The 144179-nt window shown below is 38.7% G+C and overlaps 6 protein-coding genes and 2 long non-coding RNA genes across 10 annotated transcripts; 4 read left to right on the forward strand and 4 right to left on the reverse strand.

The window, feature by feature from the left end:
* The first annotated feature begins 7390 nt into the window (after positions 1 to 7390).
* LOC145973760 (odorant receptor 10-like) lies at positions 7391 to 33980 on the forward strand. The gene is made up of 6 exons (XM_083103335.1): positions 7391 to 7687; positions 8623 to 9029; positions 9370 to 9469; positions 10064 to 10165; positions 33672 to 33830; positions 33924 to 33980. Exons 1-6 carry the CDS (start codon positions 7391 to 7393, stop codon positions 33978 to 33980), a joined length of 1122 nt encoding a protein of 373 aa, XP_082959461.1.
* A 15272-nt stretch (positions 33981 to 49252) lies between these two features.
* LOC145973761 (uncharacterized) lies at positions 49253 to 49804 on the forward strand. Its single transcript, XM_083103336.1, has one exon. It carries the CDS (start codon positions 49253 to 49255, stop codon positions 49802 to 49804), a length of 552 nt encoding a protein of 183 aa, XP_082959462.1.
* Positions 49805 to 51696: 1892 nt separating this feature from the next.
* On the forward strand, positions 51697 to 52479 carry LOC145973762 (uncharacterized). Its single transcript, XM_083103337.1, has one exon. It carries the CDS (start codon positions 51697 to 51699, stop codon positions 52477 to 52479), a length of 783 nt encoding a protein of 260 aa, XP_082959463.1.
* A 1002-nt stretch (positions 52480 to 53481) lies between these two features.
* Positions 53482 to 55475, reverse strand: LOC145973763 (uncharacterized). The gene is made up of 2 exons (XM_083103339.1): positions 55086 to 55475; positions 53482 to 55044 (listed from the first exon to the last, which is right to left on the reverse strand). Exons 1-2 carry the CDS (start codon positions 55473 to 55475, stop codon positions 53482 to 53484), a joined length of 1953 nt encoding a protein of 650 aa, XP_082959465.1.
* A 28948-nt stretch (positions 55476 to 84423) lies between these two features.
* LOC145973764 (uncharacterized) lies at positions 84424 to 84963 on the reverse strand. Its single transcript, XM_083103340.1, has one exon. It carries the CDS (start codon positions 84961 to 84963, stop codon positions 84424 to 84426), a length of 540 nt encoding a protein of 179 aa, XP_082959466.1.
* A 46327-nt stretch (positions 84964 to 131290) lies between these two features.
* LOC145973085 (uncharacterized) lies at positions 131291 to 132510 on the forward strand. The gene is made up of 2 exons (XR_014439357.1): positions 131291 to 131627; positions 132406 to 132510. It is a non-coding gene; the product is annotated as an uncharacterized LOC145973085 (long non-coding RNA).
* On the reverse strand, positions 132319 to 135651 carry LOC145973084 (SNAPIN protein homolog). The gene is made up of 3 exons (XM_083102262.1): positions 135557 to 135651; positions 135250 to 135481; positions 132319 to 134879 (listed from the first exon to the last, which is right to left on the reverse strand). Exons 2-3 carry the CDS (start codon positions 135399 to 135401, stop codon positions 134837 to 134839), a joined length of 195 nt encoding a protein of 64 aa, XP_082958388.1. The 5' UTR covers positions 135402 to 135481; positions 135557 to 135651; the 3' UTR covers positions 132319 to 134836.
* Positions 135652 to 141967: 6316 nt separating this feature from the next.
* On the reverse strand, positions 141968 to 143832 carry LOC145973340 (uncharacterized). Of its 3 annotated transcripts, XR_014439411.1 has the most exons (4): positions 143492 to 143732; positions 142741 to 142925; positions 142076 to 142243; positions 141968 to 142009 (listed from the first exon to the last, which is right to left on the reverse strand). It is a non-coding gene; the product is annotated as an uncharacterized LOC145973340 (long non-coding RNA). The 3 variants fall into 3 exon arrangements; XR_014439413.1 differs by lacking the exons at positions 142741 to 142925; positions 143492 to 143732 and adding an exon at positions 143739 to 143832 and having other exon boundaries at positions 141968 to 142243; XR_014439412.1 differs by lacking the exon at positions 142741 to 142925 and having other exon boundaries at positions 141968 to 142243.
* Between the last annotated feature and the right edge of the window lie 347 nt (positions 143833 to 144179).

The raw sequence follows: 144179 nt of genomic DNA on the forward strand, positions 1-144179 counted from the left end.
CACCGATACCTGAACAAAGATAATGATTTAAAATTCTCCTCGATTTATTTTATATACATGTGTTATTTTATACATTTAAATATAATTTCAAGTACTTAAATTGCAAATAATTCAAGTATTTAAATTATATGCCTTCCAAGTTATTGGAAATTTTCACTATTTTTGCTTCTTCATAGAGGAAGCTTGGTGATGATGAAAATTTTTTGTTTCGAAATTTCAATTAAAAATAGGTTCAGAAAGTCCAAAATAGTCGAAAAATGATATTTAGAAAAAATGCCCGGAAGTGTGCGTGCGTGCTAAATCTTTTTAGTTTAAAGAAATTCATAAAAAGTTGCCTTATTTTTAACGATTTACATGGATTACTCCCCTTAATGAAAGTAATATTCATACCACCTTAATATCGTGATTAAAAATTGAAGATAGATTGTTAATGTAATAATCTAGATTGTTATTTTAACAACTTTATTTTCTCAGTGTAAAAATAATGTTAATAATGATATATCGTACTGGAATAATAATATAATGCGAAAATTTAAATTTACTTAAAATGATTTGTTGCTTAAACGAAACAAGATAATTGAAAACGTTCCTATTTTGTTAATGTGCAGTTTTTTAAATTTTGTCATATCGCAGAGTACTCAAATTAAAATCAAACCAAATTTTGTTGGCAAATGTACAAGCCACCTCATACACTTGATTATACAAAATGAAACTTACGAGCATTATTGATGATTTGAAGCTTTGGAATTGTGAGTTGTTGCGATGAATCTTCTGCTGCCAAATGCGAAGGGACAATATCGGTACTATTGGGATCGGTAATCTTTTCGACACACTTCGATGAAATTTCTGATGTATGTTCTGGCGCCAATTGAGAAGAGACAACATCAATCCTATTGGAATCGGATACATTTTCGAAACACTCGAATGAATTTTGTCCTGTAATACCCAACATCATTAATAAAACTTTCAGTTATGACACACGGCAATGTTTTCTGTAATTAAAAAATGTATTCATGTATTTGTGCATTGAACAAGCTCTCATGAGTCAGAGGTTCTTTACATTCCATCGCTATTTCGAATGCATGTGAAGTTTGTTGCTCAATCAAATTTGATGTTGGTGTGTCATTAGAGCTTACGTTCTCTTCTTCATTTGTTAATAAAGCCTCTGAATCATCTACAATAAAAAATAAATTGCTTATAGCAATAAAAATAAAACCACCCTTACTTTAGTGTATTCTATTAATTCATTGCATACCTTCAGGATTAAAAATAGTTGGCACAGCATTATTTTCCAAACGAGGATGCTTGAGTGGAGCCTTTGTAAAAGCAATATTGTAAATAAATATAAAACTATGGAAATAATATGATTGTATTCACTGAGGATAAAATATTAAAAATATAAATGTTTTGAAAAATTGTATATTGCACAAGAATTATTTAATTGCTTGTCACAAAAGTGAAAATTATTTTTATTTAAGTATACTTACTTCCGCAATGAGCCGTCCATTAGCATCGTATGCTAGAAATTTTCTTTTAATTAAATGCGATTCAAAATGTCTTTCGCAAACACTTTGAGTTTCTTTTAAAGAGGTTATACCCGGTATCGCCTCTTCCCATTGTTTTCGTAGAGCCTCGTTTTTGGGCACTTTAAAAACTGAATGTTTTCTAATTACACTTTTGTACCCAGTTTTGCACTTGGGTACAATGCACCCTTTCGTCATTTTTTAAACAGATTTTAAGATCGCGTCAGTGGAATCTGTGGACGGCCGTGCTGTGGACACCAGATACCGCCATCTTGTTTAACTAACATCCCATGCATGTTGCGAACCACGCGGCCAATATTCAAACTACACAAACCGAGGACAAAAAGCGGGACACCTCCCACCACCGGAGTTTCCAGACCTGTATGTAAGACCGTGGTTTAATGTGAAGCAGTATGGCTGCTATCGAAGTAAATGACACACACATGTATCACATGTGTATATATACGAGGTTGTTAACTCTCTGCGCATGCTCGCATTAACTTCTTCGGGTCCAACCTACCTGTAGTAGCTGATGCGCTGGAAGTGGGGGGATTCTAGGAAATTCTATGCGCTATCAATGCGCGCATTAAATGAAACGGAATAGTTTTCTCTGCAGCTTATGCGTTTTATGCGTGAAACGGAAGGCACCCGAAGTAGTGGCGGGAATAATAATTGACATAACCCTATATGTAAAATTATTGTTATTGATGGTAATAAATTGTTGTCAGTAATTATTAAATTGTAAAGTTATTGTGAAGTTATATATAAGTTTATCAGAAAAAAGTTTTACAAAAAACATGGATATATCTGAAGAAAATGTTCCTAAACAGATAAGCTTTTCTCTCTTTCTATTATTAATAATAATTATTTTTATTTGCAGCATAGTCATAATAATAAATAATATAACATAATGTGAGAGAAAATAATCTTCTGTGTAGCCATATAATTATGATTATATGATATTTCTACAATCATTCTTGGCTACGCAGCAAATATATAAACTTTTATGATTGCAGAAATACTATATAATCATAATTAATATGGCTCGCAGAAGATTATTCATTCTTACATTATGTTATGTTGCTGCGCGGTCCTAATATTCACTCTTACATTATGTTACATTGCTGCACAGCCCTAATATCCACTCTTATTAATTATTTATATGCAAAAATATCATATAATCATAATTATATAGCTGCGCAGAAAGTTATTTTCACTCACATTATGTTATCGTTGTATTATTTATTATGACTATGCTACAAATATAAACTTGTACATAGATAATGTACATATTATTATATATATTATTAAATAAATACATATACATATATGTAGTCATATTTTATATTTATTTGTCTAATTACATTTATTTAATAATATATACAATAATACATATACTTGTACATTATCTATATACAAGTTTATATTTGCAGCATAGTCATAATAAATACTCGTAATACAACGATAACATAATGTGAGTGAAAATAACTTTCTGCGCAGCTATATAATTATAATTATATGACTACATACAAGATTCTCTCTCGCATTATGTTATATTTATATTATAATATTTTTTATTATGATTACGCTGCAAATATATAAACTTCTACATAGATAATTTTATATATTACTTATTAATTAATTATTAATTAATTAATTAATTTTATATATTATTTATTAAATTATATATTATTTAGGTATTTTTATATATTATTTAAATAAATGTAAAATATTACTACGTAGAAAAAGATTATGTATCCTTTATTAACCATGTAGCAAATATATAAACTACATAACGTCATATTTTATATTTATTATATTTAAATAATATAATTATATAAGGATAATTACACAATTACGTATAATTATGTAATTATATATGTATAATTATATACAATTATATGTATTATATCTAAATATAGATAATTTTTTCTTATATAACTATATTTTTTATATAACTATATTTATGATTATATAAATTTATATATTTGTTTACGTAACTATAATTACTGACTATACAGAAATTTATATATTTGCTGCGTAATTACAATTATATATTTTTATTTCTCTTTCTCTCTCTCTCTCTCTCTTGTGATATTGTTTAATTAAAAAGATTGTAGAATACTTAGAAGATTGCAAAAATATTTGAAAAAATGTAAAGTACATTGGAGTCGCATGGTAAATATGTAATTATTATTATTAAACTATTATTATTATATATTTGTATTACATGTTAGATAATAATTAAAATTGTACATATGTATAAGATGAAGAAATATGAGGGCAAAAGAAGAATAACAGCATGATTGCACTACATATATTGGCTGCATGGTTGCGCCGCACTCATAATGTGCATACTGGCAGCAATATTGCGCCTTACTTTCTGTGAAGAGGATTCAAGTAGAAAGACCATTGATAGTATAATAGATAATATATCCAAATTATAGTCACAATCAAGAATAAAGGAGAAAAGAAGAATTTTAAGAAGAAGGCAGATAATTATTTATAATTATTGATAATAATAAACAGCATTAGACTATATATATTGGCTGCATGGTTGCGCCGCACTCATAACGTGCATACTGGCAGTAATATTGCTCTTTACTATCTCTGAAGAGGAACCAACTAAATGTCATCGATAGATTTAATAAAAAATATTTCAAGATTATAGTCACGATCAAGAATAAAATATAAAAGAAAAATTTTAAGAAGAAAGACAATTATGTGACAAGTAACACGAAGAACGAAAAGGAAAAAAAAATATTGGATGAAAAAGTAATGCAGCAAAAAAGTAATTGCGCTTGATGCGAAAAACAGTAGCATATTCAACAAATCAACATCAAGTGACAAGACGACGATTGAGTAATTGTTCTGCTGAATGTAACCATTATCAGCTCTAAAACATAACACATGTTTAAGGTTCTTATACACAGAATGTGTAATACATTAACGCGTTGTATTTTTGATGCATACAGTTTTTAAAAGAATGAAATAATGAAAAAAATGTTTTTTCAAAAAAAAAAAGATACTCCCAACTGCTGCCAACAATAATTACAAAATAAAAAAGTAATTAATAAATTAAATAATAAAAAATATAAAAGAAAAGAAAAAGAAAAGTTTAATAAAAAACAACAAATAATCTAAAATAAAAAAAATTAATTAAATAAATTTAAAAAAAAATAAAAAAAAACAAAAAATAAATTAAATAAAACAGAAATATTAAGTAATAAAAAAAATATTTCACAAATATTTAATATTTAATAATAAAAATATAAGCTTAGAAAAGTTTGAAATAATATAATCTGTTTGTAAATATTAAGTCGGGAGACGCCGCGCTAAATTTAAAAACATACGCGCACACATTCATATATACACGCCAAACACACCTAGCGTCTCCCGATTGCTCTTGTAAAATATAGAATTAATAATAATTACAATGTAACAAAGTAATTTGTTAATATTATTTAATTCTAAAATCTTAAGCCTTTGTAAATCATATTACGCTAAATATGTGAAAAAAGTCAATTCAAATAAGAATAAATTGAAATAATAATAATTACTTCTCATATACAGGGTGGACCATTTTAACCTTTAATGGAGAATAACTCGAAAACCAAGCCCGGGAGAGAAAAATGTTTCAGACAAAAGTTGTTTGGTTTCGAGGGGGCTATAAGATGGTATCATTGGTTTGACCTTGAAGAGTTATTTGAAGGTCACATGAAGGTCACTTCAATTTTTTTAAATGGAATACCCTATATATTTTTGTACATTCTTGTAGCTTATTTCGAGAGCTTTCCAAAACACTATAATTAAGTACCTTTCCGTTAAGTACTTTTTGAGTTATGAAGCTTGAAATAATTTCTTAATTTTACATAAACCGTAAAATATCTTGTAAAATATTCATTTTTCGATTATCTTACCTTAATACTTTTATGTACAAAATAATGAGAGGAATCAATTGGTGTAAAGAAAACACATAGTTGTTTTTAAGAAAAAATATGGAATTGTTAATTGCAAATTACATATTTTTTCTTCAAAACAACTATGTGTTTTCTTTACACCAGTTGATTCCTCTCATTATTTTGTACGTAAAAGTATTAAGGTAAGATAATCGAAAAATGAATATTTTACAAGATATTTTACGGTTTATGTAAAATTAAGAAATTATTTCAAGCCTCATAACTCAAAAAGTACTTAACGAAAAGGTACTTAATTATAGTGTTTTGGAAAGCTCTCGAGATAAGCTACAAGAATATGCAATGACAAATAGTAAGTTCCATTTAAGAAATTGAAGGTGACCTTCATGTGATCTTCAAATAACTCTTCAAGGTCAAACCAATGATACCATCTTATGGCCCCCTCGAAACCAAACAACTTTTGTCTGAAACATTTTTCTCTCCCGGGCTTGGTTTTCGAGTTATTCTCCATTAAAAGTTAAAATGGTCCACCCTTATATATATATAATTTTTTAAATGTAATATTTAATAATAGTTTGAAGTTAATTGTATTAATATTTACAAATAGATATTATTTCAAACTTTTCTAAGCTTATATTTTTATTATTAAATATTAAATATTTATGAAATATTTTTTTTATTACTTAATATTTTTGTTTTATTTTATTTACTTTTTTTTGATTTTTTTTAAATTTATTTAATTAACTTTATATTTTAGATTTTTATTTGTTGTTTTTTATTAATTACTTTTTTATTTTGTAATTAGTGTTGGCAGTAGTCGGGAGTATTTTTTTTTGAAAAAACATTTTTTTTATTATATATGAACTATAAAATATTCCATGAAGTATTTATTTTTCGATGCTCTTACTTTAATATTTTTGTGGACAAAATAATGAGAGGAATTAATTGGTGTAAAAAAACACAGTTTTCAAGAAAGAAATATGTATGTTTTAATTGTAAATGACATATTTTTTTCTTGAAAACAACTATGCTTTTTTATATCATTACAATTTATTTTTTACAATTGACTCCCTCATTATTTTGTACATAAAAATATTTAGGTAGGATCATCAAAAAATGAATATTTTGTGGAATATGTTTTATAGTTTGATTCTGAGGAGGAATTAATTCAAACTTTCTCATAACTTTATATATATATATATCTCATAAGAAAAATGCTTAATGGAAAATTATTTTATTATAATGTCTTTTAGAAAGCTCTCGAAATAAGCTGTAAGAATCGATAAAAAAGAAGCGATAAAAGTGGACGTTTGTGTTTAAAGTTTTTAAAGTCTTAATATGATCTTAACGGCACCAGCTAAGATCTAATTAATATTCTTTTTCTTCCCCCTCAGAATCAAACAATTCTTGTCTAAAAAGTTTTCTTTTAAAACTTATGAGTTTTGAAATATTTGAGTGGATAAATTAAAATGAGCCACTCTGTATATACATATCGTGCACATTTTCCACATTCACTTTAATATAGATACTTCTTATAGACATTAATATCGGATACGTTAATATATTCCTTCCAAAACAATCTATGCAAATTGCAAGGTTTATTAAATGAGGAAGTAATTGCGCGTGCGGAATAATAGCGCGTGAACGCTAGAACTATAAAATATAGATTTAATGAAAGCTGAATTAGCTATTTAAAATCTTACAATGCATTTTCCTCATATCTCACTTTCATTCGCATCCTACTTCCTCTATTATATCCTACTTCCTCTGTTATTTATAGAATAACATATTAATAACTTTCTTTATAATCATATGGTTTGCGAGGAATAAAGCATCGATTTATGTCGTTCAGTGTCGCAGCAGTATAGTTGTATTTCGCGCTGAATAGAAAAGATATTAACATATATCCGCAAATATAATACAAGGAGTGATTCTCAGTAATTTGAGATGATGGTGCTAATCCGTATAAAAATTCATCAGATACTTCGCATACTCGAAATTTGTGGAACGTTCATAAGTATATGGCCGCCAGAATCCACAGCCGGAAAGCAAGAAATCTTCTTTCGAGATCTCGGTTGGACTTTGGCAATTTTGAATGTGTTAAGCTCATTGCCACCGCTGATTCTTGGTGCGTGGTATTCCAAAAACGATATTATTCGAACGATGAAGGCACTGTCTGAATTGGTAGCATTGATAGAAGTATTGTTCAATTTAATCCTATGTAGGATAGGAAGATCACGATTACAGGTTTGATTATTCTAAATATTAAGATTCGAATACACAATATTAAAATCACATGTTACGCAAATAGATTTGCTACATAAAGATAAGTTACTGTTTTCTTTGTGAAGAATATAATATAATATACATATTATGGCAGAGCATACATGTAAAGTAAACATGACACTAAGAAAAAGTATAAAATAATATTATTCTGAAGGCTTGCCACGGCCCTATTTAAGGTCCATCTGCCACTGTTATTGGCATAGTAGGGATATTAGTATTTACTAGAGGGATCTTGAGGGATGTGGTTACTCTATGGCGTTGTGCTCGACGGTGCCGTTTCTTACGGAAGGCCAATCGGAAGCCACCATACAGTGCACGCGAATACCTCCACCGGCACTTATTTGGTCAGCGAGCGACCTTTCAAGGATCCTCCATGGCAATCGGCATTGCATCCATCGAGCGAGATATCAATATCGCTCTGAAGTCGCATATCACTGTGTTAAAAAGCAGTATTAGGTGTGAGGTCTGGATAGCTCAGTGGTCTAGAACAGTTGTCCGGAAAGCAAAAGACTCGGGTTCGATTCCCGATTCAGCCACTTGCACCTCACATATTTTTCTAGTCCACGAATATTGTTTTCTAGCAATTTTTCGTTGGGCTGAAAAGTATATGATTGCTCTCTTCACAGCATATGCGTCGATGCCGTTGCCACGGATGAATTCTGTCGCTCGTTGACCAAATGGACGTATAGACACGTCTGACCTCCTCCCACATACATCCCTATCTTTTCATAAAATAATATTACATTTCTTTATAAATGTTATTAAATACAAAATCTTATTATTTTTCTTTAATAAATTTTATTATTTCTAATAATGTAATATGTATTAAAATTGAATATAAAATAATTATTTTAGTTACTATAATTAAAATGCTTCTTAATATTTCATATGCATAGAAGCTTCTAGCACAACTGAGGAACTTTCTCAAACATTCTGAGTTGTATGAGAGATATATTATACAGAAATATATAAATCGTTACTCGGACTTTTATGTCTTTGTTGGAATATCCAATATGCTAGCAGCGATCGCTTTTTCTTGTGGCCCTTTGTTCTTGTCAATAAATCTTCCAATGGAAGCATGGTATCCATTTTCTACTGAAATTCCCTACACTAGAGGTATTCTTTACATTCTGCAAGTATTCGCCATCTTTCAAGCTGGATCCTGTATCATAGTAGATTTCATGATTGCAATGTTCTTCTGGTATTCCGCTGCGAGATTGGAAATGTTGGGACAAGAATTGCAACAAATAACGCACGAAAATCATGTAAAGACGTGTATTCAAAAACATCAAGAAATAATAAAGTAAGAAATTAATTTTTTTCGAATATAAATATTGTCAAACTCTATTATGTCACATTGTTATGTAATCTATTAGGCATTGAAATTATATAAAAAAATATTTTTTTTTAATTATCTATTGTCTCATAATAAAGCATATTATACATTATTTTTATGAAATGCAAATTACATATTTGTGGAATTAGTCATCTAGATTAAAATACATTATTTGAAATTATATATTTTAATATTTTCAATATGCAACAAATTTATTCTCAAGCTTTATATAATAATACAGCTTTATATAATAATACAGCACAAGAGAAATTCGTATAATTATTGTCATCATTAATAAGAGTATTAGTTTTATAGATGAAGTTCAATATACAGTTCGATACTTAATCTGCAAATCAAATATTACAATGGGCTCTTGCGTAATTTGCGCAGCTTTTACATTGATTCATGTGAGTAATTATGATATTTTCTATTTATTATATTTTTCGCTCGTGTGCTCGAATAAGTTAACTATTCACTTGTACATAAACAAAGTTTAATTAGAAAAAAATTATAATGTTTTTTTTCATTATTGCTATATTATTTGTAACAAAGCTAGTAATTAAAATAATTTTAATCATATTGGCTTTTTTCTCTTTCTGTCTCTCTCTTTCTATATATATATAATTTTCTTTTGCTTTTTCTTTCTCATTTTATGTGGATATTTATATGCATTGCCTGTACGCATTTCAATAAAAAATATACTGCTAATTATAAAGATACAAATATTACAAATGCTTATTTCTCTATTTCGTATAGTGTAGATAATATAAAGTACTATAAGAAGCGTAAGGTTCACTTTATCTAATCTCTCTTTATTTTTATTTGTTATGCTGCGTCTATTCTATTTTATTATATTTTTTGTGCATATATATGTTGTTTTATAAATGCATTAAACATTTTGCACTAGACGCTGATAAATACATATGCAAAAAATGAATAATTCTAAAATATAATTGTGAATAAGTGTAAATAATATATACATTTATCTATAATCTGTTTAGAAGCAACCTCTAACTGTAACGGCACAATTTATGTGCTTGGTGTTATGTGGATGTGAGAGACTTTATATTACGGCTTGGCCGGCAAATGATTTGACAGAAATTGTAAGTTATTAACAAATCAAATTTATTCATAGTAACAATTTCTTAGCTTTGTTCTTACTATAATAAAGAATTATATATTGATTAGATCTTTGGTAATAGATAAAAATTATATATTATTAACATACCACACATTGCACTCTGCATCATTTTTAAAACATGCTATGAAAAATGCAACAAAGTATATTAATATTAAATATATAAGAATTAAACTTGTGTGATATAACTTTTTTATCGTTCATAAATAATATTCAAGTTTTTTATTTTACATTTATTTTGCATTATTTAATATATACAACTTGATAGATTATATTTATTTCACAACATTTAAATTATTTATTAAAAATATATTATTATAATTAAATCAAATTTATATAAAAATATATATAAATACATTATCGGATGTTCTCCCCCCTCCCCCGAAAAGGACACTTCCAATTGCAGTGAAATTTTACACATAGTTTCGAGAGATCATATTAAGGTCAACTGTAAAGGTCGTATATCTGGGTTTTCAATTGTTTAAAAGTAATAAATAAAAATATTACTCAAAATAGTAAAAATCTAGAAAAAAAGAAAAAAGAATGAACTTGATCTTAACTTATGTTGTCAAGGTAATAACCCTGAGTGACATTCAAAAGATTTTATCCTGCGTTGTTTATTCAAAAGTTATTAACAAAAAAGATTTATAAATAATATACTTTTTTCGGATATCATGCATATTGATCATATTATGCACTTAGGTGTGGTATAAACCTCATTTCGCGTGGAAAGTACATGTGTGAATACAATGGATTCCTCACTTACGGAGGGGCTCCATCTCCGGAAGATATAACCTAACCTAACCAAAATTATGTTTGAAAGGTGAAGTGGATTTCACTTCGCGTGGAAAGTTGCAAACCCATGTAGAACCGTACAATAATAGACCTCGTTTCGCACTGACCTAAGAGTGGTGTAGGATGGACCTCGCTTCGTGTAGAAAGTTTTAAATCCATATGAAATCCTACAATAATAGAAAGAACGATGCTTAAGGTCAAAATTTGCCTGTAACGGAAACGTACAAAATCGGTCTATCTTTATACTTTGGAACCCACTGAACTCGAATATGAAACTTAAAATTGTGCAAAGTCCAGGGAACTGTATGAAAATGCAGGTTTTTTTACAACAAAATCTCGCTTCACAGCGAATATTTTTTAATAAACAAACGGTTATTATGAATAAAAGAAATTCTTTTATTAATATTTGTGAGTTTAATAGATGCGTGTATATGTATGTGCCCGGTAAGCAAAATGCGCGCAATTTGCCAGCAGATTGGCGACAGATTTCCACAAAAGTTGCTAGCAGATTGGCATCCGTTATGTCCGCAATAGGCTTACGATTTGCTAGCAAAACCTGCTCACAGAATCTGACAGCAGATTGTCAGCAAAAGCCGAGCAGGATCTGCTAACATCACTTGATGTCAAATTGTCGGCAGAAACCGAGCAGGATCTGCGCGCGCGTAATCTGACGGCAGATTGGCAGCAGATTCCGAGCAGAATCTGCAGCTTCTGGTCATTCATATAAATAAGTAATATAAATACAATAAAATTAATTATTACAGATGCTAAATAAGACTATTATCGGCGAGTTATTGGTTTATTACAATTTTCTTCTAATACAACATATAATATGTAATATGTTATATCGTAGTTATATCTCACATAGTAAAGGACTCAATTTAATTAAATTAATAATAAATTAAATGGTGAAAATAATTAAATTTAACTTATAAAACTTGAGATATAATTTATTTAGAATTAAATTCTTCCTTTATGCTTCAAATAGGCAGTAAATGAATAATTTTCCATTTATCCTATTGATTCCAATCAGTTTAATATTCTGAATCTTATCTGCTTGTTTCACATATCAGAAATTAAAGTGATAGAAATAGTTATTATATTTTTGATCTTTTATTAATAATAACGACTTTATATATACTTCTGACAGAAATTTGATTGCGAGAAAATACATCACATAGCGGTAAGCGAAGGAACTATCGAATCAAATGCAGATTGTTGCCAATTTGCCGTCACGCATGCAAACCCTGTTCCACTTCTGCTGTCAATCTGCAATCAAATTGTGCGCACGCAGATTCTGCTTGATTTTTGTCGACAATCTGATATCAAGTCATGTTAGCAGATTCTGCTTGGTTTCTGCCACCAATCTGCGTCAGATTCTGTGAGCAGACTCTGTTCGATTTTTGACATCAATTTGTCAACTTAATTGGTAATAACAGCTTCAATACCAAATTTGTAACCGTTTTACTAACATTAGTTGATAGCAGACACTTGGCATGATATGCTTTCTACAGACTTTGCTATCTGGGTGTATGTGTATGTGCGTGTGTATGTACAGAAAAGCAGAAGGAAGTGGGGTTTGCTCGCGCGTTTCTTCTTTCTACATCAGTATCAGCTTTATCTAAAATATATCGCGTTCTTCTGTGCTATTAAATGTATTGTATAATATATATATATACAGGGTGTCCAAAAAGTTCCGATACAGCTGAATAACTCCCAAGATAAAGTATTTTCCAAAAATGTTAAGGTCATTCTTGTAGTAACTTTCAACGAGGAATTCAATGGTGACCTTGGTTTTGAACTTGACGACGACCTTCAAGGTTATTTCAAGGTCAACTTTATTTTTTTAAACAGAAACCCCCTTTTTGATGTCGGCAATCGAAAGAGCGAGAAATTTTACGTCCAAAAATGTTCTCAGTTCATAGGTCAGGTGTGACCTTGACGGTCACTGAAAGGTCATTTAAACTTGAACAAGGTCTGGATACCTCTGAGAAGCGTAGCTTCTGGAAATGATTCAAACTTACCTTAGTAATTTATTTGAACAAAGTGCATTCAGTAGTAACCTCAGACTCGACCTTGCCGCTGACCTTCAAGTTTTTTTCCCATTAGAATATTAGATTTACTTTTAGCGTTATCCAGGAACAACGACGTGGACGTAGTAAATTTTGTTCCCTTTGGGGTGCTTGATTATCGTGAGTCCCCTTGCCTCTCACGTTTTGGGATGCTTGATTATCGTGAGTCCTCTTGCCTCTCACGTTTTGGGGTGCTTGATTATCGTGAGTCCCCTTGCCTCTCACGTTTAGTCGTAGCCAAAAGAAAAAATATGTAATTTGCAATTAACAATTACATATTTTTTCTTAAAAATAACTATGTATTTTCTTTACACCAATTGATTCCTCTCATTATTTTGTACATAAAAGTATTAAGGTAAGATAATCGAAAAATGAATATTTTACTAGATATTTTATGGTTTATGTAAAATTAAGAAATTATTTCAAGCATCATAACTCGAAAAGTACTCAATGAAGAAATACTTTATTATAGTGTTTTGGAAAGCTCTCGAGATAAGCTACAAGAATAAGTAACAAAAAATAGGGGGTTCCATTTAAGAAATTGAAGGTGACCTTTACGTGACCTTCAAACGACTTTTCAAGGTCAAACCAATGACGCCATCTTATGGCCCCCTTCAAGCCATACAACTTTTGTCTGAAATATTTCTTTCTAAAGTGCATAGTTTATGAAATATTCAACCGGTCCGGGACTTTTTGAACACCCTGTATATATATATATATATATATATATATATATTATACAATACATTTAATAACACAGGAGAACGCGATAAATTTTAGATAAAGCTGACACTGACGTAGAAAGAAGAAACACGCGAGCGAACCCCACCTTCTTCTGCTTTTCTGTACATACACACGCGCATACACATACACATATACACGCATCTATTAAACTCACAAATATCAATAAAAAAATTTCTTTTATTCATAATAACCATTTGTTAGAAAATATTCGCTGTAAAGCGAGGTTTTGTTGTAAAAAAATTGCATTTTCATAAAGTTCCCTGGACTTTGGACAATTTTAAGTATCATACTCGAGTTTAGTAGGTTCGAAAGTATAAACCGATAAACCGATTTTATACGTTTCCCTTACAGGCAAATTTTGGTCCTAAGTTGTCATTGCTTTTTTTATTATCCTATGGTTTCACATGGATTTAGAACTTTCTATACGAGGTCCATCCCACACCACTCCCGAGTCAATGCGAAATGAAGTCTATTATTGTACGGTTCTTCATGGGTTTGCAACTTTCCACGCGAATCGAAATCCATCCTATCTTTCCGATACGAGTTGGTTAGATTATATCTTCCACTAAATGGAGCTCCTCCGTAAGTGAGGGCAGAATTCATTGTACCGACGGATGTACTTTCCACGCGAAACGAAATTTATCCCACACTGTCTTGTGTCCTAAGTTGCGTAACATGGTCAGTACATAGTGTCCAAAAAATATATATTACTTACAAAAGCTTTTTTGTTAATAACTTTTGAATAAATAACGAAGGTCGGCTAATATCTTTTGACTATCACTCAGGGTCATTACCTTGAGAATATATCCAGCTTAAGTTTATTGGGATTTCCTGTTTTTTTCTGGATTTTTACTAATTTGCGTAATATTTTTATTTATAATTTTTAAACAGTTTTGAAAACTCGGGTGCACTTCTGAAAAGAGCGTATCTCCGATGGTTCTCAAATTTTACATACTAATGCATTTCGAAGTACTGATTATGAATATGACAATGAAAATTGACGACTAACTCATCATGCTCAAAATGAAGAAAAAATAGCTTCTTTTTGTATATTTTCTTCATTATCTTAATAAATATTGATTTTAGTAGAAGTTTAGAAGAAGTTTCAAATGAAATTTATACCTCTCTTAAAAATGCAACTTTTATGTTCTATACATTCCCAGATAGCCAAGCTTGATATGACATATTCAGCAAACAAATGCATCGCATGTATTATTATATATTTACAGTATACTTGCTGACATCGAAATAGAATGCGTTACGAATGCAGCTATATGTCTGCTTCTACATGCAATCAATTAACGAAGCAAATGGTCTGCAATATTGGTATATTACGTTGTCTACAACATGTCAGCAATATGCTGACACGTTGCAATTAATTTGTTGTTATTAGCACATGAATTCATGTGAGTTCAACGTAACAGACATAATGCTGTCTCACCTTGTCTCTAGTTTGTTAAAATTAGTTGCTTCAACAATTATTGGCAACATGACAGCAACCTCATTGCATTTGGCTATCTGGGTTATTACTGTTAAAAACAGTATTTTACGAAAAAAAAAACGCTATTTCTTTTTATTCTAATAAAATCATTAAATTTTAAGCCCATCTACTATTTTGGAGTGCATTATCATCTTAGTCTATCCTTCGCATGGAAAGTACATGCGTGGATACAAAGAGTACGGCCCCCTCTCCCCCCATGGAGAAGCTTTACTTCTGAAAGATATAACCAGCGATGGGCGAGGTGTTCACCAAACATTACGCTGAAGCGCCGTGCGCCGTCATCATGTTTTGAAGAGCGCCCCACTCACTGTTTCTCTATGCACCTAATATCAGATTCCAGTGGGAAGGCTTTCGTCGCTGCGCACTTTTACTCGTATGCATTAGTCGATCTTTTTAAATTAATATTTAATTAATTATTGCGAAGGTCGCAAAATGGTAGAGGACTTTTCTACTCAGTTTAACCCCCTCTATCTCCTCAAGCACTTCTATATAATGCTTCGGAACATCCTGTGTGTGTATATATACAGAGTGTTTCAGACCACCCGTACCACCCATTTAAAAACTAGAGAAGTGGTTATTTCAAAAAAGTAAAAACATTTTCTTTATAAATCGGGTGCACTCTACCGAATGGTGATATTTTCAACTTCTGGTTCCGGCCGGAAATAGGCGATTCAGACCGGAAGTGCATTTTTTTAAATGGAACATGGTATTTTTTATTGCATATTCTTATAGCTTATTTCAAGAGCTTTCCAAAACACTACAATAAAATATTTTTCCCTCAGGTACTTTTTGAGTTATAAGGCTTGAAATCATTTCTTAATTTTACATAAACCATAAAATATCTTGTAAAATATTCATTTTTCGATTATCTTACCTTAATGCTTTTATGTACAAAATAATGAGACGAATCAATTGATGTAAAGAAAACACATAGTTATTTTAAAGAAAAATATGTAATTGTTAATTGCAAATTACATATTTTTTCTTCGAAACAATTATGTGTTTTCTTTACACCAATTGATTCCTCTCATTATTATGTACATAAAAGTATTAAGGTAAGATAATATGTATATAGAAAAATGAATATTTTACAAGATATTTTACGGTTTATGTAAAATTAAGAAATGATTTCAAGCCTTTTAACTCAAAAAGTACTTGAGGGAAAAATATTTTATTATAGTGTTTTGGAAAGCTCTTGAAATAAGCTATAAGAATATGCAATAAAAAATACCATGTTCCATTTAAGAAAGACTTCCGGTCTGAATCGCCTATTTCCGGCCGGAACCAGAAGTTGAAAATATCACCATTCGATAGAGCGGACCCGATTTATAAAGAAAATGTTTTTACTTTTTTGAAATAACCACTTCTCTAGTTTTTACATGCGTGGTACGGGTGGTCTGAAACACCCTGTGTGTGTGTGTGTATATATATATATATATATATATTGTATATGTATACAGGGTAGACCATTTTAATCAATACACGCGAATATCTCAGAAATACCACGTTAAATTGAAAAATGTTTCAGACATAAGTTGTATGACTTGAAGGGGGACATAAAATGGTACCATTGGTTTGATCCTGGGTGACGTTGTCAAGGTCAGGGCCAGGTCACTTTGAATTTTTTAAATGGAACCCCTATTTTTTATTAAATATTCTCGTAACTTACTTCAACAGCTTTTCAAAACACTATAATGAAGTATTTTTTTATTAAGTACTTTTCGAGTTATGAGGCTTGAAATAATTTCTTAATTTTACATAAACCGTAAAATATCTTGTAAAATATTCATTTTTCGATTATCTTAATACTACCTTAATACTACTTTTATGCATAAAATAATGTGAGGAATCAATTGCTGTAAAGAAAAAACATAGTTGTTTTTAAGAAAAAATATGTAATTGTTAATTGCAAATTACATATTTTTTCTCCGAAACAATTATGTGTTTTCTTTACACCAATGGCTAGAGTTTCACGCATTTAGGGGTGGGAAAATGGCCAATGATAAAAATGTTTGCATTGGATACCTTTGACATTAATGAAATTATTTAGCTATCTCCATGATGAGGATGGTCGACGTATGATAGCTGACATATCAATATCGGTATATTAAATTATTAAATAAAAACATTTTAAATCGTTATGATTCATTATGGATAAGCAAAGATAAATTTTTAATGAAACTTGAACATTTTTACAATAATTTCATTAATGTCAAAGGCATCTGATTCATGAAAGCACCTTTACTACTGGCCATTTTGCCACCCATGAGTGCGCGAAACTGTAGTCCTGTCATTCGTAATCTTTAAACTTTTATCATTTGGAAACTATTATAGCTTCGACATTTTCGTATTAGAATTTTTGTCTTAAAATGTTGCAAAGAATTTGTCATTAAAATATTTATCGTCAGTTTAAATACATCCTATATATGCAGCATCATTTACAAATTTAATACATTTTTATTAAAATTTCAAATATAATGTAAAATTATATAATTAAAATTTGTATGAAAGTAAAATTAAATTAAATTCGAGTATTGTTAATTTTTATATAAATTTTTTACAAATAAAATTCCTCCATATTTGCTCAAATACACACACACAAACACAAAACCTGATAAAAATGTGTGTGTTAAGTTTTTAAATAGTACTATAAGTTTGTAATCAAACGAGGCAATAAATAAAATGGCGATTTATGCTGTTATAAAATTATAAAATTTATTAGATAATTTAATATATAATATTATAAATAATTATTCGAGCAAATATTTTGAGATTCGAGTTGTAAAATAGAATAATAAAAATAAAAAATATTTTAAATGATTCAATAATAATGTGAATACTTATTGCAATAATCAAAGGATTTATACGTGCCACATATTGTACATACTTTAACTTTATTTCTCTGACTATGAGAATAAATATCAGTAATTACTATGAGAGGTCAAACGTTAACCAATAAATAATTAATACGTTATTGATTGCACTGTTCTGCCATTTATCTTGCTGCAATATTTTCATGTGCTGCTTACTATCTTATAATTATCCAGATCATTCTGTAAATTGATATCATGATATGATCATGCAGTTGCAGTCATTCCAATAGCTATTTCATTTCCTCTGACAAGGGAAGTCACAGAAGTGTCCCCCTTCGATTTTGATGAGCTTTCAATATGTTGTTTTTTAGATAAAATAAAGGACACGTATTTTTTTATATGTGCTTATACACATATCTAAGGGGCAAAACCTCCTTGAAAAAAATCAATTTTTTTCTTTCGAGACGAATATCTCTGAAACTATAAGAGATAAAGAAAAAATTTCAAATTAAAAATTAAATAGTTACAAGAATACTTTATAACGATAACGATAAAAATGTTTTATTTTTTAATTCTCCAAAATATCTTCACCACTAAACATTTCTTTTTTAATTTTGAAAGTTCTTTATCATCAAATGAAAGGTTATTTCTTTACGAATCCAACCATATATGATTAAATTATGTTTTAAAAATCATTTTCCAGAATTAAATATAAACCTCTCTATAAATACGCTATTTGTGTCCGTTCGTTGCGCTCGATTCTTCACTCAATACATCCTATCTTTCCGTAATAGAACTAACAAATACATTTGAAAGGCATATTCTATATGTAATCGGGAGTTTTAGACATTTATAACTCTAAACATAACATTTGAATATATAATAAATACCATATATCAAGATATAAAAATCAGATATAAATATATCTGAAACAATCTGTTGGAGCAATAGTATGACAGGTTGTTGTTTTGCGAGCGTTAGCTTAATACGTGACATCATTTAAAATGGTGTATTGTTAATTATTAATCGATGCGTGTGCTTTTGTATTTATTGATATTTTAAATATATCCATTAATTTATATTTCTCTTACGATTTTACTTTTTATGCCTTTGTAAAATTAAAATTATGACATAACCCGAGAAAAAATAGGTGTAATATGTTCAGATATAAATATGCATAATTTTATATGATTACATATAATAATATCCGAAAATTGGAGCGATATGATTTTATATTTATATGATCATATTCGACCAGATCTGTTTTCATATATAATTAGATCTAGCTAAATATGATTAGATATGATATAAAGATAAGATCATATTATGCCAAATTTCAAATATTATGTATGACATATAATCAGTGATGCCAGAATGCCCACGCGAGCAACGAGCAACCGTAGTGGAGGGGATGACGCGCGCAGACGTGAACTGCGTACCGTGAGAGCCGGAGCCTCGGCTAGCTTCGGATAGTAGAGGAGGACAGAGATATTGTTTTCTGTCTCCTTCTTACTTTCCACAGTCGGCGACGAGGCAATGCTTCTCGTTCTCGTTGCCTCTGGTCTCTCGCTTTATTTAATACGCGTGACAGCGTTAAATGTTTTTACAGCCTTTTTGTATTATTATATTATATATTATGTATGCGTTATGTATTAAATATATTATACATATCTTAAAATCGCTAATATATAATACATAATGCATACATAATATACAATATATATAATACATAATAATTAATGAATGTGCCTATTGAGTCGTGCACGTTGCGATATATCGAAATCGTTCCGCAAACGTAACAATATATTTGCAATAATAACGACAACGTATACTGACCACTTATACGTTTGCGTCGTGACAATAATATAAAAATAATATAAATGAATGGTGCTCCTCACCACCCATGGGGTATCATCAAAGGCGCGTTAGGTTTTTTATTTTAGAGTATGGACCTTCGCCCGGAACCCTATTATACCACACTTTAAATAATATTATATTGCACTAATATATCTACATATAATTATCTATATTACATTTATGCAGAAGTTATGTTTTTTAAAAAGATATTTTTTACACATTAATATTTTTAAGTCTGGTGTCAATTAGCGACAAGAAATTTTTTAATATTTGCGAAGTATTTGTTCTCTTTTATTATTATTGCGTTGTAAACGATCAACACTTTCATCTGCTGCATATAAAGTTAAATTACTTTTTTCTTTTTTAGGATAAGCTGCATATAATTTATTAGAAAACATTCGAGATAAATGTTGTTTGCTTATTGTCATGCTTATAGCTGTTTCGCCTCTAGTTTTCAGTGCTGATTTTATTACACAAGAAGCATTAACAGTGGTCGAAGAAAGTTTGTTGCATTTTTTTGATTTTAAATCAGTTAAAATTGAAAACATTCTCTCCGGATCTGCATTTGAATTAGGAAGTGCTCGAACAGCACTCAAAACATTTTTCAAAGTGGGATATTTATAAGTATTATTTGACAACTGGCACTGTAAGATTTCTTTCCACATATCATCAAATTTCATTTTCGATAGATTTTCTTTCTCTTTTTGAGTTAAATCTGTTGGTAACGCAAGTCACTCTTTTCTTAAGGATCCTTCATCGAAACCACCAAGATATTTAGCAATAAAAGAAACATGCTGAAACGATGTTTCTCTATTATTATCGAATAAAGATATAGATGGATCAAAAACTTGTAATTTTATAAAAAAATTATGTGGAATAGGCAATCTTTTACGTATTTCCTGTGCAGCAGTTATATAAAATTGTAAACAATTCTGTCGAATGGTTACAACTGCTTCTATATGATCCTCTATTAAATTATTAAGATATGCTTCACATTGCGATCCAACAAAAATTTCATTTATATTTTTCTGAATTTGTTTCTGCGAAAAATCCATATTTGTGGCTATGTTTTGTAGATATTCTCTTTTAACAAAATTTTGACAGACTTGGGAGAGAAAATTAACTGATTTAAACTGCAATAAATGAATTCTCGTTTCTGTTGATTGGAAATATGCATTGAATATATTAAAAAAATTTTTAAATATATTTCAAAAAAAGAAAATAAGCTTTCATTTCTATATTATATATCATAGACAAAAGATATTCTCCAGATTTTGTTTTATCGCTTACAACCATTTCTTGTAGAAAATTTTTAATTGTATCCCACGGTTCAAAAAGCCTTTCGACACATGTGTGGTGAGATAGCCAGCGCGTTTCACTTAATTTTAAAATTTTGCGATTACTTTCTTGAAAGCAATCACAAAATTCTTGAAAAATTGACAAACGGTTTGAACTGCTATTAATATAATTAGCTATTTTTTTTTTAAATTCATCACAAAATGATGGTATTTTCGCACATGCAGCGTGCGCAGCTAACACAGCTGAATGACATGGGCACGGAAATGTTAATACATGTTGGCACATCTCTTCTAATTTGGTTTTAAATGATAAATGTTTCCCTATCATTACAGGTGCATTGTCGCATAACAGGGCAACAATATTTAAAAAGGGAATTTGTAATTCCCATATTTTAAACTTAAATGCATGGAATAACTTTTTAGCGCTACAATCTTTTGCATCAATATTAATTAATTTGACTAGTTGTGAGCGAATATCTAATGTCTCGGGATCAATGTATCGAACGAAAAATCATCCACTTTTCATTGCAAATATCTGATGTTTCATTAATAAAAACGGAGAATTTTGTATTTTGAAGCTTATTAGCGACATTTTCACATTCAACGGGATACAAAACATTGGAAATTATATTTCTACATTTCGTTCGACCCATGCTCATTTTTTTTAACACATTAAGATCTTGTCCTACGTGTTGAAAAAAACTTAAAATTTCTTGTGCAGTTTGATGAGGTATGTTTTTTTCTGCAATTAAAGCGGCATATTGTATTTCCGCCGCTTTTTTACGTTCATCAAACGGCAAAAGGGAATCGTCTATCATGTCTATACAGGGCGATCCTGAAAAACGATCCGTCTATAAAATGACATATTCCTGACACCATTCTAAGACAATTTTTCCTTTACCAAAATTTGATTTGAAGCGTAGTTTTTGAATTATGAGCAAAAATAGTTAGTAAATCACGCGTCGGGTACAGAAGGCAGGCAGGAGCGGCGCGGCGTGCCGCGAGCGCGGGCGCAGCTGACCGCCCGACGGGTGATTATCACCGCATGAGTCGCTAACTATTTTATCTTATAACATAAAATTATGCTTTAAATAAAATTTTGGTAAAGAAGAAAATGTCTTAGAATTACGTCAGAAATACGTGTTGCTTAAAATAACGTTATTTTAATAATGAAAAGTTGTTCCGGATCGCCGGCCGTCCGACGTTGCAATCAGCTGATTGCTACACGCGATGTGTGTATGGCGGAGTGTGTGCGTAAGAGAGAGAGAGAAAGAGAGAGAAAGAGGGAGAGAGGGAGGGTAGGAGGGACAGACATTCATACACACGCACGCACTTTTTTTCTCGCTCTCTTTCTCTCTTTTACGCAACACTCATACACTCTCTCATTCAGTCTCTCACTCACACTCTCTCGATCACTCACTCACTCACTCACCTGCTTACTCACTTGCTCATTCACCTTGTAGCAGCGTAGCGAATCTTCATGCTATGTATTGTTGTATCTGCTGCACGGTTATGATTGCTAGAGATGCGCGACACATTGAAATTTTTTCGATTATTAGTCTCACACTCGATTGACACAATACAGATTACGCGATAACGAGTTTACTGTTTATTCACTCACTATTGATTTATCGATACCAAAAATTACTTTCAAAGAAACGCGAATGCAAACAGCACATGACTCGACGCGAAGCGACGGACCGCGGAGACTGCGCGACCACAAGAGTTATGTTGCCAGAAACGCGACACGCGACATCTAACAAACGACTTGCGCGTGGCGCGTGATTGACGCGAGATAAGACGAACGATCGGCTAAAACCTTCGCATTGCGAATGCGGTAGAAAACATGAAACGTATAATGACATACTTAAAAAATTAATTATTTATAATAAATAATTTATAATAAATAATTTATAATAAATAATTAATTTTTTAAGTATGTCATTATACGTTTCATGTTTTCTACCGCATTCGCAATGCGAAGGTTTTAGCCGATCGTTCGTCTTATCTCGCGTCAATCACGCGCCACGCGCAAGTCGTTTGTTAGATGTCGCGTGTCGCGTTTCTGGCAACATAACTCTTGTGGTCGCGCAGTCTCCGCGGTCCGTCGCTTCGCGTCGAGTCATGTGCTGTTTGCATTCGCGTTTCTTTGAAAGTAATTTTTGGTATCGATAAATCAATAGTGAGTGAATAAACAGTAAACTCGTTATCGCGTAATCTGTATTGTGTCAATCGAGTGTGAGACTAATAATCGAAAAAATTTCAATGTGTCGCGCATCTCTAGCAATCATAACCGTGCAGCAGATACAACAATACATAGCATGAAGATTCGCTACGCTGCTACAAGGTGAATGAGCAAGTGAGTAAGCAGGTGAGTGAGTGAGTGAGTGATCGAGAGAGTGTGAGTGAGAGACTGAATGAGAGAGTGTATGAGTGTTGCGTAAAAGAGAGAAAGAGAGCGAGAAAAAAAGTGCGTGCGTGTGTATGAATGTCTGTCCCTCCTACCCTCCCTCTCTCCCTCTTTCTCTCTCTTTCTCTCTCTCTCTTACGCACACACTCCGCCATACACACATCGCGTGTAGCAATCAGCTGATTGCAACGTCGGACGGCCGGCGATCCGGAACAACTTTTCATTATTAAAATAACGTTATTTTAAGCAACACGTATTTCTGACGTAATTCTAAGACATTTTCTTCTTTGCCAAAATTTTATTTAAAGCATAATTTTATGTTATAAGATAAAATAGTTAGCGACTCATGCGGTGATAATCACCCGTCGGGCGGTCAGCTGCGCCCGCGCTCGCGGCACGCCGCGCCGCTCCTGCCTGCCTTCTGTACCCGACGCGTGATTTACTAACTATTTTTGCTCATAATTCAAAAACTACGCTTCAAATCAAATTTTGGTAAAGGAAAAATTGTCTTAGAATGGTGTCAGGAATATGTCATTTTATAGACGGATCGTTTTTCAGGATCGCCCTGTATCTATATTCTTTGTTTCTGTTTTATTTTTTTTAGACATGTTTATATATGGTTTGGATTCTGCGTGACGATAAATATGTGATAAATTACCAACCGTAGATTTATCACAAAAAGTGCAAAAAAATGAACTTTTATTATGCGGCACTTCACGTAGCCACGGTTTAAATAATTCGATTTCCATCCATTGTGGTTGAAATGTAGATTTTTTGTATATTTTTATGTGAATTTTCATTATTATCATTTAAAGACAAAGTATTTTCCTGAATATTTTTTTTGTGGGACGCAGAATCCGCATGCCTCAAAACATGTGTGTTATAAGAAATATTTTTATTACATATGGTGCAATGATACAAGCTATCATTAGAAGATACTTTACGTATCCAAGATTTAACTACATCATTACTATAAGCCAAGTTTCCTGAAAACTTCGTGTAGGTTTTTTTCTTAATTCATCAGACATTTTTATAGAACAAAAAATAGACAGAAACAAAGAATTCAAGAGGAATGAATAAAAGAAAATAAAGAAGATAAAAATATATAAGAATTTAAAAACAATTGGAACTTACAATCAAGATTGTTTCAGCTTCTCTCTCTCTCTCTCTCTCTCTTTCTTTCTCACCTTCTTTCTTTCTTGAACACCCATTCATTCCGTTGTAATACGTCAACAAATAACGATACGTCGACGTATAAGACTAGACACGCTAGCATGTCTCGTAAGTAATAAATCAAATTATTATTATTTCTATTCATTAGTAAAATATTAAGAATTTTTAATCTATACTTTTCTTTTTTTTAATTTTATGTACTTTTTATTTTTACAGGAGAAAATGAAATTGAAAATATGCAACAAATACTGCAACAAGTGGTGCAGGAGCAAAAGCTCCTGTAACAACAGTTGCAGTATTTGCTGCAGCAGCAGCAACAGCAGCAACAGCAACAGCAGCAGCAGCCGGAGCAGCAGCAGCAGCCGCCATCGACATTGACGTCGACGCCGTCACCGACACCTATGACGCCGGCGACAACACCAATGTCGCAACATTCAAATAGTATATATTATTTATTATTTAAATGATATTTATTTATTTTGCACGAATATTATAATGCATTATTAATTATGTAAATGTTTATTTTTCAGATACACAGAAAAGGGGACCGGGCGGGCGGGCGATCACGTGCCCGCTGGTATGCCCGGCGACAAATGATGGCTGACCGAGGTGGCCGCGGAAATTTTCAAGGCCGAATTATGAGGGGCCGCAGTGGCCCCACTATAATAAAAAAATATTATTTCAATTAAATTTAATGTGTTAAATAATTATTTATCCTCCTTTATCCTCTTTTTCCCTCTCTCTTTCAGATATTGTGTTATATTATGTTATATTATGTAATATTAAAAAATTTCTTGTCGCTAATTGACACCAGACTTAAAAATATTAATGTGTAAAATATATCATTTTAAAAAACATAACTTCTGCATAAATGTAATATAGATAATTATATGTAGATATATTAGTGCAATATAATATTATTTAAAGTGTGGTATAATAGGGCTCCGGGCGAAGGTCCATACTCTAAAATAAAAAACCTAACGCGCCTTTGGTGATACCCCATAGGTGGTAAGGAAAGTCACCATTCATTTATATTATTTTTATATTATTGTCACGACGCAAACGTATAAGTGGTCAGTACGTTGTCGTTATTATTGCAAATATATTGTTACGTTTGCGACTTCGATATATCGCAACGTGCACATTCATTAATTATTATGTATTATATATATTGTATATTATGTATGCATTATGTATTATATATTAGCGTTTTTAAGATACGTATATTTAATACATAACGCATACATAATATATAATATAATAATACAAAAATTCTGTAAAAACATTTAACGCTGTTACGCGTATTAAATAAAGCGAGAGGCCAGAGGCAACGAAAACGAGAAGCATTGCCTCGTCGCCGACTGTGGAAAGTGAGAAGGAGACAGAAAACAATATCTCTGTCCTCTTCTACTATTCGAAGTTAGCCGAGGCTCCGGCTCTCACGGTACGCAGTTTACGTCTGCGCGCGTCATCCCCTCCGCTACGGTTGCTCGTTGCTCGTGTGGGCATTCTGGCATCACTGACTGGGTCCATGGTGGAAGGAAAACAAGGTGTGCTCATTAGAGGGGTTGAAATTCAACATGTTCTGCGCAGACTGGGCCAAGGGAACGCCATATTGGATATATATATAGATATACTTCATATACTTCTTAATTCTATTGGCCAATAAATTAATATGTCTCCTGCTTGGCCCAACGCACTCATTGGTTATTACAGAAGGATGTGCAAGAGCACACCTTGTTTTCCTCCCACCATGGCGAGGTCCATCCCACATCACCTCTGAGTCAGCGCAAAACGAGGTCTATTATTGTATGGTTCCACATAGGTTTGCAACTTTTCATGTGAAACGAGGTCTATCTCACACTACCCCTGAGTTAGCGCGAAACGAGATCTATATTGTATGGTTCCATATGAGTTTGGAACTTTCCATGCGAAGGAAGCGAGGAACCATAAACCTCGTTTCCCATTCAGAGGTGGTGTGGGGTGGACCTCGCGTGTACTTTGCAAGGTGAAGCAAAGTTCACTCTCTGCGAGAGTCAAAGTAAAATGTATACAGTGAGCACAGTGTATATAGTGGGTGAGCTCCCCGGAGGGGCTCCACTTCCAAAGATATAAACTAACTGTTCGAAATCTAGTTAAAATTTAGTCAAATGAGACGCGCGATTGCCTCATTAAGAAATTCGCCGCTCGACAAGCGAGTTGGGGTCCATTAGCCCATCCGTCCATTTGACGTCCCTGGCGCTCAATTCGAAGCAGTCGGTCACAAAATCTCGCTTTGTCAGCGCAACCGAAAACAACACTCGCCCTTCTCGAAAATAATAACAGATAATAAAGAATACGTTAAATTTGAACATTATCTTGTATATCGAGTCACTCTTAAAAAATCTAGATCTTCGAGAAAGCTCTTCGAGAAGATCTTGAGTATAAATTGCCGCGGTCGACGAACGCCGTGCCTTTTGTCGAAAAGTCTCCGGTGCGCTTCTTCTTCTTCCAATAGCATCACAGCTCGGGGTGAGCCTTAGCCTGCAACACTATGCGCCTCCATTCGTATCTATCCCTCGCTATCCCTCTCCAGTTGTTAATCGACATCCTTCTCAAATCACTCTTCACCTCCTCCCGCCAGCGGGTCTTCGGTCTCCCACGCCGCCTTGTAGTCATGCATACCATCTCGCTCGCCCTTCTCGGCGCTCTTTCCTCATCCATACGCTCCAAGTGGCCTGCCCATCTCAATCTTTGTGCCTTTATGAATTTAATTACATCTTCATTCCCCATTAACTCCAGGAGCTCATGGTTAAACTTAATGAGGTAGTAATTGTCTTCATCTTTAGCCGGTTCAAAAATTTTTCTTAGTATTTTCCTTTCAAACACCCTCAGGTTGTTCTTATCTATGGCCGACAAAGTCCATGTTTCGGCATTATAGCACAAGATGGATCTGACTATAGTTTTGTATAGTGCTAATTTGCATGCTCTGGATATTAGTTTGGATTTAAATAGATTACTGAAAGAGTAGTATGCTTTATTAGCTGCCATTATCCTATATGCGATCTCTTCATGCATGTTGTTCTTTGAGCTGAGGTAGGCGCCCAAATATATGAAATTTTGCACTCTTTCGAAACTAGAACCCGCCATCGAGATGTTTCGATCCGTTTCCTTTTGATCTTTCCTGGACACTTTAAGATATTTTGTTTTGTTGACGTTGACTATTAAGCCTAGATCTTTCGTTCTTTTTTCTTGCTTTACAAAGGTGTCCGTCAAGCTTTCCATGGTCCTTGCACAAATTGTCACGTCATCCGCGTATGCCATTATTTGATAGGATCTGATCATTATATTTCCTCCATTGTAAAGATCTTTTATCGCATAATGCAGTATTAGATTAAAGATGGTGGTAGACAACTCGTCTCCCTGCTTTACGCCTGTTCTAATTTCAAAATCCCTCGTTGCTGATCTCTGCAACACCACCTTAGCACTGATTCCTTTCAGTGTCATTATAACTAGGTGTGTTAGCTTCTTTGGTATCTTGAGCTCATTAAAGATTTCACATATTTTTGCTCTATCTATAGAGTCAAAGGCCTGTTTAAAGTCCACAAACAGCATATGCAGATCCGCATCATATTCCATGCACTTCTCCATGTTTTATCTAATGGTGAATATGTGGTCTATTGTGGATCTATTCGGTCTGAAGCCACATTGATAGTCAGATATGCGTTTCTTTGCGTAGTCTTTAAGTCTACTGTTGATAAGCTTTGATAATATCTTATACGTTGTATTGAGCAGTGTTATAGGTCTATAATTGGCGCACTCTGATCTAGATCCTTTCTTGTGAATCGGAATTATCATCCCTCTTTTCCATTTCTCGGGCATTGTTTCGGATTTTCAGATTTCAAGAATAAGGTTACATATCTTAAGCTGACATTCTCTTCCCACATTTTTTAGTAGCTCAGCTGTAATTGCGTCCTCCACAGGAGCCTTTCCGTTCTTTACGCTATTTAGCGCTTTGATTACCTCTTCGGGTTCAGGAGGTGTGAGTTCCACTTCTTCTTCTACTGTATCCGTTTCCTCAGTGTTAATGCTCAGCATTGTCTGATCTGCCTGCAGCTCTGTCCAATCCTTCCTTCCTCCATTGAGTACGTTCTCAAAATATATCCTCCATCTATCCGTGATTTCCTCTTCTTCGGTAAGCATTTCGCCCGTGTCGCTCCTTACATTGCATAGCCTGGGCTGAAAGCCTTTTCGCTCCCATCTAACCCTTTCATACATTTCTCGTACCAAGCGTTTAGAGTATTGCTCATTTATCTGCCGCAGTCTATTATTCATTGCATCCTTCTTTTTTACTTTGCATAGTCTTTTCGCAATTCCTCCTTTTCTCGTATTCATCTTGGGTATGTCTGGTATGTCTCTGCAGCAGTCTTTTCCTTGCTATACTTTTAGCGTTCATGGCATCTGCGCATTCCTGGTCAAACCAGTCTTCGTTTCGTCTAGGATTCTTTTTCCCTAATGTTTGACTAGTCGCATTAATTATTGCACATTCAATATTACTCCATTCATTATCCATCCCTTCGTTGTTACAGATCACTGTTAGGTTTCTCGTTACTTCATTTTGGTATTCCTCTACTACTTGCTCGGTTTTTAGCTTTTCTATATTCCATTTTATTCGTCTATCTCCTTTAGCTCTTGCTGCGCTGGATATTTTCTGCCTTATTCTTACCTTTACAAGGTAATGATCACTGTCGCAGTTTGCACCTCTACAGACTTTTACGTTAATCACACTGGATCTTCTTCTCATGTTCACTAGGACGTGATCAATTTGATTCGCTGCCTCTCCTCCGGGTATTCGCCAGGTACCCTTATGGATGTCCTTGTGTTGGAAATCGGTACTTACAATCCTCAATGAGGATTTTCCTGCCGTCTGGCAAAGCTTTAGCCCATTTGATGATGTCTCATCATGCAGGGAGAACCTGCCTGCGACAGAGTTGACAAAACCTTCTTTTCCAATCCTTGCGTTAAAGTCGCCCAATATGATTAAAGTATCGTACTTATTGACCTTGTCACAAACTTTTTCCAAAGTATCGTAGAAGATATCTATTTCTTCCTCTTCATTTGCCTCGGTAGGTGCGTATACACATACAAGAGACAGATTGTTAAATTTTCCTTTTACTCTGAGTTTTCATATCCTCTCGTTAATTGGATCAAAGCCTAAGATCTTGTCCCGGATATTTTGGCTTGTCCAGAAACCAGTGCCCTTTTGTCCAGTCTTCTTAGGGGTTCCGCTGTAGTACAACGTGAAATCCTTCTTGATGATTGCTCCTGCATCCTTCCACCTTATCTCTTGCAGTGCTATAATATCTAATTTATATCTGCTGAGTTCTGCAGCCATTTCGTTCATTTCTCCTACTTGAAGCAAAGTTCTAACATTCCATGTTCCGATAGCCAAATCATTTTTCCCTTTAGAATTCCAGGTCTGGGTATCCATAGATCCGTCCTTAATCCGAGGCCACCGTGTTGTGTTCATGACAAGTTGTTTCATTAGATAAGGTTGTCAACCCCACGCTAACTAAATCAAGTATTTAAAGCCCCATAGGTCAGGGTGGCCCAGCTATTCCCCCGAGCGTTGGGACGTCAGCGCCTCTTTTGTAATAGCAGGGATCACCGCTAGCAGGCGAGGTTGACATTTGACTTGCAGAGGCTATATGTTACGCTTAACAAGTCCTTGACCCCCTCTCCGGTGCGCTTACTTAATCTTTTTAAAGCGAACTTATCCGTTGCTCGTGGAAATTAAAGCCGACGTGACTTTAAGTGGCTTTACCCATTGCTCGCGGAAATTAAAGCCTGCTTAGCTTTAATTATATATAATTATAAAAGGAACAATTATATTCAAAACAATTATATTTTTTGTGCGTATAAATAGTGTATTATAACTCTCTGACATTGTAGATCGTGTTAAAAGAATAAACTTTATATTTATGTAAATTTAGAAATTTCTTTCGATTTATATGAAGACATTGCTTTTTCCTCCGTCGGGCTAATTCTGTCGTCGCGCCGCGCTCGCTTCCGGTCGATTCGCGCTCTCGCTCTCTCTCAATACACTAACCCAAACCTATTTCTGATTTAAACCAAATTTTAGTTTTAATGTCTAAGGAACAATTGAACACTTGTATATAAATAAGAATCGAAAATACTACAATTCATGTTTATATAGGTTATATATACTATAGTTCTATCTATACAGTGTCAATAAAATTTACATTCCATTTATAATTTCTTATGTTGATAACTTTTCAACGAATCACGAGCGATGGCTAAAACATTCTGAAGGTTACTCAGAAGGGTCAGCGAGCGACCTTTCAAGGATCCTCCATGGCAATCGGCATTGCATCCATCGAGCGAGATACCAACATCGATCTAGAGTCGCATATCATTGTATTAAAAAGCAGCATTAGGTGTGAGGTCTGGATAGCTCAGTGGTCTAGAGCAGTTGCTCGGAAAGCGAAAGATTCGGGTTCGATTCCCGATCCAGCCACTTGCGCCTCACATATTTTTCTAGTTCACGAATATTGTTTTCTAACAATTATTTGTTGGGCTGAAAAGTGTGTGAATGCTCTCTCCACAGGATGTGCGTCGAAAACCGGAACTATTATAAGATTAGATGATTTGCGGAAAATAATTATCATGTTGTGATGCATCTAAGAGCTATTCGCTGCTCTATTTACTACGTAATTAATTTGACATATGTAATATGTACTACGTATGTAATTTGATTAATTATTTTGACCATAAATATATCTTCCAATGATAAAACTTTAAAAAAAAGACCATGGTCGAATCGTCTTGACCTTGACATATGTTGTCAAGGTCACTGTCCTGAGTAACATTCAAAAGATTTTAGCCGTCGCTCGTCGATTATTAAAAAGTTATTAACAAAAGCGTATATACAACATGCGACTATACGAATTCCTAAGCAATGTTGATTTGACTTCTAAGAAAGTCAAGGTTATTTTAACTTTCTATGCAAAGCGAGGTGCACCCCACACCATCCCTGAGTCAGCGCGAAACGAAGTCTATTATTGTATGGTTCCACATGGGTTTGCAACTTTCCATGCGAAGCGAAGTCCACGCCACATCACCCCTGAGTCAGTGCGAAATCTATGGTTCCTCGCTTCGCATGGAAAGTTGCAAAGCTATGTGGAACCATACAATATAGACCTCGTTTCGCGTTGACTCAGGGGTGATGTGGGGTGGACCTCGCTTCGCATGGAAAGTTGTAAACTTATGTGGAATTGTACAATAATAGACCTCGTTTCGCGCTGACTCAGAGGTGGTATGGGATAGATCCCGTTTCGCATAGAAAGTTGCGAACCCATGTGGAACTGTATAATAATAAATCTCGTTTCGCGCTCACTCAGGGGTGATGTGGGGTGGACTTCGCTTTGCATAGAAAGTTAAAATAACCTTTACCTTTTTAGAAGTCAAATCAACATTGCTTAGAAATTCATATAGTCGCATGTTGCATATAATTCGTGGAAATTGTTTTGTTAATAACTTTTTAATAAACAACGAGCGACGGCTAAAATCTTTTGAATATTACTCAGGACAGTGACCTTGACAACATATGGCAAGGCCAAGATGATTCGACCCTAGTGTCTTTTTCTAAAGTTTTACCCTTTCAATTTATAAAATTATTCCAGCAGCTAGTTATTCTCTATTATTACATTTTTTTATTACTTTAATTTTTAATTTAATTTTTCCTTGACTAACGAATAAAAAAATACTGCTTTATTGTAATACATTTGCTCTATTATTAAAATACTATTTTCATACTTTCGCACGTTATTTAGTTGATTCTCATATCTTTGGTCTGTCTTCCTTCACCCTACTCCTTTGTTGTTAGTTATTGAGCTAATCAATCTATGGCGGAAGAAACGCTATCGATTTTTGGCGACATTTCAATGTTTAGCGAGTTGACGAATGAAAGATCACGTCTGGCGTGAATAAAGATAAGGATGTGTGTAAGAGGAGGTCAGACATCAAGGTGTCTATACGCTTATTCGGTCAACGAGCGACAAAATTCATCCGTGGCAACGGCATCGACACATATCCTATGAAGACTCTCTTCATAGGATACATGTGTGAATGCTCTATTCACACACTTTTCAGCCCAATGAGTAATTGCTAGAAAACAATATTCGTGGACTAGAAAAATATGTGAGGTGCAAGTGGCTGGATTGGGAATCGAACCCGAGTCTTTTACTTTCTGGACAACTGCTCTAAACCACTGAGCTGTCCAGACCTCACACTTAATGCCGCTATTTAACACAGTGATATGCGACTCCAGAGCAGGCTCGATGGATGCAATGCCGATTGTCACGGAGGATCCCTGAAAGTTTTCGTCGCTCGCTAACGAAATAAGCCTTTAATTTGATTTCGACATCTTTTTCGTTGCGGTTTGCACATGATGCTATAGCCCCACTTCCTATGTACGTATTTTCTCACTTTTCACTTTTTTCGACGGCATTTATTTCCATGTTTGAAAGCTGAGGGAAAATATCGCAATATAAATTATAATTTAATACAAAAAATTAAAAAATATGAATTTTTAAAAAGTGTAAAATATACTGTGTTCCATAGCCAGTTATATTATCATAAGATCATAAATAAATATCATAAATAGATATCATAAATATACACAAAATGATAATAACTATAAGCTCTTATATAAATAATATTAATTTGTATATAAACATACACATACGCGTACAAAATTTTATTATACGAAAAAATAAGCTACAATTTATGATTTATTTTTATTTATAGAGTATGCAACTTTCTTGGTCGGCATATAGTGCATCATGGATTGGTAAAACACGAAAAATGAAGAGTGATATTTTCATAATGCTTCAAAAAAGCCAGCAACCATGTTTGATATCTATGGGTAGTTTATTACCAGCTCTTACTCTAGAATATTATGGCAATGTGAGAAATGTTACCTTTTTTTATTAAAAATCTATTTTACTTTCATATTTATGGTGTAATATTTGAAATGATTTATATTGTGTGTTTTCGCAGTTTGTAACTACGGTCTTATCATATTTTATGACAATGAGAGCGGTGATTGCCACATAAATCCTATAGTAGTAAAAGTACTTAACTATAAAATAAAAGAAAAAGAGAAGAGAGATGTTAAAGTAAATATACATTTAAAGTAAATACACATTTTAAAGTAAATATTATAAGATAAAATATCAAACTGGATTTCGTAAAGGCAAATCAACAACTGATCATATCTTCAACTTCAGGGAAATGCTTGTAACGTTCGACTTTTTTTCGTGCGTTCGGAACGCCGTTCGAGTCGGGCGGGTTCGCTAAATGAATAAACGAAATTTCTTAAATGAGTTTTATTTCTGTGTTTACAATGTGTGTGTGTTTGTGCGTGTACGTGTGTGCGCGTGGGTGTTATTCGCTTATTACAATTATCATCGGAGGTGATGATCGATTCGTTTATTTCGCGTTCGATTATATTTGCCGCGTGTTCGTCTTCGATTTCCGTATACAATATTATTGCGTGCGATCAGATCGTTTTTGCCGCGTTGCGTTTTTGCCGCTAGTTTTAACGCGACCGTCAGCTGAGCCGGATATTTAACTCCGTTATATTTTTTACAGTTCGGATTTAAATCGCAGCGTTTTTTTACAGCGGAAGGTTCGGATATTAATTATGCGGTGCAGGATGCATCTCGACACTAGCACGCGTTAAAGGCGGCTAGTGTTTCGCCTCTGGACTTACTAGACGCTGGGTTCGGATAATAGGCAGGATGCACCTGAGAGCGGTATCGATCGGCAGTGTTCGCGCTACCCTCTGATCTCTTGTGCTTTAAGAAGCTTCGGATTGCTCTGGTTTGTTCGTCTTCAGAGGAGTTCAGAGAATCGGAGGATCTGTCTTGACGTGCCATCGAAGGCTTTTTTTATACGCGGCTAATGTTTAGTAATTATTACCCGCGCCGGCATGTTTAGTAATTACCCTCGGATAAATACCCACCGGGCGGCTGTAAAATGGTACGGTATGAGTCTGTCGGGGGGGGGGGGGGTCGAGGTGCCGGACACGAGATCTTAACTCCCGGGATCGATCTCCGACGGCAGTGTAAACAACTTTGTCGTTTCTTTCTACCCGGTCTTTGTCTCAAGTTTAAAAATGGGCATCGCGTCTCTGCCAGTGCCCCCCGGTGTTCGTCGGGCGGCAGCTTTCGGCTGGTGTTCGCCGGGAAAACGTGCGTTTCGGAGTGCATCGTTACATACTAGAGAAAATTGCTAAATATAATATCGATTCTGGCATAACAACTGGTAATATATTATACAAGAGTACAGATACTAGCGTACGCTGATGATTTAGACATCATTAGTAAGAACTAAAGAAGATGCCAAAGAAGCTTTTCTTGCACTGGATAAAGCCACAAATGAAATGGAATTATATTAACGCAGAAAAAATAAAGTATATGTTAGTTGCGATCAATAACGTAGAATCAAGAACGATACCTGGAAGTAGGACAGCATAGGATTGAGCCTGCCACAAAATTTGTGTACTTGGGCTCGCTGGTAGATAATAACAATGACATGTCTAAGGAAATTAAGAGGCGGAAAATTAAGGAGAAAGGAAATTAAAAAGAAATAAAGTATTACTTTGCTTTGAAAGGAAAATACTTTGTAGAATATATGGAGCCCTACTTGGAAATAACACACGGAAAATATGATACAATCATAAGTTGTATCATTATATAAGGAACCTGACATAATAACAACAATAAAAGTAAACAGTGAAGCCTTCGCCGCGCGCCTACACATTCATCGCTCCCCAATCACCACCTTCGCCGCCGCGCGCTTCTAGCCACGCGCATTGGCCAATCTTCTTTAATTAATTTTTCGTTAATTATTGTAAATATCGTAAAACAGTAGAGGACCTTTCTTCTTAATTTGAGCCAATCTACCTTCACACTTCGGGAAGGCGAAAAGTTTTCAGCCACCCTGCATATTTATGTGAATAAATGTATAAGGTAAGTGAACTAAATGAGTCCTGCACCCCAACAAGGCCCAGTTTTTAAATTTCCCGCTAAATGAATACGGTAAGATACGCAACTATGTGGTAGTGTGACTGACTACAATGTCAAACGCTCGTGTCGCCGGATTCGCTCGGATATGAACCTGTCAGTGCCTGCAGTCATAAAACATTAGCGGAGAGATACACGCGCTCTCTTTTGTTAAAAAGCTGCTGAAATACGTGAATATTTTTATTTATTTATGTATGAATATTTTTTTGGTTTTTATTTATATTTTATCTCTATTTAGCTATAGGGCGATAGATATATTATTACAATATTCCTTGTAGTTTTTATTAGTGAATAATAAATTAGAACGGTTACTTTTGCCTAATAAGGCCTATTTAATTTTCACTCAGGCTTTATTAAGATTATTGAAATTAATTTTATTATCTTATTTTTTTCAGACTAAAATGGGAAAATTAGGTAATTCTGCTGTCAAAAAGATTAGATATATTTTACCAAAAAGATTTGTTTAAAATAAAACCAAAAACTTCTGTTAAAGCTACAAAATGTTCTTCACATTCAGCGGAAATAAGAAATATAGCTACGGCAACAGGAACATGGTGTTGTCATGCTTCTCAGGAAAATAGAATGGAAGATATAAGGCAATGCCAAACATGTGGTGTTTGGTATCACGAACTTTGTATTGGGCTCAAACAATAAATTTTTTCACTGCACAGTGGGATAGGAGACCAGGAAAAGTGGCCAAAATTTAAGATTTTGTCGAATTTTTATGAAACTTGATATATGGAGGTTTTTGAGGTCGCTAATAATGAATATGATGTCAAAAATTCAAAATTCAAAATGGGGGATCCAACGTGGCAACTGAAACTTACAAAAATTAGTCGTTTTGTATAAAAATTGATTATCAGGAAATCTTGAGGTTGCTCATGCCGAATAGAACGCCTGCAATTAGCTTAAAAGACTGTAATATCCTGGACATAGTGACTAGATATAGTGACTGCTACGTGGAGGTCTACAGTGGATTTTAGATTCATTTTTTCAAGATGCTTTTTGTAGTAAGTTGCCTCTCAATATTCGGGGTGCTTTTTGTAATAAGTGCCTTCGTCTCTCACTATTCGGGGTGCTTGTTTATTATGAGTCCCCTCGTCACTCACAAACTATTCTTCTGTAGATAACACCACTTTGTCTAAGGCGAAGATAATTTCATTAAAACCAGTGTAATCTTCTAATAATTCTTCACTATCAGGATGAATTAGTCAGGATGAATAGTTTTGTCTGTTTTGGGTATTAGAAACAGCCAAATTACATTTTGTGTAAGAAGTAGTCGTTTCTGCTTTTTAAAACGATTATTGAGGCTGATATTTGATACAATTGGATCTGACGTATCCATTACTCTGTAGAAGATGTCTTCCATATTTGCCAGATCACTGTGCTTATTACTATGACACTCTCTATATCTTTTATAATTCTTATTCCTGGCTTCTGATGCTTCCTCACCAAGTATTCCTACAGGCAATATGCTTGTAGAAATCATTTGGGCCCCATGAATCAAAATTTTGTGAAGAGTGGATGGCATCGGATACCAAGCATAGGAAGTAACGTATAGCTCAGATGTAGAAATACATAGGTCATCAAAACGGATCGGATCGAGTGGTAGATGATAAGATAGTGCAAACAAAATAATCTTAAATCTCCAAATAAGTTCACTATCTAATCCGAGACAATGAGCAAAAAGATCAGAGTCTTCGAAAGCTCAGCAAGCTACATTCCCATTATTACTGGTTCCACTTCCGCCTGATATGGGCATATCTACTTTCAGACTCAACATTTTCCAGAGAAAATCCTGAATGTTTTTTTCTTTTAGTAAATTCAATTTTTTTTTCGTTAGATCTTACTTGCCATTTCTTTATCGTAATTTTATACAATATATGCAGACAGCATTCAAAAAACTTGATCCATGTATGTAACGGGCTAATTCCATATTGTAATGGGGATCAGGTAGAAATAATTGGTTTTGTTCGAAAATCGTTGTATTGCTTAGGAATTGCGTGACAAATAGGGCAAGTCTGCATCGATTTCGTATCCGTGATAGTGTTCAAGACTTTGCTATCAATTAAAGTCAAAAATAGAGAAAAATGTATTTTTATCCTAAAATTTTGTAGCATGATCTCGAATACTTGCAGTTTTGCTATTTGCTGCTCAATACAAAACTTTTGCGCCAAAATTACATCGCGTGATTCCTTAACAAACTGGAGCTTGATTGGACGATAATATCTGACAGACTGTGGCGTTCGGTTATTTCATAATATAAGACCAGTAGATATTGACAGCCGCAATGGGATCAGAGTGGTTGCAAACAAATTTTCATCGTTTGCATTTTATGCATTGCAACGCCTTTGTCCGCTTCGGGAACGCCGATCCGGAGGAGACGGCGTGCAAATTTGGCCGGTAGGGAAATTAGTTGATTTACAAAAAAAACGGTATCTCTGAATACGGTAGCGTACGGTATTTCGCAGCTCTCACGAGGAAAGCGGTATTGGGCGCCAGGCGCGGTCTCCCGCGCCACGATATCGTTACGGTAACGGAAGGGTTCGATAACCCATAGCTCAGTAAATGACAGAAGGGTAGGAATCTTTGTAGGTTAGAGAGAGAGCACTAAATAACTTCCGGGAGAGAGAAATGATCGACACTCCTTCGATTATTATTATAAATATAATTAACAATTATAGTATATGGACAAAATTTATAACAAAGTATACGACAAAGACGATATAAATACAATAGAAAGGGTTAACGGTACGGGGAAAATAGCAAAGATTACATGTAGAAGATACGCAAGTAACGAAATCGGAAATATAAATTTCGAAAGAAAGAAACATCAGAGTTATAAGAAAGATACGAAAGTCGATTATTATCTATACGGGAACGAAGATATATGATACGGGCGACTAACAGATAATTCCGAGATCGAATATAATTTCACGGACCGCGATGAGTAAAGTCTACAAGTAATTCGCAGAAAAATCAGGTGTAACGACGGTTTTAAGTAACGGTAATTCCACGTCAGCGGGCACAAATATTATCTCGCAATGTTATCCGGTATCTTCCCGACCTTTCGCTCTCGGCGAAAACAAATTCGACCCTCACGCAATTTCAAACAACACGGACGGTAACGGACGTAAATTTTAAACAGAAATTTCGCGAATTATTCAATTCTTGCAGAGTGGATTTTGGATATACGGCACTCGCACTCGCGAAGAACGATCTCACGCAACCCCCGCTATTCTTTACGCAATACGATAGTGTCGGAATCTCGTGACACTATTAATATTCACAATTCGACGCTCCACGCAATGATATAACGAGATACGGAACGAAACGATACGATACGATACGATACGGTATGGCGCTAACGATACGGTATAATGACTGTCGGCGACGAACCCCCTGAGAGGGACAAATCCGCGATACCCGGGGCCCAGCTGGCGTCCGGCAACGAAACGCGAGAAAAGCACGCAGGCTTTCTACAACAATTCGGTAACGAGTTCACCGTCGCCTCGCGACGGTATCAAGGAAAGGTACGACGCCAACTGTATCCGGGAATATCTCTACGGCTACCTGAGCGACGGCTTACAGTTTCTCCGGTGTCCGTGTCCTCGCTGTGTGCTCGCTGCGGTCGTGCTCTCGATACGGTAGCCGGAATGGAGAGTCGTCCTTTCGCTATTGTAGCTCGTCGAACAGTGACTTGTGATAAATGCTCCGCAAGGCCCTCGAGTCCCGCGCCGATTTTCCGCGCATCCTGTCGATTTTCGATGAGAAGGGGTCGATATTCTCCGCCCCCTCGAATTTCGTCCTGCTGTATTGCGGGTTGCCCTTCGATAGGAACCAAAATCCAACGTTGACGGTATCTTTGACGATTGTATGTTCTCGGTAGCTCGGACGTGTTGGGCTGGCCAGGCCGTATCCTCGTCCGGCTCCGGATGCATCTCCTCTCCTCAGTCTGCAGCCTGGGAGAGTGTTGATCGTTCCTTCGTCCGGGTTTCCCCGTCGTTGTTTCTCTAAAAGTAGCGGATATTAATACAACGATTACCTATGGATAGCGGCGGAGCGGGATCTCGATACGTGACCTTTCTTTAGAGTGGAGGCGTCGGTCCGAGTCTCTCCTCTTCCTTTCTTCGGTAACTGCACCCTCCGGGATCTTGCTGTACATCACTTATTATCCGCTCGCTCAGATTGCCGCGCTCTGCTCGCTTAAAATTAATCTCAAACACAAAAATCTATACAAAGATATATCACGAGATCGGATAAGGGGCCCCCCTCAGGTGCGAAGAACGACCCTCCGTACGCTACCTCCCCCCGGCGGGGTCACTGTGACGGAGCGCAAAAGGCGTCACGTCACAGCATCTTGATATCGTTGTTGATAGAATCGGTACTTCCATCAAATCCCCAGGCGCAAATGAAGACAACCTCAATATCCGTATAATTAATTTTTTGTAAAATTGCAAGTATTAATTCTGTTTGTAAGTCAACAATTCGTTTCACAGTATGGTTTAAGAGTGCCTGAATAGAAACTTCGGCTACATTTTCGCAACTTGTAATTGCTTCCTTTGGCGACCTACATTGTGCCTTAATATTCCCAACATTATTATATGTTGGTCAAATATCAGCTCCGGAAGATTTTGATGCTAGGCGTATATTCGTATACACACTTTTAGAAAAAGAGTTGTCTAAAATAAATGCCAAGCCTTCCTCAAGAGTCTTTTTAATAATTAAAGGTGCTGGTATATCCAGCAATTTTCCATATTTTTTAGATGTTCTAAACTTTCCTAAATATTACGTAAAATCATATGTAAGTCCTTCTGTCCTGATTGCCTTACTGCATAGCGAGCGGGATCCTTTAGCGCACGGTGCGATAGCGCACCAATGAGAAAGTACACGCACAGACTGCACCCCCGCCCCCCACTCCGTTGCAAACCCATGTAGAACCTTGTGTGCTATCGGGACGTGTGCTAAAGGGACGTGGGCTATCGGGAATTGTGTTCAATTTTTCGTGTGCTATCGGGTTGGTGCGCTATCGCACCGTGCGCTAACGGGACCCTCCCCTGCATAGCGACCTGCCATTATAATTCGCAGAGGCTCATGATTGCATTGGACACTGATCTCGGCAATTTCTCGTCGTTGCGATCGTTTAGATTTCTGATTAAATCCCACAGAAAGACGACCAATACGTGTTTCAGAAGGTGCCTTAACATTATTGATGTCAGTATAAATAATGGGAAAACGGGCAGGAAGTTACCTGCCAGGGCGAAGAAGGCCGTCCGACTCCACGCTCGGCAGTCCATGATTGAAGAGTGGGACGCACTCCTCTCCAGCCCGGCCATTCCGGGCAAGTGGACCGTCGAGGCCGTCCGGTCCTGACTAGAGGAATGGCTGGACAGGGCTCAGGGCGAGGTCACCTTTCGTGCGACGCAGGTGCTCACGGGACACGGCTGCTTCGGAGCATTCCTGTGTCGCATCGCTAAGGAGCGCACCGCGCGCTGCCATCATTGTGATGGGGCCAGAGATACGGCGCTGCACGCTGGCTGAATGTCCGGCGTGGGAAGTGCAGCGCCGTACTCTGGCCAATATCGTCGGGGAGGATCTCTCGCTGCCGGCTATAGTCCGCAAGATAGTCGGCAGCGGAGATTGTTGGGAGGCGGCCGTCTCCTTCTGCGAGCAAGTAATGCTGCAGAAAAAGGCGGCCGAGCGGCAGCGACGGCAGGAGGCCGCTGCAGCGCAGAATGCAGGCGGGGATGACGACGGGATGGAGGCAGACTCCTCCTCCCCGGCCTCATCCCCGATTATAAGAAGAAGGACAAGAGGCGGGAGGAGGAGATTACCTTCCTCCTCCTCCTCGCAAACACATTTGATCCAGGGGAGATGACCGGAAGAGGGGGGACACTAGACAGAAAGCGACTTAGTCGCTGTCGCACCGTCCCCCCTCCCATTCCCCCCGATTGATGGGTCAGGCCTCTTAACAGAGGCGGGAAGGAGTAGGAGTGCTGGGGAGGATAGTGCAACACCAAGTCGCAGCCGCCCTCCCACAGTCTTTCAAAATCGCCTATTGGCGAACAGATTATGGAGAGAGGGAGGGACATATTGCCCCTCCCCTTTCTCCTGTGGAATACGCGGGCGGTCCTACTACATAGAGGTCGCCAGTGAATTCCCCTGGGGTCTGGCCGGCGTGGGCGGGGGCCCACGGCGGCAGCATTCAGACCCCGGGGAAGGTGACCGGGTGGTGTGGCCCCACTCGCTCAGAACGAAGGAAGGAGAAAAGGGGAGAGGAACCAAGTCCTCTCCTCTGGGAAGGGTGTTCGACGGTATCAACAGCCGTCGGACCCTAAGCGCGGAGGAGAGCCACAGCCAGGGGAAGTAGTAACAACAAGTTCCGGGTCTCTGCCTGCCCCTCCATACGCGCGGAAGGCCACCGCTGAGATTTTCGTCGGTATACCGTCCATCCAATAGGATGGACGGGAGTCCGACATATCCCTCGCCCTCCCCCAGGGGGTGGGGGTATGCCTAAAGCATTTTTTCAGCGTTACAAAAAAAAAGTATAAATAATGGGAATATGAAACTCGGAATTTAACCACTCGCTATTTTGTTGCTCGAATCTCTCTTTCATTCTATTAGCGGCTTTGTATTTAATATTACACTTTACTAAAAGTGTTCCAACAGCTGTCCTCAAGCGAACCAGATCATCAGATCTCACATCCTTAATATTAATATCCTTTCTCGCCAAAATGTATTGTATATCCAAATATTTTTGACAGAAATTTAGAATTTGTTGTAGAATTATTTTTTTTGGTGAATTTGGGCATCTTTACAAATGATCTTTATAAAGTAGAGATAAAGGGAGAAATAGACAAACAAACTAAAACGATAGACAAAAAAGCTAAAGAACAGACAAAAAAGATAGAGAAAGTCGAATAATAAACTTAAGAACCGCTAACTGTAAGGAATATTCTCTTTTTAGTAACCTCAATCAAATAAATTTTATTTTTCAATCAAATCTTCAATCCTTCAAAGCTCCAAATCTTAAAATTTTGAAACAATTAGTTTATTCTTTAGTCAAATGTATAATATATATTATACATTTGGAGTTATTTTGCTTACGAATTTAGACTCCACTCAATAGCCACCTTACAGCCGATTCGAGAATTACCGAATTGTAATATATAGTTAATACAGTTTGACAAAAATGAATATTAAGTATGTGAGACCTGATGATCTGGCTCGATTGAGGAAAGCGGTTAGAACATTTTTGATAAAACGTAATATATATTTATTAATACTCTTATTGGTATGCGATGACAGAAATGCAGATACTTAATAACGTGTATATAAATCTATCGCACTCTCTTAGAGAAGACTGTGATGATTATAATACAGATATGATAATGCTTAATGAGTCCATTTTTCTGGCTATCACAGAGTATATTTGTTTATGTCAGAAAAATAATATAATGTTGATCTGCAAAATATATTACATATTATTCAACAATTTTGAAATAAACTGTATTTTACATTGATATTGGTTATAGTATACAATGCGCACAAACCGATTCTTTACATCTTGTATGCGCGCATAGTCTTGAATTATTATAAAATTCTCCAAATAATGTAAAAACGGGCAAAAGTAGGCGCCATATTCTTAAAGTACATACTCGAAGGAATTCAATGCTACCTTATTAATGTCGATAACTAGCGGAACCTAGGAGAACTACGATTTGAAAATATGTGCAAACCATCGAAATTAGTAATATATACGTATAAAGTTACGCCATTTTTTAATTTTTACACTATTCACTTTGTGCTCTATTTTAATCTCTCTCTCTCTCTCTCTCTCTCTCTCTCTCTCTCTCTCTCTCTCTCTCTCTCTCTCTCTCTCTCTCTCTCTCTCTCTCTCTCTCTCTCTCTCTCTCTCTCTCTCTCTCTCTCTCTCTCTCTCTCTCTCTCTCTCTCTCTCCCTCTCTCTCTCTCTCTCCCCCTCTCCCCCTCTCTCTCCCTCTCTCTCTCTCTCACTCTCCCCCCCCTCTCTCTCTGTATCTCTCTCTGTATCTCTCTCTCTTTCTCTGTAACTCTCTCTCTCTCTCTCTCTCTCTCTCTATATATATATATATATATATATATAGAGAGAGAGAGAGAGAGAGAGAGAGACAAATTATAATAGAGCACAAAGTGAATAGTGTAAAAATTAAAAAATGGCGTAACTTTATACGTATATATTACTGAATTTCGATGGTTTGCGCATATTTTCGAATCGTGGCTCTCCTAGACTCCACTAGTTATCGACATATATATATATATATATATATATATATACACAGGGTTTCCGAAAAGTCCGAAAACGGTCGAATATCTAAAAAATAAAGCATTTTAGAGAAAAATGTTTCAAATAAAAGTTGTTTGGATTAAAGAGAGCTATAAAATGGTGGCAATGGTTTGACCTTGAATAGTTGCTGGAAGGTCACATGAAGGTCATCTTGAATTTTTTAAACGGAACACCCTGCATATTTTCGCACATTCTTGTAATTTATCTCGAGAACTTTCCGAAACACTATAATAAAGTATATCTTCATTCAGTCCTTTTCGAGTTATGAGGCTTGAAATAATTTCTTAATTTTATATAAACCATAAAATATCTAGTAAAATATTCATTTTTCGATTATCTTACCTTAATACTTTTATGTACAAAATAATGAGAGGAATCAATTGGTGTAAAGAAAACATACAGTTGTTTCGAAGAAAAAATATGTAATTTTCAATTAACAATTACATATTTTTTCTTAAAAACAACTGTGTGTTTTCTTTACACCAATTGATTCCTCTCAATATTTTGTACATAAAAGTATCAAGGTAAGATAATCGAAAAATGAATATTTTACTAGATATTTTATGGTTTATGTAAAATTAAGATATTATTTCAAGCCTCATAACTCGAAAAGTACTCAATAAAATAATACTTTATTATAATGTTTTGGAAATCTCCTGAAATAAGCTACAAAAATGTTCAAAAATATACAGGGTGTTCCATTTAAAAAATTCAAGGTGACCTTCATGTGACCTTCCAGCGACTATTCAAGGTCAAACCATTGCCACCATTTTATAGTTCTCTTTAAACCAAACAACTTTTCTTTGAAACATTTTTCTCTAAAATGCTTTATTTTTTTAGATATTCGACCGTTTCCGGACTTTTCGAAAGCCCTGTATATATATATATATATATATATATATATATATATACATATATATATACAGGGTGAGCCATTTTAATTAACGCACGCAATTATTTCGGAAACAAAGCATTTTATAAAAAAATGTTTCAGACAAAAGTTTTATGGTTTCGAGGGGGCCATAAGATGGTATCATTGGTTTGACACTGAAGAGTCATTTGAAGGTCACGTGAAGGTCACTTCAATTTTTTTAAATGGAACACCCTATATATTTTTGCACACTCTTGTAGCTTATCTCGAGAGCTTTCCAAAACACTATAATTAAGTACCTTTTCGTTAAGTACTTTTTGAGTTATGAGGCTTGAAATAATTTCTTAATTTTACATAAACCGTAAAATATCTTGTAAAATATTCATTTTTCGATTATCTTACCTTAATACTTTTACGTACAAAATAATGAGAGGAATCAATTGGTGTAAAGAAAACACATAGTTGTTTTGAAGAAAAAATATGTAATTCGCAATTAACAATTCCATATTTTATATATATATATATATATATATATATATATATATATATAACATTTATATATATAACATATATAAACATTTTTCTGTAAAACGTATTAGTCGGGAGATATTTGAGGTCGTTATTTAAAATGGGACACCCTGTATATATATATATATATATATATATATATATATATATATATATATACAGGGTGTCCCAAAAGTCCCGATACGGTCGAATGTTTCATAAACTATGCACTTTAGAAAGAAATGTTTCAGACAAAAGTTGTGTAGCTTGAAGGGGGCCATAAGATGGTGGCAATGATTTGACCTTGGAGAGTCATTTGAAGGTCACATGATGGTCACCGTCAATTTCTTAAATGGAACCCTCTATTTTTTATTACATATTCTTGTAGCTTATCTCGAGGATTTTCCAAAACACTATAATAAAATATTTTTCCCTTAAGTACTTTTCGAGTTATAAGGCTTGAAATCATTTCTTAATTTTACATAAACCGTAAAATATCTTGTAAAATATTCATTTTTCGATTATCTTACCTTAATACTTTTACGTACAAAATAATGAGAGGAATCAATTGGTGTAAAGAAAACACATAGTTGTTTTTAAGAAAAAATATGGAATTGTTAATTGCAAATTACATATTTTTTCTTCATTTTTTCTTCTTGGTTTCGAGGGGGCCATAAGATGGTACCATTGATTTGACCTTGAAGAGTCATTTGAAGGTCACGTGAAGGTTACCTCAATTTTTTTAAATGGCACCCCCTATTTTTTATTACATATTCTTGTAGCTGACCTCGAAAGCTTTGCAAAACACTATAATCAAATGTTTTTTCGTGAAGTACTTTTCGAGTTATAAAGCTCCAAATTTACAAAATTTTGATAAAAATACAAAATATTTCGTAAAACATTCAATTTCCGATAATCTTATCTTACATGATCCAGCCAGTCAAGGCAAGATCCGAGCATGATCCAGCCAGTCAAGGCAAGATCCGAGCATGATCCAGCCAGTCAAGGCGAGATCCTGTATTGCCTGATAATCAATGAACTGTAACAATTGTGAAAGTGCAATTGTCAATTCTTTTAATGAAACAAATATCAAGAGGCTTGTTTCAAATTTCTTATTTGGGCAACTTTCGGTATTTTGGCAAAGTCTCAGACAGACGCATATTATTATCCATAGACTTTTTTTGATAAGACAGGAATTTTTGGTATTTTGGCGTTTTTTTTCTTTATAATTATGGCTGCTTATCCACCAAATGAAATTGTGGACATGATTTGCATTTTGGGTGAGGCCAGGAATAATTACTCGGCAGCAGAAAGGCTTTATGCTGAAAGATTTCCAGACAGACGCCATCCTGATAGGAAAGTAATAAAAAGACTCTGCGACAGAGCTGAACAGGGTTTTCTTAGAAGAAACCGGCGAAAATCGGGCCCTGATGAAGTCACATCATTGACTGTTATAGGTGTCGTTGCTTTGAATCCTCAAATCTCTACGAGACAAATTGAGAGGCAACACGGTATATCTAAATCAATAGCCAATCGTGTGCTCAAGCTCAACAAGTTTCACCTATATCACATTCATCTAACTCAGCAATTGGAAGAAAGGGACTACCAATGCCGTGTATGTTTTTGTAACTGGGCTTGAGATCAAATCCAACAAAATCCCCGGTTCATTGCTGATACGCTTTTTTCTGATGAAGCCACGTTTTGTAATAGAGGAGGCGTTAATAGACATAACTGCCATTATTATTCAGATGCTAATCCACATTGGCAGAGAAGCCAAGAGTTCCAACGGCAGTGGTCCATTAATGTTTGGGCAGGCATCCTGGGAGATGTTATTGTTGGTCCATATTTTTTTGAAGAAAATCTCAATACGGCAATCTATCTAAGATTTCTTCAAGATGACCTGCCCAACCTCTTGAGACATGTCGACAATGATTTACTCAGACGAATGTGGTTCCAACAAGATGGAGCACCGGCTCATAGATCTCGAGCCGTTACACAATATTTAAACAATAGATTCCCGAATAGGTGGATTGGTATGGGCAGCCGAGTTCAAGAATGGCCCCCAAGATCCCCGACTTTACGCCCCTAGATTTTTATTTCTGGGGCTACATTAGAGATATAGTTTATTCGCAAAAGCCTACAACCGTTGAAAATATGAAAAACCGGGTCAGACAGGCTTGCAGAAATATTAATGTAGGTGTTCTTGAAAAAGTTAGGGACGACTTTCACCATAGACTAGAGCTATGCATACAAGTAAATGGCCAAGTTTTTGAACACTTAAAGTAATTGTACACAAAAGAAGATCTTGCCTTGACTGGCTGGATCATGCTCGGATCTTGCCTTGACTGGCTGGATCATGTAAGATAAGACTATCGGAAAGTGAATGTTTTACGAAATATTTTGTATTTTTATCAAAATTTTATAAATTTGGAGCTTTATAACTCGAAAAGTACTTCACGAAAAAACATTTGATTATAGTGTTTTGGAAAGCTCTCGAGGTCAGCTACAAGAATATGTAATAAAAAATACGGGGTGCCATTTAAAAAAATTGAGGTAACCTTCACGTTACCTTCAAATGACTCTTCAAGGTCAAATCAATGGTACCATCTTATGGCCCCCTCGAAACCATACAAAACATGTCCGAACCGAACCATTTTTCTCTAAAATCAAAAATGAGAGAGATATTTGGGATGGACACTTAAAATGGGACACCCTGTATATACAGGGTGTCCTAGACCACCCGTACACCCCTTTTCTTTCAAAAACTAAGCATTTTAGAGAAAAATGTTTCAGACAAAAGTTGTTTAGTTTCGAGGGGGCCATAAGATGGTACCATTGGTTTGACCTTGAATAGTCGCTGGAAGGTCACATGAAGGTCACCTTAAATTTTTCAAATGGAACACCTTATATATTTTTACACATTCTTGTAGCTCATCTCGGGAGCTTTCCAAAACACTATAATTAAGTTAGTTTTCATTAAGTACTTTCCGAGTTATGAGGCTTGAAATAATTTCTTAATTTTACATAAACCGTAAAATATCTTGTAAAATATTAATTTTTCGATTATCTTACCTTAATACTTTTACGTACAAAATAATGAGAGGAATCAATTGGTGTAAAGAAAACACATAATTGTTTCGAAAAAAAAAAAATGTAATTTGCAATTAACAATTATACCGAGAAACTCGTCTACTTCTTGTTTGAAAGTACTTCGCTTCTAACACGTTACTGCTTTAAACCGATCTCTTTGTTCCGTTGCTCGCGGATATCTTTTGTCGGCGGTGGCTCTAAACTCTTATCTCTAATTCAATAGACATTGTGATAATTATTTGTGTAATTTATTTGATTAAAAGTGTGTAGTCTGCACTGTTAAAATCAAGCGCGAATTATCTGACTATCCTTTTCGTTCGATTCGACTCCTCGCTACCTGTCTCACTCCCGCGTCCGCTAAACTATCGAACATAAAGTGGTCCTTCGAGCCGGATCTGAGTCCGTGAAACTGGTGCTGTTTCGTGGAGAGTGACGACAGTGATCTCGATGGTGAGTGGTGTGCTTCCTCTGTGCTTCGGAGTGTGACCACCTAGAAGGAAAAAAAATGAACCTCGAGGTAAAGGTGCTGGCAGACGCGCAATTAGAGCTATACCGGAAAATCTCCCGCACGGTGGAAAACCTGCGGAAGCTGGGTTCGAATAAGATCACGCTGGGGGCGGTAGAATCTCGCCTGCAGAGCCTGGAATCAAACTGGGCTAAATTCGACGCCCAAGATGATAAGTTGTTCGCCCACCGGGAGGTGCTTGCTGGGCACGATTATTATAAGCTTGACGTACCTGCGTTGACCGAAGAAGCTTACCTCAATCAAAAGGCGACACTTCTGGACTGGAAGCACTCTTCCAAGGCCAAGGAGGTCGAAACTCCAGCGGCGACTCTGGGAACGCCGAGTTCCGCTCCCAGGACGACTCTACCTCGCATTCAGTTGCCGACGTTCTCCGGAAAATACGAGGATTGGCCCGCATTTCGCGACCTCTTCCAATCTCTCATAGGGAAGGATAGCTCAACAACCAAAGTGGAGAAGCTCCACTACTTGAAGGCGTGCCTAAAAGGAGAAGCGGAATCTTCGCAGCCTGTCGACGACAAGCGAGAATTTTGAGCGTGCATAACAGACCCTCGTCGATTATTACGAGAACAAGCGTCTCCTCGTGCGTTGCTACATCTTCCAGTTTACGTCTCTCCAAAGGTTAAAGGGTGAGTCAGTAATAGAACTACGTAAACTGTACCATAGCGTGAAGAGCACCGTCGGCTCTCTCGAGAGCATCGGCCGGCCGATAATGAAAGGTGAAGACCTTTTTGTTCACCTTGTGATCGAGCTCTTGGACCCTCGGTCGCGACGCGAGTGGGAGAACTCGCTGGGTGACAAAATGGAGCCGCCGACGTACGAAGAGCTCCAGCAATTTTTAGATCGTCGACTCCGTACTCTCGAGTCGCTACAGCCGATTAAAACGGAGCCGAATCCGGTCAAGTCAGCCGCCGGCGCGTCAGCCAAGCAAACGCGTGCGTTGCATACGCGGAAACACGACGGCAAGCAAGGTCGTTGCACTATGTGCCAGCGTGATCATTTTGTTATGATGTGCGACACGTACAAGTCCCAGAGCGCGGCTGAGAGGAAGCAGCACGTCGAGACAAACGGTCTTTGTCTCAACTGCCTCGGGAGGCACCGGCTTAACGACTGCTCGTCCAAGAAGACTTGCTCTGTCTGCGACGCCCGGCATCACACGACTCTGTACGATGCTTGTCTAGAAGTAGGCACCGTGAAGACAACACACGTTTCGCATCACCCAGCCAAACCTCCTACGACAGTACTCCTCGTCACCGCTCGCGTTTGCGTTACCGACCGGCACGGGAAACTACACGCTGCGCGCGCGCTAATCGACCAGGGTTCCGAATCTTCTCTGGTCTCCGAGTCGTTGGCTCAGCGACTTAGATTACCGCGGACCAATACCTCGATTTCGGTCTTCGGCGTCGGAGGCAAAATGACAAGCGTCGCTCGCGGCTTGCCGATGACGGTGTCGGCCTTGATCCTCCCGCAGCTCACTATCTATGACGGCTGCAACCGGGCTAAGAAGCAATCTTGGAGTCACCTTGCGGGATTGGATCTAGCCGATCCTGACTTCCTGTCCACCGGCCCGGTGGATTTACTTCTCGGCGCTGATGTTTACGCCTCCATCCTCCTCCATGGACTTTGTCGAGGAGGACCTCAGGAGCCTGTCGCACAAAAAACCATATGGGGATGGATATTATCGGGAACCGTCGGACGGCAATCGAAGGTAATAGGGCAGTCTCAATCTTACGTGTGCCAAGGGGACGAGCAACTCACGGGTCTGGTGCAGCGGTTTTGGCAGCAAGAAAAAGTAGAGCCCACCCGTGCTCCACTGTCCATCGACGAGCAGACTTGCGAAGAAATCTTCGCTGACACACACAAAAGAAACGCTGACGGTCGCTACGTGGTGCGCCTCCCGTTGATCAAGCCTCTACCAAATTTCACGGGGACAAGACGCACCGCCATGCGTTTTCTAATGAACATGGAGCGCCGTTTCAGTCACGACAGCCGTCTTCAGCAGTTGTATACTGACTTTATGAGGCAGTACGAAGAGCTCGAACACATGTCCGCGACGCCCAGGGCAGCCGAAGAAGGAGATCGAAGCTGCTTCCTCCCACATCATGGCGTGCTGCGCGAAGCAAGCGCTACAACAAAATTACGGGTTGTCTTCAATGGCTCTGCTACCACTGCTCAGGGAGACAGCCTCAATCAAAATACTGGTTGGTCGGAACTTACTGCTTGCCCTGGGGGACGTACTTCTACGCTGGCGCCGTCATCTCTATGTCCTAGCTACGGATATAGAGAAAATGTACCGTCAAATCTTGGTTAGCCCGGAGGACCGTCACCTGCAAAAGATAGTCTGGCGTAACGACAAGGCCGACGAGGTCACAGACTATGAGCTGAACACCATTACGTACGGATTAGCCTGTGCGCCGTTCCTCGCCATGCGAACTCTGCAGCAGCTCACCATCGACGAGGAGAGTAACTATCCGGAAGGCGCTGTGTCCTTGCGCCGCGACACATATATGGATGACATCCTCACCGGGGCCAATTCCCTCGAGGCAGCTCAGGAGCTCCGACGGCAGCTAACAGAGTTGTGCAGGGCGGGCGGCTTCCCCCTGTGCAAGTGGTCCGCGAATCACGCCGAGCTTCTTGAGGGCGTTCCGGCGGAACATCGGTTGCAGCGCGACCTGCGCCATTGGCAACCCAACGAGAGCCATGCCACGCTGGGACTCCAATGGCATCCCAGCATCGACTCCTTCTCGTATGCGATTCCCGTGGTCGACATGCCAACAACCACGAAACGGTCCGTCCTGTCGCTTACAGCTCGCCTGTTCGATCCTCTCGGGTGGTTGGCTCCAGTAGTGGCGCGTGCGAAAATCTTCTTTCAATCCACTTGGCTCATGGGTGTCGATTGGGATACTCCTCTGGATAATCGCCAGTCTCAACTCTGGGACGACTTCAAAGGAGACTTGCCGAGATTAGCGGAGATTCGAGTGCCACGTCACTTGCCCGTCGGACCTCTAGCCACCTCCGTCGAATTGCACGGATTCGCCGATGCATCAGAGCGGACTTTTGCGGCTGTGGTTTACTTGTTGACGAACACTGGAGACAAGGAAAAACAGGTGAGCTTAGTCGCAGCTAAAATTAAAGTGGCGCCTATTAAACAGGTAACTCTACCTCGACTGGAATTATGTGCCGCCACTCTGCTAGTCCGCCTGGTATGAAACGAGTTTATGGTGATGAGTGTTTATCCCGTAGCAGAGTCCACGAGTGGTATACGCGCATTAAGGATGGTCGTGAAGACGTAAATGATGACCAACATGTTGGGCAATCGAAATTTGTGATAACCGAAGATGCCATCAAAACTGTGAGTGAATTCATCAAAGATCAGCCAAAATCTTCATTGAAATTAATGGAAATGGAATTGAATATCTCTAAAACATCAATTTATCGCATTTTGACCGAACATTTGGGCCTCCGAAAGGTCTGTTCACGCTTTGTTCCGCACAAATTGACTGATGACCAAAAATTGCGCAGAATTCAACATTCGAAGGACATCATCAAGGAGTCAAAAAAGGACCGAAACTTCTTGTACAACATTGTGACTGGTGACGAAACGTGGTGCTTTCAATATGATCCAGAAACCAAGCGCCAAAGTGCAGAATGGAAGCGTCCAGATGAGCCTAATCCGAAAAAAAGCCGTTTGGAGAAGTCAAAAGTGAAGACAATGTTAATTTGTTTCTACGATTCGAAGGGAATAATTCATAAGGAGTTCGTTCCACCTGGCCAGACGGTTAATGCTATGTTTTATCTTGGTGTTTTGAAGCGTTTGGTGCGGCGTATTTGTCGTATTCGGCCAGAATATCGTGAAGAAGGAAGTTGGCGCTTGTTGCATGATAATGCGCCATCTCATCGATCGATACTTGTGACTGATTTTTTGACCAAAAATCGCATTTTAACCATCAACCACTCGCCGTATTCGCCTGATTTAGCACCGTGTGATTTCTACCTATTCGGAAAAATGCATTTGCCGATGAAAGGAAAGCGTTATGCCGATGTGGAGGCCATCCAAAAGGCTTGTACCGACATTCTCAAGGACATCTCTACAGACGACCTAAAACACTCGTTCGACATGCTTCTTGACCGTGTAAATCGCTGTATAGAGTCTCAAGGAGACTATTTTGAATAAAATAAGTAAGTTTTGCCAAAAAAATAAGTCTTTGTTCTCATTTTGAAAAAGTCCTGTTTACTTTGGAACGCACCTTGTATACCGCCCATCGAGATCTCGCGAGTGAGTGCGCCGATAGTTTTCCTCGCACTCGAGCTCCGCCTTGGTGAAGGGGGGGGGTTATCCTATGAGGATCCTCCTGTTCCCAGAAGCGGCGCACCAGGCTGTTTAGGTCCTCGTCGATCCCGCATTGATGGGTGCTGACGTGATGTCCCGCTGACGTCTCGCCGACGACGCCTGAGAGTATCCACCCTAGCGACGTTTTCTGAGCCACAGGCATGCTCGGATCTCCCTTTCGTAGGCCCTGGTCGAGGATAGTGGCGTAGATATCGGCGCCCAACAGTAAATCCAATGGATCCGAGGAGCAGTAGTCAGGGTCCGCTAGCTCCAGACCCTGAATGTGCGGCCAGTTTTGGATGCGGTCGCTGAATCCACCGGCGTAAATGCTGAGCTTCGGCAACACCAGAGCCGCGACAGAGATCGAGGGACCGCCTTGACGCGATTGTAAGGTGAGATCCACTTGGCCCCTCGAAACGCCGTTCTTCACACCGCCAACGCCATATACCGCGACAGATGCTGAGGCGCGAAGTAGCTTCAGGCGCTGAGCGAGACGCTCCGACACAATGGACGACTCCGAGCCTTGGTCTACGAGCGCGCGAACCGGATGCCAAGAGCCGTGGCGGTCGAATACGCGGACGCGCGCGGTAGCGAGGAGCATGGTCGTCGGTACTGAATTCAGTCTACGCGCGACGTGTGTAGTTTTAACGGTCGCGGTTTGAAGGAACGCGTCGTGCAGCGAAGAGTGGTGGCGGTCATTACACGCGGAACAGTTTTTCTTTGATGCACACTCGTTGGCGTTGTGTCGTCCGAGACAGTTCACGCACATATTGTTGTCCGTTACATGACGTTTACGCTCTGAAGCCGTTTTACCTTTATACTGTTCACAGAACATCACGAAGTGATCTCCTTGGCAAACGGAGCAACATCCACGTCCTCCCTCATTGGATTCCTGCTTGCGGGCATGATGGCTGCGAGTAAATCGCGACGTCTTGGCACTCCCCTCCCCGCTTTTGCTTGTGGGGTTGTCGGTCCTTACAGGGAGCATTGACTCCAAGGTGTGTAGTCGCCGCTCGAGGAACTGCTCCAGTGAGGCGTACGTAGGTGGATCGGCTGAATCACTGATCGAATTCTCCCACTCGCGACGTGAGCGGCTATCGAGAAGGTTGACGGCGAGGTGAACGAACAAATCCTCGCAGCTGGTCACTGGCCGTTGGATGCCTTCAAGCGAGCTAATCGTCGTCTTGATGCCGTGGAATATCGTCCTTAGCTCTATCGCGGAATCGCTCTTCATTTTGGGCAGCGCGAGGAAATTCGCTAAGTAGGCGCGTATCAACAGACGTTTGTTCTCGTAGTAATCGCTCAAGGTCTTCCAGGCTCGATCGTAATTCGCCTCAGTAGTTGTTAGGTTACGTATGAGTAGATCCGCCTCACCCTTAACGCAACTCTTCAAATAGTGTAGTTTCTCCACAGGCTTCGTCGACTGGTCCTTGCCTATGAGCGACTGGAATAGGTCTCGGAAAGCCGGCCAATCCTCGTACTTGCCGGTGAAGATAGGCAGCTGGATGCGTGGAAGCGTGGTGCCGACGAAGACGTCGTAGATGAAAGGGAGGCGGAGGCGGTAGACTCCTTAGCTTGGAGTTCACGCTTCAGGTCCAACAGCAGACCTTTGTTGATGAGATACGACTCTTCGGCTAACGCTGGTATGTCTTGTTTCAGGTAGTCGTCGTTCGCTAGCCGAGCGTGTTGGTCGGCGAGCGTGTCGTTCAGCCCGTCGAATTTGCTCCAATACTTTTCCAGCATGTGTAAACGCGCTTCGACCACACCTAGAGTGATCTTGGCGACGCCGAGCTTCAGTAGATTGTCGTGAGCGCGTGCAATCTTGCCGTAAAGCTCGGTGGCAGTCGCTACAAGGGCCTTAATGTCTGGAGTCATGACTCTTCAATTTTTAGGTAGAAGCACTCAGAAGCACTGATGAACCTCACTGCACTATCGTCGTCACAATTCAAGGACGCGGTTCGCAAAAAAAATCCGGCTCGAAGGACCAATGTTAAATATTGCGACCGGAACAATGGACAGCACGACGGTAGATCACTCGGCAATAAAATTTATACGAGTCATGTAATGTTACAAAACACTTTTCTATATTTTTCACGACCACAATAAAGCCCATACACACAAAAAAAAAGCAGAAACGTTATTGTTTTAAGAGCGATAAGATTTTCAATCCGCGACGAAAAACTCCGGTCGGCACCCAGCCAGCGACGAAATTAGCGGGGCACACGAAAACGTTGACCGAGCAAAAAATCCTTTTAATTAACAAACACAAAAATATCGAAAATAGAAATTCGAGCAGAATTTCAGAATCCGCAAGCAGCAGAGAAAATCGGTTTATTCCGTGAGCAACGGAAGGCACGTCTTTAAATTTCGGAGAGCTGCGTCGGAGACTTTTAGACAAAAGGCTCAGCGCTCTCCGATCGCGTCAATTTATACCCAAGCCCTTCTCGAAAGATCCAGATTTTTCAAGCACTCAACAGTTACTGAGATAGCGTTTAAAAATTTAACGATCTAACGTGCTTTGTTGTTAGTAGATTTTTCGAGAAGGACGAGCGTTGTTTTCGGATTTGCGCTGACAAAGAGATATCTCGCTATCGGCTGCCAGGGGCGCCGAATTAAACGGTCGGGCCCTCGACGCTTTTTTAATTGAGGGCAATTACTCGATTCTTAATTTTCTAATGCTAGACGAGCTTTGAACATAGTTAAATAAATATTTAATATTAATATTTTATATGATAATAGTAAAAGTAATAAATATTTTAAAAACACTTATTTAATCTAATTAATTTTTAAATAGATATCATACGATGTATGGATATCACACACATTCATGATAATAATAATATTAATATGTTAAATGTTTATTATGTTTACCGCATTCTTCAATCGAACACATGATCGCGTTCGATAGCGCCAGTAGTACATTAACCTACCGCAACCTACCATGACAAAAAACTGCTTGCAGTCGCCGAATAATTATCGTCGCATTGTCGCGTCGTCGCGTAGTAACGTGTCCGCGCGTGTTTCTTTCATCGAGTGATTTTTAATCGCCAACAGTTATTATTCGACAGTGATTAATAGTGATTAGTGATTAGTGATAGAGTCATTAGTAAATTTCTCGTCTCGTCGAGTGAGTAAATAAATGTGATTACGTTAAAGTTTATAAAAGAATACAGTTCATGAAAGAAGAAAAACTTTCAGTTAATAATTTAGTGTGGATTTCTTGTCTTTTGCAACGTGATATCTACGTTAAATTTGAGAACGTACGATCTATCGGAAAATTCATTTCTCCTTCAAGCAATTACAGCAATACATCAAAAGTCATCGAACAAGGTAATGATAACTATTTTTTGACGTTATGTGAAAACAGATCTCGGGAAGTCAGAGGGACAGTGTGTCAAAGGAAATTCGTGAAAAGAGAGGGGTTTTTAGTGGGTAGGGAGTACCGAGTTGATAATTAGACTTGGTACTCGAGTCCCACATAACTCACCGGACCGACCGGTGAGTATGCATAAAATGCATTTTCCCCTCGTAAAAAAAAAAAAAAAAAACCACGGGTAAGTGAGCGAATGAGAGAGAGAGAGAGAGAGAGAGAGAGAGGAGAGAAAGAGAATGTATGTATTCGCATGTATGTCCGTGCATAGTATAGCGACCAGCTGATCGCAGCAGGCGCCCCGCGTAAGCACCCGCGTCTGACGGTGAATCGCGCCACCCTTGCCTGCCTCTTGTATTCGACCCGTCATACGTTAACTACTTCCTTTAATATTTCAAAAACTATGCTTTGCACGAAATTTTGCCAAAGGAAAAATTGTCTTAGAATGGTGTCAGGAATACGTGATTTTACAGACAGAACATTTTTCGGGATCGCCCTGTATAAATCATGATAAAGAGGCACACCCTGCCAGTATTTTCGCTAAAGTACATCCGGATCTATCATTGGGAAGCGCTTTTCGCAAGTCTGATACAATATGGAGGAACAAAATTTGCGAGAGCAATCCACATTGATTGATTCGCTGGAAGACTACATTGTGTGGGAGCAACGATGCGACCAATACATCGAGTCGTTGGAAGAGCAAAGTCGTATCAAGCGACCGCGATTATCGATCGGAAATCGACAATCGCTGATTGCTCAGATCGCGCGCCTCGAAGGGTTGAAAAATTTGGTACGTGGACGTTTCGTACACGCGGGTGCGGGTGTAGTGCGCGTCAAAATGGACTTATGTAGCGTGAGATTGATACAGCGTTCGAGAGTCGCGTATCGACTGGTGCGGTGATAAACTATAATCACATCGAACCTCGCCAATTTCTCGATGACGCCAAAGACATTGTGATAGAACATGTGCAGGACGTTATGAAAAAACATTATAATGTGAAAGTGAACACTATATTTAACGGTGAATTCGTGGCTGGAGATAAACGCGCCAACAAAAGTATCAATACGAGAAACTATGAACTCTTTCGCACATCCGATTTACGCGAGTGGTACGAACGGCGCGTTATCGAACCCACCATAGCGTCTCTGGAAGAGTTTCAGGAACGCGATAGCGGGTGGGTACTGTCGCGAATACTAAATTTAACTGTAAATATAAATAAGTATAATCCTATGCGTGCGGGATGTTACATCAAATTACCGCGGGAGATTATGATGAAAAGAGCGGTGATTAATGTACAATCCAGAGACAATGCATGTTTCGCGTGGGCAGTGGTCGCCGCACTATACCCCGCTGAAAGAGACACGAATCGGGAATCATCGTATCCGCATTACACGACAGTACTGAATCTCCGGGACATTGAGTTTCCAGTGACTGTGAACCAAATAAAAAATTTTGAACTTGCCAATGATATTTCTATAAATGTGTACAGCATCGAAGACAAGAACAGCATTGTCCCGATGCGTCTTTCGCAGCAGAAGCGGGACAAGCATATCAACTTGCTGTATATTGAAGACGACAACAGCGTTGGACATTTTGCATGGATTAAGAATTTATCCCGGCTCGTGAGCTCACAATTGAGCAAACACAACGGTCAAAGATATATCTGCGATCGGTAAGTTTAATTTATATTATTTGAATAATTATAGGTTATACACTTTATTATATAAATCTTTAAAAAATTTTTCTTTTACAGATGCCTGCATTATTTTAATTCGAATGCCAAGTTGCAGTCGCATACGGTCGACTGCGGAAAGATGAACGATTGCGCTATCCGATTGCCGAGCGATAAGGACAAGTGGCTCGAGTTCAACAACTTTAATCGGAAGGAGCGGCTTCCATTCGTGGTCTACGGCGACTTGGAATGTGTTCTGGCCAAGATGGAGGAAGAACAACAAAAATTGTACCAATATCACCAAGTATTTAACATAGCTTACTATGTACATTGTTCATACGACGAATCTTTATCGGCGTATCATTCGCGTCGTAGCGCCGATTGTATAGCATGGTTCGCCGCAGACCTCAAAAATTTAGCGTTACGTGTAAAAAATATTTTAAAAACAAATGTCCCCATGGTAGATTTGACGTCCGAAGAGTGGGAGAAATTCCATAGCGCCACTCAATGTCATATATGCGAAAAACCGTTCGTGCAAGACGATACACGCGTTCGCGATCATTGCCATCTGACCGGACGGTACAGAGGTCCAGCACACTCAAATTGTAATTTAAATTATAAAGAATCTTTTTGTATTCCCATAGTATTTCATAATTTATCCAGTTACGATTTGCACTTATTATCGAGGAAGTAGCCACATCGTTCGAAGGGAAAATCGAGGCCGACTTCCGATAACTAAAGAGAAATATATTTCGTTCACAAAAGATGTTTGTATGGATGAAGAATCAAAAACTCATGTAAAATTACGCTTCATCGATTCATTCAAATTTCTCGCATCGAGTCTCGATAAATTGGCATCATTTTTGGATAAAGACAAACTCAAAATTTTAAAATCAGAATTTCAAAATTTATCAACAGAAAATTTCAATTTGTTAACGCGAAAAGGTGTATTTCCGTACGAATACATCGACTCGGTAGATAAGTTGCAAGATACGTGTTTACCACCGCGCGAATCATTTTACAGTTCCTTGACCGGTGACACTGTATCCGAGACCGATTACGCGCACGCCGAGAACATCTGGACGCGATTCTCCATTCGGACGCTAGGCGAATATAGCGACTTGTACCTCAAAATTGATGTCTTGTTATTAGCCGACATTTTCGAAAACTTTCGAGATAGTTGCATCGAAAGTTACGGACTCGACCCCGCGTATTACTATACTCTCCCCGGATACACGTGGGATACCATGTTGAAGCATACGAAAATTACGTTCGAGTTGCTTACCGACATCGACATGGTTATGTTCATCGAACGTGGTATACGCGGCGGTCTGAATCAATGTTCGGGTAGATACGCTCGCGCTAATAACAAGTACATGGAGTCGTACGATCCATCGAAACCATCATCGTACCTGATGTACTTTGATGTAAATAATTTGTATGGATGGGCAATGTGTCAACCGTTGCCTTACGCCGATTTTCGATGGGTCGATGACGTATCCAATTTTGACGTATCATCCATCGCGCTAGATTCGCCTACAGGCTATGTCCTCGAAGTGGACCTCGAGTACCCGCAACATCTTCACGATGCGCACACTGACCTACCGTTTTGCCCGACACGCGACAAACCACCTGGCAAGCGGGAATTCAAACTGCTTGCAACATTATATGATAAGAAGCGTTACGTGATACACTACCGCAACCTGCAGCAGTGTACGCGTCACGGTCTTCGCGTAACAAAAATACATCGAATTTTACAGTTTTCACAATCTCCCTGGCCTCGAAATTACATAGAACTAAATACACATTTTAGAACATTGGCTAAAAATGATTTCGAAAAAAATTTATATAAATTAATGAACAATGCGGTGTTTGGTAAAACGATGGAAAATGTGCGCAATCGTGTCGATGTTAAATTATTAACAAAGTGGGATGGTCGGTACGGCGCAGAGGCGATGATCGCGAAACCAAATTTCCACAGCAGAAGCATTTTTTCAGAAAACTTAATCGCTGTGGAATTGCACAAACTCGAGGTGAAATTCTAGAAACCGATTTACGTGGGTATGTGCATACTCGACATATCCAAGACATGTTTGTACGAATTTCATCACGAGTATATGACGCCAATGTATCGCGACAAATGCCGGGTAATGTACACCGATACGGATAGTCTCATATATCACATTGAGTGCGCGGATGTGTATGAGAATATGAAGTGTGATATCATCAGATTCGACACGAGCGATTATGCGGTGGATAATGCGTACGATATACCGCTTGTAAATAAAAAGGTACCGGGCATGAAGGACGAAAACAACGGTACCATAATGACCGAATTCGTTGGGCTCAGAGCAAAGATGTACGCGTTACGAGTGAATGGGAAAAAGGACACAAAGAAAGTTAAAGGTGTCAAGAGTAACGTTGTCGCGAGAACGATAACGTTTGACGATTACACGCGGTGTTTAAACGAAGAAATTGAAATGACGCGTCAGCAGTCGTGTATACGATCTAAACTGCACCAAGTATACACGATCTGTGAGACGAAAATTGCTCTAAGTCCGTACGACGATAAGCGATATATCGTACCCGAAACCACCAATACGTTACCGTGGGGACATTACAGAATACCATTGTAAATAAATGTATATTTTATTTATTATTAATTGTATATTTTGTAAATAACCATGTATATATTTTTATATTTTATACATTTTATATTTTAATAAATTTTATATTTTTTATACACATATTTTATATATTTTAATAAATATTTATAATACATTATTTTTATAAATCCAAGAGTTGTATGATTTATCCATTCCCAACCATTTCACGTATACGTCATCACCCTTTTCCCGCAAAATTTTTTTCACGAGATGTACGTCGGGATTAGCGACGCGTTGTAATTCGTATTCATAGAATCCTCCAGCGACGGGATCTCCACGCGAATCTTCGAGTATGAATGTCACGGGATTAGTTTTCTGCACCTCGACAATCTTAAAAACTTCGGTCGTCCAATTAGGTGTGAAACCTTTTTCAAAGATGGTCTTGTATTTACTCACGCGTACAGAATCGCCTACTTTAAATTTTGTCGGAGCCGCAATTTTTACGTTACTATACACCGTATTTAAAAGTTTTTCGGCGATCGGTGGAGTGACGTCGGCAGGTCTCATACCGATGGTGCGATGTTTTCGCGTATTGTACTCTGCAACGAGTCGAGATAGCTCGTCGATCCATTTGTAATTTCCGTTGAGCGTAAACATTTTCCACATATTGTTTTTCAAAGTACGATTGAATCGTTCCACGACCGAGGCTTTCATAACGGAATACGTCGAGTAATGATTAATGTTGTGTTTCTTCATGAGTTTCTGCACACTCGCGTTGTAAAATTCTTTTCCTCTGTCGGTTTCAAAATTTTTCGGACACCTTTTATCATCTCCAATAATCTTTGCGATCGTTTCAGACATTTCGTTTCCGCTCTTACTCTTGAGCGGTACGGCCCACGCATACTTGCTTAACACATCGATAACTGTGAGTATGTATTTATGACCATTGTTGAGTCGAGAGTACGAACGCATGTCGACCACGTCCGCCTGCCACAGATCGTCGTATCCGCGTACAATGACGCGTCTTCGTGGAAAATTTCTTCTCGCCGGAGCATGTAGTTCCTCGACAAGTTGTCGCTTTTCGGAGGTGTTTTTCTTCTTTCGCACGTTTGATCGAGGCATAATTAATATTGCGATATTAGTATGTCTCGTTTACTGTGTCGAGTCAGATGTTGCATATCTCAGCACATTCTTTATCTCGTCCATCATTATTCGTAGCGCCTGCACGTTTGTTTCGAGCGCGATAATTTTTTGCTCAATTTCTCCCTGTCGATCTCTCAAAAGTTTATCCACGTATCGTTTGTTGACGGCGTCAGTATCAGTTTCTGGTTGCGCTACACGTTGAATCTTGCGCGACCTTGCATCAAAGCCTGTAGTAGTCTGGCAGAGAGCGTTATCGCGAACGTAATTTCTCAATAATCCATTCCATTGATAGTACAAATTATAGACGTTCCGAGTGATAATCCAAATTTATTAATCGACATTTCGGTACCGAGAACTTTGATCGAATGACACGTATCGTCGACGCATAGTTTAATTTATAATAATGCCAGCCTCGCGAAGTTCTTCGATAATTGACAAGATTTCATTGTCGTGAGCATTGTTGCCGGCTCGTCGCGAAGCGTCCAGCAATCGCAAACGATCTACCAATTCGTTGGGATCGTTCCAATGCACATAATCGATCATGTTGTCGCTTAGCGTCATGGTGCGCGGCGCGTTTATACCTCTTCCCACCTTTCTATCGGGGAATAATGGTGCAATTATATATTTGTACTTGTATCCTTTATTACTTTTAATAGGATTATTAACTTTGTTGTGACGTTTATGCGCATTTGTTGCTTTTAATATACTTTGATATTTATACAAATTGTCTTGAGTGTATTTTTTATGATTGGGAATATTTTTAAAAATCAAATCGTAGATACCTTCGGTTCCCGTATATTTTATTCCATCGATAATTATATTATCTTCCATGTCCACATCGAAACGTTTATCACCGAGCATCATTCCTTCGCTGGTAAATTTAACACCGTAGACGTAATCCATACTCTTATTTTTATCAACACTCATGATAACTCCTATATATTTTTGCGCTAGTGGACCAAAATGATCTCGGAACGTTTTCTGACCTTCGGACGTTTCTAATTCGTGTCGGACCGATGTTACAAACGAATCGGGCGTGGTCTCGTAAATTTCTTCGACGGATGGGGATGGCATTGTTTGACGCGGTTGTACTTTTATCGGAGTAGAAACAGTAGCCATATTAGAAAATTGTTTCCTTCGTTTTGATCGATTCGGTGTCGAATATATCGGCGAATCGTTTATCGGCATATTTATCCGTGCTCGCTTTATTCCTTGCTTTGACTCTTTTATTTTTTCCTCGTGCTTCTCTCCAAACGTCAAACTCAATGGTTCGATTTTCGGCGCATCAGATTCCACAGTATTTTCGACAAGCTGTTTTAAAGGTTCGGTAATTGGCTTAAATTGTCTTTCCAATGCAACGTCTTCCTCCATTTTACCAGCGTTTGCCGGTTTTCAAAGCGCGATATTTTTTGCGAATTGATTCGCTCGTTTTTGCAATCTCTCTCGTAATCTTTTCACGATCACCGTTCATGATGCTCGATCGATGTGTCGATGACGACTGATCGCTTTACGGTATCGCGAAATCATTAAATCCTCTTCTATATCGTCCATTGATCAACATGCTGTCTTTATCAATGACTACGAAGCCATATTTGCGTTGCCAACATTTCTGACACAATGCGCGGAAATCGTCGTAAGACATGTCGGTATTTACATGATCGTTGTACACATGTTTCAAGTTTGTGCCGTCTTGTTTAAATAAAATCAAAAGATTCGCATTGTCGCGTATAAGATGCTTAGGTATCTTGGCGTACGTTTGACAAAGATAGAAACAGTTGACGCTCGAGTGTCGACCCATTGCAAAGTACTCTCTTATCGTATCTTGCTTGTCACATGCCACGTCATCAAAGATAAAGATGGAATTCGGAAGCGCCTCGTTCGGTGGAATGACATCGCTGTTATTAGAGAATGTGAAATAACCAATTTCGTCTATAGGTGCTAATAAATTTTCCAAGTATCTATATTTCGGTTGTTGAAGCGATTTCGAGTATACGTACACGTCCTCGAAACGTACACCGTACAGACTTTCTATCAAACTAATCAACACGTTTGTCTTACCGCAGTTTGAAGGGCCGCAAACGATACCGCGTATAGTAGTCGGTAGCATGTTTCCATGCTTGCGTACTTTTTTCTCCGATATTAGTCTATCGTCGAAATTTGATACTTTGATTATCCGCGCTTGTCGCACGAACCGCATGTTTTCTCTTTCGAATCAATTTTGCGAATGATCACGAGGAGGGAGACCTATTTATAGAGGTGTCTCAACTCGAAACCGCTCAGTATCAAAAATGTTTCTCCTTCTGTCGAATAACAGAGACATTCTCTGACTTACCGCTGAACAACTGCAGTATATCCCAAAGATTGTTTTACTGCAAAATTTTGGTGATTACGTGGAACGATTGTGGGACAAGCTTCCAGAATATATAAAGGCTGATTCGGAGGTTCGACAATATCGTTCGTGCATGCGACATTACAATCAGCCGTGGCAGCGAACACACATCGACGGTCCGCCACCGTTAATAAAAGATTGCTACGAATGTCAGCGAGAATCGTAAAAGGTAGCGGTCTCTTAAATCGTGCGATAAACGCGCTTCCCATCGAATTACATATTCCCGGTTATCAGTTTTGCGGCCCGGGAACTCGATTAGAGAAACGATTAGCTAGAGGCGATCGAGGCATCAATCCATTGGACGCCGCTTGTCGCGAGCACGACATTGCTTACTCGCGAAGCAACGACCTCGGTCAACGACACGTCGCGGATCGCATACTAGCTGCAAGAGCGCGAGAACGCATTACCGCGAGGGATTCGACTCTTGGGGAAAGAGCAGCCGCTACGACTGTTTGAGCGGCAATGAAGGCAAAGACAAAACTCGGCATGGGGATGAAAAAGCCATCGACGACAAAGAGGAGGAAAAAACGAATACTTCCAGTAGCGAAACGCGGTGGTATTTTACCACTTTTACCGTTGTTGGGAGTTGTCGATTCTTTGGCCGGCGGTGCGGCGGGAATCGCAAAGGCGGTAAACGATAGCAAGGCGGCGCAACGTCAGCTGGAAGAGTTGCAGCGTCACAATCGCGCTATGGAAGGTCGCGGACTTTATCTCGCTCCATACAAGCGTGGACAGGGATTCTCAACAAAGTCTAAGAGAAAAAAAAAACGTCGAAAAAACATTAAAAATGCCTACGGGTGCGACAACTAACGTGCACTTGGAACAATTGGCGAAACGTATGCACATATCTTTCTTTAGAGGTGTTTTCATGCGCAATAATTTACCGATAAACGGTGTACGATGAAACGAGAGTGGTATCGTCAATTTGGATGACGTTGATGGTCCCGGTACTCATTGGGTAGCGTACGCAAAGAGGGGAGATCGTGTCGTATATTTCGACAGTTTTGGAAATCTTCGACTACCCAAGGAACTTGTGCGATATTTCGGACGAGTGAAAATTGAATACAATTACGCATCTTATCAAAGTTACAATCAGAGCATCTGTGGACAGTTGTGTTTAAAATTTCTTCAAACAGTCGACGATCAATTTAAAGCCTAACAATCCATCGTCACGACTCAGTATTCGTTCGACATGTCACTGACACTTACGTTGACTGGCAGAAGCAGCGTTCTCGCTGTAAGCTATTTTCCCGCTATAGATTTGACCGATGCCGATTACGAGCTTGGATTAACTGATTTTGAAACTTATCATACGATTCCGAACGTAAATTTTTCGAATAATAAATTTTACTTTGGCAACGACGACAAGGAAATTACGATTCCCGAAGGCTCGTACGAATTGCACGCTATAAATGACTATCTCAAACGCGCAATTTTGCAAGATGAACACCTTTCCAGAGATATTGAAAACGATTACGATGAGGAATATCCAATAGCGCTCCGCGCCAATCATAGCACACTAAGGAGCGAAATCAAATGCACCTACAGAATAAACTTTACCAAACCCGACAATGTAAGATCCTTGCTTGGATTCTCATCGAATCGTATATTGCAACCTCGCAAGTGGTACGAATCGGACGAACCGGTTAATATTATAAACGTAAATATTATTCGTATAGAATGTAACGTGACTACTGGTGCGTACAGCAATGGCATGCGCGTACACACGATACATGAATTTTCACCGAGCGTACCGCCAGGATATAAGATATCGGAAACGCCGGCACAGATCATTTATCTGCCGATCATCGTACGGAGCATTACGGATTTAACGATACGTATTGTGCATCAAAGAGGTCGATTGCTCGATTTTCGAGGAGAGGAAATTACCGTAAGATTGCATATACGGCGGCGACAAACATAGTATGCTCGTGCTGAACGAAACGGAGCACGCGAGAGACAATACTTTTACGAGGGACAATACTATTGCGGTATCGGGTGACAATAATAAGATAGCCGTTAAGAAGAAGCTGATCGCGTTGAATCGTGAATTTTTAAAATCATTGGGATTCATCGTACGAAAAGAATGATTGATATTTTGAATATCGTCGGTGAGTCAGTCTTTGATGATCGCATAGTCAAGATTGAGACTCATACGTACAATCTGTACGCCAATACGACGCTTGGATACAGCGATGAGATACGAATACCTATACAACATCAGGATTTGTACACGTTACCGTGTGAAAGCTTTCTTTACATCGAGGGAAGGTTTAATGTGCGTAAAGCGAATGACGAAATGAAGGTTGTATTGGGAAACAATTGCGCCGCATTCATGTTTGATGAGCTTCGATACGAACTCGACGGAGTAGAGATTGATCGCAACAGAAATGTTGGAATAACTTCGACGCTCAAAAATTATGTCTCTCTAACGCACCAGAAAAGTATAAACTTGAAGAACGCTGCGTGGGATTTGACCTACAATGGTGACAAAAATTATTTCAACTATTGCGTACCGCTCAACATGTTGCTGGGATTTTGCGAAGATTATAAACGCGTTGTGATTAACGCTCGTCACGAATTGATTTTGATACGTTCGCGCAACGATAATAATTGTCTATTCGGACATCCATCGTCGGAAGCTGAGATTGAATTACTCAAGATACAGTGGCGTATGCCACATGTAATATTGAACGAGATTAATAAATTGTCGATGTTGCGAATGTTGGAAAGCGGACGATACTTGAACATGAGTTTCCGATCTTGGGATCTATATGAATTTCCTCTGCTACATAGCACGACTAAGCATTCGTGGACCGTGAAAGCCACCTCCCAGCTAGAGAAACCACGATACGTGATCTTTGCACTGCAAACTGGTAAAAAGAATTCGGTGTCACAAGATGTTACATTATTCGATGACTGCAAATTGACCAACGTTAAACTCTATTTAAACTCGGAATTTTATCCCTATGATGATTTAAATGTAGATTTTGAAAAAAATAGATTCGCCGTCCTATTCGACATGTACTCTCGTTTTCGCAAATCTTATTATGGATGCGATAACAGCACCACGCTATTAACCATTTCAAAGTTTCTACATTGCGGTCCTCTCGCGGTCATTGATTGCTCGCGACAAAACGAGTCTGTCAAAACTGCTACCGTGGACGTGAGAATAGAGTTTGAATGCAGGGAAAATATACCGGCGAATACTACCGCCTATTGTCTCATCTTGCACGATCGGGTTGTCGAATATAATCCATTGACCAATGTAGTCCGTAAAATTACATAAGTCAGCAAATATCCCCTCCATTGCATATGAAAAAAATATATAAAAGATTGAGATGTTTGACGATCGACATCAGTCTGCGATCGGATCTTGTCATCATGGCTGTGCCAACGTTTGTGGATCTACAAGGATTTATCGTTGGGAAAAATTTTGTCGTGAAGGAAGCTGCGGTTCTGAGAAAGGGATCCGTACTTTCTCATTACATTTTTACATGTCCCGAACCATGGCACACGCTCACAAAATCTGAGAGATGTCAGGTTTTATGGCTGATGAAAAATCACCATGGATTATCGTGGAATGATGGACACGTTTCATATTGGAAGTCGAAACGTTTAATTACGACGGCGGTGATGGGTGCAACGGGGGAGGATGATGATGCGTCACCTCTCGTGTACGTTAAAAGACATGAAAAACGGCAATAGTTAGCCGATATACTGGACAATGATGCGAGAAACGATGTGATTATCGAAATTTTGGATACAGACTATGAGGATGTAGCTTCTTCAAATAAGTTAGATGTTAAGAATACTGTGCGTTGTGAAAATCATGTAAAAAATTGCGCTTTACAAAATGTATTTAAGATTTATAATTGGTGGTTGAAACATCATGATAATGATTCATCGAATCCATATTTATAATAAATTGATGATGCAATATACTTTTATCGTCTTTCTTATTCTCTCCTTTCTTTCCTCATCTCTATCTATGTACGTGCGCAGTATCGTGTTTTCGTACGTGACACAGCTGCCACAGATATTGTATTTCGATACATGGTGATACATTGTAATACATTTAAATATTTGATAATTGAATATAGTTTTGCGTTCGATAGTCGTTGATTTCCGTTTGACGAGCGTTCGTTTCCGTTCGACGAGCGTTCAATTGTCGTTCGATGACCGTTCATTCCCGTTCGACGAGCGTTCGTTTCCGTTCGACGGTCGTTTGATGACCGTTCATTTCCGTTCGATGACCGTTCGACGGGCGTTCAATTACCGTTCATTTCCGTTTGACGAGCGTTCGTTTCAGTTCGACGGGCGTTCGATGACCGTTCATTTCCGTTCAACGGGCGTTCGTTTCCGTTCGACGGGCGTTTGATAGCTGTTCGTTTCCGTTCGACAGCCGTTCAACGGGCGTTCGTTTCCGTTCGACGGGCGTTCAATTACCGTTCGATAGCCGTTCGACAGTCGTTCGTTTCCGTTCGCTGACCGTTCGACGGTCGTTCATTTCCGTTCGATGACCGTTCAATTACCGTTCGATAGCCGTTCGTTTCCGTTCAACAACCGTTCAATTACCGTTCATTTCCGTTCAACAACCGTTCAATTACCGTTCGATGACCGTTCAATTGTCGTTCGATAGTCGTTCGACGGGCGTTCATTTCCGTTCGATGACCGTTCGAGCAGGGTTGACGCATTATATTATAATGTTATATTATATCATGCTAAGTTGCATGGGAACATGCATACTTTTGTCTTACGGCGCGTTTTTGGTAAAGCGATAATGATATGTCCCTATTCTAAAGTTTCGTACCGAGACGACTGTCTCCTCACAAAGTCGCGATATGATAATATTAATATTATATTATATACCACGCTGAGTTTCATGGGACCGTACTTTTGTCTTACGACGCGTTTTTGATATGGTGATAATGCCACATCTCTACTATAAAATCTCGTGCCGAGACCTCGTTCTCTCATCAGAAAGAGTTTAGCAGTGCAAGAAGAGATTGAAAGTGTGTTAAGAAGTTATATTTTAAAAAATGGATCGTGTAAACGTTTACCCCCAATGGAAAAAAAAAATATTCGACTTATTATGCATCGTGCTCCTAAAGCTGATGTTCCTGTGGAATGTAAGTATCGTTTTTTGATTATTTTGTAAAAAAAAATTTGTGTATTTATATTAATTATATTTTATAAATAAATATTTTTGATATAGGTTCAGGATGAAGTCCGGATACCTGGATTCGTAAACGTTGAGCACCGTCAGTGGGTGCGGGTGGTGCGCCGGGCGAGGAGAAGCCATTTCTCCTATATGTGGGGCGACACCCCGGAGAGTCGCCAGGTCGAAGATATTTTCGACCTGCGGCGGCTCTTCGGGGAAGAGCCCTACGATGAAATAGAAGAGGAATGGGTGCAAGAAATTGGGTAATAGAGGAAGAGGAGTAGGAGGAGGAAGATGAAAGAGAAGAGGAGGAAGAGGAGGAGAATGATGAGCAGGATGAAGAAAGAGAACAGGAGGAGCAGGAAGAAGAGGAACAGGAATGGATGGATAGATGTAAGTTTTTTTTTTCTTTTTATAAATCTTATCGTAATATACTTCTATTAACGCAGCATCTTTTTTCTGTTGTAGGAGCGGCCTCCCCCTTAGCCCGGCGCATCCGCCCCCACATATATATATATATATATGTATATATATTTTTATATTTTATTATATTACTATTATATATATTATATTTTTAAAATTTTATCTTATATCTTTTATTATATATTATATTAAGCATAGACACACACACACACACATAAATGTATTTACACACACACACATTTTAAAATAAATTTTATATTTTAATTTAGAAAAAGTATTTATTTACGCGCCTCTCCTTGCGCTCCCATCCCTTGCGTCTCTATCTCTCTTGCGCTAGTTGTAAGTATAGCGATATCTTCGTTGCGTTCTCTCTCGCGCGTTAGTTGTAAGTCTCGCGATACCTTCGTTCTCTCTCGCACGCGTTGTTCTCGCAATATCGTTCTCTCTCGCACGCGTTGTTCTCGCGCTATTATCGTTCTAAGTCTCGCGATATTATAGTTCTCTTTCGTATGCGTTCTCTTCGCGCTATCGTTCTCTCTCGCACATGTTGCTCTTGCAATATCGTTCTCTTTCGTACACGTTGTCTCGCGATATTATCGTTCTCTCTTTTTTATATGCTCGTCGCTCACTCACTTACCTTTGCGTCGTCCTTCTCCCACCTATGCAGCATCTTACAATGCGTCGTCCTTGTCCCACGTTGACGCCAGCCTTGTCATACGTTGATGTCATCCTTGTCACACGTTGATGACATCCTTGTCGCACTGTCCTCTTCACACACACTTAGCGCTATCCTTTTCCCACACGTAGCGCTATCCTTCTCACACCACCGTCTTCTTTCCAAGCATTTTCCGCGGATCCCCCTTCCCCGCGCGGACCCCCTCGTCCATCGCTCGCGCCGCGAATCCCCCCTACCCGCGCGGACCCCCTCGTCCATCGCTCGCGCCGCGGATCCCCCCTACCCGCGCGGACCCCCTCGTACATCGCTCGCGCCGCGGATCCCCCTTCCCCGCGCGTGACATCACCCCTCCCCCGCACGTGACGTCACCCCCCGCACATGACATCACCCGCGCACGTGACGTCACCCCCCGCACGTGACGTCACCCCCCCGCCGCGGTTCCTCCTCGCCACTCACCCCCCCCCTGAGATCCCTGCGTTAGAACTCTCCTAGTCTTACTACTTTTATTACTTTTACTATTATCATATAAAATATTAATATTAAATATTTATTTAAGATAATAGTAAAAGTAATAAATATTTTAAAAACACTTATTTAATCTAATTAATTTTTAAATAGATATCATACGATGTATGGATATCACACACATTCATGATAATAATAATATTAATATGTTAAATGTTCATTATGTTTACCGCATTCTTCAATCGAACACATGATCGCGTTCAATAGCGCCGGTAGTACCTTCACCTACCGCAACCTACCATGACAAAAAACTGCTTGCAGTCGCCGAGTAATTATCGTCGCATTGTCGCGTCGTCGCGTCGTGTAGTAACGTGTCCGCGCGTGTTTCTTTCATCGAGTGATTTTTAATCGCCAACAGTTATTATTCGACAGTGATTAATAGTGATTAGTGATAGAGTCATTAGTAAATTTCTCGTCTCATCGAGTGAGTAAATAAATGTGATTACGTTAAAGTTTATAAAAGAATACAGTTCATGAAAGAAGAAAAACTTTCAGTTAATAATTTAGTGTGGATTTCTTGTCTTTTGCAACGTGATATCTACGTTAAATTTGAGAACGTACGATCTATCGGAAAATTCATTTCTCCTTCAAGCAATTACAGCAATACATCAAAAGTCATCGAACAAGGTAATAATAACTATTTTTTGACGTTATATGAAAACAGATCTCGGGAAGTCAGAGGGACAGTGTGTCAAAGGAAATTCGTGAAAAGAGAGGGGTTTTTAGTGGGTAGGGAGTACCGAGTTGATAATTAGACTTGGTACTCGAGTCCCACATAACTCACCGGACCGACCGGTGAGTATGCATAAAATGCATTTTCCCCTCGTAAAAAAAAAAAAAAAAAAACCACGGGTAAGTGAGCGAATGAGAGAGAGAGAGAGAGAGAGAGAGAGAGAGGAGAGAAAGAGAATGTATGTATTCGCATGTATGTCCGTGCATAGTATAGCGACCAGCTGATCGCAGCAGGCGCCCCGCGTAAGCACCCGCGTCTGACGATGAATCGCGCCACCCTTGCCTGCCTCTTGTATTCGACCCGTCATACGTTAACTACTTCTTTTAATAATTCAAAACCTAAGCTTTGGACGAAATTTTGCCAAAGGAAAAATCGTCTTAGAATTCGGTCAAGATTATGTTTTTGCAAAAACATAAAGTTATTTAGAATCACCCTGTATATACAGGGTGTCATTTTAAGTGATGCAACTGAATATCTCTTAAAGTAAAAGAGATTGGAAAAAATGTTTCAGACAATAGTTTTATGGTTCCAAGGGGAGCAGAAGTTGGTCATATCAATTTAATTGTAGGTGGCGCCACTTTCGAGATTTCTTAATTTATGATACACACACGCGCGCACACACACACACACACACACATGCACACGTAAATCAAACACCCCGAATCGTGAGAGGCAAGGGGACTCACGTAAATCAAGCATCCCGAATCGTGAGAAGCAAGGGGACTCACGTAAATCAAACACCCCAAAGGGATGAAAACCCCGCCACGTCCACGTCGTTCATCCTGGGTAATGCTAAGCACGGGAAAATGCGTGTCAAGTAGTCTGGAGCTGATTGACCATCAAACAGAATCAGTCCAAATAACGGATAGAAACAACACACACGCACACAGAGAGAGAGAGAGAGAGAGAGAGAGAGAGAGAGAGAGAGAGAGAGAGAGAGAGAGGCGAAGGGCGGTTCAGAGTCACGAAATACGCACACTGTATGGGGGTGGAAGCTTTTTATTTACTTTAATTATTAACTTTGGAACACTGTAATTCAGTGAAAAATGACACAATTTCAAAAAATATAAAACCGTTGTATTCGTCTCAATGCCAGCTACAACATTCACTAGAACAAAAAATCGATTGCCATTAAAAAAGATGGCCGCCATGCAGAAATCTCGAAAGTGGCGCCACCTACAATTAAATTGATATGACCAACTTCTGCTCCCCTCGGAACCATAAAACAACTGTCTGAAAAATTTTTCCCAATCTCTTTTACTTTAAGAGATATTCAGCTGCATCACTTAAAATGACACACCCTGTATATACATATACATATATATATATATATATATATATATATATAGGGTGAGCCATTTTAATTAACGCACGCAATTATTTCGGAAACAAAGCATTTTAGAGAAAAATGTTTCAGACAAAAGTTTTATGGTTTCGAGGGGGCCATAAGATGGTATCATTGGTTTGACCTTGAAGAGTTATTTGAAGGTCACATGAAGGTCACCTTCAATTTCTTAAATGGAACCTACTATTTGTCATTGCATATTCTTGTAGCTTATCTCGAGGGCTTTCCAAAACACTATAATTAAGTACTTTTTCGTTAAGTACTTTTTGAGTTATGAGGCTTGAAATAATTTCTTAATTTTACATAAACCGTAAAATATCTTGTAAAATATTCATTTTTCGATTATCTTATCTTAATACTTTTATGTACAAAATAATGAGAGGAATCAACTGGTGTAAAAAAAGACACATAGTTGTTTTGAAGAAAAAATATGTAATTTGCAATTAACAATTCCATATTTTTTCTTAAAAACAACTATGTGTTTTCTTTACACCAATTGATTCCTCTCATTATTTTGTACATAAAAGTATTAAGGTAAGATAATCGAAAAATGAATATTTTATAAGATATTTTACGGTTTATGTAAAATTAAGAAATTATTTCAAGCCTCATAACTCAAAAAGTACTTAACAAAAAAGTACTTAATTATAGTGTTTTGGAAAGCTCTCGAGATAAGCTACAAGAATATGCAATGACAAATAGTAGGTTCCATTTAGGAAATTAAAGGTGACCTTCATGTGACCTTCAAATAACTCTTCAAGATCAAACAAATGATACCATCTTATGGCCCCCTCGAAACCATAAAACTTTTGTCTGAATCATTTTTCCGTATCTGTCTTAGGTACAAAGAAATTTGGGTGCATAGATTAAAATGGCCCACCCTGTATATATATACAGGGTGTTTCATTTTAATCCGACCAGTCGAATATCTCGAAAACCAAGCCCGGGAGAGAAAAATATTTCAGACAAAAGTTGTTTGGTTTCGAGGGGGCCATAAGATAGTGACAATGATTTGACCTTAAACAGTCATTTGAAGGTCACATAAAGGTCACCTTAAATTTCTTAAATGGAATACCCTATATATTTTTGCACATTCTTGTAGCTGACATCGAGAGCTTTCCAAAACACTATAATTAAGTACCTTTTCGTTAAGTACTTTTTGAGTTATGAGGCTTGAAATAATTTCTTAATTCTACATAAACCGTAAAATATCTAGTAAAATATTCATTTTTCGATTATCTTACCTTAATACTTTTACGTACAAAATAATGAGAGGAATCAATTGGTGTAAAGAAAACACATAGTTGTTTTGAAGAAAAAATATGTAATTTGCAATTAACAATTCCATATTTTTTCTTAAAAACAACTATGTGTTTTTTTTACACCAATTGATTCCTCTCATTATTTTGTACATAAAAGTATTAAGGTAAGATAATCGAAAAGTGAATATTTTACAAGATATTTTACGGTTTATGTAAAATTATGAAATTATTTCAACCCTCATAACTCAAAAAGTACTTAACGAAAAGGTACTTAATGATAGTGTTTTGGAAAGCTCTCGAAATAAGCTACAAGAGTGTGCAAAAATATATAGGGTGTTCCATTTAAAAAAATTGAAGTGACCTTCACGTGACCTTCAAATGACTCTTCAAGGTCAAACCAATGATACCGTCTTATGGCCCCCTCGAAACCAAATAACTTTTGTCTGAAATATTTTTCTCTCCCGGGCTTGGTTTTCGAGATATTCGACTGGTCGGATTAAAATGAAACACCCTGTATACAGGGTGACCCATTTTAACTTAGGCAGCCAAATAACTCGAAAAATAAGCAAGATAGAGAAAAATGTTTTAGACAAAAGTTGTATGGTTTCGTGGGGGCCATAAGATGGTATCATTGGTTTGACCTTGAAGAGTCATTTGAAGGTCACGTGAAGGTCACTTCAATTTTTTTAAATGGAATACCCTATATATTTTTGTACATTCTTGTAGCTTATTTCGAGAGCTTTCCAAAACACTATAATTAAGTACCTTTCCGTTAAGTACTTTTTGAGTTATGATGCTTGAAATAATTTCTTAATTTTACATAAACCGTAAAATATCTTGTAAAATATTCATTTTTCGATTATCTTACCTTAATACTTTTATGTACAAAATAATGAGAGGAATCAATTGGTGTAAAGAAAACACATAGTTGTTTTTAAGAAAAAATATGGAATTGTTAATTGCAAATTACATATTTTTTCTTCGAAACAACTATGTGTTTTCTTTACACCAATTGATTCCTCTCATTATTTTGTACATAAAACTATTAAGGTAAGGTAATCGAAAAATGAATATTTTACAAGATATTTTACGGTTTATGTAAAATTAAGAAATTATTTCAAGCCTCATAACTCAAAAAGTACTTAACGAAAATGTACTTAATTATAGTGTTTTGGAAAGCTCTCGAGATGAGCTACAAGAATGTACAAAAATATATAGGATGTTCCATTTAAAAAAATTGAAGTGACCTTCACGTGACCTTCAAATGACTCTTCAAGGTCAAACCAATGATACCATCTTATGGCCCCCTCGAAATCATACAACTTTTGTCTAAAACATTTTTCTCTATCTTGCTTATTTTTCGAGTTATTTGGCTGCCTAAGTTAAAATGGGTCACCCTGTATATATATATATATATATATATATATATATATATATATATTGTAACCGTAATATTTTATATTAAGTAACCAGTTAAAAATTTATTAAAAAAAAATTTTAACAGCTGCAAGAATCTACAAAAAATTTTAGAGGAACGAGACATTAAGCCTAAGGTCTGTTCGTTTTAATTGAGCTTGCTACATCATTGCAGCTAAAACCGATCAGACTTGTATTCTGCAATGGTCGCAAGACGTAGCCTGCAAGACGAAAGTCTGGTGATTGAAGAAAATTCTGAATAAAATTGAGTGACATTACAACTTTCTATAAAGTTATATGAATTGATTGAAAAGAAAATTTTACAACTACGATTAAAAGACACGCAGCAGTAGAGGAAAGTTCTTCTGACACGACTGCAATAAATCGCAAGTTTTGAGGTTAGTACATGTTCATTGTTTCCCATCCATGGTTAGCAAAACATTATGTAATTTATATAATAATATTAAATATAATAATATTATTAATAATATTAAAGTTCAAATAAATACAGTTTCAATTGCATAAGCTTTTATAAAGGAAGTTAATAGATTATTCAGTCACAATAATTCTTATTATAAAGAAGTTGTACAAATATAAAAAAATATATAAATTAATAAATAATTTGGATGAATATGTCAATTCATTTCAAACACACAAATTAATTTTTTCATTTTGCGAATAGATTGTATAATAAATTTGGAAAGTCTGGATTGGTCTCTAAATTTGAGACTTGTGTAAAATATGAAAAAATGATTTAGTGAATTGTCACGCAGCCAAAAAAATCGAAGGTTAAAAATTTTGAAAGAAAGTTTTGATAGATCAAACAGTGCTGATAATATATTAAATATTTATGACAATAGTAGATTTGTTGAATCTAAACCAACCGACTTTGGATCATTCGAACCTAAACTAATCAAACTTGGATCAAGTGTACCATCCGCAATATCAGAATGTGAATTCAATATTCAAAAAAATGAATGTGATAAAATTACGAGAAAAGTTAGCAAATTGGGCTATCCTTTTTGATATTTCTCAAGAAGCAATCAATAATTTATTTATTTTAAAAGAAGAAGGACTAAATTTACTTCTTAATGCTCGGACATTATTATCTACACCAGTGCAGACTAATATAGTACCATTACATCCATGGGGTTTTTATTTCCATTATGGACTAGAAAACTCTTTGAAAGATCAACTTCGAGCATTAGGAACACCGTTCAGTGGTGCAAATATCTCCTTCAATATTAATATTGATGGATTACCATTGTCGAAAAATTCCAAGAGTCAATTCTGGCCTATATTAGGAGAAATTGTTCGTAAAATCGGTGAACTATTCGTTATAGGGGTGTATCATGGACACAAAAATTCTGCCTGCACTGAATTTTTTGAAATATTTATAAATGAATATAACCAATTAAGAAAATATGAATTCATGTATATGAATCGTAAATATTCAGTTTTGATCAATGCTATAATATATAATAGCCCAGCAAGGTCATTTGTTATTGCTACAAAAGGCCATAATGGCTATAATAGGTGCAGTAAGTGCACTGATAAAGGCGAATATCGCAATTGTAAAATGCTATTCTTAAAATTAAATGCACCACTGCGAACAGATAAATCTTTTAAACAGCATTTGGATGAAAATCATCACACTGAATTTTCGTCTTTTTTAAGAACAGAAGTAGCAATGGTCACTCAGTTTCCTTTAGACTACATGCATCTTGCCTGTTTAGGTGTAATGAAAAAAATGATAAATTTATAGATGTATGGACATTACAATGTAAGGTTGAGTGCTGCAAAAATGAATGAGTTATCACGTGACTTAATTGCATTAAGAGAATGGATTCCAGTAGAATTTCAGAGAAAACCCAAAAGTGTAGACGAGGTGGATCGATGGAAAGCAACAGAATTTCGCTTATTTTTATTATATTTAGGAATAACCTTAGTTGATAAATATTTACCACAACCATACGCAGTTCATTTTTATGCTTTGAACTGTGCGCTTCGTATTTTAAGTCATCCCGAAGATTGTATTCGCAATAATGTATTTGCTAAGGAATTATTGATTTACTTCGTAAATGGATGCAAAGATTTATATATGGGGAAGATACTGTAATCTTTAATATTCATAACTTAATCTTCCTTTTAATGTGCTTAAATTTTAATCTATTGATTCGTTTAGCGCATTTTCTTTCTAAAATTTTCTGAAAAAAATAAAAAAGCAGATGAGAAAAGGTGACAAACCTTTAGCTCAACTCCACCGAAGAATTGTGGAGGAAAATTCTAATAAATTATCAGTAATAAACATCACATTAATAAAGAAGCCTACCTTTATTAAAGAAGCCTACTTTATTACGAAAAAAATAAACGATTAATAATGGGATGTTCTTTTTCTTACAACAAATTAATATTCCAAAATTTTGTGATATCAATTTTAAAAAAGGCTGATTCATATTGTTATAACACGGTCGCCTTTCTCGACGCTCCGGATCGGCTCGTCAGGATTCGAGAGAAGGAGAGAATCGAGCTTGTGCAAACAATACGGGTGTATGGAAAATAACTCTTTATTTTAATAATTGAATGAAGTACAAATATGAAAGTATGCGAGTAAATATGAGAGAGTGTTATACAATATAATCGCGCGGTGTGTGTTTGACATATTTCTATGCGTGGTAAAAAGATACAGCAGTTCCTAGCGGGTATCACGATAAAGCCGAGCAACGCAGGTGCGAGTAAGCGGAATCTTGCAGGTACGCGAAAACACGGGACTTATTACTACGGCAGCGGAAGTTATTTGCGTGTACAAGCGGTATCACGTAGGTACAGGTAACGACCACAGGAGCACGTAACTTATCTCTAAGGTATCATACAGTCGACGGGGCTGCATGTCGGGGAAGCCGATGACACCCCGTTGAGTCGAGTGAAACCTCGACTCGGACTGGTGACAGTAACGGGAGGCAACCGGTATGTCGAGGAACACCTCGGCCGGGACTGGCACAGGAGACCGGAGACACCCGATCGAACCGAGAAACACCTCTATCCGGACTGGTAGCAGGTAACCGGAGACACCCGGTTGAGTCGAGAAACACCTCGACCCGGACGGGAAGCCGGAGACACCCGGCTGAATCGAGAGACACCTCGATCCGGACTGGAAGCGAGTCCGAGAGACACCTCAATTTCGGGAGATCTGGTCGGAGCGTTCGATAGGATCGCAGGACGGGATCTGGTGCTGGTGTGCCGGCCAAGTCGGCTTATATACCCGGTCGATCGCATTCCAACGTTCCCCCTCCAGATGGGCCGTTCAAGTAAGGCGAATGTGTAAGAATGAGACAACGGACGGCCAAGCGATGGAGCGAAGAACACAGCAAATGCCAGGTAATGCGTACGAGTGGGGCAGCGTGCATGCAAGCGAGACAGTGAGCAATTGTAAACGTGCGAGCGAGACAGCGAGCAAATATAAGCGTGCGAGCGAGACAGCGGGCAAATGTAAACGTGCGAGCGAGATGTATGAGCGAGACAGAGCGTGGATAGGAAGGCGATAAAATAAGAAAGAAGCATGCGTATATAAATGTATTTAATACATTTGTAATGGCGCATACGCGTTACATTATCTTAAAAATAATAATGTAATGTGGGTTAATTTCATAGGAGAAAAAAATAATAAACCAATTCTCGTTGGTAAAACATTGCTCAATCCAGCAAACTTTCCGAATTATCCTTGCCAATCCAGTAATATACAAATTGTAATAGGGAACGAATGGTCTAATCAACAATCAGTCGACTAGAAAACGTTGTAGGAAAAGCAATGGGTCTTCCGTTTAATGGATCCATGTACTTTATCTTACTACGTCATTCAATGTATGGATAATTCCTAGTTTTACTGCACTCGTGGGTTGCGTGTTCTTTATTTCGCTCGCAGAGGATGAGGCTGAGTGTGGGTTGCGTCGTATAGATTCTCCTGGTATGAACAATGATGATTTATTCTATCTATGTACAAGTATTTACAGTGTTTGTCTGGCCCTGATAAGGACCGATTAATAATTCAATCGCTCCCGGTAAGTTATTGGCGGAAACGTCTTGGTCACTTTTAGTGACCCCAGGCAGTTGTTGTTTTGGTCCGCCGGTGGTGCTTCCGTCTGGGTTGCGATGGACGTAGAGTTTGTCTCCCAATCGCTGTCCGATTGGACAGCCTGCTCCTGAGTTGTCGGCTGCGCCTGCGTATCCCAGTGTACTAGGGTGCGTGTAGTGTGTACGCTTATCTCTCTCTGCTGACGAGGTGATGAAGGTAACGGAGAGAGTAGAGCCGGGTAACTTCAACGGCTGTCGGTGAAGTGTAGCGTCGCACCCTGATGTCCTACTGGTGGAGTAGACCCCTCGGTGATCTGGTTAGACTTGGAGGCTCCAAAGGTATGAAGTTCCAAAGTAGCAGCTGCCAGGTGATCCGCTTCCTGGGAAGCTCGTATTCTTCACACGACTGCTTCGCTGGCCAAGGTGATCGGGGCGAGATTAGCGGCCGTGGAATGTGACTGCGCCTCGGCGGAATCCTCACAGGAACGTGGAGGCTCGTGTCCAAAAAGCTTGCCGGAATACGGCTTCGCTGTGCGGTTACTGAGCGCTGAGGATCTAACAAAAAGTAGAATCTACGATCGTCGTCTAGAGCGTGCTCACTCTGTATTGAGACTTGACTCGATGTTCCTTCGCTGCGCTCGGCCTTATATACTAAGGCTGACGGGCTTCACTTACGCGAAGAGGTTCGCCTTCGTTGCCATCTGTCGGCCGGCCTGTGATTCAGCTCGGGGGAAACCCCTTAACGTTCGCGCTACCGTGCGCGTATCGCGCGCGCGGGCTGCCGTGTGATAGGCGCCCGATGCGATATGCCGGTACGCTCTTGTGGCGTATGGCAAAACGCCACAAATCTAATATATCTTGTAAGTTGATTATACGCATAAATACAGTTGTTTTAAAAACTGGAATAATTGAATTGAATCGTTATTTCCTGTATAATTACATTAATATTTTTTTCTTACAGATGTATCGCGTTGTTATGGTCGATGATTGGACGTCAGATGTATCTAATAGTTGGATAGAGGCTGATAACATATGTCGATAGCCACCGAAACATATTAAAACGGTAACTGCTATTGTAAGTATTGAAACGTAGTCAACCCGGTGATAATTGGATGGTCTTACATTACAAACAAGCACTTGGACCATTTGGTAAGTGAAAAAACGTAAGCCTACATGTATATTTAAAAAATGTGCTTTACTTGTACGTTACATTTCTAATTAAACTTTATTAACAGATTCTTATGCGGCAGCCAAGGAAGCTGAAATTATTTCGGTGGACCTTTCTTCAAACGATGACGATGGTTTTCAACAAATTTCAATTCCCTCGAATACAACGCAATTGCCAAAGAAAAGAAATCAAGCGACCTATATTTTTTGATGAATTGTCTGATAACAGTGATGAACCAAAACCAAAACATAAATTAAATGTATATCTCGTTATATATCTGATATATTCCCTTAGTTTTGTCATAATTTGAAATTATAAGTATTTTTCAGACATTCCTGCAAAGATAAAAAGAGCCATGCCCAGCCTGTATCAAACGAGTAACGACAAAAATTTACCAACGACATCAAATTCTGATAAAAGTAAAAATTTTTTAATCTTTTAAATATCCAAACATTTTTTGCATTATGACTAGATATTTATTATTTGAAATCTGTAACTGTTACATGCAATGTAATTATTTGTTATTTGAGTAGTTAGTACTAGGCGGTTTCTAACGCAGGGATCTCAGGGGGGGTGAGGGGCGAGGGGATCTCAGCGGTGTGGGGGAATGACGTCACGCAGGATGGAGGGGGATGACGTCACGCGGGTTCTAACTCAGGTCCTATCAGGGATGACGTCACGCGGGACGGAGGGGATTTCGGTGGCGCGGGGGCTGCGGGGCGGGGGACGCACGTATAAACAAAAATGGCGGTATTCCTTTGAAGAAGATTTTGGGTCTCTCTCTATCCCTCCCTCTCTCGCTCTCTCTCTTTCTCTCTGTCATCTCTGTATTAGCAAGTATACAATATTAGTCATAAACTTATATTTTGAGATATTTCGGGGTCCGATGATTTTTTCTTTTGTGCTCCCAACAATCTCTGAATATCCCTCTCTCTTTCTCTCTTTATCCCTTTTATCTCTCTCTCTCTCTCTGTCATCTCTGTATTATCGCAGGTATACAATATTACCAGTTAATAAACAATATAAATAGAAGTATTCTTTGAAGGATTGGGTAGATGGAAATGCGTGCGAAGAAATTACGTCATGATTTAGACTTAAAACTCTTTATTTATGTTTTATATATATTTTTCTTACGTACTATGGACTAAAGCTGCCAGTTCGCAATCGACGAGTTGATGCTTGTTGAAAGCGTCACTCGCGCGTATTACATGATATTTCATTACTTGATATTTCTTTCGGATTTATTACAGTGGACGCGATATTGGAGAATTGCGTAAATTTGACATCAACTGTTTGGATAATTTTATCCAATCGATCAAAAGTTACATCTATGCATTGATCAAGATCGAACATACGATGTAACGTCGATTCGACCATCATCAAGCATACGTTTGAAGATTCGAGACTTATGAGTTTGACGTCGTTAATCGTACAAACTCTCACTGTTAGCGGTCCAACGCTTATGAAATTGTAGTCATCTTTAGAGTCGTTCCGAAGGAAATTTTGAATATTGCGACGTTGCTCGTAGAGTCCCTTCCACGTTTCGAGAGATAATATCAGTTCCTTTCCTCAATGATCTCCTATGACAATCTCCACGTAACTCGGTGGACCCACGTTGATACCAATTTCGAGGAATTTGAATTCCGTAGCTGTCAATGCGTATCGTCTACCTAGTATACGAACCGCACGACGCTCCAACGAAATGCTTCAGAAAAATTAAAATTAAATAATAGTAATAATACAATTTGTAAAAAAAAATAGAAAGAAGTTAAACGAAACTTACTCGTCACATTTGTTCTCAAACGATGGAGTTTTATCACGACTCGGTACGTAATTATTCACGCGTCTTCCGACGCCGCTGCCGCTGCTGCTTCTTTCGACGTAGTACATTTCTCTGGGAGTTATGAAAAGTGAACTACGAGAGCGGTGTTAACGCGACACTGATCGTATAAGAAATAACCGAGTATACATGACGCTCATCTTCCAAAAGTATAATGTGGTGGGGGGATCAATGCTTCTAATGTTTTGAGTTTTAGGAGAAGGGGAGACGGCGCTCAGATAAAAATTCTTAGAAACGCAAGGAAAGAATTAGGGAGGGGAAATAAGAGATAAAACATATTAATGTTTACATTTTTTTTATTTTTCTTGCAATTCTTTCTGGCGTTGCGACCACCAGTTAAATATTTTGAATACATTTTGTAATGCACAATTCTTAACATGTTTTCCACACCGCATACTATTGGTAATATCTAATTTATTTAGAGAATCAATATCTTTATAGTCTGCATCCAAGGTTTCAATAATATAGCCGTTTCCCACATCGCCTAGTATATCGGTCAGCCATTTTCGCTTTTCAAGTCCTTTAACGTACACGACAGATGATTCTTTTTCGTGTATCGTACCAACGACTGCTGTTGTAATTACACGCTGAGCCAAGTCATATGGAACGTTTCCGTCTTCCCATTGTAATCCGTGATGATTTCTAATCACCCATAAAACTTGACGTTGTTCAGATTTTGTTAGCACGCTCCACGGTACAGGACTTGCGAAAAAATAATGCGAGAGAACATATCCCTTCCTCAGGACTGCAGCTTCTTTCACGAAGAATAGTTTGTCGATGATAAATCCTTGCAGATCCACAAACGTTGGTATAGACATGACGAGATCTCTCTCTCTCTCTCTCTCTCTCTCTCTCTCTCTCTCTCTCTCTCTCTCTCTCTCTCTCTCTCTCTCTCTCTCTCTCTCTCCTCCCTCCCCCCCCCCCGATGCATCAGTCGAGAGGAATGACAAACTCTAAAATCATCTCGCAGCACTTTGATTTATATCCTCCTCCCCTCTCTCTTGTGTCGATGTTATCGTTTAGGTGATTTTGCGTACAACGTTGGTCAATGGATTGTACTGGATCACACGATCGTGTATAATGAGACAGTACGCAGTGGTATTCGCCGGCACGTTCTCCTTACATTCGAATTTCAATCTCACATCCACGGTCGCGCTCTTGACCGATTCGTTTTGTCGAGAACAATCGATAATCACGAACGGACCCTGACGTTGAAACTCATAGACGGAGAGACTCGGCTCGAGATACTCGTATCCGTCATAGTTCTTGCAGAAGCGCGCGTACGTGTCGTACAGAATGGCACATCTGCCTTTATTGAAATCCAGATTCATATCGTCGTACGGATAACATTCCGAATTCAGATAGAGTTTCACGTTGATTAATTTGCAGTGATCGAATTGAGTCGCATTCTTAGTCAAGGAATTCTTCCGGTCTATTTGCATAGCGAAGATAACGTATCGTGGTTTCTCCAGTTGAGTCGCGGTCTTAATGGCCCACGAATGCTTGGTTGTAAGCTGCAATAGCGGGTACTCGTACAGATCCCACGAGCGAAAACCCATGCTGAGATATCGTCCGCTTTCCAGAGCACGCAGCATCGACAGTTTTTCGATCTCGCTCAACAGCACGTGAGGCATTCGCCATTGTATCTTGAATATGTCTATTACAGGCTCCAGCGTTTTAGAATTCATAAACAGACAATTATTATCGTTGCGCGATCGGATTAAGATCAATTCGTGACGAGCGTTAATCATCACTCGTTTATAATCCTCGCAAAATCCCAATAACATGTGGAGCGGTACGCAAAAATTGAAATGTCCATTCTCATAGGTCAACGGATCCCAGCCGGCGTTTTTCATAATCACGTTTCTAGCGGATGATGCCGTTACAAAGTTTTTGAGCGTAGTAGTTATTCCTACGTTTCTATTGCGATCAATCTCAACACCATCGAGTTCGTATCGAATCTCATCGAACATGAATGCGACGCAATTATTTGCCAGTACTGCATCACTTTCTCCTTCAACTGTTGCTCTGTTTTTCGTTAGTTGTCCCTCGATGTATAGGAAACTCTCATACAGCAGGGTATACAGATCCTGTTGTTGTATGGGTATTCTTATCTCGTCACTGTGTCCGAACGTTGTATTGGCGAACGGGTTGTACGTGTGAGTCTCGATCTTGATGATACGATTGTCAAAGATCGGTTCATCACCGATGTTGAGAATGTCGGTCATCGTTCAGCTGTTTCGCACCGCAAATCCCAAAGATTGTAAAAACGCAACGTTCGATGCGCTGAGTTTCTTTTTCTTGGATGATTTGATATTAGCGAACGTCGACGTTGTTGTTGTTGTTGTTGTTGGTGGTGTTGCTGGTCTCGTAAAGATTGCGTTATCTCTCACGTCTTTCGATCCGTTCAATACGAGCATCTCATACGTCGCATACGTACGTGCAATCTTACGGTGATCTCTTCTCCTCGAAAATCGACCAATCGTCCGTTCTGGTCGACAACGCGTAACGTTAAATCCGTAATGCTCCGCGCGATGATCGGCAGGTAAATGATCTGTTCAGGCGTTTCCGATATCTTATATCCCGGTGGTACCCTCGGTGAAAATTCATGTATCGTATGAACGAGTATGCCGTTGTTGTACGCACCCGCGGTCACGTTACACTCTATACGGATAATATTCACGTTGAGAATGTTAATCGGCATGTTTGATTCGTACCATTTTCGCGGCTCGAGAATACGATTCGAGAATCCTAGCAGCGATCCAATGTTGTCAAGTTTGGTAAAGTTTATTCTGTAGGCACATTTGATCTCGCTCCTCATTGTATTGTAATTAGCGCGGAGCACTATCGGATATTCGCCATCTTCATAGTCACCACCGTCAATGTGTTTCTCATCGCGATGTTTCCGTGAAATTGCATGTTTCAAAAATTCATGTATATTTTGCAACTCATACGATCCCTCGGGAATCGTAATTTCCTCGTCGTCTTCGCCAAAGTAAAATTTATTATTCGAGGAATTCACATTCGGTATCGTGTGATAAGTCTCAAAATCCGTTAGACCGAGCTCGTATTCGCCGTCGCTCAAATCTACGATGGGAAAGAAGTTTGCCGTGAGAACGCTACTCTTCCCAGTCAATGTGAACGTCATAGACATGTCGACGAAACTGTTTAACGAATACTGAGTTAAATAGCGCAATATCTGTCTTTAAATTCACATGCATCGACCGTTCGGAGAAACTGCAAGCACAATTGTCCGCAGATACTCTGATCGTAAGTTTGAACAGGTGTGTAATTGTACTGTATCTTCGTTACGTTTCGTCCGAGATATCGCACCAATTCATTCGGTGGTCGAAGATTGCCGAAACTGTCGAAATATATAGCGCGATTCCCCCTCTTTGCATACGATACCCAATGAGTACCTGGTCTTTCGACGCTATCCAAATTTACGATGCCGCTCTCGTTTTGATATACAGGGCGATCCTGAAAAACGTTATGTCTTTAAAATGACGTATTCCTGACACCATTCTAAGACAATTTTTCCTTTACCAAAATTTGATTTGAAGCGTAGTTTTTGAATTATGAGCAAAAATAGTTAGTAAATCATGCGTCGGGTACAGAAGGCAGGCAGGAGCGGCGCGGCGTGCCGCGAGCGCGGGCGCAGCTGACCGCCCGACGGGTGATTATCACCGCATGAGTCGCTAACTATTTTATCTTATAACATAAAATTATGCTTTAAATAAAATTTTGGTAAAGAAGAAAATGTCTTAGAATTACGTCAGAAATACGTGTTCCTTAAAATAACGTTATTTTAATAATGAAAAGTTGTTCCGGATCGCCGGCCGTCCGACGTTGCAATCAGCTGATTGCTACACGCGATGTGTGTATGGCGGAGTGTGTGCGTAAGAGAGAGAGAGAGAGAGAGAGAGAGAGAGAGAGAGAGAGAAAGAGAGAGAGAGGGAGGGTAGGAGGGACAGACATTCATACACACGCATGCACTTTTTTTCTCGCTCTCTTTCTCTCTTTTACGCAACACTCATACACTCTCTTATTCAGTCTCTCACTCACACTCTCTCGGTCACTCACTCACTCACTCACCTGCTTACTCACTTGCTCACTCACCTTGTAGCAGCGTAGCGAATCTTCATGCTATGTATTGTTATCTGCTGCACGGTTATGATTGCTAGAGATGCGCGACACATCGAAATTTTTTCGATTATTAGTCTCACACTCGATTGACACAATACAGATTACACGATAACGAGTTTACTGTTTATTCACTCACTATTGATTTATCGATACCAAAAATTACTTTCAAAGAAACGCGAATGCAAACAGCACATGACTCGACGCGAAGCGACGGACCGCGGAGACTGCGCGACCACAAGAATTATGTTGCCAGAAACGCGACATCTAACAAACGACTTGCGCGTGGCGCGTGATTGACGCGAGATAAGACGAATGTAATTAAAATTACATTATTCTTGCGATTGACTTAAATCTTCGCATCGTGAATGCAATAATTTCGAAAACGTAATAACGTACAACACATGCTTTTTAAAATAATAATTATTTATTATAATTAGAAATAGTTATTATTTATAATAAATAATTAATTTTTTAAGTATGTTATTATACGTTTCATGTTTTCTACCGCATTCGCAATGCGAAGGTTTTAGCCGATCGTTCGTCTTATCTCGCGTCAATCACGCGCCACGCGCAAGTCGTTTGTTAGATGTCGCGTGTCGCGTTTCTCATCAACGCAACATAACTCTTGTGGTCGCGCAGTCTCCGCGGTCCGTCGCTTCGCGTCGAGTCATGTGCTGTTTGCATTCGCGTTTCTTTGAAAGTAATTTTTGGTATCGATAAATCAATAGTGAGTGAATAAACAGTAAACTCGTTATCGTGTAATCTGTATTGTGTCAATCGAGTGTGAGACTAATAATCGAAAAAATTTCGATGTGTCGCGCATCTCTAGCAATCATAATCGTGCAGCAGATAACAACAATACATAGCATGAAGATTCGCTACGCTGCTACAAGGTGAGTGAGCAAGTGAGTAAGCAGGTGAGTGAGTGAGTGAGTGACCGAGAGAGTGTGAGTGAGAGACTGAATGAGAGAGTGTATGAGTGTTGCGTAAAAGAGAGAAAGAGAGCGAGAAAAAAAGTGCGTGCGTGTGTATGAATGTCTGTCCCTCCTACCCTCCCTCTCTCTCTCTTTCTCTCTCTCTCTCTCTCTCTCTCTCTCTTACGCACACACTCCGCCATACACACATCGCGTGTAGCAATCAGCTGATTGCAACGTCGGACGGCTGGCGATCCGGAACAACTTTTCATTATTATAATAACGTTATTTTAAGGAACACGTATTTCTGACGTAATTCTAAGACATTTTCTTCTTTACCAAAATTTTATTTAAAGCATAATTTTATGTTATAAGATAAAATAGTTAGCGACTCATGCGGTGATAATCACCCGTCGGGCGGTCAGCTGCGCCCGCGCTCGCGGCACGCCGCGCCGCTCCTGCCTGCCTTCTGTACCCGACGCGTGATTTACTAACTATTTTTGCTCATAATTCAAAAACTACGCTTCAAATCAAATTTTGGTAAAGGAAAAATTGTCTTAGAATGGTGTCAGGAATACGTCATTTTAAAGACATAACGTTTTTCAGGATCGCCCTGTATACCACCGATCGGTAACGAGTTGCGCATGAAAACACCTCTAAAATATGGAATGTGCATACGTTTTGCCAGTTGTAGCAATTGTATGTTGGTAGTTGCGCCCTGCGGCATTTTTAGCGTCTCTTTGATGTTTTTTTTTTTCTCGTTGAGGCTCCTCGTCTGTATTTGTAAGGAGCGAGATATAATCCGTGACCTTCCATGGCGCGATTGTGACGTAGCATCTCTTGCAACTGACGTTGCGCGGCTTTTCCGTCGTTCACCACTTTCGCTACACCAGCCGCTCCACCGATCAGGGATCCGAGCGCACCCAACATTGGTAGAATCGGCAATACACCGCTGCATTTCGCTACCGGAAGTATCCGTTTCTTCACAGTCTTTTTCTTCGTCTTCGTCTTCAGACCCATATCAAGCTTCGTCTTGGCTTTCATCGCTGCCCAGACAGTTGTGGCGGCGGCTCTCTCACCGAGAGTCGAATCTTTCGCAACGATGCGATTCCGCGCTTTCTCAGCGAGTATCCTATCCGCCGCGTGTCTCTCGGTGAGATCGTTGCTCCGAGAGTATGCTATATCGTGTTCGCGACACGCCGCGTCCAATGGATTTATACCTCGATCGCCTCTGACTAATCGCTTTTGCAACCGCGTGCCTGGACCGCAAAACTGATAGCCGGGAATATGGAATTCGATCGGAAGTGCGTTTATCGTGTGATTTAATAGGCTTCTACCTATTTTGGTTGACATTCGCCACAATTCTTTATCAACCGAACCGTCGATGTGCGTTTCCTGCTACGGCTGATTGTAATGTTCGTAACAGCGACGATACGTCTGAACCTCCGGATCCGCTTTTATGTGTTCCGGAAGTTTGTCCCACACGTAGTGGACGTAATCACCGCACGTTCTCAATAGAACTGCTTTAGGCACAAATTGTAGCTGTTCGACGCTCAAATCGCGAATATCGGAAGGATTTGTTAGCAGGATGAACATTTTTTCTCTACTGAGCGACTCGTGATTTCGCGCACCTATAAATAGGCAGGCGTTCGATCCAATCAGCAGTGTTGAAAAAAATGAGATTCGTACGACAACCTTTGACGATATGCATGACAAATTGCGACGACAGATTACGATCAATGGAGGACAACGCGGAGATGCGCAGGCACGGTACGATGCTACCGACTACTATACGCGGGATCGTTTGCGGCCCCTTGAATTGTGGTAAAACCAACGTTCTGATAAGTCTACTGGAAAGCCCGCACGGTGTACGTTTCGAAAACGTGTACGTGTACTCGAAGTCGCTGCAACAGCCGAAATATCGATATCTGGAGAATTTGTTGACGCCGATCGACGAAATCGGCTATTTTACGTTCTCCAATAACAGTGACGTCATTCCACCGAGCGAGGCACGTCCAAACTCGATTTTCGTCTTCGATGACGTGGCGTGCGACAAGCAAAATACGATAAGAGAGTACTTCTCAATGGGTCGTCACTCGAACGTCGACTGCTTCTATCTCTGTCAGACGTACGCGAGAATACCAAAACATCTTATACGCGACAACGCGAACCTGCTGATCTTGTTTAAACAGGACGGTACCAACTTGAAACACGTGTACAACGATCACGTGAATACCGATATGTCGTACGGGGATTTCAGTGAATTATGTCGTACTTGTGGGCAACAAAAGTATGGATTCCTAGTGATAGATAAGGACAGCTCATTTACGAATGGGCGATATAGAAAAGGATTTAACGTGTTCGCGATACCGCAAAACGATTAGTCGCTGCCGACACACTCTGTCGACATGGCTGAAAGCGATAATATTCGCGAGCGTGAAAAGATTGCGAGGGAGATTGAGAAAACGAGCGAATCGATCCGCAAGAAACATCGCGTTTTGAAGACCGGTAAGATCGACGACGATATCGCGGTCAAGACCCATTTTAGGCCTATTATCGAGCCACTACAAAAAATCGTCGACAACTCTACCTTAATTGCGGTGAAAAACGAGCCAGAGAGTAACGCTGACGCTATAATTAAAATGTTACCCATCAAGCGGTACAAGGAGGAAGAGGAGGAGGAGGAGGAGGAGGAGGAGGAAGATAGGACACCGAAAAAGAGACAACGATTGAAGGCGAATCGTTTATCGACATCGCATACATCGGATGAACCGCTGATAACCTCCACACCGTCCGCGACAACGAGAATCGTACAACCCACGATACCCGAATCACTCGCAATCGAAAATGTTTTCGAAACCATGGGCAACCCGCTCGAATCACCATCTGTTCGAAACATGTTACAAACGTTGGAAGGTCAAAAAATGTTACGAGAGCACTTCGGGCTAATGGCAAAAGTACATGGGCGCTCACCTTAGTGGCGACAAAAAATACCAGATCGATTACGTGTACGGTGTCTATTTCGACAAGAATGAAATGTGGCTCGGTAACAAACGATTCGACATCGGCGCAGATGACTCTATAATCATAGACAAAGTGAGGTACATTGGTACACCTGGATTATACGAGTTGATCTTCAAGAGAATTCCCGGTGATGACATATACACTGAGGACGATATGCAAAAATATAAGAGCATATTAATGGCGACGAGTGCGCATAAACGTCAATATGATGCGCAAGGTCAATTAAAGAGCAACAGGGGATACAAGTATAAACACATAATTGCACCGTTGATGTCGATCGAATCGAAAAAGAAAAAAGGCGGTACGGGAGTATTCATGCCTCGCGCGATGACGCTAACCGACAATAAGATCGATTACGTGCACTGGGACGATCCCAACGTGCTAGTGGATGGTCTACGATTGCTCGACGCTTCGCGCCGAGCTGGCCACAACGCTCACGACAACGAGATCCTGTCCATCATCGATGAACTTCGCGAAGTTGGTCTTATTATAAATTAAACGGTGTCTCGACAAAACTGATCAGTCGATCGACGTCACTCGCATCGAGAAAAAAATACCCATCAACAAATTTGGATTATTCGAACGGAGAAATGAAGCAATTAGAACAAGCGATCATTGGGGTAAATCGGTGACAAGTTACTTGCGTCAAAACACTGTGTCGCGTCGCTACGTACTATGACGCGAGGTCGCGCAAGATTCGCCGTGTAGCGCAACCTGAGGCTGATACCGATGCAGTTAACAAACTGTATGTGGAACAATGCGTTAAAACGTTGAAGAATCAGCAGAAAGAATCAGACGAGAAGCTGACTGCGTTCGAGAGGGACGTGCGAGCTTTACAGACTGCGATAAACGAGCTTCGGCGTGCGATTAACACTAATTCAGAAACGGCTATCAACCTGTAATGAGCGGCTGTGGTGAACGGTTTAGGAGCGGCTATTGTACAATTATTAAACATCTGCAAAGGTTTATCGAACGGGTTGGGAACGGCTATCGAACAGCTATAAACGGCTATCGATCGGCTATCGAATGGTTATCGAACAGCTACGAACAGCTACGAGCGGCTATCGAACGGCTATCGAACAGCTATGAACGGCTATCGAACGGGCCAGGAACGTCTAGCAACGAATGATAAAACGCATGGTGATACTCGAGGCACACATCGTTTGATCGACGAATCGAAACAATGATGGATCGGCGATCGGGAATAACCGAGGAAGCGAAGAAACAACATAGTTTAGAGAAACAGCAGTTGGTGAACGAATTGCACGCGCCGGCGAGAAAAAATTTTCCCCGAAGACACGTCATAGTGCGGGGATACGATGACCTGTGGCAAGCTGACATTGTCGAGATGCGTCCGTACTCTCGTTTCAACAGAGGTTACCACTACATACTCACAGTCATCGATGCGTTGAGCAAGCACGCGTGGGCCATACCACTCAAGAGTAAAGGCGGAAGCGAGACAGCTGACGCTATCGCCGAGATAATTCGAGATAGCAAAAGATGTCCAAAAGTCCTTACAGACTGATATGGGGAAGGAATTTTATAACGCTGATGTGCAACGGCTCATGCGGAGACATGACATCAATCACTATTCTACATATTCGGTATTGAAGGCATCGATCGTTGAGCGATTCAATCGCACGCTGAAAAACGACATGTGGAAGATGTTTACGCTGAACGGATCTTACAAGTGGATCAGCGCGTTGCCGCGACTCGTATCGGATTACAACGCGCGCAAGCATCGAACGATCGGTATGCGACCCGTCGACGTTACTCCCGCGATCGCTGAAAGACTTTTGGCTACTGTGTACAACCATGTAAATATCGCGGGTCCGGCGAAATTCAAAGTAGGTGACTCGGTACGCGTTAGCAAGTACAAGACAGTTTTCGAGAAAGGTTACACGCCAAATTGGACAACCGAAGTGTTTAAAATTGCAAAAGTACAGCATATTAATCCCGTAAGCTATCTACTGGAGGATTATCGCAAAAAATCTATCGCTGGAGCGTTCTACGAGTACGAGTTGCATCGCGCGAATTATCCGGACGTGTATCTCGTGGAGAAAGTACTGCGTAGGAGGGGTGACAAGATTTACGTGAAATGGTTGGGATTTGACAATTCGCACAATTCTTGGATACATAAAGACAATGTGATTTAATTCATACAGTGTTTATTTTTAATTTTCTGGAAAAATATATGTGTATAACATATATATATATATATATAACATTTGAAAAATGAAAATATACATAATAATCCTTATCAATATTCCTTGCGATAGTACATGTATTTTTAATATAAGATGTATGAGATATGCATTACATAAAAATATATGAAATATAAAAAATACCAAAAAATCTTTATTAATATTTCCTTTAGTAGTATATTGTATCACACACACACACACACACACACACACACACATTTTACATTTTACATTTAATATTTGAAAAATGAAAATATACATAAAAAACATATGAAATATAAATGTGTAAGATATGTATTACATAAAACTATATGAAATATAAAAATACAAAAATATATACATGGTTATGTACAAAATATATACAATTAATAATAAACAAAATATACATTTATTTACAAAGGTATCCTATAATGTCCCCATGGTAACGTGTCAGTCGAATCAGGTACGATATACCGTTTGTCATCGTACGGACTCAGAGCAATTTTCGTTTCGCGAATGGTATACACTTTGTGAATTTCGATCTTATGCAAGATTGCTGTCGTGTCATTTCTATTTCGTCATTCAAACACCGCGTGTAATCGTCGAATGTTATCGTTCTCGCAACAACGTTACTTTTGACGCCTTTAACCTTCTTCGTATCCTTTTTCCCGTCCACTCTCACCGCGTACATTTTTGCTCTAAGCCCGACGAATTCGGTCATTATCGCGCCGTTATTTTCATCTTTCATTAAACCCGGCACTTTTTTGTTCGCGAGCGGTATACCGTATGCATTGTCTATCGCATAATCGCTCGTATCAAATCGGTTGATATCGCGCTTCATGTTTTCATAGACATCTTCGCACTCAATGTGATATATAAGACTGTCTGTGTCGGTGTACATTACCCGGCATTTATCACGATATAGCGGTGACATGTACTCATGATGAAATTCGTACAAGCACGTTTTAGAAATGTCGAGTATGCACATGCCGACATAGATTGGTTTATAAAATTTTACTTCTAGATTGCGTAACTCTATGGCAACCAGATTCTCCGAAAAAATACTTCGACTATGGAAATTTGGTTTCGCTATCATTGCTTCTGCGCCGTATCGTCCGTCTCACTTTGTTAATAATTTTACGTCGATACGATTACGCACATTTTCCATCGTCTTGCCAAATACCGCGTTATTCATCAGTTTATATAAATTTTTTTCAATATCATTTTTCGCGAGTGTTCTAAACTGTGTATTTAATTCGATATAACTGCGAAGCCACGGAGATTGTGTAAATTGTAATACGCGATGTATTTTTGTAACGCGAAGGCCGTGTCGCGTACATTGCTGTAGATTACGGTAGTGTATCACGTAACGCTTCTTATCGTATAGCGTTGCGAGCAGTTTGTCTTGCCGCTTGCCGGGCGGCTTGTCGCGTGTCGGACAAAACGGAAGGTCAGTGTGCGTATCGTGAAGATGTTGCGGGTACTCGAGATCGACTTCGAGGATATAACCCGTAGGCGAATCTAACGCGATCGATGTTACGTCAAAATTCGACACGTCGTCGACCCATCGAAAATCGGCATAGGGCAACGGTTGACACATTGCCCATCCGTACAAATTATTTACATCGAAATACATCAAGTACGACGATGGTTTCGATGGATCGTACGATTGCTGCATGTACTTGTTATTAGCGCGCGCGTATCTGTTAGAACACTGACTCAGACCACCGCGTATACCGCGTTCGATAAACATGACCATGTCGATGTCGGTAAGCAATTCGAACGTAATCTTTGTATGCTTTAACATGGCATCCCACGTGTATCCGGGAAGAGTATAATAATACGCGGGGTCGAGTCCGTAACTTTTGATGCAACTATCGCGAAAGTTTTCAAAAATATCGGCTAATAACAAGACGTCGATTTTCAGGTACAAATCGCTATACTCGCCTAGCGTTCGAATGGAGAATCGCGTCCAGATGTTCTCGGCGTGCGCGTAATCGCTCTCGGATATAGTTTCACCGGTCAAAGAACTGTAAAACGATTCGCGCGGTGGTAAACACGTATCTTGCAACCTGTCCACAGAGTCGACGTATTCGTACGGAAAGATGCCTTTCCGTGTTAATAAACTGAAATTTTCTGCAGATAAATTTTGGAATTCCGATTTTAAAATTTTGAATTTGTCTTTGCCTAGATAAGATGCCAATTTGTCGAGACTTGCCGTAAGAAATTTATACGAATCGATAAAACTTAATTTTATATACTTTTTCCAATTGTCTTGTGCAACTTTAACAGTTTTTGTAAACGATATATACTTTTCCTTAGTTATCGGAAGTAATTCGATTTCCCCTTCGAACGCTGTGGCTATATCTTCGATAATGAAATGCGCGTCGTAACCTGATAAATTATGAAAGACTATCGGAATATATAATGATTCTTTGTAATTTAGATTGCAATTTGAGTGCGCGGGACCCCTATATCGCCCGGTCAAATGACAATGATCGCGTACGCGTGTATCGTCTTCTTGCGTAAACGGTTTTTCGCATATATGACAATGTGTTGCGCTGTGAAATTTTTCCCACTCGTCCGATGTTAAATTTACCATGGAGACATTTGTAGTCATTAAAATTGTCTTTACACGTAATGCTAAATTTTTAAGTTCTTCGGCGAACCACGCGATACAATCAATACTGCGGCGAGAATGGTACGCGGATAACGAGTCGTCGAACGAACAATGCATATAATACGCTATACTAAATATCCGATGGTGCTGGTACGCGTTCTTTTCTTCGTCAGTCTTTGTCAACGCACATTCCAAATCGGCATAGATCACAAATGGAAGCCGCTCTTTCCTCGTGTAGTTGTTGAACTCGAGCCACTTGTCCTTATCGCTCGGCAATCAGATAGCGCAGTCGTTTATTTTTCCGCAGTCTACCGTATGTGACTGCAATTTGTCCTCCGATCCGAAATAGTGCAAGCATCTGTAAAAGAATATTTAAATTAAAGATTTATGCAATGCATTATATTTTATAATTACATAAACTATTTAAATTATACATACCGATCACAGATATATTTATGATTCTTGTGTTTGCTCAGTTGCGAGCTCACAAGCCGGGATAAGTTCTTGATCCATGCGAAATGTCCGACGCTGTTGCCGTCTTCCACGTACAACAGGTTGACGTGTTTATCCCGTTTCTGCTCCGAAAGACGTATCGGGACAATGCTGTTTTCTTTCTCGATGCTGTAGACGTTGATGGAGATATTGTTTATATGTTCAAACTTTTTTAGTTGGTTCAACGTCATCGGAAACTCAATATTTTGTACATTTAACACCGTCGTATAGTGGGGATATGAAGATTCCCGATTCATGTCTCTTTCAGCGGGGTATAGAGCGGCCACCACTGCCCACGCGAAACACGCATTGTCTCTGGATTGTACATTAATTACAGCTCTCTTCATCATAATTCCTCGCGGCAATTTAATATAACATCCCGCGCGCATAGGATTATACTTATTTATATTTACAGTTAAATTCTGTATTCGCGACAATGCCCAGCCACTATCGCGTTCCTGAAATTCTTCTAGCAATGCTAGGGTGGGCTCGATAACGCGGCGCTCGTACCACTCGTGTAAATCAGACGTGCGAAAGAGTTAACAGTTTCGCGTATTGATACTTTTATTCGCACGCTTATCACCCGACACAAATTCACCGTTGAATATAGTGTTCACTTTTACACTGTTGTGTCTTCTTATAACGTCTTGCACTTGCTCGAGCACGATGTCTTTGGCATCCTCGAGAAATTGACGAGGTTCGATATGGTTTGCGTTAATCACAGCACCGGTCAGAATACGGTTATCGAACGCGGTATCAATCTCGCGCCACACAAGTTTATTTTGATGCGCGCTACATCCGGCACCCGCGTTATTGTCACCACTGTAATTACCACCACTGGGCATAAACTGTCTCTGCAATCGAGTCTTTGCACCTTCGAGTCGCGCGATCCAAGCAATCAGCGATTGTCGATTCCCGATCGATAATCGCGGTCGTTTGATCCGACTTTGTTCTTCCAGCGACTCGATGTGCTCGTTGCATCGTTGTAGCCATGCAAAATATTCGCCCAAGGTGGCAATTTGGCGGGACCGCTCCACCAAGTCGCATTCAGTCTGCTCGATGTTTTCCATTTTATATATAATTACACAATATAGGGATATATATATATATATATATATTATCACACTTTGTGATAGAACACTATACTTTTTGACTATACCGACGTGTCGATGCGCTTTCAAATCACGTACTATGATCTGACGCGCTTCGATCCTTCTTATATTCAACCAACAAACTTTCAGAGATCGTTGGAGGCACAAAAGAAAAAATTTTTTTGTAACTGAACCTAGGGTTGAAAATGTGTTGTTATCTCGCTATGATTCACAAATTGCTCGAAAAGGTCGGACCCCGAAATATCTCAAAAATATGTTGTTATCTCGCTATGATTCACAGATTGCTCGAAAAGGTCGGACTCCGAAATATCTCAAAATTAAGTTTATGACATAAAGTTATAAAAAAATATATAAGGGTATAAAAAACCTTTTATAACCTTATATATATTTTTATAACTTTATGTCATCCTTCTTATATTCAGCCAACAAACTTTCAGAGATTGTTGGGGAGGGGGGGCACAAAGAAAACATTTTTTGTAACTGAACCTAGGGTTGAAAATGTGTTGTTATCTCGCTATGCTTCACAGATTGCTCGAAAAGGTCGGACCCCGAAATATCTCAAAAATGTGTTGTTATCTACGTATTTCCATCCGCCCAATCCTTCAAAGAATACTTCTATTTATATGATGTATGTTAAAAAAATATAATGAAGAGGACTCTGCTGCACTAGAGTATCATTTCTTTCGTTGCTCTTCTGTGTTTCGGTGGTCTGCTGCACTAGAGTATCATTTCTTTCGTTGCTCTTCTGTGTTTCGGTAGTCTTGTGCAATGGCTGAAGAAAACGTAATTATCATCGACGATGATACGGTGGCTGAAGAAAACGTAATTATCATCGACGACGATACGGATAATGATTACGATTATTGGATGGATCCAGTTGTGGCGGAGAGGATGGAGATAGAGAGAGAGGAGAGAGAGAGGAGAGAGATGGATCTGACATAGAACCCTTGGCGAAGGACAGTGATTACGATAGTGACAATAGTGACGATATTCTTGATGAACTGTTACAAAAGAAACAGCGAGATTTAAGCATACCTGAAATAATAACATTCAACGAAGCAACAAAGATATGTTGCATTTCCTATTACTATATGGAAAATGGATCAAAATATTGTATCGAATGCTTTCTAAGAGTACCGTATCAGTTTGAAGAAACTAGTTCTGTTCGAGAACATAGAACCATAGCTTATGTCCATGTGGAAAATATGTCATGCACAGGGTGCAGAAAATGTTTGAATCAAATATTGACCTGCAACATGTGCCCTATTTGCACAAATTAAAATAGATGAGTCATGGATAACATTGTAAGTATCTTTTAATTTATTATATATCAAAAGTATTTTAAAATAAATTATTAAATAATTTAAACTAATGAAATGCATATGTTTTCTTCTGTTTTCAGAAACGGCTTCCCCAACATAGCCCGACGGCCTATTTTATATATTATTATTTTTCTTTTATATTGTATACTTTTTATTAAACTCACACATACACACATTTAAATAAATTATATATATTTTTTTAATTGTAACAAAATCGTCGATTACGAACTGGCAGCTTTAGTTTTTAGTCCATAGTACGTAAGAAAAATATATATAAAACATAAATAGAGTTTTAAGTCTAAATCATGACGTAATTTCTTCGCACGCATTTCCATCCACCCAATCCTTCAAAGAATACTTCTATTTATATTGTTTATTAACTGGTAATATTGTATACCTGCGATAATACAGAGATGACAGAGAGAGAGAGAGAGAGAGAGATAAAAGGGATAAAGAGAGAAAGAGAGAGGGATATTCAGAGATTGTTGGGAGCACAAAAGAAAAAATTTTTTTTGTAACTGAACCTAGGGTTGAAAATGTGTTGTTATCTCGCTATGATTCACAGATTGCTCGAAAACGTCGAACCCCGAAATATCTCAAAATATAAGTTTATGACTAATATTGTATACTTGCGATAATACAGAGATGACAGAGAGAAAGAGAGAGAGCGAGAGAGGGAGGGATAGAGAGAGACCCAAAATCTTCTTCAAAGGAATACCGCCATTTTTGTTTATACGTGCGTCCCCCGCCCCGCAGCCCCCGCGCCTCCGAAATCCCCTCCGTCCCGCGTGACGTCATCCCTGATAGGACCTGAGTTAGAACCCGCGTGACGTCATCTCCCTCCATCCTGCGTGACGTCATTCCCCCGCGCCGCTGAGATCCCCTCGCCCCTCACCCCCCCGAGATCCCTGCGTTAGAAACCGCCTAGTACTAACTACTTATTTGGAAAGTTATCGATAATTATCTAATTATTAATAAATTAGTAATGAATAACATGCAGGTACAAAATCAATGTAAAAAAGGAAATAACTTTGTTGAATTTATTTTATCTATTTTACTTTGAATAATTTTGTACAAAATTTTTTTATTTTTAAAATTTAAAATAGCATTAAAATGAATTTACTTTATTGAATGTACATTTCACATTTAGATTCTAATATTTTTTTATATTGAAGGTATCTTAATATTCGTGAATAATGTTCGATATTCTCTAGAATAATAAATAATTGTGCATTTAAATTTAAATGAACAATTGGTATTTTAGAGTATTCCATATGGAAGTTTATTTTATGTTTGTAAATTTGTATCATATAGTTTAATTTCGTTTCTATTTTATACATCAGACAGCAATCTTTCCACTAATAATGAATTAACGAATACTGCCTGTTCGTCGAGCTGTGCAATCAATCACGAGACTGAACTTCTTAATAGAAAAGAGGACAACTTTAATATTCCTAGTGGAAATAATGACAATAGAAAAAACAAAGAGAGATGCCTACAAGATATAACAAATAATGTTAAAGAAATCACTGGGGTTCGAAGGAAGAATGTCATCAACAATGGTGAGAACTACAAATAATATTACAGTTATAATGTTTTATTTTGAACAAAAATTATCAGCAAGTTGCTAATATAAACGATAATTTCAAAATAAAATACAAATAATAAATGTTTAAACTAATTATGTTACTAATATATCTGAAAGAGAAATGTCTTCGGTTATTTGCAACTAATTATTGAAATCTATTATAGTTGAATTTAAATAATTTATTTTTTAAGATCAACGAATGAAGAAAGGGCTGAGCTTTCCACAAATTCCCAAAGAATGTGGTTGTCGTAAGTTTTCAAATCTTATTTACAAATAAAGCAATCAAATGAATGAAAAATCTAATCTTTTTATCGTACGGTTAGGATTCTGGAATTCTACTTACTTTTGGACAGTTATTTCGATCGCAAGAATGTAATAACAAGCTGCTTATCTATAAAAATAATGTACTAATAAACGTTATTTATAATAAATGTTATTTATAAATTATGTTTCAGGAGGATGTCACGAAAAAATAGAAAAAATATATAAAATCATATGCGAAATATATGCCCAGATTATGAATAATGATGCAGGATATTAAAGCAGAAAAATCACTGAAAACGACGATACCTCATTGCTGCCACCAATGCCAATGAAAACCGTAAAATTTTGACGAATTGGAGTCATTGCTGAGCGAAGAGCCGCAAGCTTGACGTCAATTGGTAGGGCCATTTCTTTATATGGTATACTTTCGGTACGATAGCAAGCGATAGTAAGTTTGAAAGTATATTTCGTATAGTATTTTTATTTCATAGTAAAGAATTTCTATTTGAAATTATATACCGTAGACAAGGAAAATACTATCATTTTAAACTTGATACCAGAAAGTGTACTATTTTGATATCTCTGATGAGAAAATTTTTTTCTGAAATTTATCTTATTTTTATAGTTCTATGGAATTCTATATATAGTTATACATTCTGTAGAAATTATATTAAAATTTTTCTCTAAAATTTCTCTAAAGAATTCAATGAAATAAGAAATATTTCAAAGAAATAAATGAAAATTCAAAGAAATAAAAAATTTTTTCCGGGATAGCCTCGGAATTTTACACAATACAAATTAATTTTGTTTAATGTTCTGTTTCAATTCTTCAACGCATTAAATTTGCTCGAATTGGAGGAAATATGCCAGCCAAACATACGCGAAACATTTTATATGATTCCTTTAGCAATCAGCTGGCCTACCAATTATCTTGGTCAGGACAAAAAAATACAAAAGGGATAAGCAGCACCAAATTCGTTGATATTATAATAGGTAATATATATATTACCCTCTTGTAAACATTTTTATACATTATTTCAATTAATTATATTGTAAATTAATTAATTGTAATATAAACATTTGTTTCATTGAAATTAGTAATAATATGTCTATTATATTTATAGATAGCGTAATCCAGCTGACTCCAACCATAAATGGGGTCCAAACTGTGATAAAATTCTGGCTCCAGCATGCGGGTGATCGTATTAAATATGAAGTAAAAAAGATTATTAATTAATATTTTTGTTTTTTTTAAGTTTCTTTTTATTAATATATATTTTAGTATTATAGTATATTATATAATATATATTCTAAAAAACTTATTCAACACCTATATAATATATATTATAAAAAACCTATTATATTATATTTGTAAAAATATATTCTATTAAATGTTTGAATATAACGATTTTTAGTATTTTAAATTTTATAATTTATCATGAGAATCAGAAAAAATATTGTGCACATTATTGCAAATTGTAAAAATTTCGGTAATTACAGAAATATTTACAGAAAATCATTAAAAATCCATTACAAATTACACAAATTTTCTTAATTACCGAAATTTTTACAATTTGCAATAATGTGCACAACCAACTTTTCTACGATCTTGTCCTCAGAATAAGTTTATAATACTATTCTTAAAGAATTCATTATAATCAGCTCACAAAGTGTCCATTTAGATGGCGCATAAGATCACAATCCGAGCACCTTAGCACCTCTTTTTGAAAAGAAATTGAGGAACTCATAAAAATTTATGTAACTCATAAAGAGCTACTATAAGATGTCTCCGCTGTCTGGATAATTAATTAATTTGCGAAGACGATAGACCGCTTGCGACGAGCACGGTTACTGCAATCGATTATCGATAGCCGTCGGACGCCGGTTACACCGCGTCTTATTAGACTTTTCGATATAACGCTTCTAACATACGCGAATCTCTCGAAATTCGGCAGTCTCATAATTTGCCGTAATTTATGTATCACGCCGACATTATGTATTACCGCGACACACTCACACACACGACAATTACCAACGAAATAGACGCGAATAATACAATGCAATGGGCGCGACAATGACGGAAAAATACTCGCAAATTCACACTCACACACACACGCTAATTACCACACGAAAATCGCACGAAGATCGATTGCGGGGATGTCTTACGCGGCTTCGACAACTCTTTACGACAGTACGAGCGAACGCATTCCCCGCGATTTACCGCGCACGTGGTCGATACACGAAAGCCGGTCACTACGCGTTTCGCGACACCCCGAATCCCGGAGAGACGAACGGTTCCCTATCAATTAAGGCCGACGTTACGATCGCCCTCGACGCTTCGGTCGCTTGTCTCCGGTCACCCGAAACCCACGAAAATCGAAAGCTGAGGGCAAAGCCCTAGCGAAAACGAAACACCAAATGGCGACGGCCACAGAACGGCCGGGTAACGGACGGATCGTGTACGTGGCTTACAAGTTAAGGATGGACAACCTCATCGATACTCGCTCCTGCTGGCAGGGGATGATCTTCGGGGCTTCATCCTCCTTGTTCTTAGGCGATCTCACACGACACATGGGAAACGACAACGACCAAAGTAGCTGCTACTCGCTACGAGCGCCCGCACCAATGAGTCTCTAGACCCAGGGTCGATAACGGCGTCAATCCTGCGCGCAGGAGTGTGCGGATCCGCGGTCAATAGCGCCGCGACATGCTAGATATTATTGCGCCTCGCGACAATGCCGTATCGGAGATCGTAATGGCCCCGATAATTTAAATGCTATAATTTTGGTGACCCTTTTATCGGCGGTCTTCTTCAGCCGATCGTTCGTCCTCCGTCCTCGGAGGGTAGCGTCGACCGGGCCCTGTAATCCCGAGCCTAGACAGCTGTTTTTAGAGATGTTCTTCCTCCCTTTGCCGGGGCGAACGCCACTCGCGATTCTACGCTGTCCTGACTTGACGATCCTTGGGCGCTATCTCCGCACGGAGATCGGAGGCTGGAATGAAAACGCCGTGTCGGTTATCGTGAAAGATTCCTCTTCCCGATATTCTCCAACGGGTTGCCCCAAAATGAATATAACAAAAAAAAAATAACAAAAACACGAAATAATCGCTCGTCTCTCCGAAGATCTCGATCGGTTCTCGCAATCTTTATCTGGCGCGGTCGCTCGACTCGCGCCCCGTTAAGATTTTCGAGATGGATGAACGCGCATCGGGACGGCAACCTCACAATATATATAATCCTGTATCAATATAATAATTATATATTTAATAATTATACCTGAAGGTTTACATTTATGTATCGTCTCACATAATGCATATACATACATTAGAGAATGGTGATTTAGGCCGGGGTAAGGCTGGATCCACAATAGGTGTAGTAAGCTTTAAGCAATAAGAAATTAATGAATCATATTAAATTATTCTTACATTCAATTGTGATTGATCAGTAGCTTACAGCTTTAAGGCTTACTACACCCTATTGTGGACCAAGGGTAATACAAATTGATATGATAGACGTAAGAAATTATTCAATTATATTCCCTAACAGCACACATGTCCAAAAGATGTCTAGAGAACATCCAAAAGATATCTGGATGTCCTATGGATGTCCATTGGATTCTTTCGGACATGTATACCGTTAGGATTCGATTGTTTTTCACAATTTTCCTTCAATTAAATATTAAATCGTTAATTAAGATATGTCTTTCTTGCCTATCCAGTTCTATCTAGCTCAAAAGACCCACGAGCTTAATTTCAATATAAAAATAAAATACATCATATAATAGAGATCCGTCTCGCTTGTCGGTAAAGGTAAAGGAAGAAAAAATTAATGTATACTGATCTCATAATATATATTAATAAAAGTATAAATAAAATACTGGAGAACCATCCAGGTCGTGCTACAATAAGATTGGATTAATGCAATAAAGTAGGTAAAGTTCAACAAATTTTGTACCCTTTTTAATGTCATGTCCATTAACTACTAAATTTTTATTTTAATGCCATTTCTCAAAAACTTAATCGAATGTTCTGTATATAGATACATGAATGATGGAATTAAAAAAAAATTAACCGTCTGCGGTTAATTACATGGAGCTCTGGAGCTCCTTGCAAAAGCCCAGACAGCACAGGACATCCTATGGACTTTTATTTTATGTCCATTTTATGTCCGCACGTCCATGGACATGAAATGAACATCCATCGTACATCCGATTTGAGACATTCGTTAACGGCCAATATTTGGACGTCCACAAGATGTCCAGAGTAGGTGTATAGGGAGTTTTAACTCAGGTCCTCTCAGGGGGGGTGAGGCGCGAGGGGATTTTGGAAGCGCGGAGGAATGACGTCACGCGGGACGGAGGGGATTTCGATGGCGCGGGGGGCTGCGGGGCGGGGGACGCTTGTTTCCGCGCATGTTGAATGTTTTATCGCAAGTATAAGCAATATTGTATTACACGTCCGGTTGATAAACAATATAAACAGTATTACATATGCCAATGTCCGGTTTATAAACAATATAAACAGCTGCATTCCTTTGAAAGACAACGCGTACGAAAGAGAGAGAACGATAATATCGCGAAGAGACCGCGTGCGAAAGAGAGGGAACGATAGCGCGAAGAGACCGCGTGCGAGAGAGAGGGAATGATAGCGCGAAGAGAACGCGTGCGAGAGAGAGGGAATGATAGCGCGAAGAGAACGCGTGCGAGAGAGAGGGAACGATAGCGCGAAGAGACCGCGTGCGAGAGAGCGGGAACGATAGCGCGAAGAGACCGCGTACGAAAGAGAGGGAACGATAGCGCAAGACAATGCGTACGAGAGAGAGAGAACGATAAAGACTTATAATTAGCGCGAGAGAGATAGCGCAAAGGATGGGAGCGCAAGGGAAAGGCGCGTAAATAAACACATTTTTTTTTTACAATTGAAAATATAAATTTATTTAAAATGTATGTGTAATAATACAATTGTGTGTGTGTGTGTTTAATATAATTAAAATTTAAAAAATTTTTTTAAATATAAAAATTAATATAATTAAAAATTTTTTTAATATATAAAATTAATATAAAAATATAAAAAATATAAAAAAATATCAAGTATAGAGGAAACCGCTCCTGAAGCAGAAACAGAAAAAAGACTTATTTTATGTTCATCACCATCATCATCATTTCCTTTACTCCTCTTGGGAGCATAGGGCATCGACAAACCCCCTCCATCTAACTTTATTTTTCGCAAGAGCCTTCACTTCTCTCCATTTCTTTCCCACTGTTCTTGCTTCTTCGACAATTAACCTTTTCCACGTTGCCCTTGGCCGACCTCTTTTTGTCGACCCCTGAGCGTTCCAATCAAGGGCTTCTCTGGCGATGTCTTTTTCTGGTCTTCTTAACGTATGGCCGATCCAGCCCCACTTCCTTCGCTTTATTTGAACACTGAGTTGTTCCATGTTTGTCTTTCTACATAGCTCTTTATTTTTAATGGTGTTAGGCCAGAAGACTTTTATTATGCGCCTTAAACATCTATTAACGAAAGCCTGAAGTTTATTTACGATGTTGTTTGTCACTTTCCAGGTCTCACATCCGTATAGAACAGTATTGTCCCGATACGTCTTACGAAGCAGAAGCGGGATAAGCACGTCAACTTGTTGTACGTGGAAGACGGCAACAACGTCGGACATTTCGCTTGGATCAAAAATTTATCCCGACTCGTGAGCTCGCAACTGAGCAAACACAACGGTCAAAGATATATGTGTGATCGGTATGTATAATTTGAATAATTTATATATAATATTTATAAAATATAATGCATTGCATAAATCTTTAATTTAAATGTTCTTTTACAGATGTTTACACTACTTTAGTTTGGACGACAAGTTGCAGTCACATATGGTCGACTGCCGTGAAATGAACGACTGCGCTATCCGGTTATCGAGCGATAACGACAAGTGGCTCGAGTTCAACAACTTTAATCGGAAGGAGTGGCTTCCATTCATCGTATACGCCGACTTGAAATGCGTTTTGGCCAAGGTGGAGGAAGAACAGCAAAATTTGTACCAACACCATCGGGTATTTAGTATAGCTTACTATGTACATTGCTCGTACGACGAATCGTTATCCGCGTACCATTCTCGTCGCAGTACCGATTGCATTTCATGGTTCGTTCTTAAAAATTTAGCGATTCGCGTTAAGAATATTTTATCGACTAATGTCCCCATGGTAAATTTGACGTCCAAAGAGTGGAAAAAATTTAATAACGCACATTGTCATATATGTCAAAAACCGTTCGCGCAAGACGATACACGCGTACGCGATCATTGCCATCTGACCGGACGGTACAGAGGTCCCGCGCATTCAAATTGCAATCTAAATTATAAAGAACCTTCTTGCATTCCCATAGTCTTTCACAATTTATCAGGTTATAATTCACATTTTATAATTAAAGAAATAGCCACAGCGTTCGAAGGAAGAATCGATTTACTTCCGATAACTAAGGAAAAATATATTTCGTTTACGGAAAATGTTGATCTTAAGGAAGAAAAATCGAGAAATCACATAAAATTACGCTTCATCGATTCGTACAAATTTCTTACATCGAGTCTCGACAAATTGACATCTTATCTAGACAAAGACAAACTCAAAATTTTAAAATCGAAATTTCAAAATTTATCTACCAAAAATTTCAATTTATTAACACGGAAAGGCATCTTTCCGTATGAATACATCGACTCTGTGGACAGGTTGCAAGATACGTGTTTACCACCGCGCGAATCGTTTTACAGTTCTTTGACCGGTGAAACTATATCCGAGAGCGCACGTCGAGAACATCTGGACGCGATTCTCCATTCGAACGCTAGGCGAATATAGCGATTTGTACCTGAAAATCGATGTCTTATTAGTCGATATTTTCGAAAACTTTCGCGATAAATGTATCGAAAGTTACGGACTCGACCCCGCGTATTATTATACTCTTCCCAGATACATGTGGGACGCCATGTTAAAGCATACAAAGATTGAGTTTGAATTGCTTACCAACATCGACATGGTTATGTTTATCGAACGCGGTATACGCGGTGGTCTGAGCCAATGTTCCAACAGATATGCGCGTGCTAAGAACAAGTACATGCAATCGTACGATTCATCGAAACCATCGTCGTACTTAATGTATTTTGACATTAATAATATATACGGATGGGCAATGTGTCAATCGTTGCCTTACGCCGATTTTCGATGGGTCGATGACGTGTCGAATTTTGACGCATCATCATCTATCGCGCTAAATTCACCTACAGGCTATAACCTCGAAGTCGATCTCGAGTACCCGCAACATGTTCACGATACGCACACTGACCTACCGTTTTGTCCGACACGCGACAAGCCGCCCGGCAAGCGGCAAGACAAGCTTCTTGCAACGTTATACGATAAGAAGCGTTACGTGATACACTACCGTAACCTACAGCAATGTACGCGACACGGCCTTCGCGTTACAAAAATACATCGCGTATTACAATTTACGCAATCTTCATGGCTTCGCAATTATATCGAATTAAATACACAATTTAGAACACTTGCGAAAAATGATTTTGAAAAAAATTTATACAAATTAATGAACAATGCGGTATTTGGTAAAACGATGGAAAATGTGCGTAATCGTGTTGATGTAAAATTATTGACAAAGTGGAACGGACGATACGGCGCAGAAGCGATAATCGCGAAACCAAATTTCCATAGTCGAAGCGTTTTTTCGGAAAACTTAATCGCCGTAGAATTGCGCAAACTGGAAGTAAAATTTTATAAACCAATCTACGTCGGTATGTGCTGTGACGTGACACTTGACGGTCCGTCACAAGGATCGCGAGATCTGACCGAGAATAGTCGTGGGCCCTCGTTCTCCCCGGATTTAGGGAGAGAGCGGCTATTGGAGGCGAGATTATACTCGCCTCCCGTGCGTAGAAATTTATTTGTTAGCGTTAAGATTAGGCTTAAGAGCGGGCACGATGGGAGACGCTGACGGGATCTCATCCGGTGGCTCAAACTTGAGGAAGAAGTACAGGACACAAGGAAACGGGCGGGCGGTAGAGTAAAGGCGGTAGAGAGGCGCCGAGTAAAAGGAACACGCCAAGCTAAGTATTATTATTATCTAATTTCGTCAATGGTAAAGTCCAGTAAGACTGTCGCTGCCGCCCCTGTGAACATTCATATGCCCAGCAGGTACGGAGAACAATTGCGGGGAAGGCCAACCAGCGGATAAATTAACACTGGGACCCCGAGTCGGAGCCACCTCGGCCGGAACAGCGCTAAAGAAGAACATTATAAATAACGGCGAGTGGCTGCCGAAAATATCCCCCCTGACGGGCCTCAACGAGAGGAATTATGAAAAATCTAAGAGAGAACGGGGTGCGACAGGCACATGTACGACCCTGAAGGCCGCAGGATTAAATGGGCCACACGACGATCCTGAGGGTTGCGGAAGCGCCACAGGTGGCCTAGTTACGCATTAATTCGCCGGCGTGATTCCGACGGGCCTTCCGCTCGCCACTGTTCGGCGGACCGGCGAAGAGAGCGACGGCCCAAAAGTATCGATCCGTAAAGTGGATGCCGAGAGCACGGAGAACCACAAGGAGTCGCCGGTGAGACAAGCGTCGACCCCATCTGGCCGTCTTTGTTAACTAATTCAGGTAGAATTAGCTCGAACAATGTCGGTGCCGTATAGCTGCCGTCCTTAAATTCATTGTGAAATTCTTTTCTGCGTTCTCGATATTTGCGTCTTAGAGTACGACGGCCGGCCGAAAGACTTTGTTCGAGCTTTCGTAAGATTAAGTGCCCTCTCTCCCAGTGCGCGCCGACAGTCACTGTAAATGTTTATTTGTACAATTATTATTGTTGGCCGTAAATTTTTGTCCGTTAAAAGTACGATAACCGAGCTCATACACACAAGGCGATCTCGATATTCGATAGCTGGCAACTGCGTTGCGGCGTCGACTCGTATACGTCCGAGTCTCGCATTCCGTGTATTATATTCTAGTGAGTAATTGTTCGCGTTTGATTTAGCGTGTCTTTTATTAATTAATCGAGTCGTATCTAAATTCTTTTCGTTAACGTGTAACATACTGGTAATTGTTAATCGAAATCAATGTGTAAAGAATTCACTCATTCTGTATCCGGCTATTTATTCTGATCTTATAATCCGCTCTTTCCTTCCACGCAGGGTAAATAAAATTAACAGGGCGAGTAGCGCGGTAATCATTATTACAAATTTGTTTAAATTCCTAGCTGTCGAGACTCCGACAAGCCTCTCATAGCGCGGAATTCCAAAGACTCTTTCAGCGCTTTTTGTCAACGCTTGGCACGTGATACCGCGGTGCTTGTGCCCGCACACCGGCCCGTTGCTGCCGGTGATAAAATAACTAAAATCGATTGTATAATTTTTCTTCTTCAACCGCCCGCGTCGATCTGCTATCAAATATTAATGCTTTTAACTATCCATGTGAAATATACTACTAATTTTGTCATCTTAATAACTTGTGTTATTTTCAGCGACCTTGCATTCTCGATCCTCCCTAATTAAATAAGAAATTAAACGGACCGCCCCTCTACCATTCTCGATACGGGGCTAGCCGAGTGTCCGTCGCGATAGCTTCCGAATTCTTTTGTCTTTTTTCGAGTGCCGTGAATTATATAATTTATCGAAAGACTTTATTAGAGCGGTGCGTATTCCCGCACCTGGCGCCCATGCAAATTTAGAGTTGAAGTTTTGAAGAGAAATCGCGCCGAAGGTGTGCCGTGGGCCAATATCACCGGCCACAATTATCATCAGCCCAACATAAAAAATAACCGGTCACAAATTGGCGCCCAACCTGGGGCCCACTACAAAAAAAAACAAAAAACAAAGGGCATATCGAAAATTGTTAGCATTATCTTTTGAATAAAATCCGTTAAGACGGAAAGGAGATCGAGAATAGCAAGGTTAACATGTTAGTATTAAGTTTGGATATTATTTGTATTTTTTTTCTCTGATATACTGTGCTTTGTATTATTCGCGTATGTTTGAGGGTCGCAAGCAAATACGATTTTGAAAACAATCGTTTTGAAAGTATCGGATATTCTCAGAAGCGTATATATGTGATCTATATTAATATTTTTCCCGTACGAGAAACTTTTCGAATATTAGTCATACCTTCTATTTAATCGAATTAATGGAATATTTTAAATTATAGCTGCCTTGGTGGAAAAATTTCGCAATTAGTTTTAATTTAATGAAAATATTAATTTTTTTTTAACAAGTATTGAAAATTCTGAGACATTATATATTAGAATTTAACTTTTCAAGAATTTTATTAGTTTCTAGAGTCTTTATCATTATTTTTCGGTTATTTTTAATGATTGGGGATAACTTTCGGGAAACTTCGTAAACTTTTGATTAACTTTTCATACTTTGGCTAATTTTTCGTTTCTTTTATTAGACTGTTGAAAAATCGATATAGCGAATTAAAAGTCAATATAGAGAACTTCATTATTTATTTAATTTTGGAATGCTTGCGCACCCCTCTTCTTTTCTTTCCGTTTATTGGCGCATTAATTGCTGCCTACCACTATAATATTCGGCTTTATACCTTGTATATTGATGTGTGCTATTTTTGGATTCTTTTTCTTGTGTATTTTTTTTCTCTTTTACTGTTTGCCTTGTTGGCGATTGAGATTATTTATCTTGATGTATATTCTGTGTATTAATGTACCTTTCTTTCAGGATTTAATTGCTGTAGTAAAATTCTTATTTTGAACCAATCTTTTTTTTTATCTGTGGAATTTCGGTGTGATTTTGTAAACAGAAAATTATTTGGGAACATTATACTAGTAAGGATTGCTTGCTCGGAGTTTTCGGAACGTTAGAGTCATTTGTCTTCGCGTTAGTGTTTATATATTTTTTTTGTGTTACCGTTCGGGGCGATCGCCTATTATTGTCGAATTTAACGATTGTCATTGTTATCTTCTCTCAGGGATCTCTCGAATAAAACCTTCGCAGCATATCATAAATATTTGCGTCCTCGGGAAACCACAGCCTTCGTCGATCGAAACACGTTATATTTTCGACTCGTATAGTTGCCGTGAGATAACGGCCAATTTTGAATTTTATTCCGAGATCGAGTGTTCGCGATGAGCGTAGAAAATAGGAATGATACGGAATGGGTTCACGCGCTGTCGGTGGACCAGCTTAGGGCGGAGTTGGAGCGACGGGATCAGAGTAGTGAGGGTACCATCCCCGCGTTAAGGGCTCGATTAATCAAACATGAGAACTGCACACTACTGGGATGGGAGACGCCGCGGACACCCACCGGAGTCGATTTGGAAGCGTTCGAACAGCCGGAAGGAGCGCCTAGAAGGCCTCATGATATAGAAGAGCGGTCCGTAGCTGCCGAAGGGGCGGCAGAAGGGGATCGCTCTCGGTTGCGCGTACGACCCCCGCGGATAGAACTACCCCCGCAGCCCATGGATAACCGAGCCACTCAGAGATCGACGTCTTCCGCCATGGACATTTATCATATCATGCGTCGGTGGAACTTGCAATTTTCCGGCGCGAGAGGTAGCGACGCGGAAACGTTTTTAACACGTATCGAGGAGGGCCGCGCGTTGATAGCAGTCAGCGACGAAGAAATTTTTAAATGCATTCCGTTCTTTTTATCGGGCATCGCGCTATATTGGTACCGTGGGGAACGTAATCGGTGGAGGACATGGCGAGATTTTGAGACTGCATGGCGTGAAAGATTCGGGAATCCTGACTTCCAATTTGCCTTACGAGACGAGATCATGCGGCGTACGCAGGGCGAACACGAACTTATCGCGGATTATTTAACCTGTATTCGCGCTCTTTTCGATAGATTAAGTCCTCCGTGGAGTTTGGAGGAACAGTTAAATTACGCCCATCGTAATATGCTGCCGCGCTTACAGATTTCGGTCCACCGCTGTAATGTTTACGATTTCGCCTCGCTGGAATATGCGGCTACGCGTGTTGAACGTAGCTACGACGCTTTAGCGCAGTATCGCCCTCCGCCAACTCCGGACCAGTCTATTTTTCCTGATCTAGCGTATCGTCCTCCGCGCAAGACCGCGAGAAGCCCGACTGCCGTAGCTGCCGCCGGAATAGCTGACGTGCAGTCCACTAAGAAGAAAAGGAACGACAAGCGAGCCCAGAAAGGGGCAACCGATACCCGGGCTGCACCGGCGACCGTTGGCGTTGCGCCTCCCGCGGCCGCGACCACAGGTACTTCCGTTCCAACTTCTAGCGCCTCAGTGTCGTCTAACCGAAAGGTGAAGTGTTGGAATTGTGAAAAGACCGGCCATATAGCGCGTGAATGCTCGGAATCGCGTCGCCAATACTGCTACCGCTGCGGCAAGGCGAATGTCACCCCTCGTGCTCGGGAAACGAGGCCGAGAGTCGTTAGGGAGGGCCGCTGCGACTCTGAATAATGAAGGGGAGGCCCGCGTCGCGAACTCCACGCGCGAGATGGTCCTGTCTTCAAACATGGTCGATCCCACCGATTCTTTAGAGCTACCACCATTACATTATCTTATAGTTGCCGTTAATAAAGAACCTTTAAGGGCGCTCGTCGATTCGGGATCGACTCGTACGATCCTTGGAGCCGAGGCCATTCAGATCGTTCGAAGATTAAATCTGCCTACTCGCCAACGAGTTACTCGGATTCGCACCGCGAACGGGCAGATAGCGAGAGCGCGCGAAGAGGTCGATCTATCGTTTCGAATAAGGGATCGGATTCGTACCATTTCAGCTTGTTTGCTGCCGGACTTGACCGTCTCGTGTTTAATCGGCATGGATTTTTTGCGAAAATTTGGCGTAGTTGTGGATTATGAGCTATCGGAATGGAATTTTAGAGATAGTCCTGCCGTGAGATATCCGTTTGAGTCGGAGAACGAGGAATCGCGAGTATGCTGTGGACTCCCCGAGTTAACGTCTTTGCAAAACGAACAATTACAGTCGTTCTTAAAGAACCGAATACCCGAAGCAGTCGAAAATCTCGGTGTCACTTCTCTTACAGAGCATGTTATTGACGTTGGCCAACATCGACCTATTAAACAGCGATGTTATTTGGTTTCGCCTAAGGTTCAGGAGGCTATTCGCGATGAAGTGGATAAAATGTTAGAGGCTGGAATTATAGAGCCTTCTTTTAGTGAGTGGTCAAATCCTATCGTTATGGTAAAGAAATCTAACGGGAAATATAGATTCTGTTTAGACTTTCGGAAAGTGAATGGCATCTCTAAAAAAGATGCGTATCCGCTGCCGAATATGAACGGTATTTTAGATAAACTTAGATCTGCTAAATATATCTCAACTCTCGACTTGAGCCAGGCGTACTTTCAAATACCGTTGGCCGAGGAGAGCAGAGAGATTACTGCCTTTAGTGTTCCCGGAAAGGGGTTGTACCACTTCACGCGAATGCCTTATGGACTTACAGGAGCACCCGCGACATTCCAGCGACTGTTGGATAAATTAATAGGGCCGGAAATGGAACCGCACGCGTTCGCGTATCTAGACGATATCGTGATCGTGACGCCGACTTTCGAGGAACACCTGGAATGGTTAGGACGCGTGTTGGATAAAATTTTTGCTGCCGGTCTTACTATAAATCCGTCGAAATGTGAGTTTTGCCGCTCACAAGTTCGGTATCTCGGGTTTATTGTGCAGAGAGACGGGCTAACAGTAGACCCCGAAAAGTTACAACCGATCTTAGAATATCCGGCCCCGCGGAATATTAAGCAGTTACGTCGTTTGTTGGGTATGTCCTGGTACAGACGATTCATCCCGCAGTTCGCAACGGTTAGTGAACCATTAACGCGATTGTTAAAAAAGAATCAACGCTGGGAATGGACGGAGGACCAAGTTCGTGCGTTTGAACAGATCCGTTCACCTTTAATGACTGCGCCTACGCTATCATGTCCTGATTTTAGTATTCCATTTACGTTACAAACCGACGCGAGTTCCGTCGGGATAGGAGCCGTCCTAACTCAAATTATTGACGGGAAAGAAAACGTAATTGCTTTCGCGAGTCGAGCCTTATCGGATCCTGAACGAAAATACTCCGTGACAGAGCAGGAATGTTTGGCGGTAGTATGGGCAATTAAGAAATTTAGACCGTATTTAGAGGGCTACAAATTCACTGTAGTGACGGATCATAGTAGCTTGCGATGGCTACACAATCTTAAAAACCCTACGGGCCGACTCGCGAGATGGGCGTTAGAAATGCTCGAGTACGACTATGAAATCGTGCATCGAAGGGGGGCGTTACATCATGTACCGGATGCTCTGTCGAGAATGTACGAGGGTGACACCGAGGTTAGATCGTTAGTTGCCGTAGAGGCGGACATAGCCGCAAATACCGCCGATGAGTGGTATCGCAGGCGTTTCGGGGAGGTGGCCGACGGGACTAAAAGATATACAGACTGGAAAGTAGTGGACGACCAGCTGTATTACTGTCGGCCGAGAGAGATCCTATCGGATATCGTGGAGGACCTCGATAGGTGGAAATTGGTTTTGCCACGCGAATCACGGGAGGAGGCTTTGAGAGAGGCGCACGATGAGCCACAAGCGGGACATTTGGGAGTAGAGAAAACATTTCAGAGACTCGCCGTTAAATATTTCTGGCCGAACATGTTCCGGGACGTCGGGAAATACGTAAAGCGATGCGATACGTGTCAGCGCACCAAGGTGGAGCAAGCTCCTCCGATCGGACTTATGGGCCACCGCGTCGTGGAGGGCCCCTGGACCGTGATCGCTGCCGACATCATGGGGCCGTTCCCCAAGAGTAAAGCGGGTTTTGCATACGTCTTAGTGGTGCAAGATCTTTTCACCAAATGGGTGGAATGTTTTCCCTTGCGGGCTGCGAACGGGAAGAAAATCTGTGAGGCTCTGGAGGAGGTTATTTCGCGGTAGGGTACGCCGAAGTTTTTATTAACTGATAACGGCACCGAGTTCGCGAATCGAACCCTTCAAGCATTCGCGGACGAGCACGGAATAAAAATTACCACTATTCCGCCGTATCATCCGCAAGCCAATCCCGTGGAACGCGTAAACCGCGTGCTGAAAACCATGATTGTCGCGTTTTTGGATCGAGATCACCGGGAATGGGATGAACACCTGAAAGACTTCCGTTTTGCATATAACTCGGCCCATCACTCCTCCATCGGCACTTCGCCGGTTTTCCTAAATTTGGGGCGCGAGATAGAACCTTCACACACACTCCGCGCGCGTTGTACTGCAGTGAGCGAGGTCGAACCGCGAGACCCGGTTACGTGGACGGACCGCATGAAGAAACTGCGCGCGCTATATGATTGGGTAACGGAGAACTTGGAGCAGGCCTACGATAGACAATCCAAATATTACGACCGTAAAAGACGCGATGTTGAGTTTCAGGTTGGCGACTTAGTATTAAAACGTCAACATGTATTATCGTCGGCGGCTCAAAATATTGCCGCAAAATTGTCCCCGAAATTCCACGGACCTTTTCGCATTGATCGCATGCTTTCGCTTGTTGTGTGTGAGCTCGTCCATTTGAATGGCGATTTTGCGAGTAAGGTGCATGTGCAGGATCTCAAACCCTATCATATTCCGCTTCCTTAGATAACCACGAAAGGATCTTAGAGTCTTCCTTAATAGCTGCCGAAGGGGAAAGAGATAAGGGATGGACAACGGTTAGCGTCTTTTCAGACTCCGATACCGGGATGTCATTGAGGGCATCCACCGGGACCATCCCGGCTTCTGGGCGGAGCTCCACGATTTGGCGGAGAACCGTGAGCGCCGAAGACGCACCACCAGAGGGGCCGTAGTGCGCGAGTTCCCGGACACCCGGGAGCAAGGCGCCCAAACTGAGGATGGACGCACACTGGGGCAACGAATTTTCGGGGTCGCCGCTCCTGACTGGCGCACCCAGGGGACCCAAACGACCCCTGTCGAGAGGGAATCCAGGGAGGTCCAGGCGGATCCCCCTCCGCCTATACTAGCTGCCGTCAATTTGACCTGCCCGAGGGGAAGGGGGCGAGGACGCGAAACCCCGGCGCCATCGATGCCGCTGCGCCCGGGAATAACGTCACAAGGGACATCCCCACCGATTGAAAGACCAATGGTGCTCCCAACCCGCGCAGCACCCGAGCAAATCAGGCGGGAACCCTCACCACCTCGGACAGTGGCGGTCTCACGTGCCCAATCACCTACGAGGGGAGCCAACCTATGTTGGAGTTGCCGTTCGGCGGACCACCGTTACTCTCAATGCCAACTGCCTAGGGACCGGCCATACTGCTACGGATGTGGCCGGGAGAGGGTGACTCTTCGTACCTGCCCCAACTGTCGGGAAGACTGGAGGGATATGGGACCCTATCACCCGGACCGGGGCCACCTGGGTCAGAAGTAGCTGCCGTTTCTTTTTTTTTCCTTCTTTTTCTTTTCTCTTTTCTTCCGATCACGGACCCTCTCTGCTCATAAGAAACAATAAAAGGATTGAGGAACCGAATCGTCTTGCTTGACTACTACCCTCCTCTCTCCCCACCACTAATAACCAGCGTATTCGGCTAAGGGATCCGCTTCGCTCATCCTGTGTTTTTGCTTTCGATTTTGTGATTGAATGGTTGTTGGTTGTGTCGCATGCTCCTAGCCCGAATAAAATTGACTGAAAGCGCAATCCACTGCGGAAGAGAGCGGACTAATGTTAGAATTTTGTTTAAGGAACGCCACGAGGAAAATCCTCGAGAGATTAGCTGGATCTGAGAAAATTAAGCGGCTGTCGACGTTGGTCGGTAGCCGAGACCTCTTCGGTCCTCTCCTAGGAGGGGGGAGTTGTGACGTGACACTTGACGGTCCGTCACAAGGATCGCGAGATCTGACCGAGAATAGTCGTGGGCCCTCGTTCTCCCCGGATTTAGGGAGAGAGCGGCTATTGGAGGCGAGATTATACTCGCCTCCCGTGCGTAGAAATTTATTTGTTAGCGTTAAGATTAGGCTTAAGAGCGGGCACGATGGGAGACGCTGACGGGATCTCATCCGGTGGCTCAAACTTGAGGAAGAAGTACAGGACACAAGGAAACGGGCGGGCGGTAGAGTAAAGGCGGTAGAGAGGCGCCGAGTAAAAGGAACACGCCAAGCTAAGTATTATTATTATCTAATTTCGTCAATGGTAAAGTCCAGTAAGACTGTCGCTGCCGCCCCTGTGAACATTCATATGCCCAGCAGGTACGGAGAACAATTGCGGGGAAGGCCAACCAGCGGATAAATTAACACTGGGACCCCGAGTCGGAGCCACCTCGGCCGGAACAGCGCTAAAGAAGAACATTATAAATAACGGCGAGTGGCTGCCGAAAATATCCCCCCTGACGGGCCTCAACGAGAGGAATTATGAAAAATCTAAGAGAGAACGGGGTGCGACAGGCACATGTACGACCCTGAAGGCCGCAGGATTAAATGGGTCACACGACGATCCTGAGGGTTGCGGAAGCGCCACAGGTGGCCTAGTTACGCATTAATTCGCCGGCGTGATTCCGACGGGCCTTCCGCTCGCCACTGTTCGGCGGACCGGCGAAGAGAGCGACGGCCCAAAAGTATCGATCCGTAAAGTGGATGCCGAGAGCACGGAGAACCACAAGGAGTCGCCGGTGAGACAAGCGTTGACCCCATCTGGCCGTCTTTGTTAACTAATTCAGGTAGAATTAGCTCGAACAATGTCGGTGCCGTATAGCTGCCGTCATTAAATTCATTGTGAAATTCTTTTCTGCGTTCTCGATATTTGCGTCTTAGAGTACGACGGCCGGCCGAAAGACTTTGTTCGAGCTTTCGTAAGATTAAGTGCCCTCTCTCCCAGTGCGCGCCGACAGTCACTGTAAATGTTTATTTGTACAATTATTATTGTTGGCCGTAAATTTTTGTCCGTTAAAAGTACGATAACCGAGCTCACACACAAGGCGATCTCGATATTCGATAGCTGGCAACTGCGTTGCGGCGTCGACTCGTATACGTCCGAGTCTCGTATTCCGTGTATTATATTCTAGTGAGTAATTGTTCGCGTTTGATTTAGCGTGTCTTTTATTAATTAATCGAGTCGTATCTAAATTCTTTTCGTTAACGTGTAACATACTGGTAATTGTTAATCGAAATCAATGTGTAAAGAATTCACTCATTCTGTATCCGGCTATTTATTCTGATCTTATAATCCGCTCTTTCCTTCCACGCAGGGTAAATAAAATTAACAGGGCGAGTAGCGCGGTAATCATTATTACAAATTTGTTTAAATTCCTAGCTGTCGAGACTCCGACAAGCCTCTCATAGCGCGGAATTCCAAAGACTCTTTCAGCGCTTTTTGTCAACGCTTGGCACGTGATACCGCGGTGCTTGTGCCCGCACACCGGCCCGTTGCTGCCGGTGATAAAATAACTAAAATCGATTGTATAATTTTTCTTCTTCAACCGCCCGCGTCGATCTGCTATCAAATATTAATGCTTTTAACTATCCATGTGAAATATACTACTAATTTTGTCATCTTAATAACTTGTGTTATTTTCAGCGACCTTGCATTCTCGATCCTCCCTAATTAAATAAGAAATTAAACGGACCGCCCCTCTACCATTCTCGATACGGGGCTAGCCGAGTGTCCGTCGCGATAGCTTCCGAATTCTTTTGTCTTCTTTCGAGTGCCGTGAATTATATAATTTATCGAAAGACTTTATTAGAGCGGTGCGTATTCCCGCACCTGGCGCCCATGCAAATTTAGAGTTGAAGTTTTGAAGAGAAATCGCGCCGAAGGTGTGCCGTGGGCCAATATCACCGGCCACAATTATCATCAGCCCAACATAAAAAATAACCGGTCACAGTGCATACTGGACATATCGAAAGAGTGTCTGTACAAATTTCACCACGAGTACATGTTTCCTCTGTATCGCGACAAATGTAAGATCATGTATATCGACACCGACAGTCTAATATATCACGTCGAGTGCATCGATGTGTATGAAAACATGAAGCGCGATATCGCTAGATTAAATACGAGCGATTATGCTGTAGGCAATGCGTACGGTATACCGCTCGTGAATAAAAAAGTACCGGGCTTGATGAAGGATGAAAACAATGGCGCGATAATGATCGAATTCGTCGGACTTAGAGCAAAAATGTACGCGGTGAGAGCGGACGGTAGAAAGGACACAAAAAAGGCAAAAGGCGTCAAAAGTAATGTCATAGCGCGTAATATAACGTTCCACGATTACACGCGGTATTTGTATGATGAAATTGAAATGACGCGACAGCAGTCCTGTATAAGATCGAAATTGCATGAAATGTATACCGTCCGCGAAACGAAAACTGCTCTGAGTCCGTACGATGACAAGCGGTATGTCATACCTGATTCGACTGACACGTTACCATGGGGGCATTACCGGATACCTTTATAAAATGTAAAATGTAAATGTAAAATGTAATGTAAAATGTGCGCGCGCGCGCGCGTGTGTGTGTATTATACTATTAAAAGAAATATTAATAAAGATTTTTGTATTTTTTATATTTCATATATTTTTATGTAATGCATATCTTACATATTTTATGTTAAGAATAAATACATATACTATTGAAAGAAATATTAATAAAGATTCTTATATTTTATGTATATTTTCATTTTTCAAATATTATATATTGTACACATATATTTTTTTTGAAAAATTAAAAAATAAACTATGAATTAAATCACATTGTCATTATGTATCCAAGAGGTGTGCGAATTGTCAAATCCCAGCCATTTCACGTAAACCTCGTCACCCTTCCTGCGCAGTACTTTCTCCACGAGATACACGTCCGGATAATTCGCGCGATGCAATTCGTGTTCGTAGAACGCTTCAGCGATAGATTTTTTGCGATAATCCTCAAGTAGATAGCTCACGGGATTAGTATGCTGCACTTTTACAATTTTAAACACCTCGGTTGTCCAATTTGGTGTGTAACCCTTCTCGAAAAGTGCCTTGTACTTGCTAACGCGTACCGAGTCACCTACTTTGAATTTTGCCGGACCCGCGATATTTACACGGTTGTACACAGTAGCCAAGAGTCTTTCAGCGATCGCAGGGGTCGCATACCGATCGTTCGATGCTTGCGCGCGTTGTAATCCGATACGAGTCGCGGCAACGCGTTGATCCATTTGTAAGATCCGTTCAGCGTAAACATCTTCCACATGTCGTTTTTCAGCATGCGATTCAATCGCTCAACGATCGATACCTTCAATACCGAATATGTAGAATAGTGATTGATGTCATGTTTCCGCATGAGGCGTTGCACGTCAGCGTTAAAATTCCTTCCCCATATCGGTCTGCATGTTTTTCGGACACCTCTTGCTATCTCGAATTATCTCGGCAATAGCGTCAGCTGTCTCGCTTCCGCCTTTACTCTTGAGTGGTACGGCCCACGCGTGCTTGCTCAACACATCGATGACAGTGAGTATGTAGTTGTAACTTCTGTTGAAACGAGAGTACAGATCTCGACGCATCTCGACGATGTCAGCTTGCCACAGGTCATCGTATCTCTGCACTATGACATGTCTTCGGGGAAAATTTTTTCTCGCCGGTGCGTGTAGTTCGTTCACCAACTGCCGTTTCTCTAAACTATGTTGTTTCTTCGCTTCTTCGGTTATTCCCGATCGTCGATCCATCGTTGTTTCGATTCGTCGATCAAACGATATGTGCCTCGAATATCACCGTGCGTTTTATCATTCGTTGTCACTCTTTAGCCGTTCGTAGTTGTTTCTGAGCCGTTCACTACCGTTTGTCGTTTTTCAAGAGCCGTTCTTTATCGTCCGCTACCGTTCGATAGTTGTTCGACAACCGTTCGATAACCGTTCGTAGCCGTTCCTGGCACGTTCGATAGCCGTTACATAACCGTCCGACAGCCGTTCCTGAACCGTTCGTTGCCGTTTGTTGCCACTTTCTAGTCGTTCGTAGCCGTTCTTCTTCTTCGCTTTCTCGGTTCCCGATCGCCGATCCATCGTTGTTTCGATAGCCGTTCGATAGCCGTTCATAGCCGTTCGTAGCCGTTTCTGACCCGTTCGATAGCCGTTCGTTGCCGTTCCTTAGCCGTTCGTAGCTGTTTCTGAATTAGGCCCAGTTCCACAACTTACTTCAACCGAAGTTTAACTCGTTAAAGGACGATTTACATTGCATCCAAAGCCCACTGTATCCAATCGGACGTCATACATCGGACATTGGACGCAATGTAAATCTTCCTTTAACGAGTTAAACTTTCGGTTAAAGTAAGTTGTGGAACTGGGCCTTAGTGTTAATCGCACGCTGAAGCTCGTTTATCGCAGTCTGCAAAGCTCGCATATCCTTCTCGACGTAGTCAGCTTCTCGTCTGATTCTTTCTGTTGATTCTTCAACGTTTTAACACATTGTTCCACGTACAGTTTATTGACTGCATCGGTATCAGCCTCAGGTTGCGCTACACGGCGAATCTTGCGCGACCTCGCGTCATATTCCGTAGCGACGCGACACAGAGCGTTTTGACGCAAATAACTTGTCACCAATTTACCCCAATGATCGCTTGTGCTGATTTCTTCATTTCTCCGTTCGAATCCAAATTTGTTGATAGGCATTTTTTTCGATGTGAGTGACGTCGATCGACTGATTAGTTTTGTCGAGATACCGTTTAATTTATAATAAGGCCGACTTCGCGAAGTTCATCGATGATCGACAGGATCTCGTTGTCGTGAGCGTTGTGGCCAGCTCGGCGCGAAGTGTCGAGCAATCGTAGGCGATCCACTAACTCGTTGGGGTCGTCCCAGTGCACGTAATCGATCTTATTGTCGGTTAGCGTCACCGCGCGAGGCATAAATACTCCCGTTCCAGATTTTTTCTTTTTCGATTCGATCGACATCAACGGTGCAATTATTTGTTTATACTTGTATCCCTTGTTGCTCTTTAATTGACCTTGCGCATCATATTGGCGTTTATGCGCACTCGTCGCCATTAATATGCTTTATATTTTTGCATATCGTCCTCAGTGTATATGACGTCATCGGGAATTCTCTTGAGGAGCAACTCGTATAATCCTGGTGTATCAATGTACCTCACTTTGTCTATTATTATAGAGTCATTTTTATCAATGTCGAATGTTTGTTATCGAGACGCATTTCATTCTCGTTGAAATAGACACCGTACACGTGATCGATCTCGTTTTTTTTCGTCGCCACTAAGGAGAGCGCTCGTGTACTTTTGTCCCAGTAGTCCCAAGTGCTCTCGTGACACTTCTTGACCTTCCGACGTTTGTAACATGTTTCGAACAGATGTTTCGAGCGGGTTGCCCGTGGTTTCGAAAACATTTTCGATTGCGAGTGATTCGGGTATCGTGAGTTGTATGATTCTCGTTGTCGCGGACGGTGTAGAGGTTATCGGCGGTTCATTCAGTAAAGCATCCGATAGATCGGATGTACGCGGCGTGGATAAACGATTCGCCTTCAATCGTTTCCTCTTTTTCAGTGACGCATTCTCCTCCTCCTCTTCCTCCTTGTACCGCTTGATGGGTAACGTTTTAATCTTCGCGTCAGCGTTACTCTCCGGCTCGTTTTTCACCGCGATTGAGCTAGAGTTGTCGACGATCTGTTGTAGTGGCTCGATAATAGGCCTAAAATGGGTCTTGACCGCGATATCGTCGTCAATCTTACCGGTCTTCAAAGCGCGATGTTTCTTGCAGATCGATTCGCTCGATTTCTCAATCTCCCTCGCAATCTTTTCACGCTCGCGAATATTATCGCTTCCAGCCATGTCGACAGAATATCGAACTTTTCACCCCTCTCAACAGAATGTCGGCAGCGACTAATCGTTTTGCGGTATCGCGAACACGTTAAATCCTTTTCTGTATCGCCCGTTCGTAAGCGAGCTGTCCTTATCTATCACGAGGAATCCATACTTTTGCTGCCAACAAGTATGACATAATTCACTGAAATCCTCGTACAACATGTCGGTATTCATGTTTCGTTGTACACGTGTTTCAAGTTGGTACCGTCCTGTTTAAACAAGATCAGCAGGTTCGCACTGTCGCGTATAAGATGTTTTGGTATTCTCGCGTACAGAGATAGAAGCAATCAACGTTCGAGTGATGATCCATTGAGAAGTACTCTCTTATCGTATCTTGCTTGTCGCACGCCACGTCATCGGAGACGAAAATCGAGTTTGGACGTGCCTCGCTCGGTGGAATGACGTCACTGTTATTGGAGAACGTAAAGTAGCCGATTTCGTCGATCGGCGTCAACAAATTCTCCAAATATCGATATTTCGACTGTTGCAGCGACTTCGAGTACACGTACACGTTCTCGAAACGTACATCGTGTGGACTTTTCAGTAGACTTATCAAAACGTTGGTTTCATCATAATTCGAGGGGCCGCAAACGATCGCGCGTACAGTAGTCGGTATAGCATCGTATCGTGTCGGCGCATCTCCGCGTTGCCTCCCATTGATCGTAATCTGTCATCTCAATTCGTCACGCGTATCGTCAAAGGTTGTCGTACGAATCTCCTTTTCGACATTGCCGATTGAATCGAACGCCTGCCTATTTATAGGGGCGCGAAATCACGAATCGCTCAGTAGAGAAAAAATGCTCGTCCTGCTATCAAATCCTTCCAATATTCGCGATTTTAGCGTCGAACAGCTATGTCAAAAGCAGTTCTGTTGCGAATGTGCGGTGATTACGTCCACTACGTGTGGGACAAGCTTCCGGAACACATAAAAGCGGATCCGGAGGTTCAGACGTATTGTCGCTGTTACGAAAATTACAATCAGCCGTGGCAGGAAACGCACGTCGACGGTCCGGCGCCGTTGATAAAGAATTGCAGCAGCGAATGTCAACGAAAATAGGTAGAAGCCTATTAAATCACACGATAAACGCACTTCCGATCGAATTCCATATTCCCGGCTATCAGTTTTGCGGTCCAGGCACGCGGTTGCACATGCGATTAGCCAGAGGCGATCGAGGTATCAACCCATTGAACGCAGCGTGTTGTGAATACGATATAGCATACTCTCGGAGCAACGATCTCACCGAGAGACACGCGGCGGATAGAATACTCGCCGAGAAAGCGCGAAATCGCATCGGTGCGAGAGATTCGACTCTCGGTGAGAGAGCTGTCGCCACAGCTGTTTGGGCAGCGATGAAAGCCAAGACGAAGCTCGGTATGGGTCTGAAGAGGACGAAGACGAAGAAAAAAACGGCGAAGAAACTGATACTTCCGGTAGCGAAATGCGGCGGTGCATTGCCGATTCTACCAATGTTGGGTGCGCTCGGATCTCTGATCGGTGGAGCGGCGGGTGTAGCGAAGGCGGTGAACGACGGAAAAGCCGCGCAACGTCAGTTGCAAGAGATGCTACGTCACAATCGCGCCATGGAAGATCGCGGATTATATCTCGCTCTTTACAAATACGGACGAGGAGCCTCAACGAGAGAAAAAAACGTCAAAGAGACGCTAAAAATGCCGCAGGGTGCAACTACTAACGTACAATTGCTGCAACTGGCAAAATGTATGCGCATTCTATATTTTAGAGGTGCTTTCATGCGCAACTCTTTACCGATCGGTGGTATATATCAAAACGAGAGCGGCATCGTAAATTTGCGTCGAAGGACCAGGTACTCATTGGGTAGCGTACGCAAAGAGGGTGAATCGCGTTATATATTTCGACAGTTTCGACAATCTTCGACCACCGAATGAATTGGTGTGATATTTCGGACGAAACGTAACGAAGATACAGTATAATTACACACCTGTTCAAACTTACGATCAGAGCATCTGCGGACAATTGTGCTTGCAGTTTCGAACGGTCGATGCATGCGAATTTAAAGACAGATATTGCGCTATTTAACTCAGTATTCATTAAACAGTTTTGTCGACATGTCTATGACATTTACGTTGACTGGGAAGAGTAGCGTTCTCGCAGCAAACTTCTTTCCCACCGTAGATTTGAACGACGATGAATACGAGTTCGGTCTAACGGATTTTGAGACTTATCACACGATACCGAATGTGAATTCCTCAAATAATAAATTTTACTTTAGCAAAGACGACGTAGAAATTACGATTCCCGAGGGATCGTATGAGTTGCGAGATATACATGAATTTTTGAAACATGCAATTTCACGGAAACATCGCGATAAGAAACATATTGACGACGGTGACTATGAAGATGGAGAATATCCGATCCGCGCTAATTACAATACAATGAGGAGAGAGATCAAATGTGCATACAGAATAAACTTTCACCAAGAATACCACCGGGATATAAGATATCGGAAACGCCGGCGCAGATCATTTACCTGTCGATCATCGCGCGGAGCATTACAGAATTAACGTTACGCGTTGTCGATCGAACGGACGATTGCTCGATTTTTGAGGAGAAGAGATCACCGTAAGATTGCACATACGACGGCTACGGCGATAACATACGTATGCGACGTATGAGATGCTCGTGTTGAACGGATCGAAAGACGTGAGAGATAACACAATCTTTACGAGGCCAGCGACAACAACGTCGACGTTCGCTAATATCCAATCATCCAAGAAAAAGAAACTCAGCGCATCGAACGTTGCGTTTTTACAATCTTTGGGATTCGCGATGCAAAACAGCTGAACGATGACCGACATCCTCAACATCGATGACGAACCAATCTTTGACGATCGTATCGTCATGATCGATACTCACACGTACAACCTGTTCGCCAATACAACGTTCGAACACAGTGACGAGATAAGAATACCCATACAACAACAGAATCTGTATACGCTGCCGTATGAGAGTTTCCTATACATCGAGGGAGAACTAACGAAAAAAAGACCACCACTTGAAGGAGGTGATGTGATACTGGGAAATAATTGCGTCGCATTCATGTTCGATGAGATTCGATACGAACTCGATGGCGTTGAAATTGATCTCAATAGAAACGTAGGAATAACTACTACGCTCAAACACTATGTAACAGTATCATCCGATAGAAACGTGATTATGAGGAACGCCGGCTGGGATGCGTTGACCAATGCGAATGGACACTTCAATTTTTGCGTACCGCTCTACATGTTATTGGGATTTTGCGAGAATTACAGACGCGTGGTGATTAACGCGAATTGATCTTAATACGATCGCGCAACGACAACAATTGTCTGTTTGGAAATTCGACGCTGGAGCCTGTGATCAATATATTCAAGATATAATGGCGAATGCCACACGTGCTGTTGAGCGAAATCAAAAAGCTGTCGATGCTGCGTGCTCTGGAAAGCGGACGATATCTCAGCATGGGTTTTCGCTCGTGGGATCTGTACGAGTTTCCGCTATTGCAGCGTACAATCAAGCATTCGTGGGTCATTAAGACCGCGACTCAGCTGGAGAAACCACGATATGTTGTCTTCGCTCTGCAGACAGGCGGGAAGAATGTCATGTTTGAAGATATAAGTCGATTCGACGATTGCAAATTGATTAACGTGAAACTCTATCTGAACTCGGAATGTTATCCGTACGACGATATGAATCTGGATTTCGATAAAAACAGATGGTCCATTCTGTACGACACGTACACGCGTTTCTGCAAGAACTATTACGTATACGAGTATCTCGAGCCGAGTCTCACCGTCACAACGTGATTTCTAGATAACGGTCCGTTCGTGATTATCGATTGTTCTCGACAAAACGAATCGGAGCGCAACCGTGGATATGAGATTGGAATTCGAGTGTAAGGAGAACGTGCAGATGAATACTACTGCGTACTGTCTCATCATACACGATCGCGTGATCCAGTACAATCTGTTGACCAACGTTGTACGCAAAATCACCTAAGTGTTCGCGATAACATCGTCACAAGAGAGGGGAAGAGGAGCAGGATATAAATCAAAGTGTTACGAGATGATTTTAGAGTTTTGTCATTCCTCTCGACTGACGTATCGAAGAGAGAAAGAGAGAGATCTCGTCATGTCTGTACCAACGTTTGTGGATCTGCAAGGATTTACCATCGACAAACTATTCTTCATGAAGAAAGCGGCAGTCCTGAGAAAGGGATATTTTCTCTCACATTACTTTTTCGCAAGTCCTGTACCGTAGAGCGTGCTTACAAAATCTGACCGACGTCAAATCTCATGAGTGATTAGAAATCATCATGGATTACAATGGGAAGACGGAAACGTTCCATATGGGTTGGCTCAGCGTGTAATTACAACAGCTGTCATTGGTACGATACACGAAGAAGAAGAAGAAGAAGAAGAATCATCTGTCGTGTACGTTAAAGGACTTGAAAAGCGAAAATGGCTGACTGATATACTAGATGCAAGAAACGGCTATATTATTGAAACCTTGGATGCAGATTATGAAGATATTGATGCTCTAAATAAATTAGATAATACCAATAGTGTGCGATGTGGAAAACATGTTAAGAATTGCGCATTACAAAATGTATTTAAAATATTTAACTGGTGGTCGTAACGCCAGAAAGAATTGCAAGAAAAATAAAATATGTAAACATTAATATGTTTTAACTCTTATTTCCCCACCCTAATCCTTTCCTTGCGTTTCTAAGAATTTTTTGTCCGAGCGCCGCCTCCCATTTTCCTAAATTTCAGTGCGTTAGAAGCATTGATCCCCCACCACATTATACTTTTGGAAGATGAATGTCACGTATACTCGGTTAATTCCTGTACGATCAGTGTCGCGTTAACCGTTCGTGGTTCACTTTTCATAACCCCAGAGAAATGTACTACGTCGAAAGAAGCAGCAGCAGCAGCATCGGAAGACGCGTGAATAATTATGTATCGAGTCGTGATAAAACTCCATCGTTTGAGAATAAATGAAACGAGTAAGTTTCGTTTAACTTTTTTCAATTTTTCTATTTTTACAAACTATTTTTATTGTATTATTATTAATATTATTTAATTTTAACTTTTTCTGTAGCATTTCGTTAGAGCGTCGCGCGGTTCGTATACTAGGTAGACGATACGCATTGACAGCTACGGAATTCAAATTCCTCGAAATTGGTATCAACATGAGTCCACCGAGTTACGTAGAGATTGCCATAGGAGATCATCGGGGAAAGGAATTGATATTATCTCTCGAAACGTGGAAGAGACTCTACGAACAACGTCGCAATATTCAAAACTTCCTTTGGAACGACTCTAAAGATGACTACAATTTCATAAGCGTTGGACCGCTAACAGTGAGAGTTCGTACGATTAACGACGTCAAACTCATAAGTCTCGAATCTTCAAACGTATACATGATGATGATCGAATCGACGTTACATCGTACTTTTAAAAAAAAGGTAAAAAAAGGTGCTAAGTCCGCGTAAAAAACAGTATATGTATTTGCAAAATAGTGTTATTTTAAAACTGTAAAAAACTACTGTAAAAAACCTATCTTCAAAATAGGATTATTTTAATCTACAAAATAGTTATTTTAATCTGCACAAAATAGTGTTATTTTAAACCGTAAAAAATTGTTCTACAAATTATTTTAATTTTGTGTAAAATTGTATATCCTACAAAAATAATGATATCAAAAAAATTGCGCGAAGTGAAAATAAAAACTTATAAAAATATTTTAACCAAAAAAAGTTATACAAAATAGTTGTTTTAATTTTCTACATTATATCCTAGAAAAATGATGATATCCAAAAATTACGCTAATTGAAAATGAAAACTTAAAATATTTTAACTAAAAAAAATTGTACAAAATAATTGTTTTAATTTCCTACAAATAATATTAAAAAGTTGCGCCAACTGAATAAAAATTTTCACTATAAAATATACATTTCTTTTTTATTTCCAATATTAAAAGAAAAATGATATTAAATGAATTGTAATATATCTATTATAAAAAATCGTTGAAAATATGAACAATCATATACATTGCAATAATCATATGCATATATCCTGAAAAGTTTAATTAAAAAAAAAAAAAAAGGAAATGATAATACAAAATACAAAATTAAAAATTATTAAAAAAATTAAAAATTAGAAATTAATAAAAAAAAAAAATAAAAATTTATATAAAAATTAAAAATTAATATATATAAAAAAATTTTAGTTAAAAAACTTAGCGCTGCTAATTTCATTAGCACATTATTCAACGTAGCAGCGCTAAGTTTTTTAACTAAAATTTTTTTATATGTATTAATTTTTAATTTTTATATAAATTTTTTTTTTTTTATTAATTTCTAATTTTTAATTTTTTTAATAATTTTTAATTTTGTATTTTGTATTATCATTTCCTTTTTTTTTTTTTTTAATTAAACTTTTCAGGATATATGCATATGATTATTGCAATGTATATGATTGTTCATATTTTCAACGATTTTTTATAATAGATATATTACAATTCATTTAATATCATTTTTCTTTTAATATTGGAAATAAAAAAGAAATGTATATTTTATAGTGAAAATTTTTATTCAGTTGGCGCAACTTTTTAATATTATTTGTAGGAAATTAAAACAATTATTTTGTACAATTTTTTTTAGTTAAAATATTTTAAGTTTTCATTTTCAATTAGCGTAATTTTTGGATATCATCATTTTTCTAGGATATAATGTAGAAAATTAAAACAACTATTTTGTATAACTTTTTTTGGTTAAAATATTTTTATAAGTTTTTATTTTCACTTCGCGCAATTTTTTTGATATCATTATTTTTGTAGGATATACAATTTTACACAAAATTAAAATAATTTGTAGAACAATTTTTTACGGTTTAAAATAACACTATTTTGTGCAGATTAAAATAACTATTTTGTAGATTAAAATAATCCTATTTTGAAGATAGGTTTTTTACAGTAGTTTTTTACAGTTTTAAAATAACACTATTTTGGAGACAGGTTTTTTACAATAGTTTTTTACAGTTAATAATACACTATTTTGCAAATACATATACTGTTTTTTACGCGGACTTAGCACCTTTTTTTACCTTTTTTTTAAAAGGGTAATTTTTTTAGGGATATCACTCTTTTTTGTACTATATGTTAAACATCTTTAAATAAATGAGCAAAGAACCCGCCATCACCCCCGTCATATTTCATTAAAATTCGACGTTCCTCTTTGCTTACTATATAGATATTCAGATCCTTCAAACTTCTTTGCTATTCTTATTGCAAAAATAACGGATAATTACAAATCAATATGTCATTAGAAATCTACATTTATTATTCACAATTAATACTTATAAATCCATTAATGAATAATCGTTGCTTTGCTTATCTAATTCATCATTGAATATATAAATGGAACGGAGAAAAAGTGAGTTATTTAATTCTATTTTTAATAGTAAGGAAAATAAAGACAAATTATCAAGAGACACGGTAGTGTTGGCAACTTACCTAAATATTTTTTCACAGTTCATAAATAATGCAGAATATGAAGCAGTCTTCACGAAATTATTGTTGATACATTACAACATTCTTTTATATGGGACTGATCGAAAGGGTTTTCTATCATTTTTATACAAATATTTTATAACTTATATTATACATTTACAGTTCCAGAAACGAAAAAGAACCAGCAACAATTAATGATAATGAAACTCACAAAAGGTAAGCAATGATTATTAATAATATCTATAAAGATATTTTATAATATAATTTATTATTTTATATATTTTATTTCAATCTTTTATTATAATCTTCTATTATATATGTTTCACGCATGATACTGTTTAACTTTTATTTAAATGTCTTATTATAATTCATATATGTATTATACATACAAATACATATAATTACTCATCGCAATAACTAATGATTGTTATAATACATATATATTACTATATGTTGCATGCGCAATACAAATGCATTATAATAAAAAATTAAAATAGACCATTAAAATTAAAACTAACCATTAGTTGTTGCGATACGTAACTATATGTACTTCTGCGTATAACACATATATATGTATTACAATAAAAGATTAAAATAAAGGTTAACCAAGTATTGTGTGTGCAACTCATATGCATTACAATAAGGATTAAAATAATAAAATATATAAAATAATAAAATATTATAAAATTTTTTATAGAAATGATAGATAACAATCTATTATTTCATTATAAAAATGTTTTATAATCTATTTTAATATTTTATTATCTTAATCTTTTATTATAATGCATATGTATTGCACACACAATACTTGGTTAACTTTTATTTTAACACTTTATTGTAATACATATTGTAATACATATATATAATAAAAATATAGAAATATATAATAAAAATAGATGACAAAGAATTAATTTTTATTTTAATCTTTTATTGTAATACATAATATAAAAATATTTTATATTGTACAATATATTTTATACATTTCTATTTTCAGATCTAACGAAAAGGAAAATGAAGAAAATCCTAAAAAGTAAGTGTAACACATTATATTATTAATACATATGCGTAAGAAATGATAGATAACAAGGGAATAAAAATTTATTTTACTATTTTTATTGTAATTCACTTATTGTAATTACTTATTTTTTATTGTAATTCATATTTGTGTTGCACACACAATACATATATGCATTACAATAAAAGATTAAAATGAAGATTAATCATTTATTATCTATCATTTTTACTATCATTTCTAAACATATTTTATAATATATATTTTATATGTTTCCATTCTTTCAGAACCTACAATATGGAAGAAATGGAGCCAGAAATTGAATTGTCGTCCTTTTTACGTGTTGAGGCTGAAGCGGCTTTAAAAGAAAATATAATACTTAAAAAAAAATACAAAAATTAATGGAAACACAAAAATTAATGGAAACACAAAAAGAATCGCCGCCACCAACGATGGCATCACTACCACCGCCACTGCCGCCGTCAACGTCGTCACCGCTGCCATCGCCGTCAGCGTCGTCACCGCTGCCACCGCCGCCGTCGTCACCGATAACGACAGCGGGGCAAGTAAGAGGTAAATAATTTTGAATTATATAATTGGCACGTTAATTATAAAGGAATCAGCTAAATGAATCAGCTATGTTAAAAGTTAATAAATCTATTACATTTTCAGATTTATGAATTTAACATTGCCCAAAGTATTTTTAGCCTTCTATAGAATTAAAATTTTTATTTTCATGAATTTTTGTGTCGTATAAATTATATTTTACAAAAGAAATTTTTAATTCACAAATAATTATTTTTATATTTTAAAAGGCTAAAAGTATTTTGCGTAATGTTAAATTCATGAATCTGAATGTACATATATTAAAATTAGATTTATTAACTTTCAATATAGTTAATCCGTGCAGTTCTTCTTTAAATATTATATTCAAATAAAATAACATTAAAATATTTCTTTTATTGTAGAACAACCGCGTGCACGATGGGCTAGAGCGGGACGGTCGAGAGGACGAGGTCGAGGCCGAAGTTCCAATCCAAGAACCTCAGCCCGTTATAGAAATAATATTTTTAATTTTTATTAATATTTAAATGTGTATGCGTGTGCGTGTGTGTGTGTATCATCATAACATAGAATATTTTTTATAAATGTGTCTTTTTGTTTTTTCTTTCTATGCTTTGCACAAACTACTTTTTATTTTTCATTTCCTTTTGCAAAGCATAAGCTATTTTTAATTTTGAAAATTTAAATATTCTACGTTATGATGATATAAAAATATGTTTGTATATGTGTACATGCATGTGCGTGTGTGTATGTAATATCATCATAGCATAGAGTATTTATTTTTTCTTTCTATGCTTTTGCATAAACTACTTTTCATTTTTTTCATTTTTAATTTTCTTTTGCAAAGCATGTTATTTTTAATTTTGAAATTTTGAATCTCAATACTCTATGTTATGATGATATAAAAATATGTTTGTGTGTGTGTGCGCGTGTGTATATGTGTGTGTGTGTGTGTGTGTACATCATCATAACATAGAATATTTTTTTTTATAAATGTGTTTTTTCGTTTTTTCTTTCTATGCTTTGCATAAACTACTTTTTATTTTTAATTTTCTTTTGCAAAGCATAAGCTACTTTTAATTTTGAAATTTAAAAATTCTATGTTATGATGATTTCTTTTAAAATCGCTTCAGCCTCAACATGTAACGATGACGATAATTCAATTACTGACTCCATTACTTCTTCCATGATTAGTTTGTGCGTGTGCGTCTGTGCGTGTGTGTGTGTGTATCATCATACATAGAATATTTTTTATAAATGTGTCTTTTTGTTTTTTCTTTCTATGCTTTGCATAAACTACTTTTTATTTTTCATTTCCTTTTGCAAAGCATAAGCTATTTTTAATTTTGAAAATTTAAATATTCTACGTTATGATGATATAAAAATATGTTTGTATATGTGTACATGCGTGTGCGTGTGTGTATGTAATATCATCATAGCATAGAGTATTCATTTTTTCTTTCTATGCTTTTGCATAAACTACTTTTCATTTTTAATTTTCTTTCGCAAAGCATAAATTATTTTTAATTTTGAAATTTTGAATTTCAATATTCTATGTTATAATGATTATATCAATTGCAATAAAATGAGCATTATATTTTTTCAATGCCATTGCTAGAGCTGTGATGACTATACCAGAACCACTACCTATTTCTAAACAAATCACAGGTTTCATCGCATGCAGAATGTCTAAATCTTCTTCCAAAGCATCTATTAAAAGATACGAATCCTCAGAAGGATCATAAACTGTCTTGAGTTCTTCATCTGATAAATTAACTACTGGAGTTTCCATAATTTATGGTGAAAATTGTAAGAAATTTTTTTTATAAAACTTGCAAAGTAATCAATGTTAAGTAATAACAATCCGCTGCTTCGGCTCTATTTGACATATCCTATAACAAAGAGAATAGTTATGCATAAAAAATAATACTCTTCGCAACTTTTGTACGCAACTTGTAGTACATGATAGAAGCACAATTTTTTATAACATTCCAATAATTATATATGAAAATTGAAAATGATTTTCAAAATGCTCAAGAATTCTTGTAAAATAGGTAACAATAAGATATATATGTTGCTTGTGTAAGTAAATCGCAATTTTTTATCGTTACAATTCGATGAATAAACATATATTTTGCAATAAATAGTACGTACTGTGAAAGAAATATAAGAATAATAAATATACGTAAATTTGCAAGAAGAAACGCGAAAAATAAATGTTACTATTATTGCATGCGCGCTGAACAGAAAACTTGACGTCACCTTGTGGCGCGAATTCTCTCGTCCAGTTGATCCACCGTAGGTTTCAAGAGACTCATAAGACCTTCCGTTAATGCATTCCGCGTCGGATTTTCGCAAAAGTCATCTATCTTGTCGTCGATAGATGTATTGTCACTCGCTGTGTCCACGTCCATGTTATAGCTGTAGTGAAGTAGACACTACCGTGTCTCTTGATATATATATATATAAATATATATATATATATATATATAATCTGAAATAATAATATAGATACAATCTAATCTAAATATATAAATGTTATATGTATATTATTATTTTATATAATTACCTGAAGTGACACACTTAACCTTTTACAACATCAGAGAGAAGAATGAGAGGTGTCACGGCCCGCTTTTAGGTGATCCCTGAAAGCGATACGCCCTCTGTGGACCTTGAAAACGTGCACCTAAACTACGAAGCCAAGGTGCACGAATGTTCTCAGAGGGTAACATATAAGGTGCACAATTTCTGGTTCTGTTCCGTGCTATGTGCACAAAATGTCGGTAGCACCAGTGCTGTATAGCAAGGTGCTCACGTATATCAAATAAATTTTAATATAAATGAGAAATGACGAATTTGCGATCCTCTCTCTCTCTCTCTCTCTATATATATATATATTTTTTTTTTTTTTTTTTTTTATTATATGAATGCAATGAGCAGCGACATATTGTTTAAGAACAATCATGTTTTCTTTACATTAACTGATTCCTCTTATTATTCTGTGCATAAAATTATTAAAGTAAAATAATTGAAAAATGAACATTTTATCAGATATTTTATAATTTATATAAAATTATGTCAACTTAAAGAATCAAATATCTCGTTAACTATTCAATGTGTGTGTGTGTGTGTGTGTGTGTGTGTAGCGTACACGGGAGTTATGTGAGCAAGCGAGAAGGTAATAAGAGAGAGCAAAATGGCAATAAGAGTGAGCGAGATAGCAATAGCACGAGCAATGAAGACTCGGAAATCGAGTGTTTCTTGCAGCCTGCCATACTATTTCTCTCTCGCTCGCTCCTATTACTATCTCGCTCGCTTCTGTTATTGTTTCACTCGCTCTTACGTACTCATGTATTGTCATGCTCATCTCGTTATCAAATCTGCCGCTGGCAAGCGGCCGATGACAAATTATGACAAATAAATAAGTTAATTATTTTAAGATATATTTATAAGGGTAAGGGAGTAATTTTAATGGAATAATGAAAATTTTGCGATTAAAATAACATCAAACACGGTATCAATCGGATAAACGTAGTTAAATATATAATCAAAATTTTTATTATCAGACCAATTAAAAATTATCCGATTTACGTCGTGTTTGATATCATTTTAATCGCAAAAATCTCAATAATTCATTAAAATTACTTTCAAATGAATAAAATAAAAAATAGGAGTTTCAGTTTTTATTTTATAAGATGTTTACATTCGCGAGGAAGCCGAGTCCGCTTATCTTTACGACCTGTCAAGTGCGAGAGCGACAGCGAAACCGCGAGTCGAGAGCGAGCGAGATGACCTATCATCAAAGAATTCCGAAGTCTCTTACAATCGGCTTCTTCACTTCCTCTATCCATTCGCAATTTACGAGATTATAAAGTAAAAACTGAAACTTTTATTTTTTATTTTATCGATATGAAAGTAATTTTAATGAATTATTGAGATTTTTGCGATTAAAATGATATCAAACACGACGTAAATCGGATAATTTTTAATTAGTCTGATAATAAAAATGTTGAATATACAGGGTGACCCATTTTAACTTAGGCAGCCAAATAACTCGAAAAATAAGCAAGATAGAGAAAAATGTTTTAGACAAAAGTTGTATGGTTTCGAGGGGGCCATAAGATGGTATCATTGGTTTGACCTTGAAGAGTCATTTGAAGGTCACGTGAAGGTCACTTCAATTTTTTTAAATGGAATACCCTATATATTTTTGTACATTCTTGTAGCTTATTTCGAGAGCTTTCCAAAACACTATAATTAAGTACCTTTCCGTTAAGTACTTTTTGAGTTATGATGCTTGAAATAATTTCTTAATTTTACATAAACCGTAAAATATCTTGTAAAATATTCATTTTTCGATTATCTTACCTTAATACTTTTATGTACAAAATAATGAGAGGAATCAATTGGTGTAAAGAAAACACATAGTTGTTTTTAAGAAAAAATGTGGAATTGTTAATTGCAAATTACATATTTTTTCTTCGAAACAACTATGTGTTTTCTTTACACCAATTGATTCCTCTCATTATTTTGTACATAAAACTATTAAGGTAAGGTAATCGAAAAATGAATATTTTACAAGATATTTTACGGTTTATGTAAAATTAAGAAATTATTTCAAGCCTCATAACTCAAAAAGTAAGCTCACTTCTGTTATTGTTTCACTCGCTCTTACGTACTCATATACTGTCATGTTCATCTCGTTATCAAGCCTGCCGCTGGCAAGCGGCCGATGACAAATTGTAACAAATAAATAAGTTAATCATTTTAAGATATATTTATAAGGATATGCGAGTAATTTTAATGGGATAATGAAAATTTTGCGATTAAAATAACATCAAACACGGTATCAATCGGATAAATGTAGTTAAATATATATTCAAAATTTTTATTATCAGACTAATTAAAAATTATCCGATTTACGTCGTGTTTGATATCATTTTAATCGCAAAAATCTCAATAATTCATTAAAATTACTTTCATATCGATAAAATAAAAAATAAAAGTTTCAGTTTTTACTTTATAATCTCGTAAATTGCGAATGGATAGAGGAAGTGAAGAAGCCGATTGTAAGAGACTTCAGAATTCTTTGATGATAGGTCATCTCGCTCGCTCTCGACTCGCGGTTTCGCTGTCGCTCTCGCACTTGACAGGTCGTAAAGATAAGCGGACTCGGCTTCCTCGCGAATGTAAACATCTTATAAAATAAAAACTGAAACTCCTATTTTTTATTTTATTCATTTGAAAGTAATTTTAATGAATTATTGAGATTTTTGCGATTAAAATGATATCAAACACGACGTAAATCGGATAATTTTTAATTGGTCTGATAATAAAAATTTTGATTATATATTTAACTACGTTTATCCGATTGATACCGTGTTTGATGTTATTTTAATCGCAAAATTTTCATTATTCCATTAAAATTACTCCCTTACCCTTATAAATATATCTTAAAATAATTAACTTATTTATTTGTCATAATTTGTCATCGGCCGCTTGCCAGCGGCAGATTTGATAACGAGATGAGCATGACAATACATGAGTACGTAAGAGCGAGTGAAACAATAACAGAAGCGAGCGAGATAGTAATAGGAGCGAGCGAGAGAGAAATAGTATGCCAGGCTGCAAGAAACACTCGATTTCCGAGTCTTCGTTGCTCGTGCTATTGCTATCTCGCTCACTCTTATTGCCATTTTGCTCTCTCTTATTACCTTCTCGCTTGCTCACATAACTCCCGTGTACGCTACACACACACACACACACACACACATTGAATAGTTAACGAGATATTTGATTCTTTAAGTTGACATAATTTTATATAAATTATAAAATATCTGATAAAATGTTCATTTTTCAATTATTTTACTTTAATAATTTTATGCACAGAATAATAAGAGGAATCAGTTAATGTAAAGAAAACATGATTGTTCTTAAACAATATGTCGCTGCTCATTGCATTCATATAATAAAAAAAAAAAAAAAAATATATATATATATATATATATAGAGAGAGAGAGAGAGGATCGCAAATTCGTCATTTCTCATTTATATTAAAATTTATTTGATATACGTGAGCACCTTGCTATACAGCACTGGTGCTACCGACATTTTGTGCACATAGCACGGAACAGAACCAGAAATTGTGCACCTTATATGTTACCCTCTGAGAACATTCGTGCACCTTGGCTTCGTAGTTTAGGTGCACGTTTTCAAGGTCCACAGAGGGCGTATCGCTTTCAGGGATCACCTAAAAGCGGGCCGTGACACCTCTCATTCTTCTCTCTGGCGCTACTAACGCTGCGTCGCGTGAATCACTGCTAGCGCATTCTTGTGGCAGACGTTGGAAACGTATTTCTGTATATTCTTTGTTACGTTAAGAGGAGTTGACGATGACCATGACGACGTTTCTTAATCGAAATTTTCACATTTCAGACTTTGCATCATGATATCTCCGTTTACAGAGCACGTAGCGCAAAAATAAAAACACTTTTATTATTTAATTTAAACCCAAGCTATCGATTAATTCTACTAAGAACTCGATCCGTTGAGCGGTTATATGAGAAATAAAAATATCGAGTTATACTCTCAATCCGACTCGCGTAATAATACACGGAGTGCATTTTTTTGCTTACGCTGGGACTTAGCAAAGACACTACCGTGTCTCTTGATGTTCGATCTCGATCAATGCATAGATGTAACTTTTGATTGATTGGATAAAATTATCGAAACAGTTGATGTCAAGTTTACGCAATTCTCCAATATCGCGTCCACTGTAATAAATCCGAAAGAAGTATCAAATGTAAAACGCGCGAGTGACGCTTTCAACAAGCATCAACTCGTCGATTGCGAGCTGGCAGCTTTAGTTTTTAGTCCACATAGTACGTAAAAAAATATTTAAAACAAGAATAAAGAGTTTTAAGTTTACTAAATCATGACGTAATTTCTTCGCACATATTTCCATCCTTTGCGCTATTTCTCTCGCGCTAATTATAAGTCTTTATCGTTCTCTCTCTCTCGTACGCAATCATCTCGACTTATCGTTCTATCTCTTTCGTACGCGTTCTCTTCGCGTTATCGTTCCCTCCCTTTCGTACGCGTTGTCTTGCGCTATCGTTCTCTCTCTCGTACGCGTTTTCTTCGCGCTATCGTTCCCTCTCTCTCGCACTCGGTCTCTTCGCGCTATCGTTCCCTCTCTCTCGCACGCGGTCTCTTCGCGATATTATCGTTCTCTCTCTTTCGTACGCGTTGTCTTTCAAAGGAATGCAGCTGTTTATATTGTTTATAAACCGGACATCGGCATATGTAATACTGTTTATATTGTTTATCAACCAGACGTGTAATACAATATTGCTTATACTTGCGATAAAACATCCAACATGCGTCCCTCGCCCCGCAGCCCCCGCGCCTTCGAAATCCCCTCCGTCCCGCGTGACGTCATTCCCCTGCGCCTCCGAAATCCCCCTCGCACCTCACTTCCCCTGAGAGGACCTGAGTTAGAACTCTCCCTATACACCTACTGTCCGGTCTTGGACGTCAAAGTTTCACGCGAGCACGCAAGGATATGTTAGTTTGTTCGTTTACCGCTACGCGACGTACGATGCGCTAACTTTCTCGTATTTAAGTTTTAGTTATGAGAATTATATGAAGTTTGCAAAAGGTATCAAATAAGATTAAAAATATACTGTTCAATTTAATTTCTGATCTAAATGCACGAGTTTCAGATATTAAATTGATTTTATAAGTCGGACAAGTAAATGTCCGACGAATAAACGAAAATAATCCGTTCATTACCTATTTAAAATGTAAAGTGCAATATGCAAGTATAAATTATAAATAAAATTTTTATGTAAAATTTTATATGAAATAGATAAATTATATTATCATTTAGGGATTAAAGCATGTCCACCAATTTCATAAACAGATATACCACGGACGTCCATTGAATGTCCGAAGAACGTAAAACGAATCATCTGTGGATATCCTTAATATCCTTAATGGTGTGACGTCCCGCCATCTTAAAATTACTAGATTTAGTTACAATTCGCTTACCCATCTTATTTCTTTGCTATATCCATGGAATAAGAATGAATATTCAATTCTATTATTCGTAATTCAATTTTACTCACTATTATCAATTATATTACTATTAATTTTCATTCTAATATATGCGCATACGAATTCTAACGCTTAAAATATCAATTATAATATTTGCTTACCGTTTTATTCTACACGGTTATTTAGCCCGCTACTTAAATAAATACTCCCTCAATTAATGTATAATGAGGACTTTATATACGCGCTAAAATTCGAATTTAGATTTTAACAAACGCGACCGAAAACATATAATTTAAGCAATAACAAGTAAGGTATTTCAAAGGGACTGTTGAATTGATCTTAAATATGAATAAATACAAATATATTTAAACACTTTGAAATGCTTTATTTAAAAATTCATTATGGGATCATAACCAGTGGAAATAACTTTCTCTATATGCTACAACTTAAAATTAATCTATTCTAACTTGAGCCGTAAATTTCTGAACCTTTTCTAAAATATAAAGGAAGTTATACATGTAAAATGATTCCGTAATCCTAACACCGCTAATGATAGATATTAAATTAAGAGCGCATAGTTTTGACATGTGAGGTGGTCTAAGAGGAAGTCATAAACATATCGGACATTGACTTCTTGAAGATGTCAACCGACACTTCCGATAATAGTCGCGTACTACTCTTTGATCACCGCCGCGCTTCTATGAAAAGGATATCTATGTCAAAACAATTGATAAGTAATTCAGTAGTGCTTCCGAGAACGATGTAATCCGATGTAGAGATCACCTTACTCGAGGATTCCTACAGCTAGAGATCATGCAAGGAACAACGAAATCGCTAGTATATAAACCCCGGATTCTAGGCGCGAGCGGTTCATTCTATCATTAATAATTAGTCAGTATAGCAGACTCGCTGTTAGTCGTGATCACTTTGCCGTTATTCTTTATTATTCTTTAACTCATTACAACTAAAATTTAATACTTTGTATCAATCTGCTATATCGTTCAGTAAAATTCAAATAAAGAAGTTATACTTGTGCAAATTCACTGTGTCAATCCTTGGAGATTCCCAGACCTTGCTTAGACGAAGGCGATCGAGACCAACCGAAATCGACATCTGAGTGGTAAGTACCAGATTTTTGTCCCATTTTATGCTTGTCTTCGTGCGATAATATTCACCTTCCTTGCATTCACGACATTTCCTGAAACAAAACATCGAGGATTAAATAACAAGCATACTGTCAAGCACTAGCACGTCGCTGGCAGTATTCCTCCCTCTTATTCCAGCGCAACTTGTTTTAACTTGTTATTCTATTCTGATAAGCGTCAAAGCAAAAATTAATTAGAACTCCAAAATCGCCCTCATCAATTGAGCGTCGCAGCATCCCTTCTCTGAAGATTCCTTCATCTCCAGGCATCCTCTGCCATGCCGGAGAACTCCTCACACTCCAATTTTTATTCTTAAAAATTCATTACCACTTTTTACCCCAAAACCAGATTTCCATCGTCTCCGGGCATCCACTGTCATGCCGGAGGCATCCGACATCCTAAACCAATTCGCTTAATCGACGCTTCATTGAAATACCAACGATATTTGGATTTGCATAAATTTCTAACGTCGCTACTAGAATAAAACGTCTTTCCACACATAGGTATAGCATCTTCGCGGTGCTGTGCACAGAATTTATTATCCATTCACCCATTCTTCCGTCGCTGCCGGGCATCCACTGTCATGCCGGAAGCATCCTAAGTTCCCTACCCTTATACGCAATTTCCGCTATCGTAACTTTATTCTGCCCTCAAGTTCCATCGTCCCCGGGCATCCACGGTCATGCCGGAGACATCCACATATCCTTATGAATTATTCCTTCATTGACGTTTTAGCTAAAACAAAATTACAAGAATAAACGTACTATGTGCTAATGTGCGTTGACGCTGATTCAGTTAAAAATAATAATAAGAGCAAATAAAATACCACTTTCCTCAACCAATACTATATTCTACCTACCAGAAAAAATATATATTAACATTAATATTATCTCTTTAAATGGTAACCCCATCGTCAGAATTCAAAAGAAAAAGACATAGAGCAGGAAAAATAACCCGTGAATATCGTGACGCTTCTCGATTCCGTCGGATCAAGAGATTAGAATTAAACTCAAAGCGTATCCTTGTCAAATCAGAAACAAGGGTCTTCCTTCCAGAAAGTTTTGTCTCCGCTTTAAAGGCTAGGGCTAAATTCCTCTTTTACTTACCGGAAAATTTTACTTCACAGAAATTTCTTCGAATAGTTACCTCAAACGTAGAATTTGACTCTTTCTATAATTACTATTTGGAAATTATAAAAAATAAAGATACGATTGAAAACCCTTCATTAAGTTCAATAGATCTGATAACTCAATTAAAATCCCAACTTCCGGAGAATCAGTGTGAAATAGAGAGTTACTTACAGACTCTCCAATGAAGCCTTCTTGCAACGATAAAGATTTTTTCGCCCTAACAGATGAGGAGCAAACTCGAGAGAATTCTCGATATACTCTTGGAATTCATAGATCAATATATCGCGGGTAATATCGATATCGATCAGCTAATGGATTTGATAGAAAATATCGAAATCCCATTTTAATAGATACCTTTTGCATATACAAATATATATTTCAATAGTCATCCAATTATAGAGTTTCGCGGCTCCCTTACATTTTTCCGTAATCGATAAGTCAGATCCTCGCTCTCGGCATCCCCAAGGTATAGCCGGTGTAAGCAGGTTGCCTTGAAAACAAAGAGAGCGCACTTTTCTCTGGAACTGAAGCATCTAGGGGAAAAGTTGGTCACTGAGACGTGACAATGGTCGTCTTATATGGATGTCCTTCGGATATTTGTGTGCTGTCTGGGACATTGCTCGCATGGAATATAGACTTAAAGAAACAGACTGCGCATCCCTATACAAAAGACTGTCTTAAACATTAGAAAGAGAGAGCGATAGCAGTCGGATTTCTTTCTCTCTCGCACAATTGAAGGAGAGGAGATATACGCCTTTCTGTTTATTCTCCTTCAGCCGTGATATCCCCTCTCCTTCAATTGTGCGAGAGAGAAAGAGGTCCGACCGCTATCGTTCTCTCTTTCTAATGTTTAAGACAG

This window comes from Camponotus vicinus, unplaced genomic scaffold (genome assembly GCF_025532165.1).
Source record: "Camponotus vicinus isolate PSW18456_S1 unplaced genomic scaffold, iyCamVici1.0 SCAF_6, whole genome shotgun sequence".
Lineage (NCBI taxonomy): Eukaryota > Metazoa > Arthropoda > Insecta > Hymenoptera > Formicidae > Camponotus > Camponotus vicinus.

Bases quoted from the DNA above. Each gene is read 5' to 3' on its own strand.
- LOC145973760 (XM_083103335.1), top strand. From the start codon at position 7,391: ATGGTGCTAATCCGTATAAAAATTCATCAGATACTTCGCATACTCGAA. The intron at 9,470-10,063 runs GTGAGTAATTAT...TAATCTGTTTAG, and splicing joins CAGCTTTTACATTGATTCAT to AAGCAACCTCTAACTGTAAC. The intron at 33,831-33,923 runs GTGAGAAATGTT...GTGTTTTCGCAG, and splicing joins CTCTAGAATATTATGGCAAT to TTTGTAACTACGGTCTTATC.
- LOC145973761 (XM_083103336.1), top strand. From the start codon at position 49,253: ATGAACCTCGAGGTAAAGGTGCTGGCAGACGCGCAATTAGAGCTATAC.
- LOC145973762 (XM_083103337.1), top strand. From the start codon at position 51,697: ATGCGAACTCTGCAGCAGCTCACCATCGACGAGGAGAGTAACTATCCG.
- LOC145973763 (XM_083103339.1), bottom strand. From the start codon at position 55,475: ATGACTCCAGACATTAAGGCCCTTGTAGCGACTGCCACCGAGCTTTAC. The intron at 55,045-55,085 runs GCAAGTACGAGG...GACCTATTCCAG, and splicing joins CCAGCTGCCTATCTTCACCG to TCGCTCATAGGCAAGGACCA.
- LOC145973764 (XM_083103340.1), bottom strand. From the start codon at position 84,963: ATGGGTTTTCGCTCGTGGGATCTGTACGAGTACCCGCTATTGCAGCTT.
- LOC145973084 (XM_083102262.1), bottom strand. From the start codon at position 135,401: ATGGACGTGGACACAGCGAGTGACAATACATCTATCGACGACAAGATA. The intron at 134,880-135,249 runs GTGACGTCAAGT...TCTTTGTTATAG, and splicing joins GAGAGAATTCGCGCCACAAG to GATATGTCAAATAGAGCCGA.